The sequence below is a fragment of the Equus asinus genome, chromosome 2, assembly GCF_041296235.1.
Source record: "Equus asinus isolate D_3611 breed Donkey chromosome 2, EquAss-T2T_v2, whole genome shotgun sequence".
Classification (NCBI taxonomy): domain Eukaryota; kingdom Metazoa; phylum Chordata; class Mammalia; order Perissodactyla; family Equidae; genus Equus; species Equus asinus.
Window position 1 is genome coordinate 1,603,741 of NC_091791.1, and position 121,896 is coordinate 1,725,636.

General features: G+C 55.8%; 2 protein-coding genes across 2 annotated transcripts; one reads left to right on the top strand and one right to left on the bottom strand.

Moving 5' to 3' along the window:
* Window positions 1-1,555: 1,555 nt before the first annotated feature.
* Window positions 1,556-102,661, top strand: STK32C (serine/threonine kinase 32C). The gene is made up of 12 exons (XM_044748434.2): window positions 1,556-1,949; window positions 53,894-53,949; window positions 88,816-88,967; window positions 90,108-90,281; window positions 91,283-91,320; window positions 91,422-91,511; window positions 91,903-92,006; window positions 92,745-92,861; window positions 94,310-94,435; window positions 94,522-94,653; window positions 100,705-100,772; window positions 101,908-102,661. Exons 1-12 carry the CDS (start codon window positions 1,688-1,690, stop codon window positions 102,050-102,052), a joined length of 1,464 nt encoding a protein of 487 aa, XP_044604369.2. The 5' UTR covers window positions 1,556-1,687; the 3' UTR covers window positions 102,053-102,661.
* Window positions 102,662-104,127: 1,466 nt separating this feature from the next.
* On the bottom strand, window positions 104,128-121,541 carry DPYSL4 (dihydropyrimidinase like 4). The gene is made up of 14 exons (XM_044748428.2): window positions 121,328-121,541; window positions 117,627-117,715; window positions 116,624-116,808; window positions 114,466-114,630; window positions 112,403-112,464; window positions 112,222-112,302; window positions 110,656-110,724; window positions 110,151-110,271; window positions 109,153-109,309; window positions 108,761-108,902; window positions 107,803-107,973; window positions 107,218-107,397; window positions 106,161-106,326; window positions 104,128-105,015 (listed from the first exon to the last, which is right to left on the bottom strand). Exons 1-14 carry the CDS (start codon window positions 121,364-121,366, stop codon window positions 104,924-104,926), a joined length of 1,719 nt encoding a protein of 572 aa, XP_044604363.1. The 5' UTR covers window positions 121,367-121,541; the 3' UTR covers window positions 104,128-104,923.
* Between the last annotated feature and the right edge of the window lie 355 nt (window positions 121,542-121,896).

Below are 121,896 nucleotides of genomic sequence, written 5' to 3' on the forward strand. Positions count from 1 at the left end.
GTTTCTCCCTTGCTCTACATGTCCACGGCTAGTAGGCAGGTGGTCCCCAAGTGATGGCGGCTTCCTCTTAGCCAAGGGGGTATGTCTGGCCAGTCGGACACTGGTCCCTAGAGTGGCCCATAAATGACACAGGTCACCTCTGCTAACATTTCATTGGTCAAGCAGGTCCAAGGGGCCACATTGAATTTCAAAAGCTGGGTGGGGGACGAGTGTAGCCCTACCATGGCCGAAGGAGACAGGAAGTGGAACTGCCAAGACTAAGTACCACAACGCGGGTGCGGGTGGGGGCGAGCCAGATGAGGGGCTTCGAGGGCAGGGCAGAGCCAGCGCGGCTGAAGGATGTGCGCGGAGGGAGGGGCGGCGGCGGCGGCAGACACCCGCAGGGCCTGGGGACCGTGCATAGCCCGCCAGTCAGGGGGGCGTCGGCTCTCTTCGTGGGGCAGCAGAAAACCCTTCCAAGACTTGACGCAGGAGGAAGGAATGGCCGGGTGTGTAGCCTGGCTAGAGGGCAGAACCTAAGGAGACAGGCTGCCAAAAGCCAAAGTAAAATGATTCTTCAGTGACAAGTGTCAGGCGCAGGGAGCTAGGTGATATTGAAAGAGCCTCTCCTGGGGCGTTAGCTGAGCTCAGCGCTTGACGCGCGTGGTCTCCCCTGGCCGTGAGAGCTGGGGTGGAGGCGCACCGAAGTCAAGACGCGCCTGACGCCCCCGAATACTCCGCGAAGACGGTGGAGAGCCCAGCGGTCAGAGGCAAGGCCTCTGTCGGATCTAGGCAAGGCCAGGGAACCCAGGGCGAGTCGGGCACACGGTCCTCGGAAGGGATCGGACCTGCTCCAGGGGCTGCTGGACCAGGGCCCGGGCGGCTGAGCTGGGAGGGGAACCTGGGACCGAGCTAAGGCCACCCCGAGGGCGCGGGATCGCGCGCTCGGGGCCTTGGCGACCCCGGGCGCGCCCCTGGGCGTGTGCGCGTGCGCTCGCCACCGGGCTCTGGGCTGCCGCGTTGGGAGGGGCTCGCACCAGGCCCCGCCCCCTCCCACCCTCTTCCCCAGGCGCAGCCTCGCGCGCCGCCTGCAGCCTGAGGGCGGGATCGGAACCGGGGCCGGGACCGTGAGGTTGCGCGTCCTGACCCCGACCGGGCCTCGGGCCCAGGGCAGCCGCCTCCCGCCGCCCCATCCCAGGCCCCGCGCGGCCTCGCGAAGCGCAGAGCCGCAGGATGAAGTTTGAGGCTCCCTAGGTCCGGCAGCGGCGATCCGCAGGCTATTTCACGAAGTCAGCGAGGGCGGGGAGGCCCAAGGGGACCCCCGAGTCCCCGCCGACGTGCCGGGCGGAGCTGTCCCCGTCCCTGGGAGCCCCTCCTTCGTTCTCTTCCTTGCTGCCCAGTCGGTGTCGCGGCCCCAGTGTCCGCGCGGACCCCGCCCCTCCGGAGGTGGGCGGTGGGTACCCGGCACTGCAGCCAGCCGCCCCGGCCCCGCCCCCGGCGCCTGCTCCGCCCCGCCTCCTTCCCGCCGGCCCCGCCCCGGCCCCGCCTCCGCGCGCTCGCAGTCCCGGGAGCCCGCCCGACATCAGGACCCGAGAGCGCCAAGGCTGGGGCGCACGGCGGGCGCTGCCAGCCGCTCCAGCTCCGGCTCCCGGCCCGGCGAGCGGGCCATGCACCCGGCTCCAGCTGCGGCGCGCACCCAGGCCCGGCGATGAGGAGCGGCGCCGAGCGCAGGGGCAGCAGCGCCGCGGCGCCCCCCGGCTCGCCGCCCCCCGGCCGCGCGCGCCCCACCGGCCCCGACGCGACCCCCACCCCGCCGCCGCCCACCGCCGGCCAGCCCCGGGCCCGGGACTCGGGCGATGCCCGCGCGCAGCCGCGCCCCCTGTTTGCGTGGAGCAAGTGGAAGAAGAGGATGGGCTCGTCCATGTCGGCGGCCACGGCGCGGAGGCCGGTGTTTGACGACAAGGAGGACGGTGAGTGCGGCCGCACGGCGGGGACTCCGGGCCGCTCCCGGGGACAGCGTGCACACGCGCGACCGGGGGACCCCACGCCCTCTCGCAGGGCGGCTGCGGCGGTAGGATTTCCTCGCGCCCGGACACCGTGGTCGCCTGGGTGGGAAGGCGTCCCGGGGCGTTTCGGTTTCCGAGGAAACTCGCGAACCGTGGCTGCGGTGCCCACGCGCGTCCGGGGCTCCCGCCTGGGTCCTCCGTGTCCCCCGGCGGCGTGTCTGTCGCCCGGGTAGCTCGGGGCTTAGCGCCACGGCGCCTGCTGCGGTGAAGGCTGTGGGTTTTTATTTTCCTTTTAGGGGCGGTGTGCGGGCTCAGTTGTCACTCTACACGTGTGGTGTGCCGAGTTTGCGAAGCGAGATGCCTGCCCCACAGGTGGCGCCCGGGGCCCTGCCCTCCGGGCTCTCTGGCTCCCAAGTGATGGTGTCGCGTGGCGCCAAGCCCGACCTTTACACTCAGATGTGCGCGGAGATGGCCTTGCCTTTGTGCAAAGATCTGCTCTTTAGGGAACAAGTTTGATCTTAGGTCCCCCTGCAAGAAAAGCTGCCCACCTGGAGCACAGGTGTCCCTTGGGTGGCCACGCAGAGGTTGGCTCGGTGGAAAGCAGGTGACAGGCAGCAGGCCCTGCAGGCACACCTCCTGGGGCCCTGGTGGGCCCCAGGACCATTGACTTAGCACCCACAGGGAACGTGGCTGTGCAGTGTCCACCCCTGGGGCACTGTGATACATTCACATGAAACATGCAGCTCTTTTCTACAGATGTCACGCAGATCATTTAAATGGTACAGTGATGACACATTGATGCTTTTTGACATTTTCTTAAAATAGTTGAAATATGCATTTTTCGTTTGTAGGCAGCCTGCAGAGGTATGGTGGATCTTTGATAATTTTAGAGCACAGCTCAGCTCAAGAGCCCAAGCTATTTCTCCCTGATAAATAATTTAAGCATTATAGGAAATTACAATAATACAACCTCAGGCCAGTGTTGTGAACATGCAGGCCATGTGCCGGCAGTTGTCAGAGAGAGTGATGGGGAGCCTGCCCATGCGCTGCCCGGGGCTGCTGGACTCGGCTGAGCCTGGTCACCTCAGCAGGGGAGGGGTATTCAGGGCCAGCCACACCCACACGGTGTGTTCTGGGCCTGCCGGTCATTTTGTTCTGAACTTTGAGACAGCAGAACTCACTGCTGGGAGTGTTTCATTCGTCACATGTTTTGTTTTTAACATAAATATTCAAAGTAAGGAAAGCCCAGAGTGAATTGGGAACTGATCAGGAGGCAGATTTGCATCTAGCTTCTGGCTGCACGATGAGAAATATATCTGGTTTCAGCACTTGCTGGTGTCAGCCCAGGGCTGGCCGCTCTTGCGTGTCTTAGCGTTGTGCTCTCCAAGGCAGCGCCTGCAGTGATAGGGGAATTGGTGCACAGAGGCTGCCTTCAGCTTTTTAAGGTAGAGGTTTTCTACTTATTCTTAGTGTATGTCTCAGAATTCAACTGTCATTAAAAAGACAAAAAGAACACAGGGTCTGTTTATGATGTTTGCAATCTGATTTGAGTCATTTTGCTTGTCCCCCCGCCCCCTCATTTGCCTGTATAGTAGGTTGGCAGAGGTACCGGCTGTTCTGGGCTTCTTGTTGTTAGTGCCCTGGAGTGGATTCCGACTCCTAGTGCCCCTGTGGACGGCAGAGCGGAACCCTACCTGGTCTTTTTGCGCCATCTTCTCACTTTCTGGTGCTCTATCAGACAACGCGCTGCTGCTCTTCACAGGCTTTTCACAGCTGATTCTTTTGGAAGTGGGTGGCCAGGTCCTTCTTCCTAGTCTTTCTTAGTCTGGAAGCTCTGCTGAAACCTGTCCACCATGGGACTCCCTGCTGGTATTTGAAATACTGGTGACACAGCTTTCAGCATCACAGCCATGTGCAGCCACCACAGTATGACAACTGACAGATGGGTGGTGTGGTTCCCTGAGGCGGACAGAGACTGAGGCCATGGTGGTGGGAGTGCTGAGTCTTAACCACTTGGGCTTGTGGGGGATGGGTAACTGACTTTGGCTACACGTGCTCTTTAGGGTGTGTGTCACTTGCTCGTGACTGGACATGGTGGCCGCATCCCCAAACTGAACATGTGACCGTGACTTACCCGGGCTTCACCTGGTGAGATCAGGAGGCCAAGCCTGGCCCTGGGCCTGATGACTGAGGACCTTATGTGGGTGGGCGGCCACTTGGCTCTGCTTTGATTCCGCGTTTGCGTGTCATGCATGGTCAGGGCACACATGGCTGGAGAGTCACAGCACATGTTTGCAGAGAGAACACTGCGCAGCTCTGGTGTGAAGGCCACGGGGTTCATTTAGACGGAAGGAATGGGGTTTGGAAAGGAGGAAGGAGAGTGTCTCCAGAGGGGGGCCATGGCCCCAACCCCACCTCTTTCCAGGCTAGGGGGTGCGGTCATCCCTGCCACCTTCCAGACAAGGGTCCCATCCCTGTCTGGGCACGCTGCAGAGCGGGCTGAAAGAGGCAACGCTGCAGTGCTGGTGACTTGCATTGACTGGGGCTTCACGGTTGCTATGGCAATGTGAGACCTTCTGATGAATTTTTTAGATTAAAATACCCAATTAGTGTATCAAATTTGGTAGGCAGAGAAAAAGAAAAAAGAAAATAAGAGGGAAATTTAACAGTGCCAGGTAAATTTCAACTAAACAGCACAGTTGTGACATGGAAGATCTTAAACATCCTCTGTCCCTATTGGTCCTCTGGAATCTGGAGCCACTGTCCTCCTTTGGCAGGTGCTGGGTGCGTGTCCAGAATTCTCTGTGTCTCTTCCTCACATAGAACCAAGGGGCAGCTTCTCCTCTTCCCTTGACCCCACACATCCTCTCGTTCTAGCCCCTTTCTGACTTTCCAGAGTGGTTGATTTCAGGGATTGAACTTGCTAGGGAACCTTCATTTCTTCTGCTGCTCTGCCCCAGAGCTGCAGAGTGTTGGGCAAGCCCTTCATTTCTCTGTCTTGGCACGCCGCGCCCTGTGAAATCAGGAGGCTGGGTGGTACTGAGAGGGGGTTCCAGCACCTTCCTGCTGAGCAGCTTGGTAACCTGGCGGGGCACCCGCCCATCTCAGTCAATCATGGCTTGTTCAAACCTAATGTGGCATTAGCTTACTTGTAGGGAGTGGCTAACCACTGAGGAGCTTTGCCTTGCCCAGAGAAACCTGGAGCTCGGGGAGGCCCTGTAGAATGCCTGGCCATGTGCTCTTGGGTGGTGGGTACAAAGGTGAGACAGCAGGCTGCCAGGTCCTAAGTCATCTTTTTTAAAGTAAAAAAAAGTTTGTTTTTTCCTAATTATAGAACCATTAAAATGTATAAATTTGTAAAAATTTTATACTTTCCTAAAATTGTCCTAAGTGGGAAAACCAAGACATCTGTAACTTTAGCACCAAGAGATCTCTGCAGTGAATGCTCCTGTGTGCATCTTCCCCAGCCTTTTTCTAGGAATGTACTCACACCTACAGCCATATAGAAACACACTTTTTTCTTTGATACAGAAATGGGATCATACTCTATATATGATTTTGTCCTAACCTGCTTTTTCACTTAGCAGTGTGTCGCAAACGCCTCATAAACCTACAGCATCATTTGTTGGCTAAATTTGCAAGAGCACTTCTCAACCCTGGCTGTGAACTAGACTCAATGGGTGCTCTTGTACACGACGAATGCCTGGGCCCCGCCCCCAGAAATTTGGGTTGAATTTGTTGGGATAGGGTCAGTGTGGGGGAGTGGGGCTCAGACACCAGCTGGTAAACAGTTTAGCAATGAACATCTTTGTATATTCGTCTTTGTGCACTTGGCATTATTTCCTTAGGATAAATTCCTAGGAATGACATTTCCCAGTTGAAGGAGTGCCCGTGTAAAGTAGCTTGATACATCTGGCCAGCTCTCTAGACAGGAGTGGTCTCTCCATGAGCCAGCTGCTGTCCTGGGTGCTTATTATATGGTGGTGACCAGTAGATGTGGCTGCTGCAAGTGTGGGGTAACTGACAGAGGGCAAAGCAGGGAGACGACAGTTGACAAGGAAACATGAGTAAGTAAACTGAAGGACAGGAGTGGCTGGAGGAGAGGCAACAGGGGAGACCTGCCCTCAGCGGAGCGGGCCAGGGAGGGAGGGCCACTGTTGCCTTGCTCGAGGAGGCACGGAAGTCCTTTCCCTGAACTCTCACCAACACTATTTTTATTTTTTGACAAGCTAAAAGATAAAAAGACGTGTCAACGCTCTGAGTTTCTTTGGTTACCACTGAGATTGGCAGTCTTTCCACTTTTCATGTTTGGGGCGTGTGTATTCTCCTTTTTGTGGACCGCTGGCGCCTACCCCCAACCTGCACTTCCTGTTGGGATGTTTGCAGTCCTTCTCTTTCCGCCGTTCCGTGTATGTAGAGGCTTGCTGTTGAACACTCCCCCACTTGCGTTTGCCATCTATCTTGTAATGTTGCTAGATTTTTTTCGTACAGGTGTGTTTAATTTTTCTGCAGTCAGATTCATCGATATCATTTCACATTCATCGATATCAGCCTTGATGTCATGTTACGAAAGTCCTTTTCCAGGCACAGTTAACAATTTAGTTTCTAATCCTGCATCTGCACTTTCTTCTAGTACTTCTGTGGTTTCACTTTTTATATTGAAAATTCGGATCCGTTTGGAATAACATTTGACATGGAATGAGAAGGTTTTCCTCCTGCAAGTCCTGGCTTGCTTAATTGAGTGCATTTAAGCTGTGTTCTTTCTTGTGTATTGATTGCCTGTTTTGTTGAACTGGGAATAGGATCTTTGTACCCATCGTGTTTCACACTGGTTAGTGCTGGTGCGAAGGAAAACTTTCCTTTTTATAATATTCATCCTGGAGATGGCCGCTCTGCTGAGACGCCTCTTGGTTCTCATAGTTTTCGAGTTGCTTTCCTTGGGCTTTCTGGGGGCTCAGTCATGTCACCTGCAAAGGATGCCTTGTTGGTTCCTTTACTGTGCTCATGCTCCACATTTTCATCACTGTGTTACCCAGAGCTGGCAGGGCAGAGCAGGGCGGTGGTGCACGTGCGTGGTGCCCGTCTGGCTGATGGGGCCGTGGTTCCGGGTGTCAGTCCATCCCTGTTTACTGAGAGCCTTTCTCCAGCGAGCCAGGGACTTGAGTTTTAATAGGTGCCTTTTTCCTTCCCTCTGACCCTGGGAAAAGGGAGTGGCGGGGGTGGGGCAGTGGCTCTCTGTGTGACCCAGACTTGGGCTGATGGCAACTCACACACCCTTCCCCACCATAAGGGGCCTTGGCGGCCAAAAGCCTGGTGGCTACAGACCGTGGGGTCCTTTACCAGCTGGTAGAAATGGGGCAGAGGCACCTGGTATGGGTGTGGGGGTTGGGTTCAAGCTGGGGAGGAGGGTGTGTCGTCCCAGCCCGCCCTGCACGTTCTCTCCTGGGTTCCGGGTTCCTGGGCGCAGTGCTGGTGTCCCAGTGGAACCATCGGGCAGCCAGGAGCTTGATGCGTTTGTCTCCCTATGGCTGGCAAGGCTGGTCTAGCATGGACTTGGGACCTACTGTCATACTTCTTTATGTAACAAATGTCAGCTCTGCGTGTCTATCCATCTGGTTGTGCGTTTTAAAATGCTAAAAATAAGCCGATTTTCTTTTAAAAATTTAACCACCCGGCTTTCCAGTTGAGAAGTAAAGCAAGAATGCAGTGGAGGTAATTTTGGTTCAGGGCTTCTCTCTGAGGATGCAGCCTGTGGAGGCTCTGAGATGGTCTGAGGGAGGCAAAGCCATGGGAAAGCACCTATTCGGGACAGGGTCAGGACAGCCTGGAGCAGGTTCTCCACTGTCATGGGCTCCCAGTCCCTTGGGGACCTTGTGAAAATGCAGATTCTGATTCAGCAGATCTGGGGTGGGGCCTGAGGGTGTCTGCATTTCCAACTGGCTCCCAGGTGCTGCCAACCCTGCTGGTCCGCAGACACACTTTGAGTAGGGAGGGCTTGGGCGTATACAGAGGTGGAGTGGTGAAGGCAGAGACCCATGGGGCTGGGTCACTTGGCACCAGTCCCTGAGGTGGGAAGAGCAGCGACGGTGCTGGCCACCCTGACGCTCCTGGGACAGTGGGCGCTGCATGGGAGAGTTCTTCCATCCTTTGGAGACGTGCTGGCTCCTGTTACACAGTTGCCAGTTATTAGAGCGGCGCCAGCGCTGCAGTGGGGTAATGTATCTCCGTTAGTCTTGCTTTTGTTTCTTTATTGTTCCTCACAGTCTTTTCCTGGGCATAGCCCTTTGCATATGTAACCAAAACGTAACTAGCATTTTGTATCCTGTGTTTTCAGCCAGCGCTACAGCCTGAACCCCTTCCTTTATTGAAAGCTGGGACCTGGCATCTTTCCCCTCATTCCCACCGTGGCTGGATGCTGAGGGGTGCGTAGACGCTCCCCCTTCTGGTGTTGGGATCCTTTTGTCCCAGAGCAGGCAGCAGGATGTGCGCCTTCCCACCGGCCTGCACCGGGAGTGTCGCAGGTCCAGCCCTCACACCATGGGACTCGCTGTGGAGTGCTCATGGGGCTCTCTGCCATGCCAGGTGGAACCCTCTTGGGAGGCCCCAGGCCAGCCCTTCCGGCCTCTCTTGAGCCCATTGGTTCTTATGTTAACAGCCGGTGCCCTGTGGCCCTGGTCCTGGTTTTGTTGTTAGTAGGAAGCTCAGAGCCGAATTGGGCATTCACCTTAGTTAGGGACCTGGCCTTCTACCTGGTGTCATTTTTCCTTCCCATTCAGATTCCTCCTCCTCACTCAAAAAATATATTGGGGGGCTGGCCCGGTGGCGTAGTGGTTAAGTTCACGTGCTCTCCTTTGGTGGCCCAGGGTTTGTGGGTTCGGATCCTGGGCGTGGACCTACACCACTCATCAAGCCATGCTCTGGCAGTGTCCCATATACAAAGTAGAGGAAGACTGGCACAGATGTTAGCTCAGGGCCAATCTTCCTCACCAAAAAAAAAAGTTGAACTATGTGTTTTTTCCTACCTGCCTTGCTCCACTATCTATGTAAAGCTATAGATAAAAATAAAGCTTTGGTAACCACTCTGTCTACTGGCTAATATTCCAACAAACAGCTAGAGTTTGCTCCCCAGCCATTTCTCGTGGGCCTGGTACACGGGCCTTCTCCAGCCCTGCTCACTATCCATTAGGTGGGGTCAACGTGTTGTCCCTGTGTTGGCATCTTGTGCCCAGAGCTTCTCTCGGCATGCATCCTTCCCGCCCGGGTGTGGGCACACACTGGTGCTGGCGCCCTGGAGGACATACTGGGCTCCTCTCTCCTCCCCAAACACCAGCCAGGTCCAACGGGCTGAATGATTTTAACGACCAAAATTTGAGATAATTTGGGAGAATAATTAATGAAATTGTTATTTAAAAAAACTGGGATGCCCGCTTCATCAAAAAATGTTTTTTTCATTGACTTGAAATCTATGATTTAAAAACCAAGGCAGCTGAGTGAGATCGGTGTGGCTGAGAGTGGAGGGCGGACCTGGGGGCTGGCCCTGGCCTGGCTCCATCCAGCTGTGAGACGGGTCACTGCCCCCCATCCTCTGTCTCTGCAAATGTGACACGGGCCCACAGATGGTCTCTGACATGCTGCCAGCCCAGACACAGGCCTGTGTCGATCGTGAGAAAACCCTGCTCGATGTTATTTAAGTTCTGAAGCCAAGGAGATGGTGTGGGTGGGAGTCAGTGTCGCCCCCAATTTATTAAAAATAGGAGCTGAGCACATCGATTTCTCTAAGAGTCGACTTCAGGAAGGCCTCTTTGCTTTCGGAATTCACATCATGACTCTTCCTGCTTCACAAGCACAAAGTGGAACTTGTCACAACAGCGAGAAGTGGATGACTTTGTGTCTGTGGCTTCTCTGTGGGTTTATTGGGCACGGCCCCGTGTCGGCCTTGTCGAGCATGCCCGTGGCACCGTGCGGGTGAGGAGGGTCTGCCGTGGTGTTCGATGCCTCCTTCTCCGGGCCCTCGGCCCTCCCTGTGTCATGCTGCTCTGCGTCCTCCCTGTCAGCGTCCCACTTCTGACTCAGAGCCACCATTCCCGCAGCACTTGGGCCCTGGGAGTAGGGAACGGGGTCTTGGCACCGTGTCTCTCACACTGGGCACTGTTCATGCCCGTGAGGCCCACTGTTAGTTATTGCTGGTAATAAACTGCCCCAAAACTTAGTGACTTAATAAGAATTTTTCTTATTTTTCATGATTCTGTGGGCTGGGAATTTGGACAGGGCCCAGTGGGGACGGGTCTTTCTGCTCCATGTGATGTCTGTGGAGCCAGAACATCCACAGTGGCTTCCTCGCTCATGTACGTGGTGCCTCATTCTCAGCCAAAATGGCTCATAGGGTTGGAGGCTGGTGGAAGATTTTCCATGAGTTGTGTCCCTGGGGGTCTCCATGCCCACTGTTGTCTGATGTGTTAGTTGTCTATTATTACTTCACAAATTACCTTAACACTTAGTGGCTTAAAACAATAAACGTCACCTCATAGTTTCTGGGAGTTGGCAGTTCAGTAGTGGCTCATCTGGAGGGGTTCTGCCTCAGGGTCCCTCAGGAGGCTGCAGGGTGGATGTCAGTGGGGCTGCATCGTGTGAAGGCTGGACTGGGGCGGGAAGGTCTGCTCCCAGGCTGTCTCCCCCGCACGGCTCTTGGCTGGAGGCCTAGGTTCCTCACACTTGAGCCTCTCCATCAGGCTCTTGAGTGATCTCACAGCATGGCGGCTGGCGCCCCTGAGCCAAGAGGGCGGAGGAAGCCATAGTGAGTTTAAGGACCCAGCCTCTGAAGTCACACTCTGTCACTTCCACTGTATTCTGTTCACTAGAAGGAAGTCAGTGTGTCCAGCCCACCCTCGAGTTGGGGAGTTAGGCTTGCCCTTGGAAGGGAGCGTCAGAGAGCCTGTGGGTGTATTTAGAGAGCACAGTGGTCCTCTGAAGTCTCGGGGCTTCTCCCGCTCCGTGCTCTCTGCAGCAGGAGAGCAGAGCTTCCTGAAGGTACGCAGGGCTCCCCAGGGTGCAAGAGCAGACGACACCAGGCCTTCTCGAGGCTCGAGCCCAGGCTGGTACAGTGTCACCTGTGCCGCATTCCACTGGTGGAGCAATTGCAGGTCCAGTTGGGTTCAAGAGGACGAAGTGCTCATGGTGACGTCTGCATCTTGGGGCTCTTGGGGCCGCTATCGGCCGGCAGGGCTAGCTGTCAGGAAGAGCTGGACGTGGGGCAGGGAGGAGAGGGACGAGCTGGAAGCCACTCGCATCTTGGCCTGTTTCTCAGCCTGTCTGACCGCAGTGACTTCAGAGAACGGTTCTGTGCCTCGTGCCCACCTTCCTGGTGTTGCACAAATTCTTTCTTGGGGGCCATGCAGGATGTCAGTTTAGCCAAGCAGACCCAGCACCAACCAGCACACCGAGGTTGCTATTTCAGAGCCCCCAGAACATGGGGAGACACAAAGCATCTTCTGTGCATTGAAACTTGAGGATCCTGGAGGGAAGTGCTGCTTGTAATGTGAAACAAACCTGAAGTCTGAGCGGAAGTCAGCACCTTCCCAAGTGTGAAGGGGAAAGTCTGAGAAGCCAGGAGGCTGTGCACCTGCCGCTGGCTGTCAGCCGGCTCCGGCACTCTCATCATGTCCCCCCGATTCTTCAGACCTTGCTGGGGAGTCCCAGAGATCCTGGTTTCGGTTTCCTGTGCTGCTGCTGTGGGACCCCCCTGTGGCTGTCCCAGGTCTTGTTTGTTGGTGTCGCCCCCAATGTTTTCCTCAATATCAAGGTCATCTTGTGTTTCTGAAATCATATTTTAGCTGCCCATGTAGAATGGATCATTTGTAAAGGTAGTACATGACTCAGAGAGGGGGCAAAATGAGAAAGAAAAAGAGAGAGGAAGGAAGATGCAAAGACAAGTGGGAGGTAGGAAACCACGTACTGCAGAAACAGCTGGACCCATCCCTGGGGTGTGACCTGCTCCTGTTGGACCCCGTCTGCAGTGCGTGACCTGCTCGTGCTGGGCCCTGTACCCCGTGTGTAGTCTGCTCGTGCCGGGCTGGCTGGGCTGGCCAGGCTCCACGGCTGGGCAGGTCAACTGCATCTGGCAGTTGGAAGACCTTGACTGGAGGGGGGCGGGGGTCGCGTCCATCAGATCTGTGGGGCACTGCAGGCAGCGGGAGCCGAGACAGAGGAGTGGGTGTGGCGGGCTGTCCAGGCATATGGGGGCCATGGCTGGAAGGGAGACCCCAAGGCGCTTTTCTCCCTGGTGGCTCTTGCAGAGGGTGCTGTGTGAAGCTCAGACTCAGGCGGCAGAATCCTCAGTCATAGGATCCTGATGCCCTTCCCCGGAGCCCACAGCAGTCAGAACGTGCAGAAAATAAGGGGCTCACTTGATGATGAGCCCCCGAGTCCCCAAAGCTGGGCATGGTACCAACAATGCAGGCACCTGGGAAACTTGAAACATGTAAGAGGAATTAGGTGGTAGAGGAGAGAAAATTCTGGATGGACACCATTCCTGGACCTTTGCCCCCCCGCAAGGCAGTGCCGGCACCTCCTGGCCCAGGCTGCCCCTGGCCCCCATCTCCTCCCCTTAGCCTCCCCACTGGCCCTGGAGTCCCTTTCTAGGGTCATCAGAGAGAGCACAAGCCTGCAGTTCTGTCATCGCTACGGTGACCGCACATCCCCGGTTGCCCGACATCCCGATCACGCCTGTTGCCTGGGCATGATTATTAATAGCGTCCCCTTTCTCTCTTAGACGTGTCCTGGTTTGGATGATAGATTGTATGGCTGCCCATCTAGCCACCAGACACCGTTGCCAGAATGATCTGGCTTTTTCCTTTTAGCTTTGTATTATATAACAAAAAGTGACAAGAAAAAGTATTAAGAAATTCCAATGTTTTATGTAATCCCAGCACCAATCTAACAACTGTTTGCAGTTTCTCGCATCACCTTCCAATCCATACCTGAATACATACAACATGTATTTACCTTTGAAAAACTTTTTCCTGATAAACTTATTTAGAGTGTTTTAGATTTACAAAGATGTTGTGAGGTATTACAGAGAGTTCTCGTGTATCCACACCTATTTCTCCCGAGGGTGACATCTTATGATAGTCTGGTGCATTTGTCATAACGAGGGAACCGATATGGATACGTTACTGTATTGGTCAGGCTTCTCCTGAGAAACAGACCAATGGAACAAATATATGTAAAAAAGGAGATTTATTAAGAGGATTGACTCACGTGATTATGGAGGTGAGAGTCCCAGGATCTGCCGTCTGCAAGCTGGAGCCCCAGGACATCCACGGGTGTAACTCAGTCTGAGTCTGAAGGCCTGAGAGCCGGGCAGCCGACATCTGAGGGCTGGAGAAGATGGGATGAGATGTCCCAGCTGAAGCGTCGAGGCAGGAAAAAAGGTGGATTCCTCCTTCCTCACCTTTTCTTCTTCTCAGGACCTTCAGTGGATTGGACGAGGCCCGCCCACGGTGGGGAGGGCAATGCACTTTACCGAGTCCACAGATTCAAGTGTTAATCTCAGCCAGAAACTCCCCCACAGACACGTCCAGATTAACGTTTAACCAAATATCCGGCCCCATGGCCAGTCAGGTTGACACATTAAGTTAGCCAGCACCATTCTCAGTAACTGAAGTCCGTGGTGTATTCAGATTTCCTGTGTTTTTAACCTTAATATCCTTTTTCTGTTCTAGGAGCCCATCCAGGACCCCACATTGCTTTCAGTTGTTTCTCTTTCGGCTGCTGTGGGCTGTGACCGTTCTCAGACTTTTCTCGCTTTTGATGACCTTACAGTCTTGAAGATAGCTGTCAGGTGTTTTGTAGAATGTCCCTCTATGGGGATTTTCGTGATTAGTTCTTCTCATGATCAGACTGGGGTTATGGATCTTTGGGAGGAAGACCCCAGAGAAAAGTGTCCTCTCTCACACCGTGTCAAGGGGGCACACCATCAGCGTAGTTCAGCACCGTGGGTGTTGACCTTGAGCTTCTGGCTGAGGTCACGTTTGTCAGGTCTCTCCACTGAAAAGTTACTCCTTTCCCCCCTTCTCATACTGTCCTCTTTGGAAGGAAGTCACTATGCATAGCCCACACTTAAGGATGGGGGGTTATGGCCCCCCTCCTTGAGGTGGTATCTACATAAAATTATTTGGAATTCTTCTGCACAGAAGGTTTGTCTACCCCTCCCATGTATTCTGTTGTTCAGTGGCTCATTTATGTCAGTGGACTCATGGGTATTTGTTTTGTACTTTGGGCTATAATCCAATCCTACTTTATTTATTTGTTCTCACATTGTTCTCGCCTTGGTCATTGGGAGCTCTTCAGTTGGCTCCCTGTTCCTTTGGCACACTGCATCATTGTTTTTGCTGTCGCTCCTTTTTGAGCACTTCCGTGCTTTCTGGCACTTAAGGCTCATTTTGACCCAGTCCTGGAATCAACCGGTTCTCCAAGGAGCCCTGGCCCTTTTGTTGGGAGTGGTGTTAGAAACCAAGATCTGGATCCTGGGTGTGCTCACTGTTACTGGGAGAGGATGATCCTCTCTGTGCTTGAGCACAGAGCTGACCACATCATTTGCTGGCTTAAGGGTCTAATGTTTTCCCATTGCTTCATTCATTTAGCTGAATGCCATTTACTGTGCACCTGCTCTGTACACTGCTGGCGGAGGGGGTATGAACTGATACAACCACTTTGGAACCTACTTGGCAGAACCTGCTAAAACCACACACGCACACCCTGTGGGGGAGAGTGCAGCCTCTCACGTCCAGGAGTTGGCCTTGGCACTCACTGCTGGGCCTTGGCATTCTCCTGTCAGACATAAACCATTTCACAGAACACCCACATCAGGCAGGACCACCATGTGACTGTGATGGGTCAAGACAAAAGACCCCCCCCCCCCATAATCCCATCTGAACACAGACAAAAACGGGGACATTGCCCAAGCCCCAGTGACCAGACTCCCCTGTCCCGGCTGATATAAGTGGTGGCTGCTGCTTTGCTAATCACAGCTCTGGACTTGCTTCACTCCTTCCACCTTCTATGGAGGAATTATTAAGATGCCCAGCCATAGAATTGCCCCTGTTCCTACAGCATCGAGGCCCTACTGCTTAAGCCTTTGTGAAGGTCCCTGCCATGAGCCCAAACCGTATTGTCCATCCTTTCATACACCCTGTTCCCGAGTCGCCCCTATTCCCCACGGGGTGTGTTCTCCCTCATCACAAGGAGCAGTAAACCCAGTGTGTTCAGCCTTAGGCTATTTCAGTCTCTGGCTGGGGGGTGGGTGGGTGCATTGCCACCTACAACCCAGGATTGTATTCCTAGGTATAGACCCAGCAAAATGTGTACATCTGTGGACTGAAAGGTGTGCACACCGATGTCCACACGACACTGTGTGTAACAGCCAGAAGCTGGAACCAGACCAAGTGTCCGCCGACGTTACACGTACACATAAATTCCTGTTTATTTGCACAGTGCAGTCCTCTCTACAATGAGAATGAACGTCTCAGGGCCGCGCCAGCTGAGCTGAATCCTGTAACCACCGCTGAGTGTGCGCGCGCTCGTGCTGCTGGTTCCCTGTGTGTGACAAGTGCAGAAGCGGAGATTCTGATCTTAAGCTGTCAAGATGTGACTTTAGATGGCAAGTCCATGGCAACCTGGCTAGGAGGGGGCACAAGGGGGCTTCCAGGGTATTGGGAATGTTATGTTTCCTGACCTGGTTGCTGAGAACCTAGGTGTGTTCTCTTTGTAAATTGTTTGAACTGAACACTTGTCATATGTGCACTTTTTTGAAAGGTTTATTTTAATCAAAAGTTTACAAGAATATTAAACACCAATGCCCAGCCCCCGACCCGGGAATTCTGCTTCGACCGCGGGGCAGAGGCACAGGGCCCGTGCTCTGGAGGCGAGCACGGTGCAGACCCGGTTCTGGGAACCTGGGGTCCCCAGGCTGCAGACTTTTCTCCAGTGACCCTGGATTGTTCGTAACTCCTGTTAAAGAACAAAAATTCAGCGTAGTAAATGTAAAGACGGAATTGGCTTTTCTCAGCGATTCGTGAGTCGGGCAGCATCCCATCTAGCAGATAAAAGGGAGCTCCGAGGAGTTGTATGAATGGAAGGTTTCTGTAGGCAGAAAGAGGGTGGGGTGAAGAAGTTCAAAGAGTGGGTTATTTCAGGCAAAGTCGCCTTCTGTTAGGGAGGGCAGGGGTCTGTCTGCTGGATCACCTCACTACTGTTACCAGGGAATTCCAGACAGACTGGTTTAAAATCCCCTCCTGGGAGAGGCTGACACTGCGGTTGGTTGAAGTCTGAGTCTTGGTAGGGCTTAGCACAAGTGACTCCATTTTGGGTCTGTTATTTCTTTTGGACGCTGTTCACTGCGTGCCTTTGTTCCTTTCTTGAGCCCATGTGACCTCTGCCCGTATGGCCTGACCCCCCAGGTGCATCCCATACATGTCCTCACACACCTCTCAGCCTCAGGCCCAGAATCCTGACCTCCAGGAAGCCGCCCCAGGCCCAGGACACCTCCGCCTGTCCGTAGGGCATGGTGGGAGGCAGGCACAGTGTCTCGGGCTGCAGGAAGAGCTGTCCTGGTGCCGGCTCTGAGCCAGAGGATGGCGGATGCAGCTTCCTGGGACTCCAGAGCTGAGCTGAGCTGTATTGTGCCAAGTTCACATTTCATCTCTGTGGGCTTGTCATGCTCCCCGGGTGGATGGGAGTGATCTGGGCGTTTTTGTGTTCCTGATGGAGCATGCTGAGCACTCAGGTACATTCGATGTGTGGCTGTGGGGTGAATTAGCAGCGTTATTTCCCATGTTGAGAAATCTTTGCTTGGTGCCTTCTCCCTTTTCCTCACTCCTCACTTCCAGCAAAACTCCTCAAGAGCAGTTTGTCCTTGCTGCCTGCCGTCCTCCCCTCCAGTTCTCTCCTCAACCTACTGGAGGCGGGACTTGTCCACCACCCCAGAGCTCTCGAGAAGGTCCCCTCCCCATGGCTAAGCCTCATGCCCAGTCCTCAGCCCTCCTCATCCTTGACCCGTGGCAGAGCCTGATGCTCTGGACACCGCCTCAACCCCTCTCTTCACATGGCTTCCAGGACGCCCACAGCCCTGGCTGAGCCTCCTCCTCTCCCCGACCCTGTGACGCTGGACCACCCCGGGCTCCTTCCCTCTTCTCGCTACACTCACGGCTTCAAATGTCATCCATATGCCGACGCCTCCCACATTCCAGACTTCTCCATCCAGCCTCTGACTTGACACCGCCACCCGCGTGTCTCACAGACGTGTGAAATCCAGCATGTTCAAGATTAAATTCCCATCTCCCCCCGCCGCCTGCACCCCTCGACGTCTCCGCCTCGCTTTCCTCCATCCTTCTAGGTGTTCAGACCCAAGGTTTGAACCCTGCTGGGGCCCCTCTCTCACTCGTGCTGCACCTTGACCTTCAGGGTGTCCTCGAGGCTTCCCTGGAAGAGCCAGGGCCCGCTTCTGCCTCCACCTCCCTGAGCACCGAGCACCGTGGTCTCCACCCAGCTCCTCTCCGCCCCCAGCCGAGCGTCCTCACTGGGCTCCTCGTGTTCTCAGTGCGGCGGCCAGAGCCACGCTTTCTCCCCAAGACCCGGCCACTCCTCCAACCTGCGCAGCACCCCAATGCACTGTCCACGTCAGTTCCGAGCTGGCCGCCTGGGTGGCATGCCATCTCTACCCTCCTCCGGCCTCGCTGCTTTGCTCCCCCACCTCACGTGCTGTGGCCAGCCTGATGCCTCGGCCGTCTGTCCGCCTGGCCTGTGGCCTTGCTCACAGCAGCAGGCACCCTGGTCTCGAGGGCTCAGAGAGCAAAGCCCTTGTCTGCCTCTGGCTCCATGTGGCTCCGTGGCGACTGGGCAGCAGGGCTGGGCTTGTCTGCCTCCTTGCCCACAGCAAGGCGTGGCCCAGGGCAGAGCGTGGCAGAGAGTGCCCTGCAAGACCTCCCGCGGGGAAGCGCTGCCCTGGCCCGGGAGGGGCCCAGGGGCCTCTGCCCGCAGCTGTTGGCAGAGCAGCCCATGGCCGCTCCGTCCCAGAAGCCAGAAGGGGCAGCCTGCAAACACATGGGCAGCGGGCGGTGCCAGACCACCACGTCTCCTGCAGGCCTGTGCACATGTCCTCCTCCAGGAGCCACTTTGTGTTGTGCCCTGGCCCCGGCCCAGCCCCTGGCTCCTGCCCCTGCCCCTGGCCCACTCTGCTTCTCCAGTGCTGAGCCCTAGAGTGCTGTGTGCTTCGTCCCCTCCTGATACTGCTGTTCTTCTTTCAGCCTCACCCCCTTGCCCCAAGAAGGAATATCCCCCAGGCAGAGTTTCGTCTCCTCGGTTCACTCTTGTGTCTCAAGTGACTCGACAGCACTTGGGGCCTGGCGCCCAGTGAACATGGGATGAGGGGGCCGCGTGGAAATGGGCGCTTAGGTCCCTCCTCCCACTTCTCCCAGCAAGGGACCGCTTCAGGGACAGCAGTCGCCAGACCTCAGAGCCAGCCCTGCCAGGGCCCTCACTCCCCCGACGTTGTGAAGGCCCGCTCCGTCTTCTCGGATGGGCGTGCTCTCTGTTCCGGGCTGTCAGAGCAGTCAGGTCAGCCGCCTCCTCACTCAGAGACTCACCTGGAAAGCTTGGTTTTAGGAGAAGTCAGGGAAGCCAGGGGTGGCTGCCTGGGCTGTGCGAAGGGAGGGAGACGGAGAGACTGGCCGCATCTTCCTTCCGGCCGCATATGGTGCATGGATTTCAGCAGCTGCAGGGGCGACCCTCCCGAAAGTCCTTCCCTGAATTAGGTGGGAACTCTCGTAGGGGGGCTGGTTATGAAACGCGCATCTGATGGGAGCTGTGAATCTGGCTGAGGAGCAGGGGGTGCCCCGCGTCCAGGGCCGGGGTGGCCTCCCTCCACAGAGGGTCCTGGGGCCTCCTGGGGCAGTCACTGCTGCACAGGGTGGCTCGGGGACCTCAGCTGGGTGTGGCTGTGACCGCAGGACCCCAGGACTTCCACAGGCTGGGCTGCCTCTAACCCAGGCTGGCTCGGCACCATTGACATCTGGGTCCAGATCACTGCATGTGTGGGACCGTCCTGTGCACTGCAGATGTTAGCAGCATCCCTGGCCGCTGCCCACTGATGCCAGGAGCATCCCTCCTCCGTGTTTGTGACAGTCAGTCATGCAAACACATGTCGCCGTGTGTCCCCAGGAGTGACATTGCCCCCAGCTGGGAACTACTGTCATCCCAACAGAGAAGGAGGTAACTGGTGAGGACACCGAGCCTCATTGTCTGTGGTCGCCGGCTGGGAAGTGCAGTGGGGCCGTGGCTGAGAGTCTGGGGAGATTCTATTGATCCTGGAGCGTCTGCAGGAGTCCGTGCCCCTGGCCAGGGCTCCTGGGCTTCACGGCCTCCTGGGGCTAGAAGCGTCCTAGAGACAGATGGTCCAGTCAGCATGCCTCAGCTTCAGATGAGACTGGAGAGGCTGAGAGAGGCACTGGCCTCACGTGGGCCTCAGAGCCAGGCCCAGGAGCCAGCTCTCCCAGTGCTTCGAAGGCTGGGGCCCTGCACCGGCACAGCCTGTCCTCGCTTGGCTGTTTTGCCAACTCTGGGGTTGACCACCTTTAAGGGCACCCGGGCTTTCCCTGGGGATCTGTGGGTTAGCCTGCGTGTACATGTGACCACAAGTGTATGTGTGAACGTGTGGGTGTGAATGAGTGTGTTTATGTGCCAGTGTGAGATTGTACATGTATGTATTTATGTGTATATGTGAACGTGTGAGTGAGTGTATGAGGAAATTGTGTGAGTGTGTGCGTGGGTACTGTGAGGGGCCCCTGTTTGGCATGCGGGTGTCCTGGGGTGTGCAGCCACAGCCGTGTATTCTTCCCGGATGCCTTCTCGCCAGCCATGCAGGTGCGTGGTGCATGGTGGCCTGGACTCCTAGGGCAGCCTTCGCAGGATGCTGTCTCTGATGTTCTCTCTCCTCCAGTCTTGAAGAAGTAGCTGGAGTTGTGGAGGCTCTGGGAGGCGTTTCATCTGTAGGACCCCATGTCCCCCTAGGGAAGCCTTGGATTTTGAGAGCGGCCCAGTGTTTGCGGGGGAGGCAAGGTGGCAAATGACCCCATATGTGGGCTCTGCTTCCTGCCCCCTTCTCTGTTGGGATGACAGCTGCCTCCCACTGCCAGCGTGTGCCTCGCTGGGGTGGGAGATTGGGAATGACCGTCTTGTCCTCACAGATGGAGGTGGAGCCCCTGTGGGCTGCATCCGTCTCTGCAGGCCGAGAGCCCCCAGGGCCGTGGGCAGGTAGGGTCAGAGTCATGGGTGGAGTGGGTTGCAGGACTGGGCCCCGGGGCCGGGAGGTGAGGCATGTTCAGTGCTGCTTAACTGTGGGCTCCTCATTTCCCAGGACAGGGATGTGTCCTGTCTGGAGGGTTCCTCTTCTCAGAAAGCTGAGCCCCGCTCCCACTGGAGTGACACACATCCTCAGGCCCCATGTGTGCCGTCTTGGAGTGAGACCGTTGAAAGCGGAGGGACAGTGGTTACCTGGGGCCAGGCAGGGCTATCCTGGCTTTGGACCCACCTGGGTTTGTCCAGTGGTATCTCAAGAAACCTTTATGAAATGAACTCTGATTCCTTTTAATTAAAAAACAATGTATGCTCCAGAGAGCTCTACTTCACTCGTGTGAGCTTGCATTAATTGAAAGGTTCGGAAGTTTCCGTTAATTACACTTACTGTCTGGCAGCTGCTTCTCTTCCACAGCAGTCACTCTCTTGGTTTCGTCTTCTCAGTGTAAAACAAGGAGCTCCCATGGCAAATAGGATCCTACTTAGAATGGAGGCAAGAAGTGAAAGTGGGGAGGTGAGAGCAGTTCTGGGACAGGTTGTGCCACTGGGCCTCCTGGGGTGGGGGCCTTGGGTCTGAGGGCCCTGACATAGGGGCCCTGGTGTGGGTGGCCCTGGTGCAGGGGCCCTGGGTGTGGGGGCCCTGGGTGTGGGGGGCCCTGGGTGTGGGGGGCCCTGGGGTGGGTGGTCCTGGGGTGGGGGCCCTGGGTGTGGGACCCAGGCCAGGGCACAGACACCTTCTCTAGGAATCTCCTGTGCAGGAATGTGCATCTCTCTCCAGTGTTGGGAAAGCCACGAGGGCAGGGCCATGTTATGCTCACTCTGGACTCCACAGGGTCTTGTATATAGTCAGCACTCAGTAAATGCTTGTTGAACTTAACTAAACTGAGTAGAAAAGGAAAACGGACGAGTGAATGTGAAAGAGCTCACACCAGCCCCAGCGGGGGCTTCTGTGACAGACGGGTGTCGCACAGGCCAGGTCTCCTCTAGAGAATGTTCTGGAGTATGCAGGGAGCAGACGAGGCCCAGCTCTGCTCTCCGTTCTGGTTGGGTCCTGGGGGTGCTTGTGGGATTGGGGGGGAAGGCGTCTGCTGGCCCCCCGGGTGGCTGCTGGTCTTCTGGAGGCTCTGCGGGATCTCTCCAGCAGGCGTGGCCACATCAGATCACTGTGGAGGACTCCACGGTTAGGAAGAAAATGATGCTTCTTTTGCTGGCAGATGATGGGCATCCCGAAGTGAGGAACAAGTTTTGGCATTGGGGTGTTTGCATTTCCCTGATGGCAAACGATGTTCATGACTTTTTCATTTGCTGATTGGCCATTTGTGCAGCTTCCTGTGTGAAGGGTCTGTTCAAGTCTTTTGCCCACTTTGTATTTTGTGTGTGTGTGATTAATACTGCATTGTAGGAGTTCTTTAAACATGCTGGATTTAAGTCCTTTGATGGATGTATGAGCTGTGAATATTTTCTCCCAGAAGATGGCTCACCCATTCATTCTCTCAGTGCTCTCTCTTTTTGTTTTTTCAGCTGAGGAAGATTCGTCCTGAGCTTACATCTGTGACAATCTTCCTCTATTTTGTATGTGGGTTGCCACCACAGCATGGCCATCAACAAGTGGTGTAGGTCAGCACCCAGGAGTGGAACCCAGGCTGCCAGAGTGAAGTGTGCCAAACTGAACCACTAGGCCACGGGGCTGGCCCCGTTCATTCTCTCAGTGCTCTCTTGATGGGCAGTCCTGCTTTGATTAGCAATTTCTGCGTCTTGCCTTGGAAATCTTCGTCTACTGTAAACTCAAGTTTAGATCTAGGATAAATTTCAAATTAAGTTTTATACAGAACACGGGATAGAGGTTCATTTTTTCTCATGTGGGTACCCAGTTATTCTGGCACCATCGTTGAAAGGACTTTCCTTTCCCCATCAGATCACTGGGCACCTCTGTCATAGGTCAGTTGATCTATATGTGTAAGTCTGCTTCTGGGGTCTCTTTGTCTTTCCTTATACCGGTGGCAAACTATCTTTATTATTCTGGCTTTATAGTCAACCTTGAAAAGAGGTAGTGTACCTCTTTCAACTTTGTTCATTTTTCAAAACCGTTTGCAATTCTAGATCCTTTGTGTTTCCATATAAATTTTGAATCAGTGTACAAAAAAGTCTGCAAAGCTTTTGATTAAGGTTGTGTTAAATCTGTAAATAAGTTTTAGGGAGAATGCACATCTTAACAATATTGAGTCTTCCAATCCATGAACATGGTATAGCTCTCCATTTATTTAGGTCTTTAGTTTCTCTCAGCGGTGAGTTGTAGTTTTTAGTGTATGGGTCTTGTACATCTTTCATTAAATTTATCCCCAAGTATTTTATGTTTATTTGATGCTATTGGAAGTGGCATTAATTTTGTAGCTTTATTTTTAGATTTTTTTTAATTGCTGGCATATAGATGTACAATTCATTTTTAAAATCAGTGTACTGAAGTGTAATTTACATAAAATTCATCAATTTTAAGGCTGTGATTCAATGAGTTTTGACAAACGTGTACAGTCATATAACCACCATTGCAATCAAGCATGGACTATCTCTGTCACCCCATAAAATTTCCCATGTCCCTCTATGGTCAATTCGTTCACATGCTGGAGCTAGAGCTGGCCATGCTGGCCTGTGGGAGCCAGTTCTCACATCTGTCATGGCTTTTCAGTTCTTAGTGGTAATTTTGGTAAAGGAGAAGTTTTCTAATTTTGATGAAGCCCAGTTTTTTCATCAATTTCTTCCTTTATGGTTTGTTCCTTTTTGTGTCCTTTCTAGGAAGTATTTGCCCAACTCATGGTCACAACGATTTTCCCTTCTCTTTTCTTCTAGAATTTTTATAGTTTTAGCTGTTAATTTTTGTTTATGTTCCATTTCAAGTTAACTTTTGTATTGATATGAAGTAAGGGTCAAGGTTCGCTCTCTCTCTTTTTCCTGTCTTTCTCCCTCCCTCTTCTCATCCCTCCCCCTTTCTGCCCTGCCCGTCCGTCTCCTCCTCCTCCTCCTTCTTGTGCAATATGGATGTCTGGTGATCCAGCACCGCTTGTTACAATGACCATCCTTTCCCCATTGAAGTTCTTTGGTACCTTTCTTGAAAGTCAGTTGAAATCATAATTGTGGGTCTTCTGGACTCTCTTCTGTTCCATTGACCTATATGTCTATCTTTACACCAATACCACAGTGTATTGATTATTGTAGCTTTATGATAAGTTTTGTGTTTGCCCTCCAACTTTGTTCTTCTTTTTGAAAATTGTTTTGACTATTCTAGATTCTTTGCCTTTCCATGCATATTTTAGAATCAGTTTGTCAATTCCTAAAATAAGCTGGCTGAGATATTGATTGGGATTGCGTGAAAACGTCGATCAATTCAGAAAGACTGGGCTTCTTAAAATTTTGAGTTTTCCAGTCCATAAACATGGCTGTCACACCATTTATTCTGGTCTGTAATTTCTGTCAGCATTTTTCGTAGTTTTCAGCATACAGCGATTGCACTTACTTTGTTAACTTATCCCTACGTATTTTATGTTTTTTAAAAAATAAATTGCTGCATATTGACTGTATCCTGAAACCCTGGTGAACTCACCTATATCTAGTATCTTATTTGTAGATTTCCTAGGGTTTTCTGTCACAATCATGTCACTTGTGAATCAGGAAAGTTTTATTTCTTCCTTTTTAGAACTTTGTGCCTTATTTCACTGTCTAGGATCTGCAGCACAACGTCCACTAGAAGTGGTGAGAGAAGATGTCGCTGCCTTTTTCCTGATCTTAGGGGCACAGCGTTCAATATTTCACCATTAAGTGTAATGTCAACTGAGCTTTTTCAAAGAGTCCCTTATCAGATTGAGAAAGTCTCCTTCTCTTCCTAGTGTGTGAGTTTTTGTTTTTAAATCATTATTGGTTGTTGAGTTTTGTCAGATGCTTTTTCTGTATCTGGCAGATGGTCATGTAATTTTCCTCCTTTATTCTGCGTGTGGTAAAGGGTGGACTGACTTTTGAATGGTGTGCCAGCCTTGCATTGCTAGGTTGGGTTTTATGTATCGCTGAATTCAATATGCTAATGTTTCATTAATGATTTTTTCATCTATACTCATTAGGGGTATTGGTCTAGATTTTCTGTTCTTGTAGTGTACTTGTCTGGTTTTGGAATCGGGTTTATGCTGCCTCCTAAAATGGGTTGGAGATGTTCCTTCTTCCTCTGTTATCTGAAAAAGTGTACGTGAGGTTGGTGTTATTTCTCCATTAAATGTTTGCTAGAATTCACCAGTGAAGCCATTTGAGCCTAGAGTTTTCTTTGTCGGAAGATTTTAATTACAAATTCAATTTCTTTAGTAGATATGTGGGGTATTCGTATTTTCCATTTCTTTTTCTGTTAGTTTTGGTAATTTGTGTCTTTCATTTCTTCTATGTTGTTGAGTTTGTTGGCATAAAGTCCTTTTTCCTTTTAAAGTCTGTAGTTATGCCTCTTGTCTATTCCTGACGTTAGTATTTTGTGTTTTCTCTCGTCTTCTGGTCTATCAGTAACAAAGAGAGGAATGCTAGAGCCTCTAACTCTGTAGGCTTTCGTTCTGTCCGGTTTTGCTCTGTATGTTTGCTCTGTTCCTGGGTGCGTACACGTTTAGTGCTGTTACATCTTTTTGATGACTTGAACCTTTTGTCATGAAATATCGCTCTTTATCACTGATAATACTCCTTGGCTTAAAGTCTATTTTGATATTAATATGGCCACTGAGCTTTTTGGATTATTTTTTGCCTGATTTATCATTTCCACCTTTTAATTTTTCCCCCATCTGTATCTTTAAGTGGGAAATAGTGTTTTTAGAAATAGCACGTAGTTGACTCTTGCTTTTTAAAGTCCAGTCTGAAAATGTCTGCTTTGTAATTGGAATGTTAATCCACTTACTTTAATGTAATTATTGATATGTTTGGGCTCAAGTCTACAGTCTTGCTCTTTTTTCTCTTTTTCCCATCTGTTGTTTATTGTCATCTGACATCCCCATGTTAGAGCATAAACCACTGAGGGGAGGGGAGTCTTGTTCACGTGCAGCCCAGCACCTTAGCTCTGGGACCATGTCCTGAATTGATCCCTGGTCTCTGGGACAAGTGATCCCGGGGCTTCAGCTCTCAGGCTTCTTATCTGGATGGAAAAGGCCCATGTGGTCAGGGTGGTGTCTGCTTGGGGTGGCCTTGCTGGCCCCCAGCACCTGCCTCCTCCTGTGTTCTCTGCCATGAGCCACCACCCCCTGATCTGCAAGGCTGTTGTCTGGGCTTCCTCTCACAGCCCGGGGAGGTCCCTGCAGACCCTCCCAGTAGCAGGTGTTTGGTCTGGGGGGGTCTCGGGCCTTGTTTGGTTGAAGTCTGCTCTTTAATGCCATTTCCCTGTGTCTATGCGATGCCTCCCTTCAGTTGGCCAGTGGGGACCAGCGGCTGCAGATGCCCACAAAGGCCTCAGAAGCAAGTCCCAGAATTGGAGAATCTGCAACAAAGAAGAGCATGTTCTGCAGCTGAGACAGGCCCTGTTTGTGCCTGTTCATCTGTCCTGGCTTCCTCATTGCCTCTGCAGCAGGAGGGGGCTGTGCCCCTCTTCTCCTTTGGGACCCTGGCCTGTGGCCGTGGTGGGGGTGTGGTGGGGGCTGGGTGCAGGGCAGGGCCTGCTGGACTCAGGGAGGCCTCATGAACAGTCTGGGAGAGTAGGCTCCCCTGCAGAGTGTGTGGGGAGAAGTGGGAGCCATCTGGGGCCGTGGGGAGGAGAGGTGGGAGGCGGCAGCTGGTCGTTTTCATACAGTTACTGCCACAGCAGAGCCAGACTGGGAGCCGTCCTCAGTTCACTCCCTTCCCTGTGGCGCTGGGTCGTCTCCATGACAGCCTTTGCCTGTATCCTCCTCTCCCTCTGGTGGCCCCCGGCTCTGCAGCACATGCCGGACACAGAAGCCCAGCCGGACCCTCCCGGCTCTTCCGGATCCTGGGAAAAATCATGCTCTCCCACCCCTAGCCCCAGACCTGCTCCAAGTGGCCAGCTGCTCCCCTCACCTGCTTCCTCTGCACCCAAGGAATTTGGGTGACCCCTTCCGGAGGCTGGAGCCTTCCCCATTGCATGTGATGAGCTCCCCAGCCCATCATGACACCCGCCCACCCTCCCTTCGGGCACCTCTGGCCCAGTTTCAGGCCCCTCCAACAGTGAGTGCCCCAGCTGAACGGTGTCCCGGCCGCTCCCTCTGCTCAGTCCCACGGTGAGGAAAGCCCTGCCTGAGACGCTGGTTCTGTCGCAGTTTTGGAGCCTCGAAGCCTTTGTGCCTCAGTAACATTTTCTGTGTTCTAGTAGCTTCTAGCAGCTTCACACCAGCCTGCCCTGCTTGAATCTCCGATGGCAGGTTCCACCCTTCCAGGTTCTCCTATAGCTTACCCATGTTGCTGTTGTCCCTGAGCCACTGGCCCGCATGTCACTCAGCACTGAGTGAAGGCCTTTCCAGGGCTACTTCCGGTTACAGATGCTGGGAGCAGGAGAGCAGCTGAGATGACCAGGTGCAGCCCCCGGTCCTGGAAGCCTCGGCTCACCTCGGTTGTGCCTGGCCTGACCTCGCCCGAACCCCACCCCCACCCCTGTGGTGCCTACCTGCACTGCCCAGGCCTCAGCCTTCTCCCCCCGGGCACCTACACCTGGTTTGCTGCATGGCGGAGTGTCCCTGTGGGTGGTGGCTCTTCGTGGGGGAGCAGAGGATGTGAGAACCTTTGAACTAGACTCAGAGCAGGGCCTGAGAGGCAGGAACAGGAACTGAAAATGGCCTGCCCCCCTCTCACTGGCCAAGTTATCACTTTCCTCATCAGCCCGGTGCCTGCTCCCAGTGGCATTGTGCCTTCCCTTCCCTCTGGTGACAAATAGGGTGCAGCAGAGTCACTTCCACTGGCTGAGTTCCATAGAGGAGTGGCAGCTGGTGGCTGGACATTTAACTGATGACCTCTGGTCTCTGAGGGCAACCAGGTGATCAGAATGCTGTGTTTTCCTAAGTCACTGGCCTTGTTAAGTCTTTCCTCAAGTGGGAGCTTCACTGCTGAAGGGGGTGGCCATCAGTTAAATGAGCAGCCCAGGTTCACAGGCACAGGTGCAGACGGGGTCGCCGGCACCCAGCCGTGGAAGGAAACTGCCAAGGAGCCATCTCCCAGTGTGCCGACGTCCCGTGTCCAGCAGGACGGTGTGCTCTGATTGGAGCTCTGAGTGGAGGCGGCCATTCCTGTCACCCAAGAAAGGTGACACAGGAGCCTGTTAGGTCTGGCTGGCGCTCTGGCTCTGCAGGGGACACACGGCCTGGGCGGGGGTGGCGTGAGTCTGCTTTTTTCTCCAGAGCTGCGGTGGGCGGTTGTGCGAAGCCCGTGCGGGTGCAGCGTTGGTCGGCGCCTCTGAAGTTCTGCTCCAGATATTTTAAGCGCGGCCAAGCTCTGTCTAAGCTCAGCGTGGCTGGGGGGGGTGTGCACTTGAGCGCCTGTCCCTGCCCGCAGATGGCAGTGCTGCAGGTGAGTGGACAGTGGCCCTGCCTCGCAGGGTCAGAGAAGGAGGTGTATGCGCCGCAGAGCGCAACCCCCTCCCCTTCACATGCAGACGGATGGACAGATGGACAGGTGGATAAGAAGCTTCTCCTGGAGACTGCCATTCACTCAGAGAATTCGCTCACCTTGGGCGGCTCTGGTCTCTGCGCGGAGGGTCTTACACCCCGCTCCCTGCTCAGGCTCGTGCCCTCCTGCGGTTGGGCTGGAATAATTGCGTGGGAGGAGCCTGTCTGGTTCTCAGTTTCTCCCCAGGGGCCTGAGGGCATCTGTGCTCCCTGAGCCAGTTGCCAGGGGCCTCCAGGCACTCTGAGAAGTTGGTGTTTGTTTTTGGACGGTGGTCTCTGAAAACTGTCTGTCCAGCTGCAAAGTGGAAACCTCCCCCCTGCAGCCATCGTTTTCCATTGGAAGCCACTTTCTCAGAGTAAGATTTTAATTTCTTAAGACAGCCTTTCCAGGGTTTTCCAGACCGAGTTCCAGAAGCACATTCTTGGGGCGGTGGGAGAATATTTTCTTCTTAGAAACAAAAAAGCCATTCACATTAAGCTTGAGAACACTGATCTAGGCCTGATAAGTCATGAGTTGGCAAAAGGAATTTCCTTGACCCAGTGGGGGAGGTCTGGTAAAGTGAATTAGGAATAACTGAGGCTGCCTACTTTCATATCCCATTGAACAGGCATTTGCTTTTTAATAAATGGAGGAGCATAAAGAAGGAAACAGAAAATAGCTGGTGATCTCACACCCAGATAACCCCTATCTGGGCGTAAAAAGTCGTGTGTGTGCAGGGTAGGAACTTTGAAACAGTCCAGACGGAGAGTGAAGGCCCCCCACCACGCTCACACACACGTGTCTCGGCACACGTGTGTGCTGCTTACGTGGAGTCTCTAGTTTACCCGACAGGGACCATCATGTACAGGGAATTCTGTGCTTTCACAGAAACTTTATATTGTCTCTTTGGGACATTTTCTTACCGGCGCGTCAGTCTGCCTCGTTCTTCATGTCCACACGAGATTCGGTTCGGTGGCTGACAGAGCAGTGTGACTGGCTCCAGTCATGGACACCTGGGTTGTCTTGGGCCGTTTTGACTTGCGGCTGTAAGTTGTGGACGTCACTGTCCGTTGGCCTCGATGAGTTCTCGTGAGTTTATGATTGTGGAAGTTCGCTGCACGGGCACCACTGCCTGAGAGAGTGGCTGTGCCCTGACTCCTGGCTGCAGAGCTTCTGGAAGGGCTGGACCTCTTCCACGTCCACCGGTAGTGCATGGGGCCAACCAGCCTCCCCACCGTCTCTGGCGCTGGGTGTACCTGCTCTGTCCTTCGGGCAGTCCAGGTGGCGTCTCCCTGTCGCTCTGCCTGGCGCGTCTTCGTTGGGAGAGCGGCGGGCGCGTCTCCTGTCGGACTTAGTCTTTGGTGCTGATTCTCCCTCAGGGCCTCTGCCCCTTTTCCTGTCGCGGGGCTTTCTCACTAATTTGTGTAGGTTCAGTGTAATTTAAGGGGATTAGCCCCTGGTTATTGCAAATACCTGTTCCTAGCTTTAGTATTTTGGTTTTTTAAAAAATTTATTTTTTCTGTATATGGAAGTTTTACACTTTTTATATGATTAGACTTACCCATCTGATAAAGAGGCTTTCCTTTGTGGCTTCCAGGATTTGCCTCTTGCTTGGACAGGACCCTTGCTCCAGAATTACAGATAAATTCACCATCACCCATTTTCTTTCTTGAACTTTTCTGGATCCAGTGTGTGTGTGTGTGAACCTTTGCTGGGTCTGGAATTTATTTTGTCGTAAGGAGTGAGGAGGCATCAGACTTCGCCCTTGCTCGTCTGTGCTGATCTGAAAGCCTCGTGGTCCCACGCTGAGTTCTGCGTGTCTTGGGTCTTTAGAGCCCCCGGTGTCGGGGTGGGTCTGTCTCTATCTGGGTCGGGAGCAGGACCCCTTTGGAAAGTCAGGTGCGAGTGGTATCAGAAGGCAGGGTCTGCAGTGACGGGTGGTGGGAGATGGGGCCCCAGGAGCTCTTCAGGTGAGGGGTTCTGTCCCCAGAGCTGTTCCCATTGAGACCCCCCACGTCTCTCCTGGGGGGCCCTGGAGGGAGCAGAGGAGGGGTTGAGGAGATCTGCTTGCAGCCGCCGCCCCCTGCCTTCTACAGATGAGTGTACCGTCGTCCCCCTTATCTATAGGACAGTTACCCGCGGTCAACCAAGACCCGAAAATATTAAATGGAAAATTCCAGAAAGAAACAGTTCATAAGTTTTAAATTTCTTTCCGTTCTGAGTATTGTGTTGGAATCTTGAGCTGTCCTGCTCTGTCCCGCCCAGGACGTGCCTCATCCTGTGTCCAGTGGATCCGCAGCACATGCTGCCCACCCATTAACCACTAAGTAGCCGTCTTGGTTATCAGATCAGCTGTCAGGTATCGCCGTCCTTGTGTCCGATTCACTCTTATTTTATTTAATGATGGCCCCAAAGTGCAAGAGTTGTGATGCTGGCAATTTGGATATGCCAAAGAGAAAGTATTGTTGTTCATCTCTTGCTCTGCCTAATTTATAAATTAAACTTTGTCCTGGGTGTGTATGTATAGGAAAAAACATGGTATATCCACGGTTCGGTACTATCTGTGGTTTCAGGCTTCCCCTGGGGGGCTTGGAATGTATCTCCCGTGGATGAGGGGGGACTGTTGTGTGTGATCCTCTTGTGATTTGGGAGGTGAAAGGACCCTGGTCCCAGCCGGCCAGAGCACAGGCTGCCCTGGGGGGACGGGCCGTGCATGCTGATGGAGGGGCTCCGGGAGGGGTGTGTTGGGGCTCTGGGGTAAGAAACCAGTTGCCTGCAGCCTGAAGGCAGAGGTGTGGAAAGGAGTGTGTGTGCATGCACATGTGTGTGCAAGGGCCGTGGAGGAGAAACCCCCTCCCTCCAAAGCTTTGCCTCGAAGTCAAGGATGCATAGTCTCCTCCAAATCTGAACAGTACCTGCAGGGTTGTCCCAAGGGGTCACAGGCCAGCAGGTGATTCAGCTCGCTATGATGGCCTTTTTCTCATCCAGCGGAGGCCGTGGGCAGAGAACGCGGGCTGGGCGGGGAGGGGGCTCCTGAGGCCTCCACACAGGAAGAAACCTGCTCAGGTCACAGGAGAGGCAGGACGCTGACATTCCTGAAGGTCCAGAGGCCTGGGTGTGGTCCCAGCAAACCCCAAGCCTGACCGCCTTCCTGCACAGGGAGCCCCGTGGACCTGGGCTCCTGTTTTGTGGCCATCGCTGTGCCCGAGCATCTGGAGGCCAATGCAGGTTGGTCCTGGCTCTCTCCCCAGTGGCTTTCGGGGAGCACCTTGCAGGCCTGGCCACCCTCATCCCAGCGTCACACGTGTTTGTGTCCTGGCCAAGACACTCATCCTGGAAACCACAAACTTGAGCACCCACGAGAATGCAGACTCCTGGCGCTGCTCAGTTCTTCTCATTCTTATTTTTGGAAACATAAAAGAGAACAGAAGTCTTCTGCTCCCTTGAAATAATGCCTTTCCTGAATTCTATTCAGTTTGGACAAAAATAGACCCACCCCTTTTCCGGGATGATAATCCAACCTCTTGAGCTGGAAGGAGGGGTGACGAGGGGAGGGCTGGGCTGAAGGAGGGAGCTGGCCTCACGGCCGTGGCCTTCCTGGTGTTCTTAGAGAGCATGCAGGACCCCATCTCGACGCCCCAGAACCAGCTCAAGGTGAAGGTCCTGACCCATTTCTGCCGGGAGACCCGCGGGAAGGCTGTTTGTAGGATCGTGGGTGCCCACACAAGCCGACCCCGAGCTGCTCAGCTTTTTGGTATCTCCTGACTCTCCTTAAAAATTCTTGTCTCTTTCCTTGATCACTTTTTTCTGCTGTCTTTGTGCTCGCTTCTAGTAGTGCATCCACCTTCTAATTTTCTGTGGACTGCGAAATTTGGTGACCAAAAATTTAGTCATGAGAAAAATCGTGCCCAGACTCGTGGTAAAGGTCTGAGTGGGGCTGAGCGAGGCTGGGGAGTGGCCAGAGCTCTAGGGCGGTGTCCTGGCTCTTCTTGCTGCCCCCAGGTTCCTTCCCGCCCTATAGGCCTGGCTTCACTGCTTCCCACCCGGAGTGAGAGGCCGCAAGCCCCAACGAGGGCTGGGAGCCTGAATTTTGCAGACAGAGGAGATTTCCGGGTCACTCTCCTTTCCCGCAAGAGTTAGGACATCATCACTTCCTCACAGTGATGCAGGGGGATGAGGGAAGAGGCAGGGACAGAATGGGGCCACTGGGAGATTTGGGCTGGAGGCTGCTGTGTCTCTAACTGAAGGGGGTCGTTTGAGGGAACTTCTGTGGGAAAAAGAGAAAGTTGGTTGAGCCCGACCGAGGAAGGTGCAGGAAGCCAGGTGACCCGGAACCCCCGGCCATCCAGTTGAAGTCACGGTGAGGACGAGGAGCTTGCGGCTGCTTGGACGCTGGCCACACGGCGCTTTGCTGATGTGATGAAGTCGCCTCGTTGTGGAGGAAACGTGAAGGAAGAATTAGTCGGGAACAGAAGGATGGACTTTGAGACTCTGACGTGATTTTGGAGTGAAATCCTGGGCTGTCGGTGGCTCTCCTGGTGCTCAGACCCGGCAGAGGGGCCCAGTGCTTGTCATTTGTTCATGGCCAAGACTAGACTTCTCCGAGGTGGGGACAGGCCATGGCTCCCTCAGAGGGCAGCCAGAGCCAACCCACTCGTATCCCGGGCCACAAGTGCCCTTTTGCACTTGCCAAACCTTGTCACTGTTGCTGGTCTCTCGTCCCGGCGGGTCAGCACTGCATCCCTTGCCCCTCCCCCCCGCAGGTCTGTGTGTGAATGGGTGTGGGTGATGGAGGCCAGCATTGCCCTGCAGGCATGTGGGGACTGGAACCACCCTGATGGCTGTCAGTGGGCCAGCGGAGGCTTGGCTGGCACCTAGGGCAGCACCAGGGACAGCGCCCGCCAGGCCTGGGCTCCTTGGATGCCTCTAGGAAGCTGAGGTGGTCTGTTTAGTGACAATGGTTCTTGGTCCCGGGGCAGCTATGGTGCGTCCAGTGGGGCCCTGCTGTGTTATAGGCTGGGGGCCATGGCTGATTTCTTAGGGTCCCTTCACGGCTGTCACCTCTGATTTGCTTTCCTTGAGGTGCAGCTGCCCCTCTCCGCAGCTGGGTGTCCTCTGGACAGTGGAATAACAGATGGCCCAGCCCTAGCCGGCACCCCTTGGTGAGGAAGTGGCCAGCCTGCCATACTGGTCCTGGCCGGCTGGTGGCTCTGAGTTAGAGCGGCCCCATCTGCTGAACATGCATTGGACTAGGGACGTTTCAGGCCCTGTGACGCTCTGGTTTATTCTGCAGACAGGCCAGTACCTGAGGGATTGAGCCCTGAGGACTGGGCAAGGCTCTGTCTGGGCGAGGGGCGGGGGATGGTTCCGTGACCAGGCACCATTAGGTTCCCAAGCGTTGGGTCAATGTCAGCCCAGTGGTGTGGCCTCCACAGCATGGTGAAAGGCTTTGTCAACACGCATTTCCTGCAAAACAAACAACTGTGTGGTTTATTACTCTTTAAATATTGACTTTCCAGGGGCCAGCCCCGTGGCCGAGTGGTTGGGTTCATGTGCTTTGCTTTGGTGGCCCAGGGTTTCACTGGTTTAGATCCTGGGCATGGACCTAGCCCCGCTCCTCAAGCCATGCTGAGGCAGCGTCCCACATAGCAGACCGGAAGGACCTATGACTGGAATATACAACTATTTACTGGGGGGCTTTGGGAAAAAAAAAGAAGATTGGCCACAGATGTTAGCTCAGGTGCCAATCTTTAAATATCAACTTTCCATCAGAAACATATGCAGATTTCTTTTCAAAGAAAAGATCTGAAATAAAACCATGCCTTTATCCTGAGATGGAATTTTAAACAGCCACTTTTCCATAACGATGCTGCGTGGCTTCTGTTTATCCAGATGCAGCATGGGTTCGGCCTTTGCCTAAGACGCCACGCTGCCCTCAAGTGAGCACTGCATCATGGCTGTCTGTCAGCCTTTCCCCAGGCAAGCAGAGCCCCCACCACATGGACAGTCCCTCTGCCGGGGCCCCGGGACCACGGGAGGTGTCCCCTCCATGGAGTCCCAACCTGGCCGGCATGAGAGTCCCAGCATGGCTCTACCAGGGATGGACACTCACTGTGGCAGGGCAGGCCGTGCTGGGGAAGCCCGCTCTGGGAATGTGAGGTCTTAGCCCATCAGGCAGAATCCTGCCTCCCACCTCTGTTCCCGCCTCTGCTCTTCTCCGGCCACCAGGAGAGGTCTGGTCCCTGTCCTGTCTTGTCCTGTTGGATGAACCCTCAGGTTTGCAGACTGACGACACTCTGTCCGTGTATCCTTCATTCCAGCCTAAACACTCGCCTCATCTTGCAGACGTTTGGATTCATTGCATGTTTTCAGCATCCTGTAGATCTTAAAAATTAAGTGACTGAGGCCCAGCATCTGGTTGGGGGTCCACCTGAAGGGAAAAGCCCAGTTGGCGTGAGGCTGGGGTCTGTGCAGAGGGGACTGGCTTTGCCATTTGTCCTTCCCTCCCTCCCTCACTCATTCACTCACTCATTCATTCATTAACAAGCCTGTCCTGGGTGCCGAGGACTGGGCTTGGTGCTGCAGGAGCATTTTGCTGAGCCCCTTGGATGGCATTCCAGCTGGGATCTGCCAGGGCCTTGGAGCTGGAACCTCGGAGCCCCTTTTGGGACAAGCGGCTTCCTCTCTGGATTGGAGGCTGCCCTCAGGTGAGGGCATTTGGTGAACATGGAAAGCACCATGGAGTATCCCGTCAGTTTGTTGAAAGCTGTTAGAAGGCTGAGTAAATAGTAGCTGATGCTTGGTGAGGCTTCAGTAAAGATGTAGGATATGAACTGATGATCAATGCCATGGGGCCATGTGAGATGAAGGGGCCCCAGGGCCACCCCACCTCTACATGGTAACGCAAGGGCTGCTCCCAGGCCAGTGGGGTGAGTTGACAGCCTGGGGTCTGGCAGCTCTTAATTTGTAAGCTGATACACGGGAGAGACACTGTACACTCTTATCAGCTCAACGAGCAGCCTTTGTGCCTTTGGAGATAAATCAGTCCATCAGCCAGCCTGTTGCCCGGCAGCCGGTGCAGGGAGGAGGCATGGGGAGGAGGTGCAGGAGGAGGTGCAGGAGGAGGCGCAGGGAAGAGGCGTGGGGAGGAGGCACAGGCAGGAGGCAGCAGCTCTTGGCAGGGCAGTAGGGGTGATAAATGGCCACGAGGCCCAATGCTTGCCTGGACAAGCTTTTCCAAGCACCACCTCCACTCCCCACAGCAGCTCGCAGGGCTGCCTCAGTTCTCTGGGGGAAGATCTGGCTCAGCCAGCAGAGTGTTCACGCTGCATCTCTTTCCCACAGCTCAGAAATTGCCAGGATCCCAGCAGAGCATGCAGGCTCCAGGCAGGATGTGTCTGTCAGACCAGGGGCTGGGCGCTCAGTAAACCCACTCAAAGTGACCTTGTGCAGACCTCCATGCCCCACCACTGTGTGTGCACACACAGATACACACGGGCACATAGACATATGTACACATGCACACACACACATGCGGAGAGCTTCACCGACCGGCACACACATGCATGCATATACACCCACACACATGCACACACACACATGCGGAGAGCTGCACCGACCGGCACACACATGCATGCATATACACCCACACACATGCACGCACATACACATGCAGAGAGCTGCACCCACAGACACATGTACACACAGGCGCAGACCTGCACCCACAGGCACTCACGTGCATACGTACACACTCAGACTCATGCACATGTGCTTGCATACACACATGCAGACAGCTGCACCCACAGGCACACATGCATACACATAAGCACACAGGTGTGATCTGAGGTGCATCATTTGGCTCCAGAATAAAAGTGAATTCTATGCTGTGCAAACTTCTCTCATTTGGGCCAGGTTTCAAGGGACCCAGAAAGGAGGCTAGCACCCTGCACTCAGCACCCTGCTTCTATGGAGGGGGTGGTCCCCTGGTTTGGCTGACTTGCTTTGCCCAAACTGAGCCCAGGGCACATTGTCACCCATGAGAGAAGCTGTGTGGGGAGAAAGGGCCCGGGAAGCCTGGGGCTGGGCTGGAAGCTCATGAATGTTGGACGTTCTGTGGGCATGGCCTCTAGGATGGGGTGGGGACAGAGGGGAGTGACTCCGCATGGGCCCAGGCTGGTCCTGAGCCTGGGTGCTGGGCTGTGCAGGGTTGCCCAGGTTGACGGAGCAGTCTCAGAATTGAGCTGCTCCTCTGTTCCCCACCTTGGGCTCTGCGGCCAGCTGGCCCAGCTGTGGGTTGCTCCACTGTGGCAGGAGGGGGACAGGCATCTGGCACAGCTGCCCCCCACCTGCCTAGCTGCCCACTCAGAGACGGCCCAAGCTCCCACTGCTCTGTGGTGAGTGGCAGAGATGGCAGCTGAGGCTCCTCTATGACCTGTCCCCACACCTCCCTCGCCCCCACCTCAACCCCAGGCCCCAGGGCTGGCTGGAAATCCTGCTGGTCCTGGTTCTGGCCCCCACTCGCCCAGGGCCTGCTCACGTGATGTGGTGCTCTCTCAGAGTCCCTTCCCACTGACAGAGCCCACTCCAAATAGCCCTGTCCCCCGAAAGCATTTCTGACCGCCTCCTCCGCTCCACCACCATGAACTAGGCTCCCTTTGCACCACCGTCTCTCACCCCCCACTCCAGGAGACTTGGATTCTGATCCTGACTGCTCTGTTTGTTGGCTTTGTGACTGTGGGCAGATCACTTAACCTCTCTGATCCTCAGTTTCCTGCTGTCAGATGGTGAACGTCTGTGTCCCACAATATAGTAGATTAGATTCCTAGAACTCCTTCTCTACAACATATCCATAGTATATATTTTATGTATTTTGACTGGAATATAATTACAGTAAATGCACAGACCTGACATGTACCATTTGATGAATTTTGACAAATGTGTATGCTGTGTAACCAAGACCCCAATCGAGATATGGAACGTTGCCATTGTCCTGGAAGGTTTCTTCCTGCTGTGTTCCAGGCAGCCCCTCTCCACCCCCAGAGGCAAACACTGATGCTCTTTCTGTCACTGTGGATCATTCTGCCTGTCCTTGAACTCATATAAAAGGAACCTTACAGAATATGCTCTTTTTCATTCAGTGCAACATTTTCGACATTCATCCACATTGTTACGCACCAGTAGTGTGTTCTTCTTTAAAAATAATGTGCTGAGTAGCATTCTGTTGTATGAACGTAACACCCTTCCCTTATGCCTCTCCTGTGGGTGACGCCGGGTTGTTTCCAGCACGTGGCTGTTGGGACCAAGGTTGCAGAGAACAGTCCTGGGTAATCACCTGTTTGCTTTCTCGGGCGATATCTAGGGATGGAATTGCTTGGTGGCACAGCAAGTGCACGTATGTGTAACTTTTTAAGACACTGCCAAAGAGTTTTCCACAGCAACTTAGCATGTTCCACATCCCCCAGCAGAGCGTGGGGTGGAGTCGGTCCACCTCCGTGCTGACACTTAGTACTGTCAGTGTAGCTGTGATGGACCCTTCCCGGCCGGGGATGGTGGTATTTTATTGGGTCCAAATGTGCCTCTGCCTGGTGACTGGTGTGTGGCGCATCTTTCCAGGGGCTCATGGCCTGTGGTGGATCCTCCTTTGTGAACTGTGTGTCCAAGTCTCATTTTTAATTGGTTGTCATTTTATTATTGATTTGCAGGAGTTCTTTACATAATCAGGTTACAAATCCTTTCTTGGGCGTGTGTATTGCAAATACTTCTCCTAGGTTTGGCTTTTCATTTCCTTAATAGTGTCTTTTAAAGAGCAGAAATTTTTAATGTCGATGAAGCAAAATTTATCAATATTTTTCTTTCATGGTTGGCATTTTTGGCATTTGGGCTAAGAAATTTTTGCCTGTCTTTTGGTTGCGAAAATATTATCCTATTTTTTTACCAGGAGTTTTATCCTTTTAACTTTTGTTTACGTCTGTAATCCATCTAAAATTATTTTGGGGGTATGGTGTGATGATGGGTCAAGGTTAATATTTTCCCGTGTGGTAACTCAGTTGTTCCATATGTTCGTTGAAGGCTCACATTTCCCCCGCCGACGTGCATTTGTGCCCTTGTCGAGAACCAGCTGGCCACATACGGTGTGGCTGTTTCTGAGCCACCTGTCTGTTCCTCACTCTGGGTGTCTGTCCTCACACCAGCGCCACGCTGTCTTGATTACCGTACCTTCGTATTAAGTCCTAAAGTCAGGTACTGTGAGTCCTCCAGCTTCTCCTTTTTTTTTTAAGGATTATTTTTGGCTATTCTGTGTCTTTTATATTTCCTTATAAATTTTAGTATCTGCCTACCAGTTTCTACAAAAATGCTTGCTGGGTTTTGGCTGGAATTGCGTTGATTCTTTAGATAAATGTGGGGAAAAGTGACGTCTTCACGACGTCCATTATTCCAGCCCGTGGCGAGGTGTGCCTCCGCTCTGGTCTGGGTCTTCTTCAGTTTCTCCTAACACTTCTTTGTGCTGTGTACATATGGATCTTGCACACTTTTCTTCAGATGTGTTCTTGTGTATTTGATGCTTTTGGTTCTATTGTAAGTGGAATTTAAAAAATCTCGTTTTCTGGGGCCAACCTGGTGGCACAGTGATTAAGTGGGCATGTTCTGCTTTGGCGGCCGGGGGTTCGCGGGCTGGGATCCCGGCTGCGGACATGGCACCGCTTGGCAAAAGCCATGCTGTGGTAGGCGTCCCACATATAAAGTAGAGGAAGGTGGGCACGGATGTTAGCTCAGGGCCAGTCTTCCTCAGCAAAAAGAGGAAGATTGGCAGCAGTTAGCTCAGAGCTAATCTTCCTCAAAAAAAAGAAAAAATCTCATTTTCCAATGGTTTGTTGGTTTTCTATTAGAAATCCAATACATTTTCTGTATAGATCTTGAATCCTGTGACCTTGCTGATTAATTCACTTACTAGTTCTAGCGGGTTTGTAGCTTCCTTAGGATTTTCTCTGTAGACAGCTGTGTCATCTGTGAATCAAACATTTTGACTTCTTTTCCCGTGTGTCTTTCCCACTTCTTTTCTTATGTCGTTGGCTAGGGCAGCACCGCGTTGAAAAGAAGTGGTGAGAGGGGACAACCTTGCGTCGTTCCCCATCTGAGGGGGAAGGTGTTCAATATGTCGCTGTGAAATGTGGTTTTAGCCGCAGACTTTTTGTAGCTGTTGTTTTGTAGACGTCCTTGGCGACAGTGAAGAAGTTCTGCTCTCGTTTGCTGAGAGCCTTCACCACCAGTGGCTGTACACTTTGATCCATTTTCTGTGTCAGCTGAGGTGATCACGTGATTTTCCTTCTTTATTCCTCTTAGTGTAGCGACTGACAGTGATTGACTTTCAAAGTTAAACCAGCCTTGCATTCCTGGCATAAACCCCACTTGGTCATGACATATTGTATTTTTTATATATTTGCTGCCAATATGCTGATATTTTTGTTAAGGAATTTTGCATCTATGCTCATGAGGAATATTGGCCTGTCATTTTTTTTTCTTGTAATATCCTTGTCAGGTTTTGATATCAGGAAAATGCTGGTCTTATAAAACAAGTTAGGAAGTACTCATTTTCTCTATTTTCTAAGTGAAATTGTGTAAGATTGCTATTGTTTCTTCCTTAAAAATTTGATAGAATTCACCAGTGAAGCCATCTGGGCAGGACTTCTTTTTTATAGGGTGGTTTTCAATTATGAATGCATTATTTTAAAAAGTGAATAAAGGGCTGTTCAGGTTGTGTATTTCTTTTTGGATTTGTTTGGTAAATTGTGTATTTCAAGGAATTTTTCCATTTCATGTATATAGTATAATTTGTTGGCGTAAAGTTATTCATAATACTTCTTTATTCTCCTTTAAATGCCTGTAGGGACTGTAGTGACATCCTCTTTCTAAAGTTCTTACTATTTGTGTTTTCTTTCTTTTTAAAAGGATCAATCTTCCAAAGGTTTCCTCAATTTTATGACTCATAAAAACAACTCTGGGCTTTGTTGATATTCCTCTAGTGTCTGTCTCTACTTAACTGATTTCCGATCTTTATTGTGTCCTTCCTTCTACCTTAGATACACTTTGTTCTTCTTTTGCTGTCTTCTTGTTTTCTGATGTAAGTACTTAGAGCTATAAATTTCCCTCTTCGCATCACTTTGGCTGTATCCTCCAAATTTTGATGTCTTATTTTCCAACTTGTATGTACCTAGCAAAATAGCCTCAAAATGTGTGAAGGACCTGCAGAGCGGAATAGATCAATCCAACATTGTAGTGGGAGATTTCAGTAGTTCTCTCTCTATTATCTTTAGGTCAAGGAAACACAACTCCACAAGGGAATAAAAGATCTAAATCTTACGATTAACAATGAACACAATAATGGATCTACATAGAAGTCTGCATCCAATAATTAGAAAATAGGTATTTTCTAAAACAAAGAGGGAATGTCTATAAAAATTTAACTCTATATAAATGAAATTACATAGCATCTACTGCTGCATGTCTGGCTTCTTTCCCTTGACGTGTCACATCTGTGAGATTCATCCAGGCTGTTGTGTGCATGGGTGGTCCATTCATTCTCTTTTCTGTCTGGAATTCTTTGTGTGAACAGATCACACTCTATTGAGCCATTCTACTGAGGTTGGGCATTTGGGGTAGTTCCCAGTTTTCAACCATTCCAAGTTTCTGGTGCCTGTCTTTTGATGACATGTGTGTGTATTTCTGGGCGTGAATTGGCTAGAGCACAGGATATTCATTGACTCAACTCTGCCAGCTGTTAGGAAACAGTTTTTGAAGTGATTGCGCAGTTCCACTGTGTCAGCAACGTATGAGAATTCCAGTTGCTTGCATCTTGGCTGACCTTTGTTTTGTTAGCTTTTTTTGTTTTAGGCATTAGGCATGAGGTGGTTTCCCTCTGGGCTTTATTGTCACGTCCCTGGTGGCTGAAAAGCTGATCTCCCTTTCATGTTGACGGGGCATGTGGATATCCTCTTTCCTGAGTTGCCTACTCAGGAACTTTACTGTTTCTCTGTTGCTTTCAGTCTTTTTCTTGTTGGTTTTTTAGGGGTTCTTTATGTATTCTAGACGTTTCCTGGATATCTTTGTTGGGTGTGCATATTGCAGGCCCACCCTCCCACCCTGAAGACGCCCTCTCCTCTCCGGGCGGCACACCATGATGAGCAGCACTCAGCCATGGGGATGGTTTCACAGAACCGATCAAGTCGTCCATGTTACCGTGTTCAGTTTATTGTGTGTCAGTTATGCCTCAGTCAGACTGTAAAAAAACCTTGTACAGTGGCAACAACTAACACAAGACGTCTGTGTGGAGAAATGAATCCCAAATAAGTGAAGACACGTAGCATATTAGTGGATATAAACATCCTGACACTGTCGTTTTCTCAAAATTGATGGACAGAGTTGCTGAATTCCAAAGGAAAAAGCAACCCTACAGAGTTTTTGTGGAAATTGACAGACTGATTGAAAATTTATTTGGAAGAACCAGGGGCCCCTGAGAAGAGTGAGTGGCAGCCCATGGCAGCTTTCTCTACTAGAGGTCAGAGGTTACCGTGTGGTTAAAATTAGGAGAGTTGCAGCATTACTTCCGGATCCACAGACCAAGGGGAGGACGCAGAGCCAGCCACACTAGGCACAGGTGTGCCTGGTTAAGTCGGAGGCAGCCTCCCCTCGGGATTCTTAATCAAGGACTTCAGTAAGAAGGGAGTGCATCAGTCAGGGAAATGGGAAGTCTGAGGGTGCCGCTGGTCCAGGAGGAGGGCTGAGTGGATGTTGACGGCTGTCATCCTCCATCTCACGGCTCTGCTGTCCTTCTGCCAGCCTCACGCTCTGACGAGCTCCCCTAGAGAGCGGTGACAACCCCACCTGCTCCTCCATACATCTGTTCTGCCCCTGCCACCCTGGGGGACGCTTCTCCCGTGGTTCCGGAAGCCCAGGGCTGGCTCCTATTGGACACCTTCACTCTGGTGGGCCAGGCCTGGGCAGGGTGTGCCTGGGAGCTGGATCCCTGGAGACTTGGGGGCTGTGGTTGGAAGGAGGAGAGCAGGTGGTCAGGCAGGGCCGGTGGCTGCAGGGGGCTGACTCCGCAGAGCCTGGCTTCGTCAGCCCATGCCTCCCTCCAGAGGGCCATCGGCATTCACGTCAGCTCTCGCATCCTTCCAGACAGAACCTGCTGCTGGCTGCCGTGACGGGTCAAGGAAATGGAACGCTGCCTCTAGTGCTTTTTTTGAAACTAGGCTGAGTATAAATAAAATAACAGGTTTGATGGAGGGGGCTTGGATTTGTGTGAGTTTAACATAGTTTAATGTTGTTTGTGAAGAAAGGAGCTCAGTCAGAATAGAGCTGCCTTAGCTAGGCACCCAATTTCGTTACCTCTTCCATCAAGAAGAAGTAGGATTCACGACTGTCCTGCCCCCTTGCCTCCCACCCAGGGCAGTCAGCTTGAAAGAGGAAACCCACATATATCCCGTACATACCTGATTTGGTCATGAGTCACTTTTTAAAACAATTATTTTTTTTAAAACAATTATTTTTTGAATTGAGGTGAAATTCACCTAACGTAAAATTTGCCATTTTAAAGTGAGCAATTTGGTAGCATTTAGTGCCTTCATGGTGTCATGCAACCACCACCGCTCCATCTAGTTCCAAGACATTTCCATCACCTGAAGCAAACCCTGGGCCATTAAGCAGTCACTCCCCGTCCCCCCGGAGCCCCTGGCAACCACAAGTTTACTTTCTCTCTCTAGATTTGCCTGTTCTAGACATTCCATATAAATGAAATCATAGTGTACGGTGTTTGTGTCTGTTTTCTTCCACTCAGCATGGTGTGTTCAAGGTTCATCTGTGTTCTGTTGTAGCATTTGTCAGAACATCATTCCTTTTCATGGCTGAATAATATTCCACGGGATGGCCAGACCACATCGTGTTTATCCCTTCACAAGCTGATGGACACTTGGGTTGTTGCCACCTTTCGCTGTGTCGTGGGTTACCTTCTCTGTGGTCTGTCTCTCACACAAATTTCTCCAGGTCTATATTCAGGCCGACTCGCTGAAACGCACTCCTGAGTTTTTAAACGTGTTATTCTGTTTATTAACTTATCCACACAGTGGACCCCGTCCCAGCCCGAGTTGGAATGTTACCATCGACCCCATCCTTGTGCTTCCTGCAAGGCACACAGCGGCTGGGTTTTGTGGCTATATTTCCCTAAAGTTTTAAAACCTTTCTCAAGTGTGCATGCCCGAACCACACGTGGCTCAGCCTCGCCTGTGCCTGAACCTTAGGAAGTGGCCGTCACTCCTGCTGCCTTCTGGTCTCGGCAGTGGGATCAGGATCTGGGCCCGGGCAGGGCCAGCCTCCAGGTCTTCCCCACCTTGGCCGGGTGCTGCTCTGACCTTTGCGCACAGGGGAGCCCGTCCACCTGCAGGCATAGTGACTGGCCTCCGGGTCGTAAGGTGTGGAGGCTTCTCTGTGGGGTTGACTCACTGAGACAACAGAGCACCAGGACCCCTGGGCCCACTTACGTCTTTCCACGTCAGTTTAGAAAGTAGTGCCTCTGCTCACCCTGTAGTCAGAGGCCTCCAGGGCGTTGTGGACTGGGCGATGGACAGCCCTTCTCCTCGGTGTGGATCGGACGGGCTTGAGGAGCCGGGCAGGGAGATTTTGCAGTTTCCTCAAGAAGCCCCAGACCCCTTCCTCCATCTCTCTTTCCTCTCAACAGGAGCCTGGACATGCGGGAAACAGGCTGCGTCCACTTGGTCTTGTTCTGTTGCAGCCCGGCTCTGGCCTGGGGGGCGCGGTCACGTTTTGGCTGCAGGGTGGGCGGAAGGGAAAGATGCATCATTACTTCCCGAGGAGGTTGTCCAGGACCAGTGATCCACCCCTCGCGGCGTCCGTGTGATGACGTGGGCGCCAGGCCCACCTGCCAGCTCCCCGAGGGGACACAGTGACTGTAGGTTCAGGGTGTGTGTTCGTAGCCCCTTGAGGCTGCTGTGGTATTTGGGGCGACCTTCAACTGGGCCTTGTCTCTCCCTGTCCCTGGCACCCCTCTGCATGTGGTGATGTGCGTCGTCCGTGATGAATGGTGCCCGCGAGGCCCCTGTGGTCCATGCAGGAGTGCCGAGGGCGGGGGCCTCGTCATCAGGTGCCTGGTCCTGGCCTGGCCTGAGCTGGGTTCTCTGCATCAGAGCAGTGGTTTGTGTCTCCCGGTTCCTGACGCTGTCTGCTGTTGGGGTGAGCCTGAGCCGCAGGCCTGCCCCTGGAGTGACACGGTCCCCTAGGTGAGGGCTGGGAAGCAGGCACCTGGGGACGGGCCAGCTGGGGGCCCTGGCTTCCTGAGAGGGGCCGGGCAGGCGGCCCTTGTGCTGGGCCCTCTGCTCACCCCGAGTCTCTACCTGTGACTCGTTGGCTCTGGAAGAGCTCGGTCTCCCGTGGCTCGTGGTTTGACGTTGCCCATGGTACAGAAGCCTCTGTGTGTGTGTGGCATCGGGGGAGGGGGTGGGAGGCTGGGTTTGGCCTGGGTGGCACCTGTTCCCCTGCATGCAGAGACTGGCCAGGGCTGAGGAGGTGGTGGGGAGCAATTTTGCAATGGCTCTGGCTGGGCTGTGGACAGAGACAGGCCACCTGCCCCCCTAGGTGGTCAGCCTTGCTGACACCGTGTCTTGTCTTCTGACCGGCCACCTGTGTGGAACTGCCATTGTCCCCACTTTGGCCGGGTTTTTCTGGGTGGGCCTTTGGTGCAGCTATCTCTGGCTTAGCAGGCAGGGTCCAGCCGAGGAGGCTGCTTGGGGCCAGTCTCTGTGTCTGATGGTGTGGGGCGTGGAGGACGTGCCCTCCGTTGGAGGGCTGTTTCTGGGGACGGCTCTGACGCAAGCCCCCAGTCTGGTGACCCCTCTTTCCTGGCCCTGGGGCTTTGCTGTACTTTTTCCCTGGATCAGACTTAATGCTGTTTATATGCAACGTGCATGACCCTGGGCCTCGGTGACGTACGCCCTGTCCTTGTCCAGTGACAAGAAACTATGGCAACCCAGATTAATAGTTAACCAGCTGCCACGTGTAGGCTGTTGGATCTATTAAGGCCGGTTGAAAACGCTCGGCTCCTTCATTGAAGTTACTTGCCTCGCAGGGTGTTGTGTCCCAGAAAGTCTGGAGTTTGCATTTCTCAGGGACGCTGCAGGAAGCTCTGAAATGTCCAGACAATCAGTTACACCCTACCCTTGGTGGAGGAGAGGATGTGCAGGGCCGGGGTCCCACCTGGTCAGCGGTGTCTGGGGAGGCTGATGGGAGGCACCCACATCAGGTAGGAACCGTCTCCCAGCCTGTGGTCTGGGGGCCCCAGTTGGGGAAAAGGGTAGAAGCAGCATTTAGTCTAAGCCATGCTGCGAGCGGATGTCAGCCAGAAGCCCCGGGACTGTCTGCTTTTTTGGACCCACAGGGGTGCAGGAGCCTTTGGGGGTTCCCCCCGTGAGCCTGGAATTCTGGTGAGTGAGGGCCTGTGGGCACAGGTCAGTTTGTGTGTGCACAAATGTGCGTGCAGGTATGTATAAACAAGCACATGTAAACACACACATAAAAAAGCATGCACACGCGCATGCATGCAATACACCAATGCCAGACAGACACATGTGTAGACACACACAAATGTGTATGCATGCACACATGCACACACAAACATGTTCATATGAATGTACATACACATGAGTGCACACGACTCGCCCAGACTCCCTGTCCTCAGTCAGGCCGTGTGTGGCACCCCCCAACCTGGCACCCTGGGCACCTGATTGGTTGTGGAGCCTCCTGAAGCCACCCTCAGAAAACCCCAGAAAATAATAAGTGTCGGTGAGGACGTGGAGACATTGGGACCCTTGTGCACTTTGGGAACGTGAAATGGTGCAGCCTCTGTGGAAAACAGTATGGTGGCTCCTCAAAAAATTAGAAATAGAACTCCCATGGGGCCGGCCCTGTGGCCGAGTGGTTAAGTTTGCACTCTCCGCTTCGGCAGCCCGGGGTTTCACCGGTTCGGATCCTGGGTGCAGACTGATAGCACTGCACATCAGGCCATGCTGAGGTGGCGTCCCACACAGCACAACCAGAAGGACCTGCAGCTAGGATACACAGCTATGTGCTGGGAGGCTTTGGGAAGAGGGAAGAAAAAAGAGTGGTAACAGATGTTAGCTCAGGGCCCATCTTAAAAAAACAATTAAAAACAGAACTACCATGTGATCCAGCAACCTCACTTCTGAGTGTCTACCCAAAAGAGCTGACAGCAGGTCTGGAAGAGCTATTCCTACAGGCCTGCTCACAGCAGCATCATTCATAATAGTTAACACGTGGAGGCAGCCGGAGTTCAACCAACAGATGGATAAACAGGATGTGGTGCCTAATGCAATGGAATATTATTCAACCTTGAAAAGGAAAGAAATTCTGCAATGTGTCACAACATGGATGAACCTTGAGGATGTTATGCTCCATGAGATAATCCAGTCACAAAAGGACAAATACTGTGTAACTCTCCTCACGTGAGGTCCCTCGAGGGTCAGATTCACAGAGACAGCAAGGAGATGGTACCAGGGGCTGGGGTGGGGGCTGGGGAGTGAGTGTTCAATGGCGACAGAGTTTCAGTTTTGCAAGATGAAAGAGCTATGGAGTGGATGGTGGTGGTGTTTGCACAACGTTTAATGCCACTGAACTACACTTACAAATGGTTCCGACGGTGAGTTTACGTCGTGCGGACTCAGTGTTCTTGTGAGAAGACCAGTGGTAGTGCTGCCCTGCGCGGTTCTCTGCCAGTCACCTGAGCTTTCCAGGGCCTCTCGGGGCGGCTGAGCCGGGGCGGGGCCTGTTCTGATTTCCCAGGTCCGTGTGTCGCGCTCGCAGGAAGGTTGGGCCTTGAACAGCCTTCTGACACTTATGAATTTACGTTTTGAAGAGATGACCTCAGAGCATTTAGAGTTTTCACCCGGCAGTGGTCTTCTTCTGGCTGAAATATTTAACGGCTGGCTTAGGAGGTGGCCAGTGTTGTTTGCTGGTTGTTTCCCGCACGTGGAGGGGCTTTTGCTGGGCACGCGCTTCCCACCTGCACCTCTGGGCCTCCGTAGCCCACCAGGCCGCCCACCCCATCTGCCCGCCTGCGTGAAGATGTAGAGGCTGTGGGGAGAGAGCCAGCTGGGCGGTTCTCCTGCCTGCACGCCTCCCGCCCTGTGCCCCGTAGGCCGAGGGCCAGGATGGCCTTCACCCCCCCCACAACAGGGACTCTGAGGATCAGCCTCTGGGAGGGGGCGCTCTGATGGGAGACCCCGAGTGGAGACCCCCTCCTGCTCAGATCAGGAATCTCAGCATCTGGATGGCAGGGGACAGCACCTGGTGGACCAAGGCCTGGAGGGGCGGGGACCCTCGAAGGCCGCGGGCGGCAGGGCAGGTACCCCTTGTCCCCGCAGCAGGTGCCTGCCCTGCCCCGAGTGCGCCATCCTAGAAGCAGGCTGAGGCTCCAGTCTGGGGGTGACCAGAGCCAGACAGGGCACCAGGGGACACCTTCTCCCCGAGACTCGGACTCCGGGCCTCGCCACCGTCCCCCGCTGGGTGCTGAGTGCACAGAGGAGATGTGCGTACAAGGAGGGGCGGGCTCCCTGGACCTCCTGCCTCTGTCCCGTGCTGCTGCTCCCCGACCAGCCCCCTTGCTGTTGCTGGGCAAACCCACATTGGGGTTCAGGGCTCGCTGCTCTGCAGGCCTGTTTCTCCTTCTCCCTCTCCCTGATCCCGCTCCCGAGCCAGGGCGGCCCCGCCAGCTCCCGGGCCTCGGTGCACTCCTGTCCGTCTGCACATCGGGACTGTGAGCCCCGGCGCAGGTTCAACGGCTGATGCAGGGGGCGAAGTAGCACCGAGGTCCTAGAGGTCTGTCCCTGCTGGTGGTGCTGGAGCAGCCTGAGCACCTGGTGGTGAGGGGCAGCCAGCGTGGGCCTTGGACAGCGGGACCCCTCTCGGCAGCCGGGGGAGTCACAACTGCTCACAACAACGGGAGGTGGCTGGAGCCGGAGCACCCCAAGCCCTGGCTGCCCCGGGGCGATGCCCTGCCTGTCCTGTCCCGAGTGACCTCCCAGCAGGCCCTGGAGGAGCTGGGCCCAGCAGCCAAGATACTGTATTGATCTGGCTGTCGCCCTAATCACTAATTTATGAAAGTTTCCGGTGCTGTCTGAGGATATCAGTATGAGACACCGGAACACAATTCCAGACTATTTTAGGCCGGACGGGATCCAGGATAAACAGTGGTCGTCTGGGAAGTTGCCACTAAGCGTGTTTTATGGGCCGAAGCATTTCCTGTAAGTAGATGTGGAGGAGGGGGACGGGCAGGCAGGATGCTGACCCCAGAGTCCCAGAGTCCAGCCTGTGGGCGGGCAGGCACCAGCACCCCTTGGCTTCTGATCTGCAGCCATGTGGCCCTGGGGCTCTGGGCGTCTTCCTGGGCACCAGAAGCCAGGATTGTTCCGGAACCCAGGGCCCCCGGAGGCCTCAGCTGTGTCTCTTGGCTGGTGTCACATCCCTGCTCTGTCTGTTTCTCAGAAAAGACAGGGTGAGGGCCTTGCTCCCGCCCTCGGGTCGGGTGCTGTGCTGGAAGGGGCTGCAGTGGTGCCGGGCGCAGGGCTGTCCTGTGCCCTACAGCTACAGACACAGACAAGCAGGAGGCCCGTGAGGCAGGGTGGGGAGGGGCTGGCAGAGGTTTCCTGGAGAAGAGCCTGGGGGCTGAGTAGGGTGGCCAGGAGGGATCAGGCGGGATCGTAGAGAGTGGGTGGAGGTGCCTGGCTGGGTTGTCCCAGGCTGGTGGGCAGCACACAGGATGCTTGGCCGTCGCCAGGTTTCAGCCCCCCTTGGGGCTGAGGAGTCTGGAGTCAGAGGCCAGAGCAGACAGCCGTTTCCCCATTTGACCTTCCTGCCCGGGGGCCTCAGGACATCCTCGGGGCCAGGGAGACCTGTGACTCAAGGGGCCCCTGCGAGGGGCCAGGCAGTCAGAAGAGGAACTCCATCCTCTTTCTTCTGCCTCTAGGGCCCCGCGGTCCTTACCAAGAGTTTGCTGGCCTCTCTAGCTCCTTTTCTCTTCTGTAAGATAGGAGCATTGACCCCTCTCCAGGCTGCTCTGAGAACTGGAAGCCATGAGGAAGAGGAGGCCTTCTTGAAGCGCCTGCCCGTGGCGCCTGCCACCGTCCACCTGTTGGGTCTTGGTTCCCCGCAGGCCCGTGGCCTCGGAGTACGGGTGATGGTGAGCTGGTCAAGGCCTCAGTGTGTCTCTGAGGTGACCGTCTGTGAGCACTCTGGCCTGCATGCAGGTGTCCTGTTTTCCCAGGCGGGCCGGCCCAGGCGCCCGAGGAGGCAGTGCGGGGCCCGTGTTGGCCTGCGAGGGCCAGGCGGGACCTTCGGCAGAGGCCACACAAGCCCTGCAGACAGCAGGCCTCAGAGTTGGGTGGATGATTTTCTTCGAGAGTTTTCTGGGTCATAGAATGTGGGTCACAAATTTTTATCAGCTTCTGCATGAATGTCATCAACAGTAACATTTATTATTACAGCTTTCTAGATAATTCCCACTTCTGGTATGGAATTTCCTGAGGACGAGGGGGCTGGTCCTACCTGAGGACACTGTGAGGGCCAGGCGTCTCCTAGGAGACTGGGTGAGGCAGGCTGGGAAGGCAACGGTCTGGGGCCAGGTTCCGGCTGCAGCCCACACCCAGGACTTGCCCTGTGGCCATGGGCAGCTCACTGTCCACATGACTTCTCTGCAGACTGTCTTGGGCAGCCACTTCCCGTGGCCTTGAAGGCATTAGGACAGGACCCTCCCAAGGCCTTGGGACCTGGGGTGGGGGGCGCTGGCAGCTGGGGTGCCCCTCCAGGTCTGCTGGGGCACCTTCCGTGGGCACGTGCATTGTGTCACTAACAACAATAGCGGTGACTCATGACTCTGCACCGGGTCTATTTTTACGCTCCCGGGCTCATCTCCTCTCTTGCCTTCTTCGTTGGGGGCAATTTTTGTCTGTTTTAAGAAAGGCCCTGGCTTATGAAAGGACCTCATTTTCACCCTGAGATTTCACTGGACTCAGAGCTTTCCCAAGATGGCTTGTTGGAAAGGCTTCTCTGCCCACCCAGGGCCGGACACACACGAAAGGCAGACCATTGTTTTATTTTTAGGGAAAATGTGTCCGAACGTTACCTAACATCTTGCTTTGCATTTTGTGGTCAGTGCACGAGAGCCAGCATTTCAGCTCTCCCCGCCTGCTCTGTCCAGGGTATGTGGCTGTGGCATCGTACTGTGGGAGTGACCGCCCCCTCCCCTCCCTGCAGCCCACCTTTTCCAGTGAGCCCACCGGCCCATCCGTTCCCAGGACCTGCAGGACCGATGATGCAGCCCACATCCAGGCCGAGTGTGACCGTCCAGGGGCTCCTGTGTTCCCAGGCCTGTTCCCAGCACAGTTACAGCGATTTGCGCGTCCCCAGGAAACCTGAAGTGGTTTCTGTGAGTCTCACTAGAAACAAGGGTGTTGGAGCGTTGACCGCGCTGGAAAAGGGCTCCTGAGATTGGATGAGAAACTGTGAGGATGTTGTCAAATGCCACCTGGGGGAGTTCTGTCGGGGCTGTGGGCTCAGTGCTAGGACAAGCCATGAGAAAGCTGCTCCACGATCGATGGGCTCAGTTCGGTGACCCTGAGCCAAGCCAGCAGCCCTCAGAAAGGACCTGGCGTGGGCTCCCCCGAGGCAGGGGCGGTGCAGGAGGGCTGGTGTTGCATCTCGACCATGGGGAAACAGAATGAAAATCTCCCTCCGCTCACGGTCAGTCAGCTGCATCAAGATGACCTATTTTCGTAGCAACTCCAATTCTGCAAAATAAAAGCCTTCCTTGAAGAACAGATATTCTTAAAACCCTTGTTTTTAAATATTTATCTGTACCAGGAAGAGTATGTGCCGTGCCTGCGCGGCCGTGTTGCAGGAGGGTCTGGGGGACTGGAGCTCAGAGCTGCGTTGTTTCCTTGCAGGCGTGACGCGCAGACACGCTTCCTGCTTGCAGGACTTACATTCCTGGGAAGGAGATGCGTGAATGTTAGATGGGATTGCTGGGGTCGAGTGACCTTTTCCTTTGCCCTGTGTTGTGATGTTGGAGGCATCAATGCAGGGGCAAGTGTGCCTACAGCATTACACAGCGACACGCCACCTTTAAGAACGCAGCACACTGGTCTCGGTCAGCCATGACTCAGGGACCCCCGGCTGGTGCTATCAGTTCTTTGCCCAAATGTCGGCTTCCAAAACATCCCCCACGCATGACCTTGTAAAAAGTAGCGATGCCCCCACCCCTCTTCTTGCTTTATTTTCCTCCCAGGCACTGTGTTGTTTGCTGGCTTAGTGTCTGTCTCCCCACACTGGAGTGTGCACTCCAGGAGGGCTCCTCCCTGCCTTCTTTCAGGGTCCAGGACAGGTCTGGCACGTGGTTCCTTCAGCAGCCTCCAACCTTGGCTCGCTCAGCGGTGCCCAGCCTCCCACACAGATTGTGGCCAGAGCCCTCAGTCGGACAGGGCTGAGGTGTAGCCCCGAATGGCCCGGGAGAAGCAGTGCCTTCTCCGAGATGTAGGGGTGTCAAGGGCCCGTCCAGGGCTCGGGCGGCTCTGGTACCACGTGCAGGGCAGCAGGGCCCTGTGAGGCTGCAGACCTGCCTGGAGGGATGGAGGGTCAGAGGACAAGAGGACAGAGGCTCCCAGGACACCAGGGTGGTGACCTACGTCTGTGGGTAGTGGAGGGTTTGCATGCGAGGCTTGGGGATCAACGCCCCACGGGCCCGAGGTTTGGTACCACCAGGGCTGCCAGAGCCTGTCTGGGGCTGAGGGTGGGGTGGGGGTGAGGCAAACAGACAGGGCTCGCTGCTCCCACCCCTACTTGGGTTAGCACTCCGTGGCTGCTGGGCTCATGCACTCTCAGGACACTGCCGTGCCTTCCCACTGATGGGTCAGCACCCCACCCCGGGCGAGAACCACCTTTACCCTCCACTTCACCCACCCTGGTGGCTCCAGCCCCTCCCCGGCAGTGGGGGCTGAACTTCACCTGGAAGTGGCTCTGACTTCTGTGCAGTAGCTGGAAAGTCGGGACCCCGACTCCTCCCTGCCCCGTGTCTTAAGGAGTGGGAGTAGTATGAGCTCAAAACTACCAGGCTGCTGGGGAGGCCACAGGCAGCCAGCGTCCTCCGCCACCCCCTGCTGCTCTGGTTCTGAGCTGGCAGGTCTGCTAGCGTCTCCTCTGCTCAGATTCCCCCTCCATTAAACCCTCCACAATACCCGCCTTTGCAGGGTGTGAGAGTGGAGTGGGATACTTGCTGTGGGTTTCCTTATGCTTCTGACATATTACTTAATACCCTTTAGTTCCCATCTTTCTTGTCCTGGAAAGACTAACATCTGGAATTTGTGCTTTTCTCTAAAAATGCTGATTATCTTGGCTAAGATCCCTTGCTAACTCACGGCTGGGGGGTGCCAATGCTTGGGGCGTTGTGCTGACGGCTAGGGGCTGGTGGCCTGGTACACCACAGCAAGCTGCCCACGGGAGGGGAGGCGCCTAACCTCTGCTCCCGGGGCTGCGCTGGACTGGACCTCTGGCCACCAACACGCTGGGGCCAGGTCTCTGAACAGCAGGACGCCCTCTGTGGGCTCTGTTCTTAGCGTGGGCAGCATCCACGGCCCTCATCCTCAACTCCGTGTCGGAATAGCTGAGGCTGTGCTGACAGTGCTCTCAGACGTGCTGGGCCTCCTGTGCTTCTGAAGCGTGCAAAGACATGTCCATAAGCATCTGGGACCAGGTTCTCCAGGTGCCGTGAGGCCTGATGGAAAAGAATGAGAGCCAGGAGCCACGTGGCAGGCCCTGTCATGGGTATGGGGAGGCGGGGCGCAGGCCTGGGGGGTGGCGACCTGTGAGGGCACGGACCTGGGGATACAGACCCAGGATAGAGGTGGGGCCAGCCGCTGGCCTGGGTCAGCTGGAGCAGGCAGGTGCTGGGGGAGGTAGCAGGAAGCGAGGCTGGCCTGGGCCCTGGGCAGAGATGGGCGCCTGGGGCACTGAGGAACAAGGAGGGGAAGAAACACGCGTGGACCTTGTGGAATCCCCGTCTCACGTTAAGGAGGAAGCATCAGGTTCAAAACAGAAGTGGGAGCCCTGGGAAGCATGTCCAGACTTTTCTCTGTTCAACAAGGATTCCCGCTAACCGCGGGGCTGCCGTGCAAACAGGAGTGTCTTTCAAGAGGGTTGTGACTTTAAGAAAAGCTGCAATTTCCAATGATCCCTTTCTCACTGATTCTGTCGAGAAAGTCAACAGAAGTAAGGACTCATGTGCTTTCACCCAGGCCTGTGGTCTGCCCCCCGGAGAGGCCATGGTCCTGTGCCTGCCTCCGTTATTAATCCTGGGGCTGTTGCAGGCTCCACTTAGGCTCATCCAGCAAATCCCACGGGGCAGACCCTGCCCCTCCAGACTCAGCAGGAGGGTGGGGAGCCTGCTTCTGAGGCTCTGGGCTGCCCTGAGACCCCGGGGCTGCCTGTTTTGGGGTCTTCGTGGATGGGGTGCAGTGTTCCTTGGGGCTGCTGGCGCCTGAGACGGAGGCTGAGCTACTCTGGGCACCGTGTTGCTCCCTTCATGCCCTGTCCTGTCTGTGGGCGGGGTGGCCTGCCCCAGCCCCACAATGAGCCAGGAGGAGGGGGCTGCACGGCCCCCAGGACCCTCCTCCCTGCCTTGGCTCTGGTCCTTCCTGCTTTGCACAGGAGCCTGAGTTCAGCCTCCAGCTGGCACCACAACTGACCCACTTCTAGGTGGAATGGGCCACAGGAGGGCCACAGGGATTCCTTCAGGGTCGGGGGGGGGGCCACTGGGGGGCTGCTCTGACCGGGGCTGGTGGCAGGCACAGGGCCTTTCGGTCACCTCACCTGGTGTCCTTCTGTTTTTTCTGCAGTGAACTTTGACCACTTCCAGATCCTGCGGGCCATCGGGAAGGGCAGCTTCGGCAAGGTAAGGTGGAGGCACAGGAGGCCGTGGCAGGACCACAGTGTTGGACAGGCTGGCCCCTCGGTCCGCCTGCTGTGGAGAGGCCCGCCTCCCTGGGTCTGTCGATGGAGGGGGTGGGTGTGCTTCTCGCCCAGCAGGCCGGTGGTGGTGGGGGCCGTCTGGGTGGGCTGTTGACTGAGCTCCTGACCGCTAGGGTCTGAAGTCCAGGTCTTCAGGGTCTCACAGCTCAGCAGGAGCTGAGGGTAAGATGGCTCAGCTGCTGGGCTCTGCAGGGCCAAGACCCCGACACCCACTTACTCTCAATGCTGAGGCTCGCTTTGCGGGCAAGAGTTTTCCTTAGAGGTGGGAGCCTGCTTGAGGCCCAAAAGTTCTGGAAGCGTTGTAGAAGCTGCTCCTTGGTGTGGCTGATTGGCCACATGCAGAGCTGCTGGGCTGCTCGGAGACCGTTGTTGCAGCTGGAGCCCAGAGGCCAGGCTGAGCCCACGCAGGGTCTGCAGGGCATGGAGGTGGCAGGACCGAGGGTGGGCGCCCAGTGTGCTTCCTCCTCCTGGGGTGGCCGTGCCACTTGCGTCCTCGTACGCCTTCCCCGAGCCGTTTCTCCACGTCCTTGTGTTTTTTCTTGGCCAGATCCAAATCCCTGATTGCTGCCTTGTAACATCTAGAGATGGGGGTAATTATAACTCAAAGAGCCTTGAGGAGCTTCTGAAAAGGTTAAAATTAGCTCCTGGGACTCGGCCCTGATGGGTCTGCTGTAAATGAATCTCTTCTGAACGGACAGCTTCTCTGCAGCCGTCGAGGGCCTTGGCAGGTGAGGGCTGCGCCCACTCTGTCTGCACAGCTGTCTGGACCCGTGTCTGTTTAAGCTCTGCAAGCCTTTGAAAGGGTTGCTGTGCTACCGAGCTTAGTGCACAGAGTATTTGAGGCTGTTAATTGCCTCCACTTCGTTGTATCACACGGGGGCTGCCTTAGGGTCCCGGAGCCTGGGGTAATTATAAGCCAGAGCAAATTAGCCCCTTGCACGAGTCCATTGAATCCTCTTATGCATTCAGGAGAGAATGTTTTAACATCTCTCCATGTCAGGAGGTAACTGCTGGACCTGTGCCTTTTGTCGACTGTGCAAAGATGGCTGATGCAAAAGACCAGGTCCTAAAGTTGAATTTCTCAGACACTGACGGCCGGTTGGGACAGCCTCTGCCCTCCTGGCTTCTCGCAGCTGAGGGGAGGTTCTGTCCCCCAGGGCCACAGAGGGTGTGGGGAAGCTGGAGGGGCAGGCAGGGTGGGCTTCAGGGAACAGTAGTGGAACCGGCAGCGGAGGACACCAGCGGTGACCGGGTTTCTGGAGGGGTGGTTTCTATGGGGAGACACAGGGGTCATCCAGGCATTTGGAAAATGGGCCAAGGAGGCATGCTGAGGACTCTCAGGGCACAGGCTAACCTGAGGCAGGTGAGGCTGGTGGGCATGGCGCCCAGCAGCCGCTTTCCTGTCCCCACCTCTTCTCCACCCCACCGTTCCCCTCCAGCAACTCGTGCACACAGCTGGGCAGCCTTCCCATCCCCACAGTGTCTGCAGAGCCCCAGGATTCTGTCTTCTCTGACCAGTTCTTGGCTTTGGAGAACCAGCTGGCCACAGGGTCCCGGAAATGGGGCTCTGCAGAGTGGGGTGACAAGAGGAAGCCGTGGGATCCTGTCGGGGTTTTGTTTTCAGATGGAAGTTATGGCTTAATTGGAGGGCTCCTTCCTGCTCCCTAATTAGGCTACCTAATTAGGCCTCCAGGGGTCTCTGGGCTGCAGTTGCTGGTTGCCGGGTGGGTGTCTGGAATGTGGGGAAGGCCAGGGCCCACCACAGTCCTGGACACTGGTCCTTCCAGCTGCTCTCAGTGGCCAGGGCAGTGACCCCATGAGGAGAAGGAATGAGGGTTTGGAAACTCATTGGGGCTTGAGAAGGCTGGCTCTGAATGTGCGTGGCTGGGCCCCTGTGTGCGTCTGTGTATCCGCGGCCTCATTTCCGAGGGTGTGCACAGGCTCAGCCACGTGGGACCCCACAGTGAAGACTGGCTTTATGAACTGCTCTCGGTCATCTGGGTGTGAACATTCAGATGCCCTCCTTCACGAGTAGAGGCAAAGTAGTTGGTGTGTGTCTGTCACGACCAGTCAGTTCCAGTGAAATGGCCGTTTACTCTCTGGGGCCATAATTTCTCGAAATGAATCATCCAACTTGCTGTATCTGGTCCTTGGGTATAAAGACTGGTTATTGTTTTTTAAATGTTTTTATTGTGGTAAATTACACATAACATAAAATTTACCATTTTAACCATTTTTAAGTGCACAGTCTGATGACATTAAGCTCGGTCACATTGTCGTGCAGCCACCATCCATCTCCAGAACTCTTTTCATCTTGCAAAACTGAAACCGTCCTTATTTAACATTAAGGCCCCTCCCCCTCCCTGGGCCCTGGCGCCCACCATCCACTTTCTGTCTGTGAATCTGACTGCTCCAGGGACCTCGTATAAATCGATCATACAGTATTGGCCCTTTTGTGTCTGGCTTATTTCACTGAGCAGAATGTCCTCAGGCTCATCCATGTTATAGCAGGTGCCAGAATTTGCTTCCTTTTAAAGGCTGAATAATGTTCCACTATATGGCTATGTCACATTTCATTTATCCACTCATCTGTTGAGGGACACTTGGGTTGCTTCCATGTTTTAGCTATTGTGAACAATGCTGCTGTGAACGTGAGTGTGCAAATATCTGTTAGAGATCCTACTTTCAGTTATTTTGGGTATATACCCAGAAGTGGAATTACTGGATCATATGGCAATTCTTTTTTATTTTATTTTTTTAAAGATTTTATTTTTTCCTTTTTCTCCCCAAAGCCCCCTGGTACATAGTTGTATATTCTTCGGTGTGGGTCCTTCTAGTTGTGGCACGTGGGACGCTGCCTCAGCGTGGTTTGATGAGCAGTGCCATGTCCGCGTCCAGGATTCGAACCAACGAAACACTGGGCTGCCTGCAGCGGAGCGCGCGAACTTAACGACTCGGCCACAGGGCCAGCCCTGGCAATTCTATTTTTAATTTTGGGAGGACCCTCCACACTGTTTTCCACAGTGACTGCACCATTTACATTCCCACCAATGGTGCACAGCATTCCAGTTTCACCACGTCCTCACCAATACTTCTTGTTTCCTGGGTTTTTGGTAGTGGCCATCCCAGGCGTGTGAGGTAGTGTCTTGTTGTGGTTGTGATTTGTGTTCCCTGATGGTCACAGAGACTGACGTTGAGGTCCCATTGGTGGCATACTCATCTCTAGTGAGGAACCGTGTGAGCGTCAGGCTCCTCGGGCCTGCGCGTCCCCAGGTGTCTGCAGAGGAAGGGACTGGGCGCCCGCAGGCCTCCTGTTGGGGACTGGGGTTTGATTTTGTTGAAGTTGTTTTCACTGAGCAGCAGGACAGTGACATTTTTATTCAGAGCAGAGACTAGTGGAATGCCTCCTGCAAGGAGAGAGTAGTCGGGTGGTCCAGGGCTCAGGAGGGCAGATCAAGTCAGAGATGCATAAATAGAAAGATTAGCATGAAGTTTCGAAGTGAACATGAGTGAAAATTAGAAGGACCAGCTGGCTGGAGCTCCCGTTTTCAGTTCCCAGTCAGAGGACATCCCTGCCCCACGGTGGGAGTCACCCTCTTAGCGCCAGCTTCCAGGTTTATCCCTCGTTCATTCGCTCACTCCTCGTCGAGCCTGAACTGCGTGCTTGGGCGTCCTCTGCTTGGGGGCAGCAGACCCTGGTGGCCCACCTGGCTCAGGCATCAGAACTTAATGCCTGGCTCTCTTTGCTGAGCTGGAGCCCCAAGAAGAATCCCAGAGGAACTCTGGAAGTCTCCATGGGAAGGACATTTGCTGGATGGACTCGCTCTTCTCCTGGGCATCCTCTCTCCCGGCAATCGCTGGTTGGCCTTGAACAGCTTGGCACGTGTCTACCCCATTGATACCTGCTATTGGAGAAGTCATGTCCCAGGGGAGATGATTTTGCTCTCCAGGGCAGAGCAGAAGCTGGTGGTGGTTTTGTGGGCCGTGAGAACACAGCATCCCCTGAGTTGAGGGCTGGAGAGGGCTCTGTCCCTGGTTCTTCTGGAACGTCATGACCACCTGACCACGTGAGGAGGCTGGCATCATCCTCGGCGCAGAGAAGCCAGGAGAGAGCCATGCTGCCGATGGGACACTCTCCCCACCATCGTGCCTATGCATGGTGCCCACCCAGCACTGGGAACTGGGAGGTTTCCCACCGCTGTGCCTGGTCGAGTATGAGCCCCCAGGCGTGGGCCTCACTCAGTGGGGGACAGGCGAGCGCCACAGGTGTGTTTGGACCGTGGGTCTCCATGGTGACACGTGTGGCAGCCTTCAGCCAGGGACTGAATGCGCCATATCTGGGATCTCAGATCTCAAGTGACAGACACTTCATTCAAGCGAGCTGCAAAGTGGGTAGCAGATATTAGCTAAGGGTGGGGAAGGGCAGGGGTGGCTGGTTCCCAAGGCACCTGAGCTGGGCTGGGATCCTGCCAGGGCTAGGTGGCCGCTGCCCGCCTGGGCCCTCTCTCACCAGCCACAGTGGGGACTCGCCTGCTCAGCCCTGGGTGGCTCCCGAGCTCCATGGCCGGGGACAACCAGGCTGCTCTCTTCCCGCCCTGGGATGAGCTAGCGCAGGGCAGCCCTTCTTGGCCTGGCATGATTCTGTGCTCCTGCGCTGCATCTGTCCCTGCAAACGAGGGTGTAGTGGTCTACAGAGATTTGTTACAAAGCAGACGGTGCTCAGGGGCACTGGGATAGCCCCTGGGGGCTGGGCAGCCCCCACTTTGCGCTCACCGTCCCCGCCAGTTCGGAGCGTCTGCTGGAGCAGAAGCAGCAGCTGGCTGAGATCTGAAGGCAGGGTTCGTCTGCAGTGCTGGCGTGGAGTGGGGAGTCCAGCGGTGGGGCATGTCGGCTCAGAGCCTTGCCTTTGGGGGCCCCCCGGCAGCCTGGGAAGGAGGACAGAGTTTGGGCAAGGCTGACTTAGCTAGTTGCCATCTTGACCTGGTCTTTGGAAAACCACAGTTTCAAAGAAACAATTTCTAAAAATGGTGAACTGTGAACATATTGATGTTTTTGTCTGCAAATCATGCCCCTCGAAAGCAGAGATGTCAGTAGGGCCAGCCTACATGTGGATGCCCCAGGGCCTGCCTCTCCTCCTCCTCTCCTTCTTCTCTTCCCATCTCCTCCTCCCCCTCCTCCTCCCTCCCTTTCTCCTCTTTCTCCTCCTCTTCCTCCCTCCCCCATTCTCTTTCTCCTCCCTCTCCTCCTCCCTTCTCCTCCTCCTCTTCCTCCCCTCTCCTGTACATTGCATCCTGGCTTGGCCTTCTTCCCAGAAGGTGTGGAGTTCACTCACTGTCCCGGGCCTGAGGCTGCCCTTGGGAACCTCAGACTTGCCCCCTGGGTCCACATCAGGGACGCCAGCCCCACGGACCAGGTTACGAGTCCCAGACCACTGCCTCCCACCAACTCCAGTGCATAGCCCACCAGCTGGGGTTGGCTGTGTGGGGTCCTGCCCACCTCTGCCCCAGGTTCAAGGTTTGGCTCATGGGCAGAGTTGGTTTTCATTAAAAACCAAACTCCCCAGAGGCCTGTCCATCTGGAATTACGCTTGCAGGAATCTCTGTAGCATAGTCTTTACTCACAGTTCATGTTCACCAGGGTGGTTCCAGCCATAGGACTGAGGGGTCCCGTGAGGGAGGGAGGAGAGGGGCCCTCTTGTGAGCATCCTGCCCTGGGGAGTCCCCTAGGGCTGCTGAGGGTGGAGGGTGGGCTCTGCCCCTCCCCCTGGGAGGCAGGTAGGTCCTCCTTGGTGCCCTTCCAGAAACCTCATTGATGGGACGCCACCCTCGGGGAGGCAAAGCTGCTGTTTCTGGCTTGGGCCTGGCCCTCCCTTACTGCAGCCTTTGTGGGTGTATTTCTTTCTTTGAAACATGCCCTTCCCCCCTCCTTCCAACTGGGGGTCCACTTGGGGATGAGGCTCTATCCCACCCCTCATTCCTTGGCTCTGAGAAGTCCCCAGGCCCCTGCCTGTCGCTGGGCTGAGCACCCCTTGGGGGCCCTGAGGCCCCTGGGCTGACGTGGACACAGCTTTCTTCTCCTAGAGCTGGGGCTGGGGCCACGCTGGGACCTGCTGCAGTTACCCCGGCTCAGTGCCCAGCCACTGCCCAGCAGGGCCTAGACAAAGGTCCTTGGCCTTCCCAGGACACTGGGCACCATGGGAAATGCTTCTCTGGCAAGAGCAGGATGCCCATCCTGACCCTCAGGAGGCCCACGTGGGGACGGTGGGACATTGGGATGCCAACTCCACAGCCTGATCCCACTTCCCTGGGAGGAGCAGCCGGTGGGGGCCACTGCCCCTCTCTCTTGGCTCATCCAGTTTGTGGCTCGAGACTCAGCAGCTGGCCCCGTGGCCTCACCGCCTGCTCTGAGGCCCTCCACGTGAACTGTGGCGTCCTGCTTTGGCCCTTTCCTGGGGCCACCCTGGGGCGAGTGTCCCCCTCCTGGGCACATGTCTCCCTGGGGGCTGCCTAGGCAAGCCTGACATGTGGCCGCCCTCCAGATCCCTCTGCCCTGGGCCTCCGTAGCGCCCTCTGCATATGTGGCCCTGGGCCGCTAGTGCCCTGACTTGTGGGACAGCCCACTGGGAAGGGCGTGGCCTTCGCAGCAAGGGCTCTGGCTGCAGCCTGGCCCGAGGGTGCTCGGTCCTGCCCAGAAATCGGCTCTGCCTCATGTCTGGGGCTGTCAGAGGAGCCCTCAGGGCCCTGTGGTCCTTGAGGCTGTGTCCAGGCTCCAGCCGCCCAGCAGGTGGCCTGTGCTCGCTGCTGCCAGGAATCGGAGTGCTGTTTACATGCACAGGCAGGCGCTGCCCCCGCCTCTGCCTCTTGGCTTGGGTCTCCCCGGTTCTGATCCGCTGACATCCAGCTGAGTGATGTGGCTGTGGTTTATTCCAGGGCAGATGGTTTAGGTGGAATAATTAAGACTTGGAGAAAGTCCATCCGTTTTTCTCATGGAATCGATGATTGTCCAGCCTTCAAACTCTGGCCCCTTTCTTCCCTCCTTGGGCCCGTGTGTGAGTGTGTATGTGTGTGTGTGTCTGCCTGTCTGTGAAGGAGGCCTCTGCCCGCACTGCCCAGCTGTGTGTGTTTGGCCTCTAGGACATTGCGTTCCTGCTCCAGGCTGCAGTGATCACAGGATTATCACGGCATTGCTGTTGGGCATTTGTGGGACGCGGTCCCCACCCCCAAGGGTCAGTGGTGTTTGAGCCTGGTTTAGGGTCTCTCCCCAGGGCCCCTCCGGGACAGACTGGTGGTTGAGGGGGCTCACACCTGTCGGGGGTGGAGGTTGTGGCACCCTCGGAGGCCACTCTGACCCCTGGCCCAGAGCCTCTGGTCTGTGCCCGTCTGCTGTGCAGGTGGGTGGAGACTCTTTTCTGGCTAGGCTGCTCCTCCTAAAGGCAGTGACTCTGGGGCTCTGGTTCCTGGGGAGGGGACGGGGTGTCCACACTCTCGGAGCAGACGTAACTTGCTTTCCCAGTTCCCTTTTTCCCGGGCAGTGGGCGGCAGGTCGATCAGAGGGTGAGAGGCAGGAACCAAACCCCATCTTTGCAGAAGGAACCTGCGAGGAGCTGCCCTAACGCCGTCCTGCCTTCCGTCCGGCTGCCCTGGCCCTCCTGGCCACGCCTGCCCCTGGCACCCCCTGCCCTGGCCCTCCTGCGCCCTCCCTGGGTTCTGGGGAGGCCCCCACTGCCTGGACGAGCCAGCCCTACTGTGCTTGCATCGCACGGCGTCCACCTGTCACAGCTAGTGTTACTACTTTTACAATCAGAACTAAGACAGCGTTCTATTTTGGAAAAAAAGACTTGACTCCATCTGGAATTTAACATTTTTCCTTCGGCAAGCTCACAGCTCCTGAGCCATGTGGGGGCTGCTCGCTTGGCCCTCCTCTGAGGGACCTGCTGCCTGTCCGTCCTCCCCAGAGGGACTGCTGTCTGTCTCCCCATCCCCAGAAGGGATCATTGTCTCTCCGGCCCTTTCTGGCCTCCTGTCCTGCCCAGGGACGCTGTTCTGTTCTGTCCGCCGGGGGCTGCTGATTCAGGAGCCTTCGGAGCATCCCAGTTTGAAGAGCCGCCTCCCTGTCCCCCCCACCGCCTTTCAAAAATTTCCGCTGTTGTCACACATTTATTTTTCCAGTTGAACTTTTGAATGAATTTTGTCAGGATCAAAAATAAACTCACTGAAATTTGGGTAGGAATTACATCTTGAGATCTGATGAGAGATCAGCTGGTCCCCACCCATCTAGGGGTCCAGTACCTTTTTCTTCAAATGTTCTTCATTTTTCATGTTAGTCCTTCACTAACATGATAAGCAGTTTTTGTGTATTATATGTTGTTGCTCTGGAATTATACGATACGTTGTCATGCATGTTATCTTTCTTCATTCTTGTGAGAAGGAGATTTTATCTTCTGACTCTTTTTCCAGTTTGTTGTCAATAGTGACTTCTGTCCACCCCTGTGTCCCCAGCACCCCCCTGCCCCCTGCCTGCCCCCAGCCATTGAGGGGCAGGGGCTGTGCCTGCGGCCAGAGGACTTGGGTGGTCAGTGGGGTGGCTCAGGCACCCAGCCCAGCGGGCAGTGCTGCGGGGGGCGCGGGTGGAGGGTGGGGGTCTGGCCTGCCAGCCTGTGGAGGATCCTTCTGGGAATAGCAAGACCCACTCCTGGCCTCATGAGGGGCATTTGTGGCTTTTAGACAAAATTGTGTCCTTTGTGTGAATCGCTAAGTGTGCTCTGAGCTGGAAGACGATGGGCTCCCATTGGTGTTGTCTACGGGGCCTGAAGCTGGGTCTCCACACCAGGGTCACAGGTCCTCTTTTTGTTTTTTTAATGCTTTTTTGGTGTGGAAGATTGGCCCTGAGCTAACATCTGTTGCCAATCTCCCTCTTTTTGTTTTTTCTCCCCAAAGCCCCAGTGCATGGTTGTATATCCTAGTTGTAGGTTATTCTAGTTCTTCTATGTGGGGCCCTGCCTCAGCATGGCCTGATGAGCTGTGCTAGGTCCACGCCGGGATCCGAGCCGGGGAACCTCCAGCCGCTGAAGTGGAGAACATGAACTTAACCACTCGGCCACAGGGCCGGCTCCGTGCAGGTCCTCTTAACAGGGGACACCAGCTGGACCAGGGGGGCATCAGGGAGCGACGGCTGAGGCATCTGAGGGGCACAGCCCTTAGGAGGCAAAGGCATGTCTCCTGGAGGCGGTGTCCCTGTGTGAGTTCCAGAGTCCCCTGACCTGGCTGGGCTTTTCTGGGACATGACTCACTTTGCACAAGGGCACGATTTGGTGTTTGAGCAGAAACATCCAGCTCTGTCCTGTGCCCCTCACGGCCCCGTGGCCTGGTCTCGTCTCTGGGAGGATTTCTGCCTTTCGCTGGCTGGGCCTCCTCCCACCCGCTGCCCTGCGCCTCCCGTCCCGACGGCACCGCCTTCTTCCTCCCTCTGCACCCATGCAAGGGCTGGGCTGGAGACCACCCCAGAGCTCACCCGCAGGCTCCTGGGGTGCCCCCTGCTGTTGATGTTCAGGTGGACGCTTGCCCCTGGCCTTGTGCTCTCATGGAAGGCTGGCCCGACAGTTGCTTAGAGAAGGAAGGAAAGCATTGGCCGCCTCAGGGATGATGTGGCCAGAGCCCAGGCCGTGTCTGTGTGTTTCTCCAGTTTATGGGGAAAGAAGTAAGATAATCGGGGTAAAGAGTGCCTTCCCACAGACCCCAGCCACCCGAGGAAGCTCCTGCCCCCACTGTGACCCCAGACCGTTGGGTGGACCCTGGAGACAGGTGGTGAGGAGGTGGGGCCAGGAGGGGAAGAGAGCAATTGTGGAAAGGGATCTGGGACCTTTGGCCTCACCCCTTTCTGGGTGGCCCTATTTGCGAGGACCACCCTCCCCTGCCCGCCTCGATGCCGCCCTCCCGGGCCTCCCCCTGCTGCCATCTGAGGAGAAGCCCGAGCTTGGTGATTGCCATGGCAACGCCACAGAGGATGGAGATGATGGGCCGCCAGAGTGTTGCTGTGACATCTTGCTGAGCCTGTGCTCACTGAGTTAACACAGGAAGAGTGTTCCCCGGGTTCCACGCGTTCATTATGGCGGAAACGCTGCAGGGAGGGAGCAGCTGTGGCTGAGAGCCCGGAGATGTTGGGTTCTGGGATGTGAACCTGGCTGTCGATGGGGAGGAAGGTCCCTGGCTGCCACCGGGGGGGCTGCTGGAGCCAGCTCTGCCTGCAGCCTGTCCTCAGTCCCATGTGGGCTGTGTATCTTTGATGTTCACGCTGGTGGCGAGTGCTGAGTTCTGGCCCTTGCCATCACCGTCCAGCTCCTTGACCAGGCGGCAGCCCCTTCTCCTGAGACATCCAGGCACCAGATCTGGACCCCAGCTCTTAGAAACCTGTGCCTACATGCCGTGGTGTTAGGGCATGGCTCCATGTTCCCGCCACACACTCGACTGCCACCGTGCAGGTAATGTCCATGAGCCTTGGGAAGCATGGCTAAAGGCAAGTCGGCGGGGGCCACCAGAATTCACGACGTCCAGCAGTGTCTGCAGAAGGCTCAGCCGCTGCCTCTGGGCCCTGAGCTCGCACTCTGTCAGGGGGCTGCTGCTGGCTGCTCTCACTGGAAGCCAGGCCCGTCTAGACTCCCCCCGGCCCCAGTGCCTGCCCTCTTCCCCGGGCTGGAGCTCTCCGTCTCTGGGCACCGCTCCTCAGACCCTGTCTTGAGATTTAAATTTTATAAGTGAACTTATAAGCAGATTCCTCCTTAGGCTCCCTGATGGGAAGTGCTTGGCCGCAGAGCCGTCAGTCGGCTGAAGGACGTGCCCCCGCCCAGCAGGGCCCTTCCCGGCGGCCGAGTCTTGGAACAGCATCATCTCCGTTTCAGGCTAGTGGGCAGAAGCTTTCTATAAAGGGCAAAAATCTAGCCTTTGACATGTTTTAAAAGAATGTAAAAAATGGTTTTACTTTCAAGTGCCTCACCACCTGGAAGGAAGCTTCTCTGATTGGCCAGGGTTTACTCGGGGTTTCCGTTTGGATGGCCTGGGGGCGGCTCTGGGGGCGCCCCTGTTACACAAAGGAGAGGGAGATGCTGAGGATCAAACAGACCAAGTCCCAGGGGGGCTGAGCAGGGAGGAGGACAGGACCAGGCGCTGGTCAGAGAACCAGAGGGGCGCTGTGCACGGAGCATGGGTGGGAGTCACGGAGGGTCAGCAGGAGCTCAGTCCCCAGCTGGAGGGGATGGCAGGGCCTGGGAGCAGGGCTCCTTCCTCTCCCTACCTGGGCTGACTTGGCGAGGGCAGGGTCTGCTCCGGGCTGCCCAGGGCTGAGGGCCGAAGCTGGGACAGGACCCTTAGGTGCCTGGGACTCTCCCAGCTATCGCTTCTGTCTGTTTCAGAACTGCAGGCCCGGAGACCCAGCGTGGCAGCCTCCCGCGGAGCAGCATCCAGCAGACCGTTTCCCACATGTTGCAAAGCGGGCCGGAGCACAGTGTGAACTTGCTATTGGTCTCTGGGTCACCCCAGCTTTGATTTTGTGCCTTAAAATAGCCGTCTCTGGTGACTCATTCTGGAGGAGGAGGATGTCCACGTTCACATTCTCATTCTGGTCCCAGGACAGCACAGGAGTGGTCATTGCCTTGGCTGGGGGTCGCCAGGGAGCTGAGGCCAGAGAGGGCGCATCTGGTCTAGAGCTGAGCAGCTTGGGAGAACCGAGCGAGGTGTGGCCAGCCCCCTTGTGTGTCCAGCGTGAGAAGGAGGCTTCCTCTGTCAGGCCAGCTTGGCCCCTGCAGCCGCAAGATGCAGCTCTCCAGGCCAAGGGTGTTCTTCAGGATCGTAGGTGGTGTGGGGGCCCTTGCGCCAGCTCCTCACCCTGGGCCTGGGCTGCCTTATCTGTAATGGGGGCCCCTGTGGCCCATCTCTGCTCCCGGTGTCTGGCCACCCCTTTAGTCCGCCCCTCGAGGGAGCCTGGTGACCGCGCACAGTTTTCCAGGACCACACGGGCCTCCGTGGCCCTTTCTGGGCAGTCAGTCCTCAGCCCCCAAGATTCTGAATTGCACTGCTGAGCTGTGCTCCACCTCTCTCTGCCCACCAGCTGTCCCATGGGGTCTGCCACTTTGGGAAGCAGGCCAGGGCCCAGCCTTTGCTGCTGCCTGAGGCCCCACCCAGGCTTTGTGGCTGCACAGGCATGGCCTCAATCTTCTTCCTCTTAATTTTGAAAACTTCCAAATATAAAAACAGAGAGAAAGAGTGTAATGACCCAGCACATCCCTGTCTCCCCGCTTCGCCAGTTCCCTGCTGGAAGCTGATCTCATTTCCACTGTTCCCTCTCCCCCTCGCCCCCACGCTGGGTGGTCCGAAGCGAACTCCAGAGAGCGTATTGTTTTACCCGTAAGTATTTCAGGTTCTGTCTCCAAAGATAAGGGCTCTTTTATTAAATGTAACCACAATACTTCTCACACCTAAAATAATTAGCAACAGCTGCTAACATCAGCAGATATCTTGTCAGCGTGCGCACGCTCCTGACGGTCCTATATATATTTTGTGATTATTACGATTGCTTGGAATTGGAATCCACACATGGTCCACCCCTTGCGGTTGGTTTCACTCTATTTGCCCCTCCATCTCTTTCTTCCTCGTGGCTTCTTGGCCGAGAGTCTAGTCGTCCTGTGTCCTGAGTTCCCACCGTCTGGGTCTTGCTGCTTGTGTCACCCTGCAGTCCTCCGATGTCCCGTCCGTGCCCTTGTGTAAGCTGGGCGTGGTCTAGACCAGCTGGATGGATCAGGTTTGACTTGGAAGTGAGGCTCCGTCCTGGGGGTGCCCCCCGCGTCATTGGTCAGGAGACCCCGCGTCTGGGCGTCTGCCTCCGAGGTTGGCCAGCGTTGGTGGTCCTCGCTGACCTGTGACCTCCTCAGGAGTTGTAAAGTGGGCGTGTTCCAGTTCTACCATTTAGTCTTCCTTGATTAGCTAAAATCATTAACTCATAAAATTTCTCTTGTCAACAATTTTCGTAGAGAACATACTTCAGGCACAGCCCATCCAGAAGGATAAATGCCCTTTTTTCCCCTTTATTGGGCAATTTTTAAAGGGCAGAGTGGATTCCTGAGGTCCTTAAAGGCTAGCAGAGCAGTATTTCATTGTGGCTGTGGACGTGTGGGTGGGACACACCTGCTGGGGTCCAGTCCCCACAGTTATTATGCTTCTTGATGCTCAGCAGGTCCCAGCCACTGCCGGCCCCTTCATGTGGGCCCCTGAGTCTCTTGACACGGTCTACTGTCCGGGCGGGCAGCATCCTCGCTTGCTGGTGCAACAAGACACTCTCACCCCGGAAAAGAAGCCTCGGTTTCTCCGTGGCGCCCCGGGTACCTCTGGTGGGGCGTGGCATTTGGAGACCACAGTTTGGGCAGTAGGGCTGCTCGTTGCTCCTGGACCAGCCGCTCTTTGCAGGTCTTTGTGGTAGACAGAGCTGGGAGATCCACAGGGAACACCCCACAGGGGGTGTCCAGAGTCGCCTAAAGCAGTTTTCTGTGGTAACAGACTGCCTCAATACACAATTTGGTTTATGCTTTATTTGGCTCTCAATTTTTAGGGATTGCCTTTTAATATTAAATTTAATGATTATGTAAGACATTTGCATGGTGTGAAATAAAAGTCTACAAAACAAGGTGTATTCAGGAAAGTCTAGGCTCCAGTGCTGTTCCTTCTGTCCTGTTCCCACCTTCCTCCTATAAATATCCCTTTTGAAAAAGACTTTGGTTTATATTTCCATTGATTTCTTCTTTCACATATTCATATGACCTGCTTCTTAACTAAATGTAGCCCACCATTCACTTTTCTCCACGCCTCGCTTTTTCACTGAACAGTGAGTATTTCAGGATATCACGCTCTGCCCCCAAAAGACAATACCAGTCATTCCTTCTTACAGCTGCACACACGCCACCACGCAGGCGTGCCGATGGTTTTCCTGTGGCTGCTGTAACAACTTACCACAAACGTCGTGGCTTAAAACAACACAGATTTATGATCTGGTGGTTCTGGAGGGCGGAGTCTAAAACAGGTCAGCAGTGGCCCGAAGGCCAGGTGTGGTGGGCTGCTCCTTCCGGAGGCTCCAGGGGAGGATCCCTTCCTTGCCTTTTCCAGCTTCCAGAGGCCGCTGCGCGTCTTGGCTCGTGGCCCTGCATCCCTCAGACCTCTGCTCCTGTTGTCACGTCTTCTCTGACTCTGGCCCTCCTGCCTCCCTCTTCCCCGAATAAGGATTCTAGTGATGCCATTGGGCCCACCTGGTCCTCCATCTCAGGATCCTTCACTTAATTCCATCTGCAAAGTCCCTTTTGCCGTATGAGGTGACACAAAGGTCCAGGGATTAGGACATGGACGTGTTGGGGACCGTTATTCTGCCGACCACACACGTTACTGGTGAGCATTAGGCAGTTTCCAACCTTTGCAGTTTCAAGCAGCGCTGTATTTGTTATACCACATGCATAAGCCGAGCCGTGTTTTTGCCAGTGTATCTTTGGGTTAGTTCCTAGAAGGGGGATACATGGGTTGCAGGATGAATGCAGATGTAATGTTGGGAGCCGTTGCCAGATCCCCCACTGGTGGCGTGTACCCCTTCATTCTCCACCAGAGAGCCTGCCACGGGTTGTTTTGTCGAAGGTTTTGGTTTTTGCCAGTCGGACAGGGAAGAAATGGCACTTCAATTAGTTTTACTTCCCATTTCTTTCACGATAGCAAGGCTGAGCGTCTTTTTAAATGTTAGAAGGCCATTTGCATATCCTGTGCCCATTTTTCTATTGGGTTCATGGTCTTTTTTATTTTTAGAGGCTCATTATGTATTAGGGAATTAACCTTTTATTTCTGAATAAGTCGTAAATATTTTTCCCAGTTTATTATTTGTCTTTCAACTTTATGTTTTTTCCATGTAAAATATTTTTATTTTTATACTGTCATGTTTTTCAATCTTTCTCCTTGTTGCTTTTAGATTTTAAGTCGCAGAAATGTTGTCCCTACTTCCAGTTATCGAGGACTCCGTCGTGTTTTCTTTTATCACTTCTCTGTTTCATTTACCTGTTAAAACTATTATGAATTTGGAGTTTATTCTGGCTTATAGTGTCATCAATGAATCCAATTTTATTTTTTTTAATATAGCCATTTAGTCATCGCCCCACTTATTAAAAAGTCTGTTTACCCACAAATTGGAGGTGCTGCCTTCATGATATACTGGATAGCCCTACGCAGTTGGGTCTGCTTCTGGATTTTCTCTTCTGTTTTATTGGCCTGTCCGGCTGTTCTGCTCCAGGTCCGCACTTTTTATTATGGAGGCTTTCTATAGCATACTTTGATACCTGGTGGGCTCACATCGCTGCCTGGAACTTCTTTTAAAGGTTTTTTCCCAGCTATTTTTGCTGGATTGTCTTTCCAAATGAATTGTATAACCAGCTTGTCAGCTCCAGGAAAACAAGCCAGCCCTGGTGGTATTTCCTGGGACTGTGCTGAGTTTGCAGAGCATCTTGGGCTGGAGGCCCATGTGGGTGATGCTGGGTCTCCGTCCGTGACCCTGGCCTGCCTCCATCTGCTCCAGCCTGCGTCCACGTCTCTCAGGAGAGCGTTACAGCTTCCCTCATGTGGGTTTTGCCGAGGCGTTTTCTTTTCTTTTCTTTTATAAAAGTATTTTCTCTTCCATTCAGTCTTCAAGCTGGGCTTGTTTGCATATGCGCAGGCCCTCAGTATTGTGTGTGTTGATTTGATAATCTGCTGGTTCACTGATTTGCTCATGATTGCAGTAGCGTTTCCATTGCTCATTTTGATTCTGTTGAATCCAGATGTAAAAGCAAGTCATCTGCAAGCAGAGCTGGTTTTCCCTCTTCCGTTCCAGTTCTGGTCTGGAGGCTGGGCTGTGCCGGGTGCTGGCTAGGGGGGTGCTGCCTGGGGACCCACTGCTCTCTGATCCCATTTCCTCACCTGCCAGTTGGGGCAGCAGAGGGACCTGCCCCAGGGGTGCTCTGGGGACTAGATGAGAAAGTGAACGTGGACCCCCCCCAGGCCTGCTCCTGGCACTCAGGGTGTCTGGTCTGGGGTACCTGGTCTGCAGACGGGGGCTTCCAGGGGACCATGCGATGCCTCAGTTGGCTTGCTGAGCATCCTGCTGGGCCTCTGGGGGCAGGGGCCTGGCCACACCTTTTCCTTCTGCCTGGAGAGGAAGCTCCTCTGGATGGCACTGGGACCCTCTGCTTCAAGTATTTTTTAAATAGTCATTCCTCAGTGCCAGCCCTGTTTTAGGTGCTGACGAGAGGTCTGGGAACAAGGCAGACAAACCCCTCCTCCGTGGGGCTGACCCTCTGTGGGGAGGGACAGAGGGTAGGCAGGGTGACAGATGGCTGTGCAGCATGCGGGCTGGGGATGAGGGTGTTGGGCGAGGCAGGGAGGCAGGTTCTCTGGGGTGGCGAGAAGTGGGCATTTTATCTGCAGGTGGCCAGCAGCCTCGGGGAAGCAGAGATGGACACGCTTCCTTTTTCCCGCACACGCGTGTTACATGGAATGTCCGCCTGTCCTGGGGGAGACCAACCCCAGCTCTCCCACAGGGAGGTGGTGCCGTTGGGGCCCAGATCCCACTGTCTCTGCTCTGGCAATCCTGCTGGCTTGCCCCTCATGGCCCCAGGGTGGCTGCTGCACCTCTGAGCCTGCATCAGGGTTCCGAGCTTGATGAGGGGGCCAATATGCCCTGCGTTCTCTGCTGCAGAGAGAAGATCCTAGAGGTGCAGACTTCAGGACAGGTGTGCATAAGCCCCTTGGTTTCCAAGATCCTGGGAAGGCTTTGTTTCGTTTTGGCTTGACTGAGTTTAAATCCTCTGGCGATGTGAGGGGATCCCCTACCCACCTCCAGAAGTAGAGAATGTTCTAGCCTCTGCAGATATGGGCGTGGGCCTACTGTCTCCCCTTTCTGCTTTGGGCTCATGAAGAGCCTGGGACCTCCTGGGCATCTCCCCTTCCCCGGGCGGTGAGTCCTGGGTTCGTGACGCCTGTTTTCTCAAACTCTGTTCTGTGTCCTCTCCCTTCCTGGTTTTCTGGTCCCATGGCCAGGCCTTGGAGCTGGGATCAGAGACGCAGGATCGGGGACTCTCTCTGGTCCCGTAGCAGCCAGGTATTGCAGGCCGAGACCCCTCCTCTTTGTGGGTCTTCCCCAGCCGGTCTGAGGAAGCGCCCCATTGGCAGAGGTTTGAAGCTGGTGCCCTCGGGGGACTGTTGTCGGGGCAGCCTGGAACAGCCTACTTCAAGCCAAAATTTGTGTGAGGCTTCATATATTTTTTGAAAGATTTATGAGAATGTTGTGGTCTGTGCTATAAATATCTATTTGCTTTAGTATTAAAATAATGCATCCCCATCATGTCCCTAATCTGAGTGGAACCGACAGCCCAGGAAGACGTGTGGTGGCTTAATGCCCTCAGAGTCCCCATGTGCACCCCGCGCACCCACAGTGCATGCACCCCAAGTGAGGATGCTGGGCTGTCGTGTCCAGGAATGTGCTGGGGGTGCTACATGAAAAGCCCCGAGAGGGAGCTAAACGTAGCCTGGTCATGGACCTCGATGCCTCTCAGTGGGCTTCCCTTGGCTCAGGCCTGAGGAAGCGCCACCAGCCATGGCTCGGGGCCTGGAGGGCCCGCCGTGCCCTGAGAGTGCTGCATACTCACGCTGGGAGGCAGCGCGCTGGGGGACAGAGGCTGGCTGGGTGACAGGGAGGGCGTCTCCCTTTCCTTAGGGGCCGTCTGTTCATGGAAGGTTCTGGAGAGCACTACCGCAGCCTCCTCCGGGGTCGAGGGTATCTCACAGAGATGGCGCTGTGTCCACATTGGGGAAGGTAGCCTTTAGGTTTCATCATGTGGGGCTTTGAGGACGCTCACATCCTTCCCCGTTATTCAGCCCGGAAGGGTCTGAGTCCCCATGTCATCGCTGCCTCCTGTGTCCCCACCATTATGAAGGGAAAGTGGTGGTTTGCTGGAGTGGGGGCCCCAGAGGCTGAGGGAGGGTGACCCTGCTTTGGAGAGGGTCTGCCCAGCATGCATGCAGCATTCTGCAACCTGTGGTGTGGGGTGGAACCTGCTGGGCCCATGGGGGTTGATGTCCACCATCAGTGCTCAGGTGTGGGATTCCAGCTGGGGCACAAGAGGGCTGGGAAGCAAGACCCATGATAGCAAGGAAGAGGGGTGGGGAGACTCTGCTGTTTCCTCCTGGGAGGCCATCGAGCTCCTGCTGTTGGGGCCCTGCCTCGGGAACAGAGGCTGGCTCAATGCTGCTGCCCTCCCCACTCTCGTGGGGCAGAGACAGCAGCCAGCTCTCACCCCAGTGGCCTGACATCTGGGCTGCAGTGGAGGGAAATTTCCAGGGCAGTGACGGAAATCTGCAGAGGTCGGGACGCACGGGTGACCCCTGAAATGTGGTGGGTCACCTCCTGAGTCACAGTGTCCCCCGTAGACCCACCTTGGGAGGTGATGTTGTAATCCCTGCGGACGCACTTTACAGTCAAGGGGACTGCCGGTGCCCCACCCCTTCCAGGAGACACTTTCCCCGGGTCTCGGCAGGCATGTTGTGGTACCTCTCTCGCTGTTAGTGGGTATTCTTCCTTCTGACTCCAGGCCTTAATTTAACTCTGGGATTCCTCTGTTTCTGGGCTGAGGGGGCCAAGACAAACAGCTGCCCCAGGGGCCATAACCACGAGATTAGGGCATCATCCTGGGAGGCAGGAGGGCCCACTGGTTGGGTCCTCTTCTTCTCCCAGTGTCTGGCCCACGTGACCACAGAAGGGACTGGGAGGGGCCCCTCCGCTTGGCTGGAGCTACATCTCTTCGCTGAAAATGGGGCAAGTGGGCAGGGACTTGGGCATGGGGGTGCCCGTGCCTTCACGAAACACCGTGTACCAGCCCCCAGAGCACACGGGTTAGTGAGGGGCCGGAGTCTTGGCCGGGCTGGGGCCTGCCTGGGGGCAGAGATCCCGCTGGACAGGATGGGCCTCCCTGCAGACCTGAGGGGCCAGAGATGCAGGAAGCAATGTCCCAGACCAGGGATGGCCAGCGGCCACAGCAGCCTCACTCCCAAGCTGGAACGGGGTCGACCCTCTTGTCATATAGGCAGATGGGGAAGACCGCCGTGTGTGGAGGCTGCGTGAGCCGAGAAGCTGTTTACACGGGCACCAGCCAGTGGACACTCGGGCTTCGTCGCTGTTCCGTGAGGAGTGAGTGGGCTAGAGCGGGCGTTTGTCTCTCTGAGTATAAGGGGCACTTCCTAGAGTTAGTGCCCTCTGCATTTCACAGGGACACTGCAGAAACGCCATGGGGAGATCTGCTGACCTCCCCCAGCAGTCAGGGACAGCGGGCGATGGGAGTCATGGCAGGTAAAAGGGGACAAGGAGGCGCCGCCTGGAAACTGTCACGTGGACGTGTTGGGGGTTTAGGAGAGTGGAGAGTGGATCCGGGAGAAGCAGCGATGGACGATACAGCAGGCAGAGCTCGTCTGGACTGAAGGCCAGTGAGTCTTCCAGCAGGAAGCACCCGTCACATTCGAGTGGTCCTGATGGAAAAGGCCAACGCCTCACGTATCCTGTGGGAAAGTCTGAATTCCAAGTGAGAGAGAATCCAGGAGCGTCCAGACAAGTGATAAGAACCGTCTGCCCCCGAGGGGACGGAAGCGGTGTGGCTACTCAAGAGGAGCTGTGTATCTAGGATCCCGCCTGGAAAACAAAGGTAGCCAAGAATTCCAAACCTCATGGACACTGTTGTTCCCATGTGTGGGCCACAGACACGAGGGCTCAGATCCTGCCCACCTGTCTGCCTGGTGGGGCTTGGTGATTCTCCAATGAGAATAAGACAAAGATGTGGTTCGAAAGCCACTTCCGACGTGGCCGTCATCCAGCTGTGGTTGCCGCATCACTGAGCCCATGGAGTTGTTTTCCGACTAAATGACAGTCTTAGATGGAGGAACAGCCCAGGGCTGGGAGCAAGTGGGTACAGGAAGGTGGGTTGTTCCCCAGGAGACCGAGTGGGCTGGGCGGGCGCCTACAGATCCCCACTCTGGCTGCCCTGTGTGTCCGTGGGGGGGCCGCTGTTTGCTCAGGCGCTGACCTGTCAGGGAGAGTGTATGTGTGTTTGGGGGGCTGCCTGAGGCTGTAGCTCCGCCCACCACCCCCAGTTGGTCTGGGCTAATGAGTCCTTTCGCTGGGCCAGCCCTGCAGGGCCCCCCAGATGTCACTGCGAGAAAGATGCAGCACATCCCCAGCATCTCTTAGGGCAGATGATTCAACTACATGATTATCAGCAGATGTAAATGTCGGGGAGGGGAAAATCCCCCTTCTAGTGCTCTTGTGTCCTTGTGACTGGACCAATAATAAGTAAAGTTGACACAAGACCAGATTAACAAGCGAAAAGCCCAATTTAATTGCATGTGCACAGGAGAATCATGAAAGCAGGCGGTACATATATCTTTTACATGAAGAAACAATAAATTTGTGAAGAATTGACAGGACAAAGGAACGTAGGTTTGGGGTACATCGATAGTGAGGAATTTAAGTAGAGCTTAGGTTTGAGATAATAAATCAACAAGGTTTGTTTATGCAGCTTCTCGGCCCTGAATTCCTAGCTCTGGTGACAATGATGCAGGGCGCGCGCCTTTCACGTGGGGGTTGTATTTCCTGCTTCCGGGGGAACAGAGACAGGAGGGTCACAGTGCCCTCTTTCCCTCTCAAACAACTTTAACTCAGAATAATCATTATGCCATTGTGAGATGTCTTGGAGTGGCCTGTCTTGGTCCCCAATGTGAGAAAATGACCTCGGCATCAGGTGGTGCCACCAGCAGCTCATTATTCTTTAGCCGCTGCCTGTGGCCCCTTCATGGGACTGCCAGCTCCCGCACCCTTCCCTGGAGGTTTGTGACCACCTCCACGCCTTCATGAGGCTCTGTAACCCCACTGGCCGTGGGCCAGGGGCAACCACTTAGCGTGGGGAAGCTGACACCCAGAGCTGCCAGCCCCATCCACCTCCTTGGTCCTCCCCCCTCTCCACGATGGAGTCAGCAAGGTGCAGGATGCTCTGGGGTTAGGGTGCTCCCTCCTAAGGGAGCCTACCCAAGGGCATCTGCAATGTGGAAGTCTCCGCCCCACCCCACGGCGGCCCCCAGCGGGGCCAATTGAGAAACTACGAGGCCTGACCTTCTGCAGGTAGAGAGGGCAACACAGTGGGACAGAGGGTGGGTCTGGGCTGAGTACACGTGCTGGGGGGTCATCGTTGTACCAGGGTCACCCGTGAGCCCACCCCAGGAGTGAAAGGGGCCTGAGACGGGACCTTGGGAGAACAGCTTCCCGCAGGGGAGCCTGGGGAGGGGGCAGTTAGGAGCCTGGCGTGGCCTCTGCCCTGTCTGAGCCTGCGCGCGTGTTCTCTGAACACTTGGCTTCCGGAACTGGCCCCGCTGACCTGCGTGAGGTGTCCCCCCTCGGCCTGGGGAACGCGTGCTCCACCCACAAGCCGCCTCCCCACGCCCCTCTTCCTCAGCAGCTGCAGACATCTTCTCTGGGCCCATCCCTGGCACAGAGCTGCCAGTATTGGTGGGCCTGACGGAGCATCTGCAGCCCAGACTCGGCCCTTCCTGTGGCTCCAGAAGCCCCCAGGTGGATCAGGAGGCAGTTTCATTATAATATTGAGAGGCTGTAAGTACCTGTTGTCAGGCATTTGCTTTCTGGGGAACAAAAATTACTTGGAAAGAAAAAGAGCTTGGGGTGAATCACTTAAACCTGCAAAGCACGCAAACAGCATCCAATTAGAATGGCAATCACCCAGCCATTAGTCACTGGCTCTTGCTGTGGCCCCGTGGCATTTTGCACGGAAACCCCGGGACTGCCCCGGGAGCCTGGGCTCAGCAGTTAATTCCTCTTCTTGCTGAGATCTAATTCCAATTCCTCCTCTTCTGGCCTAAGTCGATTACTAGAGGAAGCGGCTCAGAAACTGAGATGGTTTGAGGAGATGGTTGAATGGGGCACCTGCTCTCAGCCGGGAGGCCAAGCCAAGGCGGAGCGAGGGCTTCCACTCCTTGTTGTCACTGCTGCCTGGTGATTTGTGGCACCTGAGGCCCCTTGAGCAGGGAGGGCACCAGACCCCAGCACTTCCACTGCCGCTGTTTGGAGCTTCTGGGGTCGGGGGCCTCAGTGGAGCCCACGGCGGCCTCCCCAACTCGGCCTTTTCCAGCCAGGCCGCTGCTGGAGACCTAGAGCTCGTGTCAGCTGTCCCTGCCAAGAGCATTTTGATGCACTTGACTTGAAGGGGAAAACCCGGCCCCATCTCAGACAATCGTGAGCGTGTCTGACAGCCCGTGGGTCCCGGAGGGGTGGCCTCCGTCCGAGTGGCTCAGCCTGGCTGGCCTGGGGTGGAAGACAGCTTTCAGAGGAAGGGGGTGGATAAGGACACTTGAAGAGTGGCCAGGTCGGCAGGTGGAGACGGGAGAGCAGGTGGTTGGATGAGGGTGTGGTGAGAGCCTGGCGAGGCTGGGGTGGCAGTGAGGGTGCATGGAGAGAGAGCCTGGTGAGGCTGGGGCGGTGGGCCCGGTCACAGATCCCAGAAGGAAGCAAGGTATTTTCCCAGACGAGCATGCTTGGAAGGTGTGGGGAGTGGATTCGTGTCCAGAGGCTGCCATAACAAAGTCCCACAGCTGGGTGGCTTCAAACAACAGGAATTCATTCTCCCACAGTTCTGGAGGCCCGGAGTCCGACATCAAGGTGTCAGCAGGGGACTAGTTCCTCCTGGAGGCCGTAGGGGAGGCACGGTTTCACCTCTCCTCTCTTAGGGTTTGCAGCTACCTGAGAATTAGATTGACATAAGATGGATTAATAGGAGAAAAACATCCAAATTTATTTAATGCAAGTTTTACATGACATGGGAGCCCTCATAGGGAAATGAAGACCCAATGAAGTGGCAAGACCTTAATGTTTTTATGCCAGTTTGAACAAAGAGAGGTGATTGTGGACAAGTAACTGAAACGAGTGGAACTATTTTAACACAGTCTGTCTGTGCAGAAATCTCTGAGCTTCAACTTCCCGTCCTTGAGGATGAGAATTTACTTTCCTCCTGGGGCAGGGCGGACATCTTCCATCTGGGGGTTTATTTCAGGAAGAAAAGGGAGAGTCAGGGCGCCCTTCTTGCACCTGCAGTTTTTTTGTGTCTTTAGCTCAAAATAACCTGTATGCCAAATTGGCATGTTTTAGGGTGGCGTAATTCCACCACCCTCCTTCCTCCCCTTGAAAGCTCCCCCACGAGTCTCATTGTCCAGAAGCTGAGCTGGTGAATTGCTCCATATCTCAGTGAACACTGTCTTGGTCCTGAGAACAGGTCAGTTTAGTTACACCGTTGTGTCTCGTTGGAGGAGGCAGTGTCGTAGGTGGGCTCCCACCAGAGTCAGGCCTCTATGTGGTCTGAGCAATCAGCAATTTAATGAGGGGCATTTCTATGGAAACAAAAGAAAAAATAAAGGTTAATGGTTGGGGCAAATCAGAAAGCCAGCTTTTGAGTCCAGAGGGCAGTCAGTTGAGCAGACTTTTAGATCATTGGTCTCGACGCATCTTTAGATGGTGGCGTGAGGACAGTCAGTGGCAATTTTGATGCGTTTGTGCCTTTCCTGGTTTGTAGTCTGAATGTCGCTGCTGACGGCATCGGGTGTTCTGGTGAACTTTCTGAGTGGCCCACGCAGCAGCAGGCGCAAAGCTTGTGCCTACGTGAGCTGCTGTGGTGCTTTCTCCGAAGTTTATATTAAGTTGTCCAGCTTCAGACTGTAGGGCTTTGGGAACGGGGCAGTTTTCATTTTTAGTGATTCCAAATCAGAAGCGCTGGAGAAAAACTGGAAACGTTAATGATTGACAGAATACACAAAATGGCAGGAGCTGGTTCACAGAGGAAGCACGGCTCTGCTCGACACCCACAAGGACGTGCAATGGCTTTTGTTGAAACAAAGAATTCTTTCCCTACAAATGCCCCCATTTTTATTAAAGATAATTGAAGTAAAACTAATTTGTTTGCAAAGTAAGTCTAGTCTCGTTAAACTTGGCCTGATTGTTTACGTAAGTGCAGCAAGAAGGGTGATTGACCATACGGGTCCTTTTAAATCTGCTTCGTTGGAACTTTTATAGGGAATTTCAGAGTAGACTTTGAAAAGCCTCTTGGGGCTAAGAAGCTGAGTCAGCAACTTGTCACCAAACTGTGCCTTAGTACCTATAAATTTGGGTGAATTCCTTTCTTCTTGAGGTCCCCAAGATGTCCTGAGATTCCTGGGCCTGCCAAAAAGACTTCTTTACTCACCTGTAAGACCAGGAACTCTGTAAGCCAGGTGCCAGGCCTGTATTTCAAGGGGCTTTATAAGCATTGGCTCCATAAAGTCAGCCTTAGTTTTTAAACCTGTCTGGTCATACTTGATTCTGAGTACATCATTTTAAAATATGACATTCCAGTCAAAGTTTGGTAATATAACCAATGTTTTTAATTATGTCGTCTTACAAAGAGAACAGATTCTTTTTTTTTTTTTTTTTTTGACAAAGATTAGCCCTGGGCTAACATCCACTGCCAGTCCTCCTCTTTTTGCTGAGGAAAATTGGCCCTGAGCTAACATCTGTGCCCATCTTCCTCTACTTTCTGTGTTGGACGCCTGCCACAGCATGGCTTGACAAGCAGCGCAGAGGTCCCTGCCAAAGATCCAAACCGGGGAACCTCAGGCTGCCGAAGCGGAGCATACGAACTTAACCGCTACGCCACCAGGCCGGCCCCAAGAGAACAGATTCTCATTGAACCCATGTAAATAACTATATTGTTGTGAAAATAAGAATATTTAATGAGTTTCTGAATTTTGAAGGGATCAGGTAGGGAGAAAAGATAAATATCTCAATTCTGTTTACAATCTACCAGATTGCTGTAAGCTGGAGATAAGAGGAAAGAGAAAAAGCCTTTCGTAAGTCCGGAAAACAAAACACTGAAGAACCAGCAAGGCTTCGAACAAAAAGTCATAAAAGTGATAGTCATCTTCATCAGTTCATTGAGTCCCATGTAATTAATTCTTGTTTTGCTTGATCTTGGGTTAGTAGTTTTATGAATCCATCAGTTTTTCCGTTAGAATTTTAGAAAATCTTGTCGAGTTCAGTGTATGACTTTAAAGTTATGAGAAATCTATATTCCAGGGTCCTTGTCAAAGTCCTTTCCATGAACTTTTTGAAGGTGAAGCACTTGGTCTGTCTGTAGCTGGCTGTGAAAGCTTTCAGGAAAGCGTCAGAGTGAAACATAACTCTGTCTGAATGACAGAGGACTCAAAGGAGCTGTGGCTAAAGATGTGGCGAAAATGACGTGAGTGACAAGGAAATTTGGTTCTTTCTGTGGCATGTAACACTTAAGCTAATAATTGGAATTATGCCTGATTATTCACACAGTGAGGACACTGGCAAACTTCTAGGCATTTCATGTCTTTTCTGAAACACTTACATCAGTAACATGTATCCCTATAAATATAATGAAAAGAAGTTTTAGCAACACTTCTTATCTGACAGTGTTTTCCATGGAATTTAACATCTCAAATAAGCCTAATTAGTTTAACATCTCCATTTTTTAAAGGAGAGATAACAAATCTTGTGAGATTCTCTAGGGAAATCCCAAAGTTAGTTCGAGGTCAAAAAGACTTTATTTCAAATTTGATTTTGGAAAGTTTGTAAAAAAAAAAAAAGTCAAAAGATTTAAAATACTTATTAAATAAGGTCTGAGGTCACTGTGAAACAGTACTTAGTTATCCATTTAACCAGAGTGACAAAGATTTTAAAGGCAAATGCAGGAATTAACATACTTGAGGGAAAAAGCAATTTAGTTTTGTTAATAGCGACAAGACTCAGTTTTTCTAAGTAATCAAAGACCTGATAAAAACAACATGAAGCATGGGAAATTATTTCGATAAGACACAGAATCTTTGTTTCCTCGGCAGATTACTCAAAAGGTAAAGGAAAACCTCTTATGCTCTCTTTTTTATGAATGTTCCATTTCATAATTTTTAGAGACGTGGTTTTCATAGTACTGGTTTTTTTAAATGTGGCAAAAGACGTGTTTATTAACTGACCCAATATCTTTAGCCTCTCTGTACCATATGAAAATAAGAAGCCAGAAGTATGTAAACATAAACTTAGGTTTAATAATGGATGTTTCAGTACTTTATCTTATTTGGAAATGATCTAAATATTTAACAAATCGAAATATTTAACAAATATTTAGATCCATCATTTAATTTAACTTAGTATAACTTTAAGATTTCAAGTTACCAAAAAAGATTTTGGAAACTACTTTTAAATAGACATGTTATAAAACATAGTTATTGTTGAAAAGTTCATTTATAAACTTTTATCCTACTTATATCTATTAAATCATTTGTCTTTTTTAAACAATTATGCTTGGATTACTCATGAAAATTTCATGAGACCTTAGACAGCTATCTGTCATCTTAAGTTATTTTTCTTGCTGACAAATTTTGTAGCATAGAGATAACATGAGCTTTTTGACTAGTAAACTCATGTAGAAAAAGTTATATGTCTACGTTATATTTAATGTTGCCAACTCTAAAGACGTGCCTGTTTTAAGTAAACCAACAACTTAAACTAGCTTTTCTTTGGAGGAAGACTAGCCCTGAGCTAACATCGGCCAATCCTTCTCTTTTCGCTGAGGAAGACTGGCCCTGAGCTAACATCCCTGCCCATCTTCCTCTACTTTATATGTAGGATGCCCACCACAGCATGGCTTGCCAAGCGGTGTCATGTCCGCACCCGGGACTCAAACCGGTGAACCTGGGACCACCAAAGCAGAACGTGTGCACCTAACCACTGAGCCACCAGGCCAGCCCCCTTAATCTAGCTTTTATATACCAAAGATTATCCTAGACCATGTGAACTTGGAAAACATTTGGGTTAGTTTTATGTTTCTGAGAATTTTAGAAATAGTTAATTTATATAAGCACTTATTTTCTATAAGCCAGTTCAATAAAGCTCTTTTACAAATTAATTTCTGCAACACCAGCCGGTGGAAGAAAAATACCTGACATGTATAATCTACATAAACATATAGGCAGATGCCACCGCAGATCTTATAGCTTTTTATTTTAAAATTTTAGCTGTGAGACAGGTACGATAATATAAAACTCTCCAGTTTATAAAAGGACGGTTAGATCCAAGTTGTGTTTCTGGCAGATGGAACAAGTTAACATTACCTGAGCCCAGCCAAAACTTTTTGCCAATATTTGAGGAGAAGACTTTTAAAGAGTTTTTCATTTGTCAGTTTGTTTCCCAATTACTCACCTCTTTTTTTCTTCAGGTTGGGAGTTGAGAGTTAGTTCGTGGAATTTTGCATTTTGAAGACCTGCCTCTCAGGTCTGGCAAAGAGATGTAGGTTTATATCTCAAAGGCACAGAGAAAGGATGTTTTCTCCAAGAAGGAGTTTGGGACATATTTTCCTATTATCAGAGATTTAGGGTGATTTTTAAGTTTTTCTTTTCCCTAAGGGTAGGATAGGCCAATGATTTTTTTGTGATGGGGCCCAAAATATGGGGAGGGTGGAAGTGATGGAGTTTCATTACAGAGCCTCAGGGAGCAGGAGGAGTGGTGGGGGTGGCAGAGGGAGCCTGCCTACACTCCCAGCCTGTGCGGTCTTCTGTGGGGTCAGGGACCGGCAGTTGAGGGGTTGAGGGAGCACAAGTGGGTGGGCAGGGAGAATTTCCAATGGGGGTGGAATGAATGTTTGCTTTTTTCTTATTAAGTTGGCCGTAAGACTAGCTGTGACGTTCTTTTAAGTTTGATCTCCCCATAGGTACCAATAGGACATTGTTTAGGATAAGAGCTTTCTAAAAAATTCCTTTTAGATATTCAAGGTCCAAATCTTTAAAGGTGTATCTATTTTCACGTGACTCTAAATCAATAAGCCTTTTCGTGACTTCATACCAATCCGCCTTGTATGACTTAGCCATGGACACAAGGCGCGTCCCCAAAGAGGGCACGGAGGATGCAGTCCTCCCCAAGAGCCGGAGCTTCTCCCAAAGACAGCCTAAGAAAGACAGACCTTCGTTGTCACAGGCGGTTCAAAACAACTCCGGTCTCCCACGAAGTGAGGCCCATTGTGTCACAGACACGCAGATCTGCCCGACTGGACGGGCGGTACCGAAACTTCTCCCAGCATAAGCAAGACAGTGAGAGGAGAGATGGCAAAGGCCCCCATGGCCTCCACGTGACAAATGACACAAAAGATGGAGACGGGCTACAATGACTGTTCCTGGGAGGCTGAGGATCAATAGCCAACAGGCTCTAAACCCCAAGCCCACACAGTTCAGAGAAATAGTTGTGGGTTTTTTTTGAGGAAGATTAGCCCTGAGCTAACATCCACACCAATCCTCCTCTTTTTGCTGAGGAAGACTGGTCTTGAGCTAACATCTCTGCCCATCTTCCTCTATTTTATATGTGGGACGCCTGCCACAGCATGGCCTGATGAGCAGTGTGTAGATCCGCGCGCGGGATCCAAACTGGCAAATCCTGGGCTGCCAGAGCGGGGCACGCGAACTTAACTGCTCCACCACTGGGATGGCCCCCAGAGAAATAGTTTTTATAAATGTTTTTCTCCTGCCAGTCTGAGTTTGGAAAGAAAGGGACAAGGAGAAACCTTTCCTTTCCTCTCTCGACTGGGCACTATGGACAGAGATCCAGAGAGCTGACTCTGGTAAGAATTCCTGTCTTCTGCGACTCTTGTCAGCTCCCCCGGGACCCTCTCCACAGGCTCTGGAGAGTGAGGCACCCCCACCTCTGACTGTCACTTTGTGCCCTCCAGAAACCACAGGGAAGACAAGATTCTACTGCTACCCCCATGGGATGTCTATCCTCTTAAGAGTGTTTGGCTGTAATTCAAGTCAAGCTGAGAGCATTCCAGAACACAGAGCCCAAAGATTCAGGAGACCTGGGTCCCTACCCTGCTCTGCCTCCACCTCCCTTTGGCTGGGAAAGGCCCCTGAGCTGCAGGTGCTGGTGCTCCTGAAGACAGAGGCTGCATGGGGTGGGCTTGGTGCCCCCACCCCCAGCCTCCCTGCCCGAGGCGAGCTGCGGCCCGGTTAGTGGCACCCGCACTGAGCTCCTTGGAGCTTTCTGCCTGTCTCACAGTCTGCCTCTCCCATCCCTGGGCAAGAATGAGCCTTTCCAGACTGAGTTTCGGGTAGGCACCGGGGCTGTAAGGCAGGAGATGGGGGCGGGGGTGCTGAGCGCCAGGAGCTCTCTCTTTCCATTTCTGTGCACAGGTGAGTGGGGCTGAGCTCTCCATCAGCAGCCTTTGGGCTTCTCTGCCTTGTGGAGTTGACCCTGCGCGTACAGGGGAGACAGGCGGGCTGCCCTCCCTCCTGCCTGTGCTGATGGACGACCGAGGGGAGCTCTTTCTGAGCAGAATGAAGCGTCAGCCAAGAAGGGCCTCGGAGCTGAAACCTGGTGGGCTGGTGGCCTGCTGCGGCTTATGCTTATTTTCATTTTGAAAATTTCAACTGGCTTTCAAAATAATAATTTTAGAAATGATCTAGAACATGTGATAGGCTCGGAAAGAAATCCCTCCCAGCCCCGCTCTCCTGCGGCGCCATCGCTGACACGGGCGGCCGTGTCCCCTGGGCTTTCTTCTGTTCTTCCCGCGTGGAGGGCTCCAGCTCCATGGGCAGGCGTGCCCTCCCCTCCTCAGGAACTCTCCATGGGCACGTCTGCTGGCGGTGGCCCTTGGCACATGGGCCTTTCTCATCTTCTGGGCAAGCCAAGTTCAAACCCGAGAGCTTCCTCTGAGGGCTGGACCCGTAGACCTCCTGCCGCAGAGACAGCCCACCCTTTCCATCATCAAGCGACGCGGTTGGCGTATCTCCTCCTGACACATTAGAAGATCTCCTCTTTCACAATTTCACTGACTCCTGGACAGTCCAGCAGCCAGGGCTGCAAGACTCAGGCCGAGTCACTCCGGTTGTGGCTGCCTTGATTTCCCCTTGACATTGAAGGTGCCTCCCTGGCTGGACCCACGACCCGTTGAAAGTCAGCACTCTCCCCCAGAGGGCAGCGTTCCCTGGAAATGGGGGGTAGGGGCTTGGCACTTGTATCTGTTCCATGTGACCAGGAGCCAACTCTGTCATTAGGAGCAGGATTTAATTATATTCTGGGATGCGTTGTTTCTGCACAGGCCTTTCTGGGACCCCGTGGCCTTGCATTTCAGCAATTACAGAACTTTGCTTGTGTTTCTGGCTGACGCCTGCATAGCAGGCCCATTTAATACCCAGGTGGACAGTCTGCAAATGTGGCGCCTGTGTCAGCCGGGTTTCCCAGCTCCAGGCCATGAGAGTGGGAGCAGGGGCTGGAGTTTGCTCTTTAAACAGCTCGCAGGCCCCTTCCTCGCAGCTGGGAGGGTGGTTCTTGCCTGTTGCTTTCCCCATGGAGGAGCTTGGACAGCCAGGCTCAGGGGCAAGCACAGGTCTTCACAGTCCCGGGGACTCCGCCAGGCTGAGAGCCACAGAATGCGGCTTTGTGGGTGGAGGTCAAGGCATTTACAAAGCTCTAAGCTTGTCTCTCTGACCTTGGCCAGGAGCTCTGTGGGACAGCCCACCTGTCCCTCTGGGGCCTTGCTGGCAGCCCCCTCCCTGGCCCCTTGGAGCTTTGGCCAAATGGGGAGAAGAGAACTCCAGCCACCCCCCCAACACAGGCTCAAAGATCCTGAGAAAGAGCGTTTCGAGAGCAGATGTGACAAGCAGGTGTTTTGGGTTTTAATTGGTGTAACTGCACTTTATCAAACACAGTTTGAAGTTGCCTGGAGCTGGGATCTCTGTCTTCTCCTCTTTCTCAGTCTCATGTCTGGGTCCTCAGACTGGAGGCCTGGTGCACGTGGAGCCCTTCTTTCCTAGGGCAAGTTGGTGGGCTCTGGGTGCGCGTCCCCACGCCTGAGGCAGCCAGCCTGGGACAGCGCTGCAGCTATCCCACCGGCAGCTTTGGGGCCATTTTGCTGAAGTGAGAGGAAGAGTCAGGAAGGCTCATTGCTCCAAACTTTGTGGCCTTGTGGGTGGGAGGGATCTTTAGGGACCCCTTGGTGTGCCCCCCTGCCCTGGCTTGTCTTCTGGATGCCTCTGCCCTGTCTCCGTCCAACAAGGCCTGCAACCCTCTGCGAGAGGCTGCCCATGACAGCCCAGAGCAGCCCAGACAGCTTGGAAAGCGAGTGTCTCGTAGCAGAGGTGGACGACACTGTCCAGTGACGTGGACCGCTCCTCTCCGGTCCCTCACAGCACCCAGGACAGTGGGTCACTGCATTCGTTTCCTGTGGCTGCTGTGACGTGACCACAAACTGGGTGGCTTAAACAACACACGTTTATTCTCTTCCAGTTCTGGAGGCCAGAGATCCGGAATCAGTTTACCTGGGCGGAAACCGGGTGTCGGCTGGCGGTGCTCCCTTTGGGGGCTCCAGGGGACAGTCCGTCCCTGCCCCTCCCAGCTTCTAGAGCTGCACGCTCCCAGCTCTTGCCTCCTCCTCGTCTTCAGAGCCAGCAGTGTAGCACCTCCCTCCAGCTGTCACATTTCCTCTCCCATGGACTGAGTTGTGTCTTCCCAAGATTCCCACGCTGAAGCCTAACCCCCAATGTGATGACGTTTGGAAGTGGGGCCGTTGGGAGCCATTAGGTTTAGATAAGGTCATGAGGGTGGTGTCCCCATGATGTGGGTCGTGTCCTTGGAAGAAGGGGAGAGGCCAGAGCTCTCTACGTGCACCACCGAGGAAAGGCCATGTGAGGGCACAGCGAGAAGGCGCCATCTGCAAGCCAGGAAGAGGGCCCTCACCAAGAACCGAAGGGGCCGGCACCTTGATCTCTGACTTCCAGCCTCCAGAACTGTGAGAAATAAATGACTGTCGTTTAAGCCGCCAGTCTGTGGTCTTTAGTGATGGCTGCCTGAGCTGACCAAGACAACTTCTTCTGTCCTCAGCCTCCCTCCCCCTCGTAAGGACCCTGTGATGACGTTTAGGGCCCACAGGGACAATCTAGGGTACTCTCCCCATAAGGTAACATGATCACAGGGTCTGGGGACATCCTTGGGGGCCATCGTTCAGCTGACCACAGTAGGGGACAGAGCCCTCGGTGGGCACGTAAGCACGAGGCCTGGACTTGACCCTGACCGTGAGCACTTTGCAAAGCGCTCTTAGCCATCGTGTCGCGTTGACTTCTCACGAGCTCCAGAGGCAGTGTAGTGTCCGAGTTTAGCAGGTGGGGAAACGGAGGGTCAGCCAAGTTCAGAGGCCACTGGATGGCCAGTGAGGAGAGGCCAGGCCCCCAAGGAGGGAGGACGGGCCTGGGGACATGGGGCCCTCTGGCTGCGGAGAGAAGCCGTGGAAGGGGGCATCAGAGCTGCCCTCGGGCACCTGAAGGGCCCTTGACAGCGATCTGTCCACTGTGTGTGGCCTCAGCAGCCAGCACCGGGCTGATGGGTGGAATCTAGGGGATCTTTGGGGTGTGAGGGGGCATCTCTGGTGGGCTTCTCAGCCCCAGCCCGGCGCCCTGCCTCGTCCCGGTCAGCAGGGGTCTCGCATGTGTGATGTGCAATGTGTGATGTCCCTCAGAGGAGCCCGGGGCCCCTCCCCTCCAAGGGAGCTCTGGCCCAAACCCAGTTGAGGACGATACTTTCAGAACTGTTTATGCTCCTCTTGGGGAGTTGCTGGCTCCCACCCCGTTCCACTTGGGGGAGGGTCAAGGAAGACAGGAGCCTAGCACTCCGTACCTTTATCTGCATGGGGAGGACCTTGGTGACAAGGACAGGGCAGGACAGTGGTCGAGGTCCCACTCCGCCCAGCCCCAGGGATGGGGCTGTCCCCTCTGCATGTGCCCAGCTGCTGGCAGTGCTGTGTGCTTTCTCCCGCTTGAATGCTCCCGGCCTCGGTCCTTGCAGGGCGGCAGGGAGGGGCCTTGACTCTTGCAGCCCTGAGGCCATCTGGGGGTCTCTGGAGGCATGAAGGGAGGCAGGTCTAAGGCCAGCTCCTGTGTCCCTGGACTGAGATCTTTCTGGGCTGTTGGCCCAGGCAGAGGCAGTTTTAGGGAAGGCTTCACGGGGGTCTTGGTGGCCTGCACAGGCCCCTGGTTGGGTTTGTGCCCCTGGGAGAGTTCGAGGTTGAGGCCAGGGGGGCTCAGAGGTGTGTGGAAGCTCAGCCATGGCCAGGTGGCCCTCCATGCTGTGGGCACCACCCTGCGAGCTGTGCCTCTCCCGGGCTCGCGGGGTAGACTATGCACAAGGTGGTAGTGTACGTGGTGTCACCTTGGGAATCGCAGCGGAGCATCAGGGAGCTCGCTGTACCCGGATGATGGGGGCACAGTCAGGAGTTGAGCTGAGAGCAGCTGCTCAGCTTCTGCATCCAGAACCCCCGACACCAGCAGTCACCGGGCTGCCTCACCGCCACTGCGTCGGACTGAATCTGGGGTATGACGTCAGCGTCTGTCTCCAGACAACACCCCCCCATAACGTTTCAGAAGCTGAAGTGAGGGGAAGGTGCTCCCGTGCTGCCGTCCCCCAAGCATGGCCGCCTTCAGTGCCCCCTCCTGTGCTCAACTGGAGTGTCTGCCCGAAATGGGTCTGTCATCTGCACGTTGTTTATGTTAAATAGTGTGGCTTTACAGCTTTGCTTGGCATTATACAAATTGTCGTTAAAAGTATTTATAAATATCATTCAGAGGCTGTGTGCTGTTTCATTGGCTTACCTGCCCACGTCCATTAGGCTGTGTAAAGGTTTGTCATAAACAGTTTGTTCAGCTGTGATGAATATCTTCAGAAAAACACACTTTCGTTTCTTAGGATTTGTTCCTGGTGAGAGGACGAGGGTTTCACCAATGGGTTGGATCTGCAGGTTTGGCCTGGGGCTGGCGACTGTTGAAACGTCTGGTCAGTTCCAGGCCACCTGTCTTTGGGTGAGGCCCCCAGGACAGTCTCCTGCCCACCTTGAGTTCCAGAATCTTCCACTTTCTACAGGGCCCCCTGGCTCCTGCTCCTTGAAGTCCTGGAGACTGAAGGCTGTGGGGACCCTCAGGAATGGCCCTGGGTCATCTCTCCATGCTTGCATGGCGGGGCGTGGCACCGGCTCTGCAGCCCCGATTTTGGGCATTAATCCTGGCTCCCTTTGGAGACCGTGGTCCTCACATTTGACTGATGCTCCTTGGCCGCCCTAGCCTGAGGCTCTCCTGGGTCTCCACTTCTCACTCTCTTCTCACCCTGATCTTCTCTGCCAAGCAATTAGCGAGCTGTCAGCCGTGTTGACATTGCTAATTGGCATTGCACTTCAATCTCAGTGGGATTGGGGTTTCAGAGCTGTGCAGAGACCCTGTCATCACAGGAGGGTCGCCGTTGCAATGGAGATGATGACCCTGTAGTTGATGAGAATAGCTGCTCTCATTCCTGGGGGCTTCCTGGGTGAAAGGCTCTGGCTAAGGGGGTCCTCTCCTTCACTCCTTCATTCCCCAACAACCCTCCAGTCCAGTTGCTGTCTGAGCCCTGGGAAGGGGGTGCCCAGGTCACGGCTGATGAGGGGGTGCAGGCACCAGCATGGCCTGTAGCCCCCACCCCGCTGTGCTCCTGGGCTGGGTCCTGCCTCCTGTCGTCAGATGCCTGTGCGCAGGAGACTTGTCTGGTCATTTGAAAGTTGTGTCTGCCACGGCCCACATGGGAGGCGGGTGGCGAGGTCGCTCTGTCCGCAGGCGTCCGTGCTGAAGCGCGCTCTGCCCTCCAGGTGTGTATCGTGCAGAAGCGGGACACGGAGAAGATGTACGCCATGAAGTACATGAACAAGCAGCAGTGCATCGAGCGGGACGAGGTCCGCAACGTGTTCCGGGAGCTGGAGATCCTGCAGGAGATCGAGCACGTCTTCCTCGTGAACCTCTGGTGAGCCCGCCCCTCGGGGCAGAGACCAGGCTGGACCCCCGCCGGAGCTGTGGAGGGTGCCACCCTCTCCTGCCCCTGGGTGCCTCCCTGGTGCTCCCTCCTCTCCTGCCTCTGGCACCCACAGCCCCTGCCTCCCCTCCCGTCCACTCACCTTGTGGTCCCCGGGGCTGGCAGCCATCCAGGTGTCTGAGCACACTGCGTAATGTGCGTCTCCCAGCCTGCAGGAAGCCCAGCTTTCCCACAAGGGAGGCCTGTGACCCATGGAGTTTCTGGCGCTAGAGCCAGTGGGGGAGAGTTTGCACAGGGCCTGTTTGCTCAATCTACACCACCCACCCCAGGCCACCTGCCCCTGAGAATGAGGACAGGGGGGCTTCTGGTGGGCAGGGAGTGGGACATCACATGAAAAATGAATTTTTTTCTAACTTTATTCTTGAAAGAATCAGTTGATTATCAATAAGAGTTACCTCTGAGAGCTCACAAAAGAAATTATAAAGTGGAAGGACGTCCTTAAACTGTTATTTTGTTACTGCCACCATCTTCATCATCGTCACTGTCGTCTTCTTTAGCATCATCATCACCATTACCCCTATCACCACCACCATCACCGTCATCATCAGCATCACCACCATCATCGTCATCACCACCACCATCACCGTCATCATCAGCATCCTCTTCATCATCACCATCACCACCGTCCCCACTGTCACCATCACCATGGCTGCTGGTTGTTAGAAGCCAGCCCCTTGCTCAGCACTGCCTGAGCATTCCACCTCTCTGTCTCACTTTCTTCTTTAGCAACCCTCCAAGCAGATCTTTTTACCCTCCCCACCCCTTTAGAGAAGAGGAAGCCAGGGCAGCAGCAGAAGGGCCCAGAGATGGGACATGTTCCACTCCCCATTGGTCACGTGGGCTTTCTGCCCCCAGCTGGGCCACCTCCCATCAGGACGGGCCGCTCTGTCTTTCCTGAGGGTCTTGGCTCAGAGCAGCTCCTGAGCCAAGGCAGACTCAGCGTTCTGGGCAGGACCATGCTCCTGGGGAGTGCCCGGTAGGGGTGGGGGTGGGGCTTCATTAGGTGCGGCAGGAGCCATGGCTCTGGCTCCCCAGCCGTGCACGTGCCAGGTTCTCCCTCGGCTCCCACAGGTACTCCTTCCAGGATGAGGAGGACATGTTTATGGTAGTGGACCTGCTTCTGGGCGGGGACCTGCGCTACCACCTGCAACAGAACGTGCAGTTCTCCGAGGACACGGTGAGGCTGTACATCTGTGAGATGGCACTGGCCCTCGACTACCTGCGCAGTCAGCACATCATCCACAGGTGTGTGCACACCTGACGAGGTGGGGTGCCTACCTAGGCCTGGTGGGGCCGGCAGCAGCCTTGGGTCAGTCCACCTGTGTGTGGCTGCACTCCAGCAGAACCTGGACAGACTCCTGCATGCTCTGCCCCGCCCTTGGCTGCAGACCTGCCCCCAGACGTGGCACCTGGGCCAAGCAGTGCCTGACTCCAAGGTCAGCCCCACAGCTGCTCACCTGCTGGCCACCTGGGGAGGATCCTGTCTGAGCACCTGCAGCTGAAGTTGGGCACAGAGGGCTGTTGGCTCTCTGAGAGCCCGGGGCCTGGCCGCATCTGGGTGGCCTTCACTTGGTCTGCTCAACTGCAGGATCCCTGCCGCCATCTAGCAGACGCCCGTTTGCCCATTTGCCAAGTCCCTGAGGAATTCAAACTAATCTTAATATGAGCTGAAAGCAGATGAAATTAGGAAGATAAAGCTGTGTCCACAGAACAAAACCAAAAAACCTATTGGTTTATTATAAAGTCAAATAGACGTGCTTTCTGCGTTTCTGCCCTGGGGGTTCTGTTATCTGGTCGTGATTCAGGCGCCATCTCTTACTGACGCCTGGAAGCCGGGCGAGGCCTGGGGCGAATGGGTGGAAGGCGCAGAGCTGGATCCACAGTGCTGTGCAACCCGGGGCCCTGGGAGAGGGGCTGGCCCGGAGGGTCTGGGCAAGGGGGCTCTGCTTTTTTCTTATGGGGGCTCCAGCACCCCTCTGTGTCTAGTGCAGAACGTTCTCTGCTGTGTGTCTGTGGCCCCCGACAAGGACGGGAATGGCTGCTTTTGCCCAGCTCTATCAGAATGTTGCCAGGTGGGGAGGGGGCCTAAGGCCCTGGCATCCTCCCAAGGCCCATGTCAGGCCTCTGGGGCCTCTGCCTCGGGTGGGGAGGGGCCCTCGTGGGAGCCCCTAGCCCTGCCTTGGATTACGGGGCAGGAGCGGGAAGGACTTCTGGGCTCATCTCCCCACTGTCTGCTCTTCCTACAGAGACGTTAAGCCTGACAACATTCTGCTGGATGAGCAAGGTGAGTGGGGCTGTGTGAGGCCGGGGCCGTGGGCCATGTGCCCCGGCTGTGGGACACGCCTCTGGTCTATGGGACAGTCACGCTGTCCTCTCTTCTTGCAGGACACGCGCATCTGACCGACTTCAACATCGCCACCATCATAAAGGATGGAGAGAGGGCAACCGCGCTAGCCGGGACCAAGCCCTACATGGGTGAGCCGCGGCCTCGCCCACCCTCGCACCCACCTTGCCAGCTGCTGGCTGGTCTCCCACGCTGAGCCTGTGGCTGGTGGGGTCAGGTTACTTCCCTAAAGGCACACAGAAGTAGGTGTTGGGATGAGGCTAAGCACAGCCACATCCGATCCCTATGGAAGAATCTAGGTGATGTCCGTGAGAGTTATGGGTATGACAGTGAGAAAACCCACTGCCAGTGTCAGGCTGTGGGACCTGGATTTGAACCAGGTGGTCAGTGGGCAAGGATCAACCCCTGAGGGTGGCTTCCCCGTCCAGCCCTGGTGCCAGCCTGGTCTCGGGGCCCAGCTGAGGTCCAGCCCTCCGGCCTGTGGGTCAGGGGTGCTCATCTGTTCCTTCTCTTTCTGGAAAGCTCCGGAGATCTTCCAGTCCTTTGTCAACGGTGGGACCGGCTACTCCTTCGAGGTGGACTGGTGGTCAGTTGGGGTGATGGCCTATGAGCTGCTGCGCGGATGGGTATGGAGCTCCTGCAGTCCGCAGGCTTGGCCCCCAGACCCCAAGCTGGCTGTGTCCCCCAGGGATGGCCTGAGTGCCCTGAGGAGAGATGAGGCTGTCCCCCACCCCCATGTGCTCAGGGATGTTTGTGCTGTCCATCAGCAAGGACATGCCCCTTTAGCGAAGCGTCTGAGTGGACGGGCAGTGCCTGAGCGAGTGAAGGAGGGAAGTCACTATGGATTTCCTGGGGGCTGTAGCTGGGCCTGTGCGCTGGCCTCTGGAGGTGCACAGGGTGGAGAGCTGCCCAGCAGGGCTGCCTCCTGGGGACTTGCCTCCAGTGTCCCATGCTCTCACCCCTGTGGCCACAGCTGGGCCAGCCCTGGAGTCTGGGAGGCTGGGGTCCTCGTCAAGTCACCCACTGACCTTCCCATCCCCTCATGAGAGCACTGCACCCTCAGCCACCCCATGGGACCCTGCCCTTGAAGAAGGCCCCTCCTGGCCCTCGGAGGCTGATCCACCCGGGCCCAGGCCTCTGGGGGAGATGTGCTTCCTTCCCACTGGATCCGCAGCCTCTTCTGGCCAGTTCCCTGGCCACGGTGCAGCTGCAGCCCAGGCCCAGGCCTTGCCAAGCTCAGAGCTGTGCCTGCTGTGGGCAGGGGGGCCGGGGGGGGGCGGGGCGGGTGCTGCCTCAGGTGCCTCAGGGCAGGGGGTGGGGACAGGGGCAAGGCAGCTGGTGCAGCGCTGCCTCCCCTGCCCCAGAGGCCCTACGACATCCACTCGAGCAACGCAGTGGAGAGCCTGGTGCAGCTGTTCAGCACAATGAGCGTGCAGTATGTCCCCACCTGGTCCAAGGAGATGGTGGCTCTGCTGCGGAAGGTGAGCCATCCTCCTGGAGCAAACGGCCAGCCAGGCACACGAGGCTGGACTGAGCATCCTGTCCCAGCGGTGGGCGGTGTGGAGACCCTAGTCTGGGGGAGGCATCTGGGTCTTGCATTCTGTGTGACTGTGTCCCTCGCCAGCCGGGCTCCAGCCTGGTCCAGTGGCACCTTCCTGTCCTCATGTAGTGGCTTGGCCTGTGGGCACCAGCTGTAAGCTGAATTGCGTGCACCCTAATCTAATTTAACCCTCACAACCTGGTTCCAGGACACTGGTTATCACCCCATTTCACAGATGCCCAAACCGAGGTGCAAAGAAGCAAACCCTATGCCAGGTCACTGTGTCATGCATGTTGGAGGGAGGGTGTGTGCAGGGCTGGGTGCCGGGTCCATGCTGTGCCCTGGCATCCTCTGCCCCTGTTCCTGCTGGAGATGGGCATTCACTGCCCGCTGCCTGAGGCCTGGCCACACCCCCCGGGAGCAAGCAGAGAAGACCTCGGCACCCCCTTGCTCCTCCCGTGGCCTGAGTGCGTGTCTGCAGCAGCCCAGGCGACCTCAGCCTGGTAGGGACTCGGGGCCGTGGGGTTGCCCTCAGAGTACCTGCCTCTGGGGTCTGGGGCTGGGCTGGGGGTTGCTCCTTGGCTGGCCCCCACAGCTCCCCACTTGGACAGCCACACTTTAAACACACTGGTGCATGGAGCCCAGGTCAGCATCAGGTGTGGGAGGGCGAGCTGGACATGCGAGGCATGCCTCCAGGCTCCTGTCTCCTGGCCCACAGGGTCCTCCTGGGCAGGTCCTGCCTCCTGCCGGAGACCTTTGACCCTGGAATTTTGGCCAAGCAGCTAGAGGTCTCTCCCAGCCTGAGAGAGCCTCTTAACCCAGCTTTCTCCCCATGAAGCTGTGTCCACACCTGCCCAGGAGGCGCACAAGGGCGACCTTGGCCCCCAGAGGCCTGAGTGGGAAGTGGGATGATCCGCGCGCCAAGCTCCTCGCTGGGGGAAGACTCAGATGGGGTCTGCGGCGTTTCACCCAGAAAGAAGACCACATGTGGGAAGATGCCCAGCCCCGGCCGCCCTGGGGCTTCATCAGGGCTGTGACGTGTTGGTTGCGGTCCTCTCGCCAGCCCTGCAGTTAGCCAGGCTGAGGCTGCCGCCTGCTGGGGACTCTGGGCAGAATGTCCCTGCAGACCCCAGATGCTTTCTTTTGTCCTCGGGCTCCAGGGGCTTGGCTGGGCCACTCAGACCAAGGTGTCCCCTTGGCTGCGTTACTGCACTGGCTGATTTAAAATCCGGGCTGCCTTTCCTTGCCCGACCCTTGAGATCCTGCATTTCTGAACCTCAGGCCTTCTGGCAACCCCTCCACAGGGTGCCCTGGCTGGGGCAGGCAGCCAGCTCTTCACGTGGGGCACGTGCTGGGCTCTGGGGCCACCTGATGTGGGCTTTGTTTCAGCTTCTCACTGTGGACCCCAAGCACCGTGTGTCCAGCCTTCAGGACATGCAGGCGGCCCCGTCACTGGCCGGCGTGCTGTGGGACGACCTGAGCGAAAAGAAAGTGGAGCCAGGCTTCGTGCCCAACGTAAGCCTGCTGGGTGGCCTGGGCGGTGGCCCCAGGGCAGCGTGGGCAGAACCCACGGCCAGGCTCAGCACCCTGTCCCTCCACAGAAAGGCCGCCTGCACTGCGACCCCACCTTCGAGCTGGAGGAGATGATCCTGGAGTCGAGGCCCCTGCACAAGAAGAAGAAGCGGCTGGCCAAGAACAGGTCCCGGGACAGCAGCAGGGACAGCTCCCAGTCTGTGAGTGCTGGGGGTGGGGGGTGTCCCTGTCGGGCACGGGTGTGGGGTCCTCTCCACCACCTCACAGCATCCTGCCAGGCTCCTGTAGGGAGCACACCCTGAAAGTCCGGCAGATGGTTGTCCTGAGGTCCCGAGAAGTCCCTAAACCTTTCTCCTGCCTCCCAGCCCAGTGCCTCTCCTGCAGCTTCTCTGAGCCTCTGGCATCCTTCTCTGAAGTGGGTGGGCGGGGGACCATCGGGAGCCTGGGGAAGCCCCGCCTGCCTCTTCTGGCTGCTGGTGGTGGCTGCCGTCCTTGGCGTTCCTGGGCTTGTGGATGCATCATACCAGTCTCTGCCTCCTTTGTCACATGGACTCTCCCTGCATGTGTCTGTGACTCCTCTTCTTCAAAGGACCCCAGTCATTGGAAAGGACCCACCCTACTCCAGGATGACCTCCCCCAGTTTCACTCACTGCACATCCGCGGTGCCTTTATTTCATATCAGAGGTGGTGGGGTTAGGGATTCACTTTGGGGGGACATGGTGTAACCCATAACAGCTCCCCCCCTGCCCCAGGTCATGCAGCCTCTCTGGAGAGGGTAGGGGTCTTCCTGGGGAGTGTGAGCATGTGTGGGGTCAGGACTGAACCTGTGCCAGGGTATGGCTGGTGTTCAGCAAAGCACCTAGGGATGCAGGTCTGATGGCAGGGGGCACAGTGGTGACACTGAATGTGGTCAGTGGTCTTCCTGCCCCTGGACCCAGCCCAGCCAGTGGAGAATGCCCTGGGGTGCCCCTCAGGCCCCCAGCCCCTGTGCAAACTCCTCACACCTGGTGGGCCTTCTGTTGCTCGCGGGCACAGGGTCTGGGCAGAAGATGGGCGTCAGTCCCCTCCTCACCACAGTGTAGGGCCAAGGGTTGGGGACCATCCCCTGGGTGCCTTGATTTCTCAGGAAGCAAAGGACCTGGAGAGTGGGCTCCCATCTTCCCCCAGTCCTGGGACTGCTGGTGGCGGCCCCTGGTGTCCAGAGGGGGAATTGCGGGCGGGTGCTGTCCTTGATTTCCAGTTTGTTCAGCTTCTTGTGAGAGTGAGTGGGAGTGATGACCTCCAGGTTCTTAAGTGTCAGCACTGAAACCAGATTCCTTATTTGTCTTTTTATTGTTTATTGATAAGAGTTATCTGCATATTCTGGACACAAGTGCCTTATCAGAGAGATGGTTTTAAATATTTCTTCTATCTGTGCATTTTCTTTTTTTGCTCTGGGTGGTATCATTTGCAGCAGTTTTTGATTTTGATGAAGCCCAACATGTCAACTTATTCTCTCTTCATTTGTGGTTTTAGTGTCTTATCTAAGAAACCATTGCCTGACCTGAGGTCACAAATATTTGCTCCCACGTTTTCTTCCAAGTATTGTATGGTTTTCTCTTACATTCAGGTCTAGGATCTACTTCGAGTTAACTTTTATGGACAGTGTCAGGTGGGGCCCACCTTCATTCTTCTGCGTGTGGCTATCCAGTTGTCTGAGTGCTGTTTGTTGAAAAGATTTCTTTTCCCATCGAATTGCTTGGCATCATTTTAAAACATTAATTGACCAAAACATTAGGTTTCTTCCTGGCCTCACAATTCTGTTCCGTGGACCTCTCTGTCTTTGTGCCAGCACCACGCCGTCTTGGTGACTGCAGCTTTGTAGGAAGTTTTGGAACCAGGCAGTGTGAGTCCGCCAGCTGTGTTCTTCTTTTTCCATTATTTGGTCACTCTGGGTCCCTTGCACTTCCAGTGAACCCTGAGAGCTTTGGGAATCATGTCTGAGTCACTCAGCAACTCTGTCTCTATTTGAGACAAAGTTGGAGGTTGGAGCCTGGTCTCCATTCCCAGGCCCCTGTCCCTCCCCAGGTTGGGTGATATCTGGGGTCTGATGCTGTGAATGTCGGCATTGATAGAGGCCCCATAGATGTCTGCCCTAAGATCACGATTCGTGTGCAAACGATTTATTCAGGAAATACACCTGGGAGAAATCACTCGGAGTGGGAGAAGCCAGCAATGACTGGATTTCAGGCAAAGTCCTGTGGAGCGTAGCTTCAGCCTGACTCTGTAAGGGTCAGGGGTCAGTCGTGGTCCTAGGAAGTGGGGCTTTCATCTCCCGCACTCAGCAGTCATCAGCTAAAGGCCCCAGAGGGACGTGAATTTCGGTGGCTTTCCAGCTCTGTGTGCTAGCAAAGGGCTGCAGTAGCCCGAGGCAGGTCGCTGAGAGTCACAGGTGTGGGCCGTCAGAAGGAAAAGAACACCGGAGCCAGGACAGCACGCCATGCAGCTTGGGAGGAAGAAGCCCTGTGTGGAGGGCCGTGGTTGCACATCTCAGGGCGCACGGTCCACCTCTTGCACCACCCACATCCACTCCTCAGGCTTCTGGTGCACCCCTCTTCTTGGGAAAACCTAGATGAGGAAGGTTGGTGAGATGAACAGCCCTGTCACCCCTGGGGCCAGAGCTGACACGCATTTCCTGCATCCTCCCACATCTGCTCTGGTTCATTCTCTGCCCCACTGTATCTCTGTTGGTCTTGGTCTGTCAGTGGTTCACCTGCTGACACGGCCTGGACCCTCTCCCCCAGTGCTCTGAGCATCCGCTTGCGTTCCCTTTTCAGGCCGGAGTTCGTGCATGTGTCCACTGATTATCCACATTAAGCCAGGGAACACTAAGACACAGCTAGGGGAACTATCTGGTCTGTTTTGGTACAGAAGCCTCATCTCTCCTTGATGATTAAGGTCAGTTACCCTGCCAGGACGGAGACTCCTTGGGGGAGGCCAAGGTGGCAGGGCAGGTACTGGAGAGGAGAGAGCTGGGGGATCCGCAGAGTCCCCTCGAGTCTTCATCCAGGTGTTGAGCTGCACATGCTGCACACACGGTGTAGGGACCACCAAGACTGGGGAAGGAGCAGGCAGAGCCGTCCTCAGCGCCCACATGGGGCTGGGGATGGTTCCTGGTGCACCAGCCAGCAGCAGACCCTAGTAATGCACCGGATCACGTAGAACCCTCCGAGGGGCATTGCCTTGGGGGTGGGGGAAAATCAGCTTCTTCCCAAACCCAAAGAAGCCTGTCAAGGTCTGTGCTGCTTTCTTAGTGGGAAGAGGTGCGAGCTAAAGTCACTTATCATGGCCTTGGAGGGGATGTCCCAGCGTGGCCATGTCGCTAGATCCCTAAAAAGCTCACCAGTAGCAGCGGCTCCGGAGCCCTGGCGAGGTTTATCTCCACACTCTGGACGTGTGCGTTATGAGGCCATGCAGAGTTCTTGCTACTTCCTGCTCCTCCAATCTAGTTGACGTCACACCATCAACACAGTGGGTGCGGGTAGGTGTCAGATGACCAAAGTCTTTCTGACTGTCTGTGACAGAGAACAGGGGGCTGGACTGAGCCCTGGGCGAGACCATGCACGTGCAGTTGTCCATCTCAGGTGAAGGCCGGCTGGATCCAGTCCTCCCTGTTGGTGGGTGTTGAGAGAAGAATGCGTCTGTCAGATCAGTGGCTGCATGCCTCGCTCCAGAGGCTGTTGACCTGTTCTGATAAGAGTCTGTGTCTGGCTCAGCAGCTACACTTGGAGCGGCCACGAGGCTCTATCTGCCACGGTCCCCTGTCATCTGCCACGAGCCTGGTGCCAGGCTTGTGAATTAAATGGGAAAATAATGGGGAGCAGTGTCTTGTGTCCTCAGAGTTGAAAGTTAAAAGCTATGGTAATAGCTGGTGCTTCACAGGTCAAGGAACTAATGTGAGAGCTCTGTCAGATGCAAACACGTCCATCTTCACCGTGCATTCAGCAGCTTGGGAAAAATAGCCCCTAGGTGGGTGAGTGGACCCCTTGGTCCCCTGTAAGATGGATGTGGGCCAAGTGTTAACTCAGACCCTGCATCCAGCAGACTTCGAACCATCTGGGTATTTCTTTTGGGCCTGTGGGCAGGTATTCAGAGAAACGTCATGGGCACCTTTGGGAGGCCTGGGGAATCGCTGCCACATACCTTTGCTGTGAACCAGCACGGCCTTCCTTACAGGAAGCTGCCGCTCCTTCTGCCGGTGGTCCTAGGTCTGAGAACTGAATTAGGTCTGGAAATGAAGAAAAGAACTGTGACTTTCCATTAAGGTGGCCGACAGCAGCCTTCTGCTCGCGCACCCTTGATCTTGCTGTGTGTGCGTGTGTACACGTGTGTGCATGTGTGTGTGCATGGACTCTGGCTGTCCGGCTCTGACCCCAGGAGCACCGTGACCTGTTGGACATCATCTGCATCCCAGGGTCCAAGTGCCTGCCCTCCAGCCCTGCCTTCTGTCACTTTGGTTACTCCCACCTGGTTGAGTGCAGCTAAGTTGAGTTAAGGCTTGTTATTCTGCATGCCGCCATCACCACCACACCAGGGGCTCGGTTCTGTGTCTCTGGTGGAAGACAGACACTGCTGGGCTTCTCCATGAGGCCATGCCCTTGCCAGCTCATTCCCACCATCTCGCTGGAAGGAGCGTCCTTTGGGCCCTCCAGAAGAACACGGTCATCTGAGGACTCCTTGGGCCTTCAATCTTGAGTCTGTTGACCCATTCTAGCTGCCCACGTCTCTGAGATTTCGATCCCTCTCGGCATTCTTCCAAGGCCTTTCTGGAATCTTCACCTGGGCCATCATTTCTTCCAAGTTTGCAAGAGCCACTGTGCAGTGTATCAGAACCCACTGCATTCGCTCTTGCCAGGGAGTTACCTCCCAAGTTGTGGAGGCTGCCCTCACATCAGTGGACCCTCCCTATCCAGCGCGTCCTCCTGGCTCAGTGAGTCACCCCCGTCTCACCTCAGCAGGTCCAGCACCCCCCGAGCTGGGCCATGCTGTTGACCTGGTTGTTGTTCTGAAGCTAGGAGGGCAGGTGCAGGCAGATCTTGAGGGAGCAAGTGCTGTCTTCCGTGGCATCTGCTGTGGTTGCAGCTCTGCATCATTGCAGGAATTTGAGGCGGGGAGGCTGCTATTCTCGATCAGGGGAAGGGCCCTTCTGCAGCCTCAGAGAGAGCAGGAGCAGCGGGGCTAACACGCCACGTGCATCCCCCCCAGAAAGCCCATGTGCATTCCCCCAGACAGCCCACATGCATCCCCCAGACGGCCCATATGCATCCCCCAGACGGCCCACGTGCATCCCCCCAGACGGCCCACGTGCATCCCCCCCAGATGGCCCACGTGCATCCCCCAGACGGTACGCCCCCTGAGTCTCCGATTCCAGCCCCTTCCCTATCAGGGCCTTGGCGTGGACACAGGAAACTTCCTGAGGCTGGGTGCAGCCTGCTGTGAGGTCCCGCTGCTCTCACCTCTCCGCCTGGTCTCCAGTGTGCTGCCCTGGGCCACAGGATGGAGCATCTCCACACTGGGCCCAGCAAAAGCAATAAGACCCACGTCCATGTAATTACTCCTTCCTCATGTCCCCCCAGCGCCAGAGCTGTTGTCACAGCCAGTGCATTCTTCCACTTGCACCCTCTCCCAACTCACTGGGGTGAGGGCCATAGTCATTCGATCCCGCAGCCTGCCAGGGACCTTCAGCACCCCACGTGCTGCCAAAGACGGGTCCGTCCTCAGTGACTGGCTAGTGCGGGGTCCACCTCCAGAGCCCATCCTGAGAGTCTGCTTCTCAGGACAGCCCCTGCGACCGGCCTTCTCAGGGCAGGTTCCTGGCAGCAGACCCTAGGACAGGTGACCTGGAGGATCACTGTGGGGGGTGGGGGGAAGGGAGGGGAGTGAGCCAAGCCAGCTATGGCTTCTGGCCAAGTCTGGTCCCACAGACAGAGCTGTCTGTCCGTGTCAGCATCCACCACAAGGCAGTCTACCATTCCCGGGCATCCTGTGGTCACTGGCTGAGGGCTCCCGGGAGAAGCAAACTGCCAGGTGCTCTGGCTGCCTGAAGGCACAGTTCCTCCGATGGCCTGGAGGCAGGTCTCCCTAGAAGGCCACAGGCGCAGGCCACGGGAGGAGGAGCAGACCCAGCAGGAGGGGTGTTCGGGAGCCCCCCCGAGGGGCTGTGAGGGAACCTGACGGTGTCCACTACCCTCATTTGTGTGTCTTTCTGACAGGAGAATGACTACCTTCAGGACTGCCTTGATGCCATCCAGCAAGACTTTGTGATTTTTAACAGAGAAAAGTGAGTGTGTGTGTTGGAGGCGGGTTATGGGGGCAGAGAGGAGTTTGTGGAACTGGGCCAGGGTTTTCTTGGCCACACAAGTCCTGGGCCCCTGCAGCCATGTGGCATCAGTGGGCCTGGGGAACCACCCCCCCGGGGGAATCTGACCAGCAGTGCTCGAGGAGGAGGGGGGGAGGTCCCGGTTCAGGCTCGTGCAGGAGGGGCCCCTGGGAACTTTTAGTTCCAAACTCAGGTCAGTGGCCAGACTCTCCTAGGGAGACACCCGGGGGCTGCCCAGATGAGGGCTGATGGCTTCCTGGGTGGCCCTATAGAGTCACATCAATTCCCACCCCTCAGTCACTCACTCACTCATTCACTCAGCAAACCTTCACTGGGTGCCAGGGACTGTGAGACAGAAAGGGCACAGCTGGCTGGCAGGGAGATATGGCAGGCCACAAATAGCTGAGGCCCCTGTCACAGCAGAGGGAAGGAGTCCAGTGCTGTGGGGCCTGGGTGAGGAGTGGCAGAGTCAGGCACAGAGGGCTTCCTGGAGACGGTGGCCTTGAGCGCTGGCCTGGCAGGTGAGCAGGACCAGCCGGTGCTCTGTCTTGCCTTGGTGACCAGGATGATGTGTGGGCACTGGTTTAGAATGCTGGCCACCATCCTGGAGGTCAGAGGCCTGGATAAGAACAGGACTGAGCCAAGCTCTTTGAAAAGCCTCATTTCAGATTGGTGGCCCCCGCTGCGCCCTGGCCATGTTTTTCTGGAACAGTCTGACTGCTGATGCTGCTGACCCCCAGGACTTGCACTTACACTAGGCCTCCTTTCAGCTTCTGGCTGGAAACAAACAGAGATGTGCCAGCCCCACTGCTCTGTGCCCGAAGGCCACAAACAGTCGGACAGAGGGCACCACTGGGCTGAAATGCCGTGTGGCCACCCCACGTCCACCGTTGGTGTCCCGCTGGGTCAGCACCTCCCAGAGGGGGGTTCCGCCCTGGCAGAGATGCCTGGCACCTGGTCCATGTTTGGGGGCCCTTAAGCTGTGTTCCCGAGGGACACATTCCAGGAGTCCTTGGACAAGTCGTGGGCCAGCAAGAAGTGTCCGGGGGCCGCTGGTGAGGCTGCATAGAGCCCCTCCCTGTGTTTCCCCACACAGGCTGAAGAGGAGCCAGGATCCCGCGAGCGAGCCCCTGCCGGCACCCGAGGCGGGGGACACGGTGGAGGCCTCGGTGGACAGTGAGGGGGCGCGCCCCGCCCTGCCCATGTGTGGCTCCATCTGCCCGTCGGCCGGGAGCGGCTAGGCAGCCTGGCCAGCCTCTCAGAGTGCCAACTCAGGTTGCGTTGGAGACTCAGGGCTGCCAAGGGACAGCACGCTGGGGCAGTGGGTGGAGTCCCAGCTCGTCCACCCCGGATCCAGGCTGGTGGCCCCCCCATGCCCTGGCCATATTTTTACTGGAACAGTCTGACCGCCGAGCCTACCCTCGGGCTCCAGGTGGCACATGGCAAGAGGCTGTCCGTGTGGCGGGGGTTGGTAGGCAAGGAGGGTGTGCACCACCTGACCACTCCCGTTACCTGCGATGGTGGAGGGGGCACGTGGCCACCCGCCCTGGCCTCACCTCGGGGGGGTCACGGAGGCCAGAGCCGCATGGTGGGACAGGCGCTCTCGTCTCTCACCACCTCTTGGCTGTACATAGCCCTCGTCGCCGGCCCTGCCGTGGGCTGTGCGATGTCTGTGAGCTTGCTACCCCGAGCTGCGGGGTGGCCCAGGGTCTGCTGGGTTCTTGTACATCAAGGGGGGAGGGTCGCGGGTGTGAAAGTGAGGAATGTTTTATAGACGCCAGCTGTTCCAGCAATTTCTGCTGTGTTCTGTATAGTTTTCACTCTGAGAATTACAGTAGGGGAACTGCTCATTGTCGAGTGCTCTGCGCGTTCTGTGTCTGTGGGGCAGCCGTGCCCAGTGCCTGCGGCTCAGAAAATGCTCGTCATCAGTCCGCACAGTTCCTGTGGGGGCAGAGCCCTCAGGGCCCCAGGCCCCCACACGGCCTTGGGATCGGTGCCCTTTCACTCACTGAGGTATAATTGACATCAGAAGCTCAGCAGTGTGTGCACATGGGGGACACAGGGCCCCAGTCAGCCCCGGAGAAGCCAGGGTGTGGAAGTGGGCAGTGGTACAGGATGCCCAGTGGGTGGTACCGAGCCCCGGAGAAGGTTCCGGGTGGAGACCTGGTGATGTCAGAAGCAGGAACAGAACAAGGGGGGTTTGGGGGTTTGTATGAACCTGCAAATCTAAGCGTGCATTTTAGAGACCCCAGAGCACAGCTTGCCTGCTTCCTGTGTCAGTGGCAGGGATGTGGTCTGGCTTCCCGATCACCCGCTCTCTCTCCGGGGGAGAGGGACAGTGGGGCAGTGGACCACGGCCTTGGCAGAGCCCCAGGAACCCAGCTGAGGCCACACTGACCAAACAAATCTGGGGCAGAGGGAGCCCCCCAGGAATGTGGCAGGACCACCAGGATGGATCTCCTCCAGGGGGCTGCCCTGGACCAACAGAACTTCAGGAGACGCCTGGATTCAAAGATGGGGCGTTTGTGTTTTCCCAGAGAACATAGCTGAAAATGCTCCCTGGTCACCAGGGGCCAGCATGCTTGGTGATGCCGGGTGTGGGGGGCTGTCGCTGACTCTTCCCGGCTTGTCTCCCCAGTGACCGTAACCATCCTGCCCTTGGGGCAGAGACACCCCTTCTGGGAGCACTCCACACCTGCGGTACAGAACTGGCACCATTTTTATGAGAGAGGCTGAGGCCAGGAGGCCAGCCCAGCAGTTCCTCCTTCTGGAAGGTTCTGGGGTAGCCCAGCCCGAGGGTCTGGATCAGAACCTCTGCCTTGAGGGGTGCAGGGCCAAGGCTGCGTGTGTCTGTGGAGGAGGCGTCAGTCTCAGGCCAGAGCCACACCTGTCGACCACCCACTGGCAATGCTGCCCTGTTCCCTGTGCTTCCTCATGGGCCAGGCTGCCCCTCGACCTTCTGCTGGGGCGGCTCGGGCCCGTCCAGTCAGGATGTGAGCAGAGGTCCTCCCAGCCCAACCTTCTCCCTCTGAGCTTCCGGCGTGGGTCACATCAACGTCCCTCTGACCCTCTGGCTGTCTCTGACCGGCAGGCCTGGGCTTGGGCACGGTTCTCAGGCCCCCCCCTGAGAGGAACAGCCCTGCCCCCCCAGACCAGCCCTGCACCTTCCCCAGCAAAGCTGTCCTTTCCGGGGGGTCTTGAGGTCCAGCTTTGCAGTCAGCACGAAGCCAGGCTAGGGGGCAGCAGAATGTCCCCGCATAAACCACTCATGCGGGATGGTATAGGGGCAGAGAAGCCAGGCTCTCCACGCACCAGAGGCTTTGACCCAGACGGCTTTAATTGACCCTTCCCATCAGACTGGGGTGACGGCGTGGCCGTCCGGGCTGTGGGTGGCATGCAGATCCCTGGCTACAGTTGTCCTCACCGCACAAAACTGCTGGTCTAGTAAACTACCGGAGTGCACACTTAGTCACAAAAGGAAGGCATCTCAGCTAAAGGATCCTAAGTTCCCCTGGACATGGGCTACTACAAAAGCAGAGGTTTGGTCCTTGGAAAAGTGTGTGAGTCCGCAAGTCCTGCAGGAAGCTGCCGCCCTGTGCCACGTGCCTGGTGGGTCCCTGAAGTCACAGCAGCTCTGGGGCGGGGCTCAGCTCACGGCCTACACCGAGGTGGAGGGGGGACATGCTGCACCCCCGGCCACGGGAGCAGGCAGGGGAGCTGGGGGCTTCACAGGGCAGTGATGTGTAATGGGGAGGAGGGAGCAAAGGCCCCCAGCCTTCCAGCCTGTTCCATGCAGGTTATGAGGCCCCTGGTGGGCGCCCCGTCTTCATGAGGCATGTAGCACCTGGGCTCGGGGCCACCTGAGCCATCCCCACCACCACGTCTAGCCTCCTTGCCCTGGCAGTGAAACCTCCCCAAGTTCAGCTGTCTCCTCATGGGGGCGCCTCGTAATAGACCTGAGACCCCAAAAGGAGAGTTTCTGGGGAGGGCAAGATAAGGCCAAGCACCTTTCAAAATAAGTTCAACAAAGGGAAGCTAACTGAGCTGAGTGGTCCCTGCTGCCGTCCGCCCCGCGGGGGCAGCACCAACTTGCTGGCACCCAGCTGGGACGTCTAGGACAGCGAGGTGATGTTGGAGCGTCCGCCAGGGGGCGCCATGATCTTCTGAGCCGTGCGTCTAGCAATGTGGTCGTCCGCCTGAGATCCTGCAGAAAGGCAGGCAGTGGGTGCGGGAAGGTCAGCGGAAGGCGGGTGGGGAAGGGACACAGACGCTGCTGGCCCCACCCGTGAGGCCAGGACTGCAGAGCTGCCTACCCACCCACCATGGGTCCCTTATGCTCCCCAGACAGCCGTGGCAGGGAGACAAGGCAACCGGGCAGGCGTTCCCATCACTGAGGCCTTGGATGCGGGGGAGTGAGGCCAGCATTTTTGTTCAGCTGGGGCCTGGAGGTCAGTGTTGACCCTCCAGGACGCCCATCCCGAGGAGCACAGGCTAGGCCAGTCCTGTTCGTCCTTCCTGTGGGTCTTGGGCTCACCCTGCACAGAGACCCCCATGATGGGAGAAGGCTGTCCCTGGCTTTTAAGACAATGCTGGATTTGAAAGGGGACCTGCCCCTGGCCCTGCGTCCCCAGGAGGTGACCTCCATCCTCTCTCCGAGGGGGAGGATGAGACAGGACATCAAGGGGTGGGCTGGCCCCCACCAGAGGGGTGGAGAGAGGAAGGGTCTGTCTGGTTTGCAGGGAGAACCTGGGGCTCAGAACTTCTAGAAGAATCTCAGTCACACATCATGCTGGACCACAGCCAAGACCTGACCAGGGGCCCGACTCTGGTGGCCTGCACACCGGGGCCACCTGAGCCCTCTGAGGCATCCCCGCATGTCCCCGAGCACCCACAGACCCCTCTTGATGTGCCTCGCATGTGATGCAGGGCTGGTGGGGCTGGCTGGGAGCCATGATGGGCTGGAGGAGCTGGACTCCCACATGGCACTGGGTCCCCGCAGAGGCTGGGCATCCCATGCTCACCCCTGGGCTCAAAGTCACAGCCGCCTCCTCAGCATGGCTGGTTCACAGAGGGGGTCTCACACCCTGGGGCAGATGCTGGGGCAGGAAGGGTCTTACCAGGCTGGGCCCACACACCTGAGCTCTTTGCAGGGCAATGGGACGAGGAGGCCCAGCCCTGGTGGCTGCTCTCTGTCTGCGGCCAGATGTGGGCAGGGGCCAGCAGCCTTCCCAAAGCTCACCCACCCAGCACAGGCTGGGCCCTGGTACCTGAGGCCCTGCGGCTCCAGGGGCTTCCTGTCCCTCAGGATGCTCCAGCGGAGCCCCCAGCCCGCCCCCAGGCTCCACTCACCAGACAGGCTGAACCCCGACTGGTGCAGGTTGCGCACGGGGGGCACTGAGATCTTCCCTGGGCAGGACACGCGGGCCTGGGCGCCGCCCCCCGGCTTGGTGGGCACCATCACCTCATGGACTGGCCCGTCATAGAGGCCTCGGGGCACGCCATGGATCTCCGCCAGCTGCGGGGCGAGGGGGCGGGCATGAGGGGCGCCGAGCCGGCCCTGCAACTGGAGGGCAGGGGGCTCCCGCCTAGAGCCTGCCCACTGCATTCTGCCGGGCTCAGAAACTCCAGGGCTCCCCACCAATGAGGGCGCTCATCCTGCATGCTCGGACACACACCTGCCTCCCCTCCCACCTACACACACGTGTGTGCACACCCCTCCCTGCACACAGGCGTGAACACACTCACGTCCGTGCACACACCACCTCCTTCCCTGAGGCTTGTGGCAGTACCCTGGCTGGAGCAGCACTGCTCACACACGGCTGCCTGCAGAGGAGGCCTCTGTTTGCAGTCGAAGACTGGCCCCAGCACAGTCACTGCCTCCTCAGTAGCCGTCGTCCTGGGGCCCCGGCACAGCCCCACTCGTCCCCGAGGAGGCCCTGAGAGGGAGGCCCTGCATCCTGTCCTCCTTGGAAATGGCCCCAAAGTCAGAGGCATTTCCCAGCAGCCACTACGATGGACCAATGGTCCGTGGATTGAAGCAAAACCTCCAGATGTGCTTGTGTTTCCAGCTGGCGCCTCCCTCAGGATTTGTGGCTTGGACTCATGGCTGCCTGGTGAGCCCAGACTGGGAGGTCACAGTGGGGCAGAGGCACGGGAGGAGAGCGAGCGAGTGGGGGCGTTGAGCCCTCAGGACAGGGTCTGAGTCCCACCACTGTCCCTGCTGCCCTGGGTGTGTGACTAGGAGCAGGCCTTGCTGGCACTTTTGCCCATCAGGTGCCCTGGGCGAGCGAGGAGCCACTCTGCCTGGCTGCCTGCTAGCCTGGGCAGGCAGGGCTGACCAGGAGGAGAAAGCTCCTGCATGCGGAGATGGCCTTGAACCCCACGCCCCGCCTGGTTCAGGCCTTACCCTGCTGCGCGCCTTTATCCTCTTGTAGACGAAGTCCGGGAATGTCTTCCGAGGGACGAAGCGGCCGGCCCCTGGGGTGGCGAACAAGTTCCCGTCCTCCAGCACGACCCTGCCCTGGCTGATGACCACCACCGGGGCCCCGCGGCACTCGATGCCTTCGAAAATGTTGTACTCCACGTTCTGGGGAGATAGGGCCAAGCATCCAGCACTGCGGCTGTGGCCCTCCCAGCCCTCAGAGCACGCTGGGGGCCGAGCAGCGTCCTTGGAGGCCCGCGAGCCTGTTCCAGACCCCTAATTGGACGCAATCCACTCAGCTGGGCCAGAACTCAGAAGGAACAGGCCCCAGCCGAGCGCACCTGGTCCTGAATCACAGGCCTCTGAGAAGGACAGAGGGGAGGGGCGTGAGCCTGCAATAAGGTTAACTCTCCCACGAGTGGGGTGGGCCCCTTGTCCCTATGATGGTCAGCACTGGGATGAGCAAAGTAGCTGCTGCCGCCTGTGAGTGCCACCCCTGGAACACTCCGGGGAAGGCCACGAGGGGCTCCCCAGGCCACCGCCCCGACTCAGGGAGCAGGCTTCTCTTACCAGGTTGTGGCTCTTGGCGGAGATGATTCTCGTGGCCTTGGGGTTCCATATGACCAGGTCCGCGTCGGAGCCCACAGCCACTCGTCCTTTCCTTGGGTAAAAATTGAAGATCTTGGCTGCATTTGTACTGGTCACAGCAACAAATTCATTCTCGTCCATTTTCCCCGAGACCTGAGAAGCAAGAAGGCCGAGCTGAGGGGGAAGGGAGGGCCCTTCCCAAGGACCTGTGGAGGCCTGGTCTCAGGGCTTCCAGGGACACGGGCCCCCGCCCTCCGGGCAGCGAGCAGCATCAGAACCGCGCTCCCAGGTGGAGGCACTGTGCGTGTGAATCAACAGGCCACTCTCAGTCACGTGGCTGGTCTGCTCCTTCCTGTGCACGGAGCCTGGTCTCTGTGCTCACTCGGAGGGTGAACAAATGGTGAAGCTCCCACAGCAACGTCTGTGTCCCCTGAAGGACGTGACAGTCTCTCTGGGGTGGCCAGGAGGCCTGGGGAGGTAGGGCGGTGGGGGAAGCCCGGGGTCGGCCTCAGCCCAGGGAAGAGCTCAGGGCCGGGGTGGGGTGTGCAGGGGGCAGAGGACACCAGGCAGGGCTTTCCGAGTGAGACGGAAGTCTAGGGAAACCTCAGGCGTTCTAGGAGACCACTAACACGCAGAGTGCAATTCCACCGGGGACGGGGGCCCGCCCTCCCTGAGCCGTGTGCACAGATGCATTCTTCATGTGCCATGAGAACCGGGGCTGTGTGGCAGCCGTGGGGGTCTCCTCCAGGCGAGCGGAACAGAATGTCTGAGGGGCCCTGGATGGCAGCGCTGGCGGGGGCGACACCCCAGGCCCACGCGCTCCGACCTCTATTCCACGTGATGAATTTACTGGTTAAGTGGCTTCCCTTTCTGTTGGACCGTCAGAATTCGGCTGGCGCCCCACTCCTGGTGGGTGCACCGCGTGCCCCCTTGTACTCACCACGCACTTCTCCCAGACCATGCACATGCGCTCCTCCACACCGTTGGTGCCCTCAGGGATAAGTGTGAAGTTGTCTTTGCCGACGGCCTTCTGGGCAGTGGTGAAGGTGCAGTGGGCACTGCCGGTCACCTGGAGGTCACCGCTGAGAACAAGCCGGGCTCAGAGGAGCCCAGACGGTCCCGGTCTGCCTCGCCCCGACCCCGGCCAGCACGGCCCATGGGGCCCAGAGGTCATCTGAGAAAGCCACCCTGGGCAGCCCTGGTGCCTCGGCGTGGGGGACACGAGCACCCAGGGTTCATGCAGGAGAGGCCTGGAGCTGCCAGCAGGCTGAGGTCAGGGCGGGGCATGGAGCCTGCAGGCCACTCTGGGGCCACCCTGGGTCAGCTCCATACCTGGACAGCAGGGAGGTGAGATGGTCTGCGGTGGTGGGGTCAGGGTTGATGGGGGGCGATGTGACGAAGGCCGCCGCCTTCGCCCAGTTCTTGCTCCAGTAGTGTGAGCCGTCGGTGCCCAGGCTGGCAGTGATGGGCTCCCCAAACACGACCACCCCTGCAGTGAGGCCCCGTGAGAGGCACCCAGCCCACCTGCATGCCCTCGGGACCCGTGCAGGGCGGAGGCCTCGGCACTGCCCTGCTGATGTGCCCCGACTGTCCGTCGCCTTCCCGACCCTGGACAGCTTGTCCCCTTATTTTGGGGCACCTGGCCCTGGGCAAGCACAGCTGGCCTGGGGCTCCTCGGGGGGGTCATCTCCACACCCGCTCCCTCACACCCCCCTGCTGAGGGGCAGGCCTGTGGGCACCCCTGCTGGACCACAGCTGGAGCAGCACACATCAACTCAGACCCCGGGCTCGTCTCCTTTACCCACTGCCTCCTCCAGCTGTGGGGGTACCCTGTGGGCAGAGAGCACCCAGCCCTTGGGGCAAGCACCCCAGCTACTAGATGCAGGAGGTGCCCAGTGACAGTAATGTGGGGCTCCCAGTGAGGTCAGCTGGGCAAGGTTCTAGTGCACGTGGAATCAAATCTCACACACACACACATGTGCACGCGCACACACAGTTCTCACTCCTGTGGAAACGGGGCCAACAGGCCACACGGTCTGCTTCAAGGCCCCCTGGTGAGCAGCTGATGCTCCGTGGAGACAGAGACTTGGGCCCCCTACCCTGAACAGGGACCAGGCACTCACCTCTCCCAAAGGCCACACCCCTGCTGTCCCGAGAATGAGGTCCCCACCACAAAGAGGCCAGGCAGGGCGGCAGGCTTATTCTCTATTGGGCCTGCTTTGTTCTGAGCCTCCCTTTAGCCAGCAGAGCCCCCGGGGGACTGAGAACATGACTCCTGACCCCAACAGAGCCCCTCCCCAAGCGTGTGGGGTCCAGGGCCGCACACTCACCTCTGCGCTTGGCTTGGGCAACCACATCGGCTGCACCCTTGCTCATCACCTTGGTGACGTACAGGGGGCAGTTGGCCTGCTTGGCGATGGTGATGGCACGGTACACGGCCTCAGCCTCCACCTGGGGATGTGCGGGTGCTCAGGCCACACGAGGACACAGGGGCCTCCTGACCAGTGGGCACAGGACACCCAGAGATCACCCATAAATCCTGGGCCCAGGGAAGGCACTCCTGGGTACGTGAGGACGCTGGTCTGGGGCTTTGTGCCCAGGATCTGGGTTGACCCATCAGCCCCCAGGGCCTGACCACATGGCCTTCTCGGCCCTTCAAGGCCCAAGGGAAATACTTTGGGGTAACCAGTGGTCATGGGGGCACAGGAATCTGGTGGGCGAGGGCCCACTGATTCATGCACAGTGTGGTCATAGCCCTGCCCAGGCGATGAGGGCAGGGCCGACCCCAGGGGAAGGTGGCACACTGGGGTGCCCTCTCAGCAGGCACAATCCTACCTCCTCAGGGTGGCTGAGCACGTGGCCCTCGGGGCCGGTGATGCCGAGCTCCAGCAAGCGCTTCTGCTCCTAAATAAACCACAGGACACCATGTTCCAGCCAGGTGCCCCCAGAGCCCTGGAGAGCTGTGGCCTGGCCATGAGGTCCACAGCCCAGGAGACCACATCCCCAAGATGAGTCCTGACCCCAGGCCTCTCACGTGAGCCCTGCTCCCCAAAGTGAGTCCCAATCCCACACCTCACGTGAGCCCTGTTCCCCGAGGTGATTCTTGACCCCAGACCTCACATGAGTCCTGCTCCCCGAGGTGAGTCCTGGACCCCCAGAATTCCCAACTACAGGGAACTCAGAATGGAGGGGCGAGATGGACCTTGGAGAGGAGGACTTCATCTCCCTAAATTACAGACGAGGGAAGAGGCTTGGAGAGGGGCAGGGACTTGCCCAAGGTCATAGGCTCTTTAGTGACGCGGCCAAGACCACCCCACAGTCCTGCCCGCCATGCTGTGTTCCCCATTGGGGGCATATCTGGGGGTGTGCAGTGGGGGCTTGCATAGTTGGGGTGGACCCACGACGTCTCCCGTCAGCACGCTCATCCTGGAAGATGTGTGCCATAGCATCCCTCACGTGTAAATGAAGACACAGAGCCGAGCTTTGACGTGAGAACGCAGGGGAGGCAGAACCCCTCCAACCCTCATAACTGGACTCCCCAACACTGATGGGGTATCTCCCTGGCATTCTCTGCCCCCCACCTGTATACTGAGCTTGACCCACGACATTCTGATGGTGTAGCCTGAGCCTGGCCCCCGGCCACAGAGGCATATGCAGTGCCCGACGACCTCATGGTCAAATGGAAGGATGAGGACCTGGGAAGCCCACACGCCCTCCCCAAGTGTCATCGCCTTCTTTCGAACGTGGGAGCTGGGCAGAGTCCCAGGAAGTTTCTCTGTGGGTCGGGATGTCAGGAAGGTGAGCTGTGTGTGTGTGACCTCCCACCAGGCCCCATGAGGAGCCCCTGAACCTCCTGGGTGCCCCACAGGGTCTGCACCTGTGGCCGCTCCAGCCCAGGGGAAAACAAAGGAGCAAGGAGAAAAACTCAAGGGTGGGACCCACAGCCTGGGCGTCCCACCCACAGCCCTGGGTGCCCCACCCCAAAGCCCCGGGTGAGGGAACGGAGTGGGGCAGTGGGAGGGCCCTCCCCAGGCCCCTGGGCTGTGGCTCAAGGACAGGCCACTAATGCAACACATGCGCTCCCTGGTGAAAGGAATACAAGTGTCCAGCTCCCAGAGGGGGCTGCAGTCCCTGGGGAGAAGGCACTGGGAAAGCCTCAGTTCCCATGAAAAGACATTTTGGTTTTGGGGAATTTTTGATAAGAAGTGTGATGATCACAAAAAGATCTGTGTTCGGGCCAAAAGCCCCCCAGGCTCCCTTAACTCCCTGCTTGCTTGACCTTTGACCCAGGGCAAGCTATTTACTGGAATCCATTCAATATTCCCGCCCTCAGGTTTTTGGGATTAAATGCTCACATCTGAGTGTCTTAGGGTCCCCCTCGCACCCCCGCCCTGGCCGCACCTCCTCCACGATGTCCCCGTTCTCTGCATGTACTTGGGCCACGGCTCCCAGGTCCCGGATGATGCTGAAGATCTCATACATCTGGGAAGAGAGGCGCGTGGGGTCCGTGTGGGGCTGCGTCTCTCCCAGCGGCAGCCTAAGAGACTCCCACACGTTCCCTCCTCTCGGCACCTGCCCTTACCTGGCCGTCGGTGCACTGGCACCTGTCCTTGTACGCCATGAAGACCAGGAAGGAGTTCACACCTGGAGGAGAGGCGAGCCGGTGGGAGGCTCGGCCATCATCAGTCAGACGCCCGGGAGCCTTCGCTGCTCCCCCATCTCCAGAGGGGCCGGGGGTGGGGCAGCCCTCTCCCATGGGTGCCTCACCAGCTGCCACGGCGACCCTCGTCCAGTGGCCCCCGCATACACTCACCAGCAAGCCAGGAATGGGGCACGGAGTGGGACCTAGCCCCTTCCTTGTCTGCTCCTCATGCTCCAGGGTCAGGAACCAATTTTTCCCCAGCAGCAAACACAGGTGAGGCCCCCTCACAACCCCTCAAACCCCTCACAAACTCTCCTCACGTCCCCCCACCCCTCACACACTCCCCTCACTAGCTCCCACCACTAGGAAGGAGGGAGCAATGTGCTTTGGGCTCGCTGCCTGAGTCCTCCCTGGTCTCTACAGGGACATGGCCCGGGCCACAGCATGCTGAGTGGCCCTCACTTTGGCCATCTAGCCCATCACTTGCCTGCGGGGGCCTCAGAGTCGCACCCTGCCAGGCCCTGGCGCACAGCACGTGCTTAGGGGACCCACTGTGGGGGAGGCAGGTTTCGGGGTCCTCAGCCAGGCTGGGCTCTCAGGAAAAGCAGAAGGAACAGGCCAGGCTGCTCATGGCGTCAGGGTCCAAGAGGAGGAGGGTCAACCTCTCTAGGCTGGGCTCTCCTGTGGGCAGCCAGCACCTCCCCACCTCCCCCAGGACTCAGAACCAGACTGGAGACCCATCTGAGCCTGAGGCAGTGTCCCGAGCCTCCCACCCTCCAAACCCCGCCAGGCCCGAGGCCCCTCCCTCCTCCCTGGCATCTCACTGGGTCAGAAGTGCTAATGTGAGGAGCTAAGGCACACTGTGGGGGAACTGAGTCACCCCATGCCACACGCACCACTGCAGGTGATAACCTTTCCAGGGTATCTGATGGAGGCTGCTGGTCAGCATGCAGGCCAGCCTTGGACACTGCCCAGTGGGCCAGGGCCAAGGGCCCACGTCTGGCTCTGCTGGGAGCAGACCCCGCCCAGCACTGCCCCAGAGTGGGAGGTGCTGCAGGTGACTGGTTTCTACCTCTGCTCTGAGACGCAGGCCCCCCCCACCAAGTACAGTTACGAGTACCACCAGGATGGCAGAGCTACTGCTGGAGTGAGGCACAGAGGCCAAGAGCCTACCCTGCCAGGCCCCAGGTAGGGAAGGGGTTCCCAAGGACCAAAGACCACTGGTGTGAGGACAGACACTCTTTGGGAAGTGGCCTCCACAAAGCCTCCTTGCCTCCTGCAGGTCTGCAGACGGGCAGGTGTCTCCTGGGGGTGAGAGAGCCCTGTGCCTCCTGGGCCCGGCCAGGGGCTGCAGCCAGCAAGTCTGGCACCCTGGCCTGCCAGCCCCGCATAGGCTTGGACCCCATCCTGCCATTCCAGGCTGTAAACCATGGACCACACTCGAAGCTGGATTACCAGGATCAGTTACAACATTCATCTAACTTTGTCAAATCCACTAGGAAACTTCCATGTGGTTTTACCTTCAGGACTTTTGATGAAAAAAAGTTAAAGTCTGTTTATAGACTGGCCTCTTTCAGCACAGGCAGCAGTAGAGGACAGTAGGTTTTAAAGCATTCTCCTTCTAGAAGGATCTTATGATACTAGGAAAATGCATAGTCCTTCTCCTTTGCCCAGGGCCAAGAAACAAAGGACCAAGACAGGAGCTGTGACTCCCACGCCCTTCTGCGAGGAGGACGGTCACAGGACGTGTCCCTCAGATGTGGGAGGTAGAGGGCCTCTAGTCCAGATGCTTGGGAAGCAGAGCAGACCTTCCTCAGAGAGACTCTCATTCATCTTCCCCCCAGTTCCTGGCCACCTGCCCTGGGGTCAGACGCATGCACAGTCCAGCACAGCCAGAGGCCAGAGTGGGTGTCCTTCCCTCCCGAGACCAAGGAAGCCCAGGTTCCTGCGCCCACCCACCCCTCCAGCCACCCCTCAGTCCAGCCGCGGGGGCCGCTGCTCACCCTTGTCCTTGACCAGGGCCTCCAGCTCCTCTCTGATGCTCTCGTGCCAGCGGGGGATGTCCACGTGCAGGGAGTAGTCGCAGCAGGCCCCGCTGTCTGCTCGCTCCCGCCACTGCTCGTAGGCCGCCAGTAGGCTCATACCCGTGTCGGGGAACACATGGTCCACTGTGGGGGGCAGCGCAGTCAGCTGAGCCCCCAAACCCGGTCACTGGGAGCCACCTAGGCCTCCAAGGGAGACTGGTTTCATGTTCCCGAGGGATCAGAAATCATGTTTGACAAGAGCAGAGGAGGAGCCATGGGCAGTAAGCCCTGAACTTGCCCATGGGTTCTGTGCAAAGAGGCATTTTCCACCCCACGGCCCCCGGCCTCCGTCTGAGCAGAGAGACAAAGTCTGGGTTCAAGCCACCCCACTCCCTGATGGACATATCTCACCCCAAGGAGCGCTAGTGGCAGTTAAGGGCCTTAACCTCCAACACAGGTGTCCGCCTGAGTGAGGCACACCTGGAGGGCAGGTGGAGGCAGGAGGTGGAAGGTGCCGCTGTCCGTGGTGCTGGACCCAGTGAGCCCGCCCAGGTGCCTCACTGACTGCACACCTTGGACAGTGCCACCCATCCCCTGCGGAAACTGCGAGTGCACGTGGCCACTGCACTGGAACATGACCGCTCCCTCCCAACCTTGTGTCCAAGTCTGAGCACTGCTCACAGTACCTCCTGGGTGCAGGGAAAGAGCTGGGAGTGAGGGTGGTCAATAGAAATGCGCACCCACCCCAGGGTCACTGGCAAATGCTGTGCCTTCCTCCAGCATTTCCCACACAGGGCCCCTACACTCCCACAGCTCAGACTGTGGACCCAGGACCCCATGGGAGGGGGTATCCCCCGCCCCTGCCACCCTGCCAGACCTTCACAGCTCCAGCTTGGGGCTGGCAGCTGAGGAAGGCAGACAGCTAGACAGAGCCCAGCCCCATGCCTGCAGCATCTCTCTGTCCTCATGGCGACACCTCATAGCTTGTCTGATGCCTCAGCACTGGCATGAGCAGGTGACATCAACCACGAAGATGTCCTGGCCAGGTTGGGCCACCAGTGACAAGCATGAGCAATGGCCTGCAATGACCAGTCTCCTTAGTCAAACGAAAAGATGGACCATCGTTGCTTTTTTTCTCACTTTGTGGTTGAGTAAACAAACCAAGCCATGGTTTTCACAATGGCTAAATGTCACTTTGTGAAGTGGCCAGAGTCCTTGGAGTAGCCCTTTCTGACGGCAGCAGTGGCGGCACTTACAGTGTGCCAGGCACAGCCAAGCAACGCACAGGCCCTCACTCAGTCCTCACGACCTTCTGAGGAGGGTCCTCCTCTTCCTCCTCTCACAGACTAGGAAAGCAGGGCTTCTCGAAGTTAGCCCAGTTACCTGAGGCCACGCAGCCAGCACATGGGGGGCCAGGGCTCCACCACAGTACAGACGTCTGCACTCAGCACTGCTGAGCTGGGGGCCTCCCAGGCCGTGAGAGAAAGGGCCCAGCCCAGAGGTCCCATCTTGGCTTCGGGGCTGACCACGAGCCAGCGCATGGGGGGCAGGCAGGTTCACCTCACAATCTGTTAAAGAGGCTTCTCTGCTGAGCTCAGGGGTCTCATGGGGAGGGCACGCGAGCTGAAGCATGTCAGGATGGTAAAGAGCCAGCACTAAAGAAATGGTAACTCTAGTGGCTGTTGATAGGATAACAGTAAGTATTTTCATCATCCTTTTTCTAAAAACACAGCCTCTGTCTTTAGCTCTTCTCGACAGGGGCCGGAACTTGGTACAGAACGAGCGTCGGAGGTGTGAGGTTCAGGGGAATGTGTCTGACGTTTCAGGCAACACAGCCTCTCTGCTTGCCCAAGGCATGTGGGTTTTATAAACCTGGAGAGCTGCTGGCTGTCCAGAAAATAATAAATTACTGGGCACACATCCATTTGCTCTAGACGGAATCTAAGAAATCCCAGGAGCATTTCCTCCTGGCCAAGGCATGACTCGGAGTGAGAAACACGGGTAACGGAGAACACTCCAGGGCTTATGAGACTGAGCTATAATCAACGGAAATAGGACTGAGAAAAACTCCTGCGACACACACCCTGCTCAGAGGACTAAGACATGGGATGGGCGCTCCCCGCTGGCAGACACTCACATATCATGGTGGTCCCTCCTGCTAGGGCAGCCTTGGTCCCCTGGCAGAAGTCGTCAGCTGGGGTCATGCCAAGGACAGGCATCTGCAGCCTGGTGTGCACGTCGACCCCACCTGGCAGGACCAGCAGGCCATGGGCATCGATTGCTTTGACGCCCCCAGGGATGATGAGGTTTTCTCCAATTTGTCTGAAAGCAACAAAGAGAGATTTCACTGGTTATAAAGAGCCTGGATCAGAACCTGAACGGGCTCCTTTGCAACACTGCGGACCTGGGAAGCACGTGTTTGGGCACCTCTGCTGGAGGCAAAGGACAAAATGGCCAAGACTTAACTGGACCAGCCCCTGGAGACTGTCAGAGAGCAGGACACCCCATTCAGTGGCTCAAGACAGTCACCATGGAGGATCCAACCTATGGACATGGCGCTGCCCTTGTGGGGTCCCCTGGCAGGTCAGTTGACTAGTGGGTGGAGCTGCTTGACAGATACAAGCAGAGAAGCTGATAGGGGTGGTCAGGAAACATTTATTACGCACCTGCTGTGAGCCCTGCATCGTCCTAAAGCTGTGATAACTCAAAGACAGGTGGAGGCCACTGTCTTATTTTGGAGAACTTACAACTAAATGGAGAGATTCTGTTATCACAAAGGCTTGGGCTAGAGCTGTTTCCAGAGAACAGGGTTTTAGAAAGAAACATGTACATGGATTTCACCCAAAAGTAAGCTTCTGGATAACGTGTGATCAATGTGCACATGTACGATCTATTAAGAAATCTGAGGCAGGGGCCGGCCCCGTGGCCGAGGGGTTGGGTTCACGTGCTCTGCTTCGGCGGCCCGGGGTTTTGCCAGTTCGGGTCCTGGGCCCAGACATGGCACCGCTCATCAGGACATGCTGAGGCAGCATTCCACATGCCGCAGCTGAAGGGATCCACAACTAAAAATGCACAACTATGTGCCGGGGGGCTTTGGGGAGAAAAAAAAAAAAAAAAGGAAATCTGAGGCAGAAACTTACTTTATCAAACCGTCTTCTACATACAGGTCAGCGTAAAAGGACTGGTCGTCATTCACAATCTTCCCACCTCTGATCAGAAGGCGGTCACTCTATTGGAAACATATGAAAACTGGATATGTTTTCTCCAAACTGAGTTACTCAACACCACCTTTAGTAGGACTTCTTACTCTGGAATTAAGACTGAAACATTAGGGCACAATTTGCATACACAAAAGCGAACACTGAAGACTGCACTGCGTGCCATCCCCCAAGAATGGGGTGGAGGGTGCACAGAGGCAGCCTGGCCTTGCCAACGGCACAGGGATTAACCAGGACCAGCTGCCCACCTCGTCAAGGCGGGCCAGCGTTAGTGGAAGGGCATCAGCACAATGGGTCATATTTACAGCTTCCCATTTATCACCGAATTCATAAAGCCCAGGCTGAGGGAAGAGCTGGACAAAGCCTTGCAGGGTCCGGCTGGCCTGGAAGGCCCACCCCTCCTCTTCCACCCACACCGAGGCGGCTCCTGGCCACAGCTGGGCTTCGGTTCACACCAGAATGGCTTCGGCCTGTGGTGGTGCCGGGAGGCAGAGGTACAGCAGCGCCCCAGCAGGCGGGGTCCCGACCCCTGGGAAGGATGCATCCCCACGGAGAGAGATGGACAATAACGAGAAATCACACACAAGGCCATCACAGATTGTGACAAACTCAAGACCACAAGGAGGGTAACATGACCGATGACAGGGAAGGAGGTGTGGCAGCTTCAGGGATGGAGAAGGGCCTTTCTGAGAGGCTGATGCTGGAGGTGACACAGCCAGGGCAGTGTTCCAGGCCAGGAAGCTGCCAGTGCAAAGGCTCTGAGGCAGGAAAGAGCTTGAGTTGATTTAGGACATGAGAGGAAACTGGGGCTGGAACCTTCTGAGGGGAGGGGTGAGAGGACCAAAGCCAGGGGTGGGAGGGCAAGGCATGCCGGGCTTGGGGAGTCCGTGGGCTGCCAGTGGGGGGCCTTAAGCAGGGGTTTAAGCATGGTCTGATGGGTGTTTTAAAGACATCATGTTGTCTCTGTGTAGAAGGTAGACCATGGTGTTCAATGATGGAAACATGGCCATCTCTTGGGCAGTTTCTGAGGTTGACCAGATGAGATGAGGGGCCTTGGGCCAGGATTATGTGGCCTGATGAGAAATGGACTCCAGAGGGGCTGGGAGTCACGTGGGTAGGAGCTACTGATGGAGAGGCCATGGGGGTGAAGGGCCAGGAAGACATCGGGGTGACCCAGGTTCTGGTGCTGCCTGGAGGACACCAACAGGTGAACAAAGGGTCAGGGAGCAAGGATAGCTCTTGGTGGGCCACCCCCCACAGCACTGATCTGTGGCACCAGGTGGGGGTTGATCCAATGCTCGCAGACGTAAAACCACTTCTAAGAATCCCACCAAATGGTCCAGAAGGAGAGGAGTTAGGCAGAAATGGGGGTGTCATGTAATGGAACTTTACGTGGCTGTCAGGGGTGACGAGCTGACCTTGGAGAATAATGGAGAGAAACACAAGAAGGGAGCAGAAAGGCAGAGTCAGAACGATGTCGACAGGACACGGCTTTACAGCCATCTCCTCCATCATCCTGTCCGAGCCTCAGCCCTCCCTATGACGTGCCCAGGCGGGAATGACAGCTGCGTTTCCTGGGGACCGTGCCTGGGGCTCCCAGGTGTCCACCCAGAGGCCAGGCCAGGACTCCAGCCCGGGTTTCTGGCTGTTTACACACTATCAGCCTGATGCCAAGAGAATCAAATTGTGCAGTGCAATTAGAAGAACTCCAAGAAGCTACTGAGATGATAAATGATTCATTATTTATGAGCCTTATTACGTTATTCTCTATTCTTACCGACATCTAACCATTTGGACTGAATTCTTAGGATTCTACTGATTAAAGGTAAAACCACCGCCCATAGTCTACAGAAGGGTTAGCAAACTGCCACAGCCCGCGCAGCCCCCCACTGGCCTTACATATCCTGGAACTAAGAGAGCTTCTACATGTTGTGTTGGTTGAAAAACACCAAAAAAAGAGTATTTCACAACTCATGAAAATTATATGAAATGCACATTTCAACATCCACGGCTAAAGCTGTGCTGAGACACAGGCACACCCGTCCGTTCCCACACTGTCTGTGACTGTGCTCCCGGCAGGGCTGAGTAGGGACAGAAACAGTACGGCCCACACAGCTGAGAATATCCAGCCCACTGGGGAAGCCTGCTGACTCCTGGGCTACAGTATCGCCCATTCCCAGCCGCTGGGGCCTTCCCACCGAGCCCTGCAGAGCCTCACTGCCCAGGCCCCCTGGGCCCTAGACCCAGCCCTGATCGGTCACATCATAACTACCCACTTTGCCCAGCTTCTGCAGCCAGTGTTTAGACCCTGCCTGCCTTCCCTGCAGTGTTCCCCCTTCAACAACCCCCCCCCCCCAGTGGACCAACTCATTGTCAAACAAGCCCAAGGAAAACCAGCAGGAAGAGGAAGGCTTGTGAGGGAAGAGACCGGTGGTCTGGGTCCCCAGCTCTCCCGCCCCATGGTTTTCAGGCCCCTGGACTCAGACTCTGGGTACCTTCCTGGCTTTGGAACCAAGAGGAAAAGGTAACTGGGTGGGGCCCAACACTCATCAGGATAAGGGTGGAAGTTTCCCTAAACCAGCCACCTTTGCTCTGACCACCCAGGGATTGGGTCATCCCATCCCACCCCCACCTCCCTGCCAGCCACCAGCGTGCTTCCTGCATCAGACAGGACCCTGGGCCAGTCTCAAGGCAGGATGCTCAAGGAGGTGCTCCTTCATCCCTGAATATCTCAGGAAATGAACCTGCAAAGCCACGGACCCGCCGCCCTCCCGCTGAGGCCAAGCCCAGAGTTGAGTCTGAGACCCGAGGGCTCCCCCGCCACAGTCCAGCTGGCGCCCAGGCGCCTCCCGCCCTCCCCCCCCCCCACCCTCCGCCGGGCTGCTGGCGTCCTGGAGGGGGCGGCTTTGTTTCCTGGCAGCCGGGGGTGGACGTCGAACCTCCCGCACCGGTGCGTGTGGGTGCCGGAGGATGTCCTCCAGACCGCCCGGCTGCCGGGGTCAGCGGCGACTACTGAGCGCTCGACTCCCCCGGGGTCTCCGAACTCCGGCTCCATGGAGGGGTTCGGGTCGCCAGGGCTCCAGGCCTAGGGGCCGGAGCTGAGTCGCATTGTTTCGGACAAAGAGCTCCGGGCGCGGCGGTGGCGCGGTCCAGGGGGCGGGCGCCGCACGGGGAACAGCATCTCCGGCCTCGAGGCCGGGCCAGGGGTACCAACAAAGGGCCGTATCCGCCCGCCGACCCCGAGGCAGAGCTCCGAGACCGGATCCCGGCCCGCCGGCCCGGCCACCGCGGGGAGGGAGGGACTTCTGCGCCCTGGGGAGCAGGCCTTCCCCGGTCCCGAGCCCTCCTGGGCGCAGAGGAGGTCCGGGAGAAGCCGGCAGGGCCTGGACCTGTGCGTCCGGCTCCGTAAGGGGGTCCGGCGCGGCGCTAGCGGGGGACCCCGGCGGCGCGGGAAGGAGCCAGGCGAGAAGGGCCAGCGCCGGGACAGGGGCACGCGTGGGGACTGGACCTGGAGGGCAGGGGACCCGGCGCGGGGCCAGGAGGCTCCACGCCGGGACCCTGAGGCTAGGCCCCGCCCCGGGCGGCAGGCGCAGGGCGGAGCGGGGGCTGGGAGTCGCGCTCACCGTCATGCGGGGGATGTTCTTCTTGCCCTGGAAGGACATCCTGCTCCTCCGGCCGGCGCCGCCGCCTCGGTCGGCCCACGCGGCCTGGCTCAGGCGGGGCGGCCTGGAGGACTCGGGCGGGTAAATGCGGAGCCCGGGCGGGTACGTGGGGGCGCCGGGCGTCCAAGTGCGAGCGCGCTCGGCCCCGCGCGGCTCGGGTTCCCGGTCCCGCCCCCGGCCAGGCCCCGCCCCGGCCAGGCCCCGCCCCCGGCCCGCAGCTGCTCCTTTGCCTTCGAGCCCTGTCCCGGCCGTGCTCAACACCACGACCACCACCCCCCAACTCCCCGGCCCCAGACACCTGCGGCAGCCACAGGCCGGGATCCCTGCGCCCTGGGTCCCGCGGGGACCGGCAGACGCGTGCTGGGTGGAGGAGGGGAGGAGAGCGTTGCGACAGGTCCCGGCCAGTGTGTATGTGGAGTTTGCACCTCAGGAACGAGGGTGGGAGAGATCCAGCAATGTCCTGCCAGGCCCCGCCTTCGCCCCTGACCAGCCGAGGGCCCGCTTCCCGGTGACCCGAGAATCCAAGGCAA

What these genes read in the sequence shown, in the direction of transcription:
- STK32C (XM_044748434.2), top strand. Translation starts at nt 1,688, where the DNA reads ATGAGGAGCGGCGCCGAGCGCAGGGGCAGCAGCGCCGCGGCGCCCCCC. An exon ending in AGTCAGCACATCATCCACAG is followed by an intron (nt 90,282 to 91,282) that starts GTGTGTGCACAC and finishes CTCTTCCTACAG; the next exon opens with AGACGTTAAGCCTGACAACA. An exon ending in TGGTGGCTCTGCTGCGGAAG is followed by an intron (nt 92,862 to 94,309) that starts GTGAGCCATCCT and finishes GCTTTGTTTCAG; the next exon opens with CTTCTCACTGTGGACCCCAA.
- DPYSL4 (XM_044748428.2), bottom strand. Translation starts at nt 121,366, where the DNA reads ATGTCCTTCCAGGGCAAGAAGAACATCCCCCGCATGACG. An exon ending in GTAGAAGACGGTTTGATAAA is followed by an intron (nt 116,809 to 117,626) that starts GTAAGTTTCTGC and finishes TGTTGCTTTCAG; the next exon opens with ACAAATTGGAGAAAACCTCA. An exon ending in GGATAAAGGCGCGCAGCAGG is followed by an intron (nt 106,327 to 107,217) that starts GTAAGGCCTGAA and finishes CTCGCCCCGCAG; the next exon opens with CTGGCGGAGATCCATGGCGT.